The sequence below is a fragment of the Acinonyx jubatus genome, chromosome C1 (assembly GCF_027475565.1).
Source record: "Acinonyx jubatus isolate Ajub_Pintada_27869175 chromosome C1, VMU_Ajub_asm_v1.0, whole genome shotgun sequence".
NCBI lineage: Eukaryota > Metazoa > Chordata > Mammalia > Carnivora > Felidae > Acinonyx > Acinonyx jubatus.
This window is the reverse complement of record NC_069381.1, coordinates 155314139-155431078: the sequence shown is the minus strand read 5'-3', so window position 1 is coordinate 155431078 and position 116940 is coordinate 155314139. Positions and strand designations below refer to the sequence as shown.

Below are 116940 nucleotides of genomic sequence, written 5' to 3'. Positions count from 1 at the left end.
TGCATATGCGCATGCTTGGGAGCGTTGAAACTGGTGTCACTCAGCTACCCAGTCTCTAGTATTGGAACTCTGTTCTCCCTGATCAACAATTAGGCATGGTCCTTTGTCTTTGGCTTCCGTCCACTACCCACTTTTACACTGTCCGTGACCAAGCCCCAGGCAGCACTTCCCTCCTGAGTTTTATCTCAGATGGGACTGTTTTTCCAAACCCCTTACTTCTGAGGGACTGCGGCTTTGACCTGCTCCACCCCTCTGTGGAGGGTCTCACTGAGCAATGGCTGGGTGCCGGCCACACCCAGGAACGTTTGTGGGACTGTGCTGCTGCCGATGCCCAGAGACTGTGGCCAGTTGCCAGCCCACCACAGAAAAAGTTCACAAGATAGTGTAGCAGCAGCATTTCAGGGATTATAGTAAATCACAACACACATCTGGCACCAGGCTTCACCCTTAATGATCTTGTTCTAGCACCAGAGAATGTGGTTGTTCTCCAGGATCCACTGGGGCCCTGCCTTTGGGGGACCCACACAGCCTCTACCAGGTGTCCTCCCAGCAGGGGAACCGCCTCTCCCTGTGTGGCCTGAAGAACCCCAGACTCCACTCTGCTCCTGAGTATTCTCCCTTCCCACCAGAGCACCACCAGGTATTGAGCCGTGGAGTTGCAGACTCTGTGCTCCCCCTGTTTATAGTCTTAATGGAATTTAAACCCTCTCCTTTCTCCTTTCTGCCTTTTTAGTTCAGTCCCTGTGGCTGTTTCCACTTTTCCACTTTCTCTCCAGCTGCTTTTGGGGGGGGGTCCTTTTCCCGTATTCTCCTCCCCATCTCTGTCCTCTCTCCACATGCAAAAGTAGTTCTCTGTCCTCTGAAGCTTCTCTCTCCCCCAGCTCACCTCTCCATGCTGTGTACCTGCTGAATTCTGTGGTTCAGATTGTGCAGATTGTTGTGTTAATCCTCCAATCAGTTTTCTAGGTGTGTAGGATGGTTTAGTGTTGGTCTGGCTGTATTTCATGGATGCGAGACACACAAAAAACTTCCATGGTATTCTGCCTGCATACCCACGTTCTTATAACTTACAGATAATCACGTTTACATTTTCATGTTTTTTCTTCTTTTCGTCTTTTTTGTCTTTTTTACATGTCTACAAGACGAAATGAAGAATATACTGATTTTGGTAGATGCAAAATATACAAAACTCACCTAACTGCCTGCCTGGAGAAGAGTCACAGGATAAGGAAAGGGGAACAGAAAAATGCATAGGTTATTGTTCACAGTGTTCTATTGCACTAATATCAGATCATCCTTGCACAAATGTACAATTTTTTGGATATCATTGACTTATTGGGAAAGGAAAATATGGACTATTAATTTATCTTATTACAGGTATCAATCATGGGCATCTTTGATTAGGCAGAATGAGATTGAGAAAGTTCACTTAAAAAAAATATTAAAGCATGGAGTGCCTGGCTAGCTCAGTTGGTTGAGTGTCCGACTTTGGCTCATGTCATGATCTCACAGTTTGTGGCTTTGAGCCCCATGTCAGGCTCTGTGCTGAGAGCTCGGAGCCTGACACCTGCTTCAGATTCTGTGTCTCCCTCTCTCTCTGCCCCGCCCCCACTTGTTCACTCTCTCTCTGTGTCTCCCCTACTTGCTCACTCTCTCTCTCTCTCTCTCTGTCTCTCTGTCTCTCAAAAATAAATAAACATTAAAAAATATATATTCAAGCACGTATTTTTCAGGGCAGAGTCAGCCAGACTCATGGTGCAGTATGATTAAGGAGGATACCTAATCATTAGCTTGGGGCATGTTGGATCTGGGGTGAATATCCACATGCCATCCAGATAGACTGAAATCTCAGACTCAAACTAAACTTTACTCATTTTTGGGCATAATCCCTCACGGGTCAGATCAACTGTTTTCTGACACTCGTGCTGCCAGAGGAGTCATTGCCCTGCCCTCATATCCAAAACATTTTCTTTCCCACAGGCAGCCTATTTTCCCAGGATTTATGGCACAGGTAATTGCTGGTAGATTCATCACCCTGTAAAGATGGTATTACTACTTCCATTTTACAGATGAAGAAACTGAGGCTAGTGGAGTTTAAGTAACCTGCTCAAAGTCACATAGCTGGGAAGTGAATTCAAATCATTGTGATTCCAAAGTCCATCTCTCTCTCTCTCTCTCTTTTTTTTTTTAAATCTAATTTAGTTACTGTATAGTGTAATAGTGATTTCAGGAATAGAATTTAGTGAGTCATCACTTACATATAACACCCAGTGCCCTCCTTAATGTCCATCACCCACTTAGCCCATCCCCTCACCCAACACCCCGCCAGCCATCCCTCAGTTTGTTCTCTGTATTTAAGGGCCTCTTATGGTTTGTCTCCCTCTCTGTTTTTATCTTATTTTTTGCTTCCCTTCCCCAATGTTCATCTGATTTGTTTCTTAAATTCCACATATGGGTGAAATCAGATGGTATTTGTCTTTCTCTGACTTATTTCACTTAGCATAATACACTCTAGTTCTACCCACGTTGTTGCAAATGGCAAGATTTCATTCTTCATGATCACGGAATAATATTCCATTGGATATACAGATCTATCTTTCTATCCATCTATATCATCTACTTGTAGATGTAGATAGATGGATAGATAGATAGATAGATAGATATCACATCATCTTCTTTATTCATTTATCAGTCAATGGACATTTGGGCTCTTTAAATAGTTTTCCCAGGGCTTTTGCACTTACTGTTCCCCTAGAAATTCATGTACTTGCTCCCTCACCTCAGGTTATTCTTCAAATGTTACCTTCTTCAACCACCTGCTTTAAAATGGCAACACACCTGCTCACCTCACAAACACACATACACATACCCCCATCATATTCTTTTCCATAGCATTTATCACCATCTGCATGTATGTTGCACTTATTGTTTACTATCTACCTCTCCTTTCCCCCACACCTGAATATAGGATTCTTGAGGGCAGGAATTCTCAACTGTTTTGCTCATTCTTGTATCCCAGAGGTTAGAAGAGTATTTGGCACATAGTAAGCACTCAAAAAGTGCTTCAGTTGAGGCTTTAACTGGAGGACAGCAGGGACCACAGCCCTACATGTTTTTAAACCATAAACCATAAAGAAAACTCACCTACTGCTAAAACAAAATAGGAATGATTAACTTGGTATTCATCCTGCCCTAGCTGGTCAGGGAGCCAGAGTTGAAGGAACGGAGGAAGATGTTACTAAACCTCGAAGGGGTTCAGAACAGGTTGTTGTTCCGTCCTCAGTTTTTGCATCTACAGGATGAGGTGGTTGAACAGAACATCTGAAATATCGTTTACAACTCTAACACTCTATTTTTATTATCTCTCTTCACATCTACATGCCAAACAAAGAAAAAACTTAGGACACTAAGACCAATGAGAAGCTCATTTTCACCCTGTGGGTGTCATCAACAATTTTACCAGAACAAAGGTCACAAAATTCTACTGAGAATCTTCTCCCAGCCAAAGCTACAATCTCACAGCTGTGCTGTCTTTTTGGGTTTGTGTAGAACAAATTTCTTTTTCCTAGGTCCTAATTGGTGCCAAACCCAATATTACATTTGCATTGACTCGGACGTCAACTTGTCCCAGGACTTGTCAAACCAGTTCAGATGGAGGGAATATCTTAGAAACCTTTCTTGTGTTTGCTGCCCTTGATATATTGAAATTTTAACATATACATATAATAACATACAAAATTTGGAGCTAAATCATAAACCATTGTATATGCAGGTTTCAGTAGAGACAAATAGAAGATACTGAATTTTTAAAGAGTTTATGGCAGAAAAACTTTAAATTAAGAAAATTTGATCTTATCATTGATTTGATCTTATTTTCTTCAAACTGAGAAGCACTGGCCCATCACCTGCATTTCAGAGCCTGGGCTAGAAGGTCAGCATAGAGTGGTATAGAGCATAGACTCTAGACCTATTGGTTGTAGACTTTGGGTGGGTTATTTAACCTCTCTGTGCTTCATTTCTCTTAACTATAAAATGGAGGTAATGATGATAGCACCTAACTCCTATGGTTTTTGAGGAATCCAAATAAGGAGGTACAAAATAGACTCTTCAACTGAGCCAGGTACCCAACAAAGGCTTGACCAGCATTGGCTATTATTACTCATCACTGGAGGCCACAGTGAGGTGCTCTTAGGAAACGGTTAACTCAGTCAGGGAGAGAGAGAAAAAATAAGAGCATTTGAGAAAAATGTTGGAATTAACAAGAAGGGAGAGGAACAAGTACGGACAGCACAAAGCCGCTGGAGAAGCCACATATGTTTATTTGACTTGGATTTCTGTTAGTTTAAACCTTTAAAAAAATCATTTATCTGGTGGGTAGAGCCTGAGGTTGTTGACTGTTGAGGCCAGGGTGCAAGGGTCATGTGAGCCCTCAGAGTTTTGAGCAAAAAGGCTATTTCACGTGTTCTTTCAAGTCATCTATCTCCACACAATTCTGGGGCTGGGTCAGGAATATCAGGGGCCTGCAACGTAAGGACTTTCCAAGAGTAATCTTTCAAATTGAGGGGAAAAGTTTAAAGTTGTTTTTTTTTGTTTTTTGTTTGGTTTTGGTCTGGTTATGTTTTAAAGTAATTTCTTAAGACCAAGGGCTTATGAGAAGAAATGATGTAGCCAGAATCACAACGCTCTTGCAGGGTGTGGGGGGACGGGGTACCAGTGTCTTGCGCCTCCTTTCAAGGGAATCCACACCTTCCAAAGCCCGTTGAAGCCCTCAGCTGGCTTCCTAAGCCCACTGTGTGTTTGGGGTTATTGTTTTGAGTGTATTCAACCTTTTCTCAGATGTCACTGAACTGTGCTTAGACTGGCCTTCAGGGCATTGACCCGTCAGCAAATAGATAATGTTTTAGAAAAAGCTTGAATTCTGTTCAGTGTTTAGCAATGATGAAAACTGAAGTTGGAAAAGGTTGTAAAACCTTTGACTCTCCACGGTAGAGTCTGTTGTTTTTCTGGCTTCCTCAAGTCCTCGCTCACAGGTAAGTGACTTCTATTCTTTACCACATTTGAGGACCATGTTCTGCAAGTCCATTTCCTCCAAGTTTTACTTTGTGGGGTATTGTGTTTCTGATTCACTAAAGGCTATCCTCTTGTCATGCAATAAACAGTACCATAATGCTTGGATAAGAACTTGCAGAATATATTAGTAATTTAATAATATATTATACAATATGGGTGACTCTTGGTTGCTGTCTCATTTATAGCAATGTTACTCTATGCATCAATTGTTTTGAGAGAGAGAGAGAGTGTGTGTGTGTGTGTGTGGTGCAAATGGATGAATGGATTGAATAATGTGCCCAAAGTAAAAATGCTAGTGAGCTGTTTTGTCTTGGGTTTATGAAAGTGCAATTCTGTTTGCACTGATAACCACAAATCCCATCTGGAAAGCTGGTGCTGTTTTAATACAGAACTATGCCAACTTCATCTTTTCTCCAACACCATGCTTATATCCCTCATTCTCCCAGTTTTCAATAATTTAGATACTAAAAAATATGAGCTCTGCATGTATGGCTAGAGGGGGAAACATTGATTTCTAGAAACTAATTTCCATTTTTAGGTTTCTCTAGCCAGTAGAACTCACATGTTGTGGATGATTTGAACACATCAATCAAATATTATTCATGTTGAAGACTGGGAATAAGGTGTGGTAATTCCAAATGTTTTGAGGGAAGAATAGTTAACTAGATATATTAGAGACAAATTATAATGACTGTACAAAAAACTCTAATAGTGGTTATTACTAACTTTTTAAAGTATTAGCTTATTTATAGGCTCTTGTTTAATAAAGTTTCTTTCTGTGTGCAGCCACAACCCCCACCTCACCCCCACACCCCTACCCCACCACTCCAGACTTGACTACCCTCCTCCTGTGCCCTGTAACACTCTGTAATTATCTCTGGAGGCTGCATTTCCCTACCTGGGAGTTACCGTTCACATGCCCTTTCCCCCACTTGATTGTAAGCCCCTTGAATAATCTGTGTGTCTTCCTACTAAGAGTAATGGTGACAAATATTTACTGATGAATGCTTGAAATAGATTATGAAGTAGTGTAGGAAAAAAAAAATTGCCCAGTCCGCGGTTTTAAAAGACACTGAAATTACTAAAAACAAAACAAAACAAAACAAAACAAAACAAAACAAAATGCCTGAGTTCTATTGCAAGAATCAAGTGTTAGAGTTGTGTGTTGCTTTGTGCAGATGGGAGAACTATGCACATAGAAACCAAGACAGACTGGGAGTAACTTTGAAATTAAACTCTCTCTTCTTCTAGAGCAATTCTTTAGTTCTCCATTTAATTTCTTTCCCATGTTCATCAGCTGTGGCCCTTGGGTCTAAAGGGGCCTCATTTTTATCCCGTCTCTGGAGATGTCTTCCATGTTGTTGACACACACCATCGTGCCACAACCTGCTTATCTGCCAAGCAGTGGTTTTCTATTTGTCTTGCTCCTTAGCATAAACTAATATTTCTCTCCACCTTTTTTTAATGTTAATTTATTTTTGAGAGAGAGAGAGAGAGAGAATGAGTAGGGCAGGGGCAGAGAGAGAGGGAGACACAGAATCCGAAGCAGGTTCCAGGCTCTGAGCTATCAGCCCAGAGCCCAATGTGGGGCTCAAACTCACGAAACATTAGATTATGACCTGAGCCAAAGTCAGACACTTAACCGACTGAGCCACCCAGGATCCCCTATTTCTTTCCTCCTTTTAATGATCCTTGGGAGAAAACCCAAGGTTTGCTGGGTTTGATAACAACAAAAGTGCTCTACCTGCATTGCAACATGTCAGCAGTGACGGACATTTTAAGGGCTTTAAGAAATCTGAATTGGTGGCCAAGGAAGTGACTTCCAGAGTCAAGAGGAGCAAGAGAAATTCTGCTTTTCTCTCCAAGCAGCTCAGGGAAGGGCAGTGTGTGGTGCTGGCGATCTTGAAAGCTTTTACACAAGGGAAGTCCTGGCAAAAGAAAAACCAAGGAGAATATTCACAATGTGACATGGGGTGGGGTGTAGGCCACTCCTGATCCTGGCCTCGTACCCCTCGCTATCCTTCCGGCTCCTCAATGGCTGTTAGGGCATTTAGATCCTCCTCACTGTGTTGACCTGGATGTGGAAAAACCTCAGCCTCTTCCTTCTGAATTCAGTCTAGATCAACATGCTTCAAAAATAGTATTTGGGAGAAAATGAAATGGAAAGCAGAACAAATCTCCCCAGAGACAATTGGAAACTAGAACACTGATAGAGTAGAGAAGTCATCTCCTAAAGTGACAAGAGCCTGGGCACCAGTGGCTTGGCTGTGTGGCACCACAAGCCTATTTCTTTTGGTCACCTGAGGCCTATCTGCCCAGGAGTGAGATGAACTGTGTGGTTCTTGCCCTGGTAAATGAAGGCGCCCACTGCTTGGCCTGGAGGAATTTCTGCTCATCCCAGACATATTTCCTAGTCCCTCTGGGTGTGGGCTCTCAAGTTCCAAGCCTTATCAGAGTGTTGGCCTTTTCAAAAAGAATAAATATGATCATATCTCTATCTTACCTAAAAGTGTATATTTGTTCCATTGCCATTGGGATAAGGTCCCACATCCTCAATGTTAAAGATGAGGCCTGGAGGAATCCACCAGCCACATCCTTCAGAGACATCCATCCACTTTTCCTCACACTGGCTGGACATTCTTCCATCTTGAACCTATGTGCTGTCTCCTGGGTCTGGACCTTTTCGTGTGCTCTTCCCCGCTAGAATGCTTTTCTCTCTCTTGTTTCCTTGGGTAACTTGTCTTCATCTCCTATGTCCCATACTAAAAATGTGCTGAATTCATACCCCCCACCCCACCTCAGCTCTCTGGACAAGGGCAGGGCCTCTGCCTCATGGTGTAGGAGACACCCATGCTTCCTCTTCTCTCCCATGCTTGTAATTTTTTATGTGGCACCTGTCTTCCCTGCCCCACTATAAGTTTTATGAGAACAGGGCAGGTTGGAGGTCTGGTGCTGCATATGATTTTTAGGTGGGTAAATCAGGTCCTTCATTATTTCTCCCCAGGCATCAGGCTGTCCTGAACTGGCCTCATAATACAGGAGTCAGCAAACATTTTTTCTAGAAGGCTAGAAAGTAAATGTTTTAGGCACTGATGGTGGTTGGGAGGTGGGGGAGATGTGCGTATAGTCTCTGTCACAGCTACTCACTTCTGCCATTGTAGCACAAGAACAATCAAAGATAAAATGGAAACTAATGGGCATTATTGTGTTCCAATAAAGCTTTATTTATAAAAACAGGCAGTGGGCCTAATGTCCCTATTGTAGTTGTATCTTCAGGCAGGAAGGATTCCAGCTTCTGGGAGAACTATTCTCATCCCTGACCTGTTTCGTTTCTTTTCTTTTTCTTTCTTTCTTTTTCTTTCTTTCTTTCTTTCTTTCTTTCTTTCTTTCTTTCTTTCTCTCTTTCTTTCTTTCTTTCTCTTTCTTTCTTGCTTTCTTTCTTTCTTTCTTTCTTTCCTTGCCTTCTTTCTTTCTTTCTTTCTTTCCTTCCTTCTTTCTTTCTTTCTCTTTCTCTTTCTTTCCTTCTTTCCTTCTTTCTCTTCTTATTCAGTTCTCCTGCAGCATCAATAGTCATGCTGGTGTCTTGAAGTCACACTTAGCAACCTTGGTGTAATGGCCCATGGTGGGCACTGACACTTTGTATTCTTTGGATTTTTTTATTTGTTCCTGACATGGCTATAGAACTCTATCTCCTCCAGTTTTGACAACCTCAGGCCCTCCATGGCACTGCTTACTTATCCCTCTTTCTGAGGTCTGTCTATGTCCTAGGTTCTCTCAGGGAATTCATTCAGGTGTTGGTCTCTGTGTCCTCTCTCTCCTCCCCAACAGTGTCTTCCAGAATATTGTTGCTAGTGTTCTTTTTTTTCCTTTTTTTGTTTTTAGTTTTTTAAAATGTTTTTATTTATTTTTGAGAGAGAGAGAGAGACAGAGCACAAGTGGCAGGGGAGGGGGGACAGAGAAGAAGAGAGACACAGAATCCAAAGCAGGCTTCAGGCTCTGCGCTGTCAGCACAGAGCCTGATGTAGGGCTTGAATGCACGAGTCATGAGATCATGACCTGAGCTAAAGTCGGACACCCGACTGAGCCACCCAGGTGCCCCATTGCTAGTGTTCTAACATACACATATCTGTGATGTATCTACCAATAAAGGTCAGGAGACTGTCCTCTGTGTTGATAAGATTACACATTTTATCAAAGAAAAGAAAACTTCAAGCTTGGATAGTTATACAGAAGCACAGATTGTCTGCACATAGACACGTGCCATTTAGCAGACAGGGGGCAGTGGTGTTGGCATGGACAGTTAAAAATTCTTGGGGTTTTCACAATTAGGTAATCAAGGTCTGCCAGGCAGTGCTTAGAAATCTTGATTTCCAACTTTTAATTCCTAGATTTTCTAAGTTTATTGGAAGACCATCTTTCTGGAGGACTTGAAAATTCTCAAAATGTTTCCAAAGAGATTTTTTTGGAGATTAAAGTAATTTACTTTATGAAAATACAGAGTAAAAATGAAATAGCATGCATGGTACCTTATTTTTAATTCTGAGTTCTTTTGTGTAAAAGTAAAAATTTGTTATTGTAAGTTAAGATACCTTAATTAAAACTTCCTGCATCATATTATACCCAAGAACCCTTCACATGCTTCAGGAAGCTCAAGACCAAATTTCTAATTTAGGTGCTATAGGTAACAGCTGAGGGAGTAGAATTAGATGATATTACATCTGCTTATATTAGTGGGGAGAATGTGACAAAACACCATAGCCTTCTTAAATCATGGAATGTACCAGGTGAGGAGGAAGACACATTCTCGTGACCCTGTGAAACAAACTTGTTTATCACTGAAAACTAGATTCCCACTGTGTTGCTAGGGTTCCAGAAACTGGCCAAGATATTCTCCATTATCTGCTATGCCTCCCAGGACCTTATCTAATAAAAAGGGAACTAACCAGTAGGAGAAAACCTGGTCTAATGATACCAGTGTTTCATTCTACATTTGTAATGATACGAGGCAATTCATCTAACATCTCATTGTGGAAACAGTGCCTTTCCTGGAAAATATCACAAGCAAGGCTTTTGTTTACTCATTCTAGTAATTTTGGTATCTCATTGCACTTTCCCAAACAGCATTATAAAAATGCCATTGTCTTTGTGGGTGTATGCAAGTAATAAACTGTTTCAACACAGTGGCCTTCAAAAGTCATCACTGCCACTCCTGAACTGGGCAGAAATAAGGCAACTAGCTTCCATTTCTGATTGAGCAAACCAACCAAAGGCCCAAGAAGCAGCAGCTCTAGTATGCAAGGACAGGAAAAGATGGATGTTCCAGCTAAAGTAAAAGAGCTAATTCTTCCTTTACTGGCCTTCAAAAAAATCGATTAATTTTTTACTCAGGTGTATTTGACATACAACATTGCATAAGTTGAAGGTGTACAACTGGTTGCTTTGATACATTTATATACGTCTATATGATTACCACCATAGCTTTAGTGAACACCTCCATCATGTCACATAATTATCATTTCTTTTTTATGGTGAGAACACTTAAGATACAGCCTCTTAACAATTCCAAAATATACAATATAGTATTGTTAACTATAATCACTATGTTGTGCATTAGATCTCCAGAACTTTCTCATCTTCCAGCTGCAAGCTTGTACCCTTAAACATCTTCCCAATTCCTCCACCTCTCAGCCTCTAGTAACCACCATTCTACTCTTTATTTCTACATGTTTAGCTTTTATAGATTCCACATATAGGCAATGTCATACAATATTTGTGTTTCTCTGTCTGGCTTATCTCATTGAACATAATGCCCTCAAGGTCCATCCATGTTGTCACAAATGATAGAATTCCCTTCTTTCATATGGTTAAATAATATTCCATTGTATATACATGTATATATACATAGTTTTTTATATATGCTGTGTATGTGTGTGTATACATATATATGTATATACTACATCTTTTTTTCCCATTTATCCATTGATGGGCATTTAGGTTATTTCTATATCTTGGCTATTGTGAATAATGCTGCAATAAACACAAGAATGTGGATATCTCTTCAATATCCTATTTTAAATTCCTTTGTGTATATACTCAGAAACGGGATTTCTGGATCATTTGATAGTTGTTATTTTTAATTTCTTAAGGAACCTCCATACTGATTTCCATAGTGGCTAAACCAGTTTGCATTCTTCTCAACAGTGCACATGGGTTGCCTTTTCTCCAAATCACCACTGACACTTGTTCTTTCTTGTCTTCTTATGATAGCCATTCTAACAGATGTGAGGTGGTATGTCATTATGGTTTTGATTTGCATTTTCCTGATGATGAGTGATGTTGAGCATCTTTTCATGTACCTGTTGACCATTTGTATGTCTTTTTTAGAAAAACGTCTATTTAGTTTCTCTGCCCTCGGTTTCTCTGCCTCTTTGCTTTATTCAGGACTTCAAAGGATTGAATGACTAATGTCCATCAGCACTGGTAAGGGTAATCTACAGATTCAAATGCTAATCTCTTCTGGAAACACCACCAATGACATATCCAAAAATAATGTTTTGCCAGCTATCTGGCATCCCTTAGCCCCCTCAAATTGATACATAAAATTAACCATACCACCAATCTCAGACAAAGTCACTCTGAAACCAGGATAAAAATGAAACAAAGCAAAACCAGTCTATAATTTTGCTCATGCACAGGCAAAAATAAAGTCATTGTGCAAAACTACCAAACATCCCTGTCTCTTGCTATATAAGTGACTATTTCTTTACCCAATCATGAAATTGCTCTGGCTTTCTGACAACATTCAATCTATAGCAGATGCCTACTTTCTTGAATCCTCTCCCAAATCACCTAATTGAAGCCCACTTCCTATGATAGGTTCATCCTAAAACCCTCTTACTGAGACACCCTGTGGTCCCTACCATGTGTTCTCCCTCACTGCAATGAATAATAAATTCAGATTGTTCAACTACAGTTGTGTTCTCAGTGGTCTTCTGCTACAGGTCAATGCTACAGGGAGGAAATCCATGCTATGTGTGAATTTTTGTGTTTGAAAACATTACTCTTTAATAGTAAATTAGAGATCACAAAAATCATTGCATTCAGAAAGAAGCAAAATGCAAACAAACCTAATATGAAAACAAATGTACGGAATTGGTGGAGGAACAGAGACGGAAAATGAAAAGAGTAGGTTGGTGGACCATCATTCTCTTCCTTAATAGAGGGTGCCTTACTACAAGTGACCCCAGAGGGAGGGTGGGAAGTAGGGCAAGGGAGAGAGTCTCTAGGCTTGAAGGCCAAAAGGAACTTTAGCTGTCTTCTCCTTTTGGACCAGCTGATGTACAGACTCAGTTTCCTATCATTTTCATACTAGTCCCGCAAGGTACATCTTATCACCATCACCATCACTGACTTGAATGATGGAGAATTCAGAGCCTGGAGAGAGGTTAAAAAATGTTTTCAACAACATAGAGTGAGACCACAGGATCAGTGAGACTCTGAAGTTCACAGGCAAGACACTACACCACTGGGGTCTAAATGCTGTCAAATATTTGCACACCAGTGGAAAGGAACCTTTTAAAATGAAGAGCTAAGCCAGGAAAAAAATAATTGATTTTTTAAATCAATTTTTTAAAATTGATAAAATTAAAAAAAAATTTTTAAATTGATTTAAAAAATAACTGATTTTTTAAAGTCTTATTTTAAAATTAGGAGACTCAGTATTATAAATATTCTAAAGATTTATTTTCTCATTATCAAAGAATTTCTTTGCTTTCTGAAAAACAAATTTTTGTTAAAATTTCAAAAATGATATAACCAGTGAACATTGCATTCTCTGCATTGAGAATATATTCTCAAAATACTGAGCAAATTTTGTTGTTGAATAAAAGAATTTTGAATCTGCTTCATGTAGTTTTTTTTATCTTTACTGACCTCATAAACTATTTAATTAAATAATATTTCTCACTCTATTTCTTAATGGTGAATTTATCTTTAAAGTTTATTTTTTAAAATCACGTTGATAGGTACCATTACATTGATAGTACCTTTGATATGATGTCATGAGAAGGGTACTTTACCTCTGTGATTTTCCTCCCTAAAATACACAACCCATATCTAATCCTGAGAAAAATATCATATAAGTCCCACTTTAGGAGACAGCCTGCAAAATAACGGTTCAATACTCCTCAAAACTGTCAAGGTCTTCAAAAACAAGGAAAGTACAAGAAGTTGTGAGAGCCAAGAGGAGCTTAAGGAGAGATAATGAATCAACATAATGTCTTCCCTCTACATCTTCACAATACTTTGCACTGTTAATCTTTGCCAGTATCTCATTTAAAGGGTTTAGTGTTCTTTGCCAATCATTACCCAAAATCTATTCATTGGAGTTGCAGATAATGATTTCTCTAGTTTTATAGTATTTTACAAATCAGTAATGGATATTGATTTTTGTTGAATACTTTTTCTGCATCTATCAAAATGATCAAGTTTTTTCACATTGAACAATCATTGCATTCCTGGAATCAACATTGTTCATTATATTTTTTTCATGAACTGCTGAATTATACTTAACATATTTAACAATTTTAAATCTATTTTCAAAAGCAATTATAATTCTATTTTTCTTATATCATTCTTGTTTGTTTTGATGTCAAGTTTACACTTGTTTTGTAAAATGAGTGGGTAGCTGTTCCTCTGGTCCATGCCAGACTCACCATATCCTCGATCTAGGAGTTGCATTTACAAAGAAGCACTGAAGGCTACCCACCAGTATTTATGTGTAGTTGGTTCAGTACAGTGACCCAAGAATGTCACCTGTTGGTTGTGTAGTGCCAGTGGTTTTTATTTTTACTCATGAAAGAAAGAAAGAAAGAAAGAAAAAAGGAAGAAAAGGGAGGGAGGGAGAGAGGGAGGAAAAACGAGCAGAAAGAACAAATAAATAAAAAGCAACTATCCATTCATCAGATAGAGAGAGCCATAATCAATGGTTTGGCTTTATCTTTCCTAATAATTAGGCTCTTTCATGGAGTTATTAACCAATTAAAAATATGATTTTTAGTGAAGATTTAGATTGTTAGTGAAGGTTATTTCTTGTACCAAATTGTTCTTTCATTTGGCTATTTTGTTTAAGAAGAGAAAAAAATAATTGCAATGATTATTTTGTTTTATAGGGCTATTGGCTGCAGATTGCAATTACCATGTCTGACTCAGTAATTCTTCGCAGTGTGAAGAAATTTGGAGAGGAGAATTATGGTTTTGAGTCAGACAGATTATGTAAGTGGCCCTTTTCTCTTACTGTCTCTTATATAAAAAGAGGTTAGAACAAAAGTAGACAAGCTAGTGAAGTTTCAAGGGGCAGAGAAAAATCAACAATATGTAGAACCATTACAGGATGCATTTCTTACCCACAAATCGGTAGTTCTCTCCAGAATCCGTGTTATGGAATGTCTGAAAGTGCTAAGTAAAAATGCACAAAGTGTGGGTAAATGAAAGTATCTCCTCTACAAATATCTCTTTTTTAGTAGAGTAGGGTTCCAGCATTGGTTATTATTATTGCCTTTATTCAGCTATTATAATTGATTATAGTAGTAATAATTTAGTGAGAAACTATACTAAGACAGTGCTGGTTAGAATGAGACAATGGGAAAGAGGACCTGTAGCACTAGCACCTAACGTCTAGTGAGCGCAGGTGATTCCAAGCATTTATTATTTTTTTAAATGAATTCTATAATTTTACATCTTGCAGAAGAAGAAAATTAGACTTGAATAAATTTTTTTAAACTTGGCAAAGATCACATGACTGATAATTGATGGAACCATCATTCTAATCTAGTTCTATCTGATTCCCAAACCCAAGATGTTGATCTCTATCTATACTATAATGCCTCTTTACTCTTACTTACATTAATTAAAATGTCAGGGAATCAGGATGTGCTGTCCCATGGTGGTAGTTGACCTTAGCACCCTGAACTCCTTTCCCTTTGCTTCCCTACACCCATGACCCTGCACCCCCACTTTCACTTCCTACCCTCCATCTGCTCTGACCTAAGCTGAGGAAAATTATATCCAGCTCAATCCTGTGGTTTCTACTGGCATGGGAGTGTCAACATCATCTTATTGTCTAGTTAATTTGTAGTCTTAATTTTAAATAGATAAATTCTGATGTTTCCAAGGAACCAAACAATAAATATCCATTTTACTTGGTAGTTCAAAAAAATTAGATTTTCTTCAGCTAATTTAAAAATGTTGGTCTCGGGCTGCTAGCATGGCTCAGTGGTCTGAGGGTTGGTCTCAGGGTTAAGGGTCTGACTCTTGATCTCAGCTCAGGTCGTGGTCTCACAGTTCATGAAATCAAGCCCCATGTCAGGCTCCATGTTGACAATATGGAGCCTGCATGGAATTCTCTCTCTCTCCCTCTCTCTCTGCCCCTCCCCGAATTGTGCATGCTCACACATGGTGTCTCTCTCAAAATAAACAAATAAACTTAAAAAATGTTGGTCTCCAGTTGATGCTCAGAAATACCAATATCTCATACCTTGTAGAAATATCTAAAAATGTAGTCAAGCCAGTAGTCCTGAACCTGAAAGGGTATCTTGTGTAATATGAGAGACACAGAGAGAGAGAATTTAAAAAAAAAAAAAAAGAAAGAAAGAAAAAAAAAGCAAATAGTCATTTTGCAATGTTCCATGAATGAAATTAATTTATGGGAATGTTTCCCCAGAGAAAAATTATTAATGACTATGTTTCATTGTGTCATTATTATTAACTGCTTTGTGCATTGTTTTTATCCTGACAGATAACAATGATAAGAATTCAAGGTAAGTGACTGTTTCAACAATGCATCATCTTTTCTAGATTAACTCCCTAATATTCCTTTTAAAGGTACAAAGAGAGATAATATTTTCATGCACATTGTACTTCTTATAAAATGGTATAGGTGATCCATTCGTTTTCTCTTTAAATCATTGCTGTAATTTGAAAAAACAAACAAACAAAAAACATTGCTGTAATTTGATTTCAGAAACCGTTTGGAAGATCCCTTCTGGATTAGGTCCAAATCTCCCCTGTGCACCCAGCAACATCATAGAATTTCTAACCTAAATGGGCAGAGGTGAAGTTGGACAAGTAATATTTCATGAGCACAGGGGAGGTCCCTTAACCCCAAATTCTTTCCACAGGCAAATAGTAGAACCCTAAAATTTAGTTGTTAGATATTTCTCTTTAGTTTAAAAGTTTAAATTCTCATATGCAAATGTCAGCTAATCATACATTGGCATGAGAGTAGGATTAGATAGAGTCTAACTTAGAAGACAGAAGGGAGGTGCTAAGCAAGTTCCTGAAAAAGAAGTGGTAGTAAGGCAGAGGTTGAAGCTCTTTAAGAAATTTTAAGTAACTCACAGCAGGGAGGGGTGGTGGATGTGGTAACAGCAGTTTTGGACTAGGAGTAGTAAGGTCAGCGTGGGCCTAGAGGAACCACAATTGCCTCACTGGAGGGAAAAAAGATGAAAATGGGTGTGGGTACAGATGAACAGCAAAGAGAGAATCAACAGGAAGGTTGAGTGAGTTCTTTGGTTTTTAGAGGAGATGAACATTTTCTGTTAGATGTGGTAATGTAGAATGAGAAGATCCCAGTGAAAGTCTGAGAAAGCTGTGGAGGGAAATGGAACAGTCTATTATAGACAGATGAAGTACAGTGTTATGGATTGAGTTAAGGATGGAGACCATACTCATTCATTCATTCATTCATTCATTTATTTCATAAATGTTAATTAAATGCATACCAGGTGTCAGACACTATTACAGGTACTGAGGATACAGAAAAGAACAAACTGGGCAAAAATCTCTGTCCTTGAGGAGCTTACATTTTAGTGAGGATGACATGATAAGCACCATAAATAAATATAATACATAGCATGATAGTGATAATCTATCACTGTCTTTCTAAGAAAAAAAAAGAAGCAAACATGGAATGGAGATATGAAGTGATGTGGGGACAAATTTGAAATTTTAAAGGCTTTGGCCAGGGAGGGTCCCATTGAGAAGGTGACTTTTGAGGGAAAATCTGAAGGAGATGAGGGGGTTGGCCATACAAGTATCTGAAGAAAGAGCATTCTGTCAGGAGGAAACAACAAGTCCAAATGGTCAGAAGTGAGAATAAATTTGGCATGAACAAAGGTCAGCAAAGAGGCCAGGTTGCTTGGGTGGAGAGAATTGGAGTGCAGTAGGAAGAGACAAGGTCAGAGAGCCAATTGGCCAGGCCGTGGAGGGCCTTAGACATTTCAGCAAAGACTTGGGATTCTACTGTGAGCTGGAGGGGAATGTCAGGGCAGCTGACTGCTAGGCATGGCATATGTTGGCATCAGTTTACATGGTGAAGAGGTGGTCTTGAACCTCTTCAGGCCCCACAGCCTGGCTTCAGGTGGAGAGGGGCAAACAGTGGATGGATGCTGAGATGAGGGCGTTTCCAAAGATGGAGGTGGGGAAAAGGATTGAGGATGATGGTAAGAGTGTGGTCCAAATGGCTGGCAGTGGGAGCTGGGATGCATAGGGAAGGAAGCACAATCTTGATAGGTTTTTAGCAATTGAAAATTAATGAGGGTTTAAGGAACTGCAGATCACAACTGAGATGACAAAATGGTGTAGGAGAAAGGAAGTGACAAAACAGGATGCATCGCCAGTCCCAGAGTGTTAAGGGAGTAGTTTCTGTTGAAAGACAGGTCCAGGGTGTATCCATGAGGGATGACTCAGGTGAAGTAGAGATCCCTGGAGTCGAGAAGGTCAAATATGGGTTAGATATAACATTATAAGAAGTGAAATGAGTAAGAAATACTAAGGAAATATGATTTTATGGGAAGTATAGGAGTTTTTAAAAACTTTTCCATCGTATAGGTACTATTTAATGTAGTTTTAAAATTTTTAAGTGCTAGAAGGAAGCTTTAAAGCAGCTAATCCAACCACCTCCACTTACCCACAAGGAAATGTGATAGAAACACGCTGAGGGTCAAGGATGAAATCCAATAGTTATTGCTAATATAAACTGGGAGTATAGAGACTTTTCATTTTCTCTCAATATCTCTCAGAAAAACCTCACTGACTTTCTGCTCAACATGAAATAGAGCTATACCAAAATCTCTAGAAGAGGTAAATCTGAAAAATAAAAGTTTGTTTTTAGGATGCCCGGTTTGGCAAGAATTTCTCAGTCAGTGGAGACTTTATTTCTTACTAAAGGATGACTCATAAAATCACCACCTATGGAGAATTTCTCTTTGTTTTGGAAAGGATGGTCTATAAATCCATATGTTTCTCTCCTCAGGTTACAAGATGAGAAAAAAGGTGACAGCACTCAAGTTAGCTTCTTTCAATTGGTAATAAAATTGTGCTGATTTTTGACATAAATTTTGCAATGGAAAATTGTTCAGATCATGGAGGAGTGTTAAATCTTCAGTCATTGGCAGGTTTTTAAGTACAGTGTTCACGTTTTTAGTCATAAACGTTGTCCATGGGATAACATGCTGAATGGCAATTAGAAATATATTGCTAATTAAACACATAAATCCTATCTGGTAGATCAGAACAGTGTCCTGGAAAATAACCATTAAGCCCATAATTATTATTTTAGTAAGGAAAATTATCACAGTAACTATATTATGTATACTTATTCTTATGACATATCTATATAAATTCTATAGTGTAGGTATTTACCCCAAATTTTCACAAGGTAGAGACATTTCTAGGCAAAAATAAGCACTCTTCTTTGTCAGTGTCAGTTCTGGGAGCCAATTTATGCTACTGGTGAATGCCCCACACAATATTTCTACATGGCAATCTCATCAATGCCATTGATCACTTCCCACTTATGTTGTGAATCAATACCTAAGAACTGAAGTCAGTTCTTGAGGTAAAGAGAATGAATTCAGAGACTAGGAAAGAAATAACAAACTAAAAATGTAAGAGTCTACTGTCTTAGATAATTGATATACCACTTATTTTTATATAGTTAGTGAAAACTCTATTGTTCAATGAAGATGATTCCCATAAAATTTGGTGCTGAATACTATTTATCAGAATCTAGTAACTAAAATTAAATAGTCCTCCTACTTCTCCTGCTTTTCACCCATAGATGATCTCTGAATCCTTTGTTTTTCAAGTTTCGATTTTCTTCAACGACTGACATTTGGCTGATGTTTGTGGGAAGTTTATGTGCATTTCTCCATGGACTATCCCATCCAGTCCTGCTCCTCATTTTTGGCACAATGACAGATATTTTTATTGACTATGACACTGAATTACAAGAACTCAAGATCCCTGGAAAAGCATGTGTAAACAACACCATAGTATGGATCAACAGCTCCCTTAACCAGAATATGACAAATGGAACGCGTTGTGGGTAGGCTATTTTTTATGTTTAACCTTTTTTGTTTATATGTTGAATTATAATTCAAAATGTGTAAGTGGGATTTTATTAGCTGAACTGGATTGATATCCAACATAGAACAAACAGAAACATAAATTCAACCCGTATTTCTTCAAATTACTCCCTCCTAAGGTTCTTCCTATCTTACCAGGTTTTTAAATTCTAACAAAAAAATAAAACTGGAAATTGCCTATTAAATGTGACACCCAAATTTAACCACTTGGTAGACTATAGGCTTGAGGATGAACACTACCAATATACTTGGGAAGTGAGCCATGAATTTTATTTGAGTCTTTGTCATGTCTCACGTCTCATTTTCAAGACTTTTGTTAGTCACTTAACTACTTTCCATTTCTTAGCTTCTGTGACTGTGGCTAATGTTCCATTTGATCCTCAGCCTTCTTTTTATAATGGGAAATTCATTGTTGTGCTACGGGACTTGGAGTAGGGGCCTCTGGTCTCAGTAGTTGAGTTTCTATGCAAGAGTTGTGTGATGCTGCAGCAAACAGAAGGGAGCCACGCAGAATTAGCCAGAACTCACCGTGCTACTGGTCAGTTTGTGATTAGTCCGAAATCAGTGAGTCCATAGTGTTCAGTGTTGACTCACTATCATAGCATGGACTTTGCAGTGAGCCTCACACTGCTTCAGGGCCAGAACAAGCTCATTTGCATGTATGAAGTCACACACTCAGGTTCAAGAGCCAAGGGCAGGGCACATCTTGCCTTGGAAGACACTTGGAGGGGCTCCCTCGAACAAAATTACATTTTTTACCTTCATCTAAAATTTTTTCTACATGTTTGATTTGTTTTTTTTAATGTTTGTTTATTTATTTTGAGAGAGACAGAGAGAGAGAGAGAGAGAGAGAGAGAGTGGGGGAGGGGAAGACAGAGAGAATCCCAAGCAGGTTCCACGCTGTCTGTGCTGAGCCCACACAGGACTCCATCTCAACGAACTGAACTTGAGTCTAAATCAAGAGTTGGATGCTTAACCAACTGAACCCCACCCAGGCACCCCTACATGTTTGATTTAGATTATGAACTAATCCTCCTACATCACTGATACTCTTCCATAATATTATCTACTGTTAGGGTCTTTCATTCACTCATTCATTCAATCAAAATTTTTTGAACACCAACTACCTATCAGGAACTTTGTAAACCTCAAGGATACAGTGGTTATCTTGAGTCATGGTCCTTATCTTCATGGCATTTAGGTCTAGTCAGTAAAATCATCATTAAATCAAAGACGATTGAAATAAATAGGTAGTAACAACTGGTTAGTGCTTGACAGAAAAATATAGGACAACATACAATGTGCAGAATTACCTTTTAAAAAATTATAAGCCTACTCATGAGAAATAAATTTCCTAAAGCCTAAATATATGTTTTTCTTCTAAATTTGGAACAGTTTGCATAAAAGAGTTGCTGTTGTCAATGACAATCTTTTAAAAGTCTTTCATTTATGTTGGAGGACAAAAATGAATTGAGTAGTATGACTACAAAATGTAATGTTAATTGCCTCCCTCTTCGGAAAAAATGCATTCAGACTTATAATATGATGTACATTGACCCAAATCATTAACACTCATGAAGGTAAAATTTTCTAGGGAAAATTCCTGAAGACATATCTCTTCATGCCTTAATATTTGGAAATAAATGTTAGAGGGGCTAAAATTTGAGACTTATCCGCAATGCCAAGTGCTTATAAATATTTACTAGATGATTTAAAGAATGAATCTACCTTTAACGTCTGCATCACCAACATTCATTAGAAAAGAATTTCCTATGGCTATCCCTTAGTCATACTTTATTCATTCTTACTGGATTATATACTCAAAGGTGAGCTCATTGTGCAGAGCAAATAGGGGCTTTCAGAAGTTCATTGGCTTCTGCTGAATTCATGTGATGCAAAACATTAAATGGATATTTGTCCTTTTTAAAAATTTCATATGGGTATCTGAACTTGTGTAGATCCCAACCCTTCTCAGGCCTTTTCTTTACTCCTTTGATGAGTTGAATACTTTTTAATTGTGAGTGACTATGGTCACTGATGGGACTACTGTTTATTCTTCTGAGTAAATGTTTGTTTAGCTTTGGTGTTAGTTAAGATCAATGTGAAAATGGACTTGGGTGGGGCAGAAGACAAGGGTGAGGACATTTTCTTACTGTAAGTAGTTAACGTGTCTCCAAAATTACCCAACTCTTTTGCAACTTTCCTTCTTGGAAAAAGCACATCGTTAAAGTAAAATTTCTCTACCTATTATAATAGGTGTACAGGTCTTGGACAGGGTTGCTCCATGATCTTATCAACATAAGCATGCATATTTATTGGTAGAAGCTTGTTTTACTCTTTCATTTCACTGGTTGGTTTCTATATATGAATTGTAATCCATTGGGTGGAATTTTTAGGCAAAGCCTTCCAAACAGCTCTCAGTGAATAATGCTGAAAAGTATTATGGAACATCAAGCTTCCTTAACAGCTTATCAGAATTTATTTGCTCAGAATAGTCAAATAATATGGCAAAAGAATGAAACATGATGAATGAAGGGAAATCCAAGTAGTCCAAATACCACGGTGCAGCTTATTTTTATTTTCTTTTATCCAATTAAAGTGTAAAAATTCAAACAAAAGCCACAAAGCCCCAAAGTTTTATTGTGGAAGTGACATACCATAATTTCTGCTATTTTCTTTCTTTTTTTAAAGTTTATTTTTAGTTTTGAGAGAGAGAGAGAGAGAGAGACTAGAGGAGGAACAGAGAGAGAGGGAGAGAGAGAATCCCAAGCAGGCTCTGCGTTGTCAGTGGCAGAGACCAACACAGGACTCGAATTTATGAATCATGAGATCATGACCTGAGGCAAAATCAAGAGACGCTTAACCCACTGAACCACCCAGGTGTCCATTTCTGCCATTTTCTACTGGTCACACGACCAACCCTGGTACAATTTGAAAAGGAACTATGCAGCAGTGTGGAAACCAAGAGACAAGAATGATTAGGGGCTCTGTAGAGGCTGACTACCACAGCCATTGGGAAATATGATTATTTCGCCCACATATGAATGCGTCAAAGTAGAAATCAGCCTGTACCTTCTCTTGGATTTTGGTCTGTTTTCTTAGCAATGTACGTTTAGTGTATGCATTCAAACACTGTGTTGAATTTAAACACTGTAAAACCATACAGTTTTTAAAACAGCTTTATTGAGATACATTCACATACCATAAAATTTACCAATTTAAAATGTATAATTCAATGGTTTTCTGTATTTTACAGTTGTGAACCTATCACTACAATCAGTTTTAGAATATTTTTAAAAATGTCTATTTATTTTGAGAGAGAGAATGAGAGTGGGCAAGGAGCAGAGAGAGAGAGAGAGAGAGAGAAAATCCCAAACAGGCTCCAAGCTGTCAGTGCAGAGCCCAACACAGGGCTTGATCCCACAACCGTGAGATCACAATCTGAGCCAAAATCAAGAGTCAGATGCTTAATTGACTGAGTCACCCAGACGCCCCAATTTTAGGACAATTTTATTACCACAGAAAGAAACTTTTAGCTGTCACTCTCCCATCTCCCATCCCCCCTCAGCTCTAGACAACCACTAATCTACTTTCTGGCTCTGTAGATTTGCCTATTCTGGACATTTCATACAACTGGAATCCCACAATATGTGGTCCTTTGTGATTGGCTTCTTTAACTTGGCATAATATTTTCAAGGTTCATCATATTGTAGCATGGATTGGTACAGCTTAGCATGGGTCTATCCTGCAGAGTGCTCCACGTGCACTTGAGGGGAACATGCAGTCTCCTGTTATTGAATGGAATGTTCAAAGGATTTCTGTTAGGTCTATTGGTTTGTGGTATTATTCAAGTCTTCTATTCCTGGTTACTCTATCCAATGCAAAGTATAGAATTGCAATCTCTGACTATTATAATTGAACTACCTATTTCTACTCTTGAATCTGTCAGACTTTGCTTCATGTATTGGGGAACTCTGTTTTTAGATGAATATATGTTTATAATTGTTGTTGTTATAATCTTCTGATAGATTGGTCCTTTTATAATTACAAAACATTTATTCCCAATAACAATTTTTAAAAGTTTATTTGGTCTTATATTGGTACAGCCACTCTTGGTTTGTTATGGTTGCTCTTTGCCGTGACATATTGTTTTCCATCCTACTTTTAACTCGTTCATATCTTTGAATCTAAAATGTGTCTCCTGTAGACAGTCTACAGTTGGAGCTTGTTTGTTTGTTTGTTTTTTAGATTTATCCAGTCTGACAATCTCTGCTGTTTGATTGGATTATTTAATCCATTACATATAAAACAAACATAGTAGTCTAAAAAGTGGATAAAAGAAGGTTAGAGTTCTCAGGACTCAAATCATGACATGGCTGTGAGTTCCCTGGGTTATTTTTAGGCCTCATATGTACCACACATGGGTGTTGGGAAAGCTGCAATCTGGAAAAACCAGTGAGCACAAACCACAAAGGACTTAATAAAATTCTGCTCTTTCTAGATAGTAGACCACAAAGAGGCAGCCTAACAGAAAAATCTCAGGCAATAACTATATCACTATTCTACTCAAGCCAACACCACAGGAAAATAAAACAAAACAAAAACAAAAAACACTACATAACCTCACACTTACCCATGCTAGCACAGGTTGAGTTGGGCCTAGACTTCCACCTTTACCAGGTATCACTGAGCCCCTGCTGTGTCTGTCTCCCACCCCACCTCTGTGGTGTCAGTGAAGAATATGTAGAGTTGAAGCACCCCCACTGTAAAGAGAAACCTCTCTCTCTGCCTGCTTGCATGGGATCAGAGGGTGAGGACATTCATCACAACCTCCGTGGAAGAGACAATCAAGACATTTTCAGACGAGGGAAATTCAGAGAATTTATTGCCAGCTGACTTACTTAAGAATGGCTAAAGGAAGCTCTTTGAACAGAAAGGAAATAATAAAAATAATCTTGGACATTAAGAAGGAAGAACATAGTAAGCAAAATCATGGGTAAACATAGTAGACTTTCCTCCTCCGCTTGAGTTTTCTGACTTATTTTTAAAGGTGGAAGTAAAAACTGCCAACACTGTTTGATATCATCCTATTGTAACATTGTTTGATGTGAATTTGATTTGGAAATATTAAAGATAATTATAGTATTAACAGAGGAGAATAAAGGTATATAAAGGGAGATAGTGTTTTTACACTCCATACAAACTGGTAAAATGACACTAGCAGATTATAATAAGCGATATATATATATATATATATATATATATATATATATTATATTTATAACATAACTCCTAGAGCAACCACTAAAAAAGCTATACAAAGAGATATACTCAAAAACACTACAGGTAAATCAACTTTGAATTTTAAAAAATGTTTGAGGGCACCTTGGATGGCTCAGTCAGTAGAGTATGTGACTTTTGATCTTGGGGTTGTGAGTTTGAGCCCCATGTTGGATGTAGAGATTACTTAAATAAAATGAAATAAAAATATAAAAACAGTTTGAGTAGTCCATGGAAAAAGATTTTTCATGCAAACCTTAGTCAAAAGAAAGCAGAAATGACTATACTGATATAAGATAAATTAGATTTTGGAATAAAGAAATTTACCAGAGACAAAGAGGACCATCATACAAAGGTGAAAAAGTCAATCTGCAGGAAGACACAGCAATCTTAAGTGTATACACACCAGAGTTGCAAAACTTGTGAAGCAACAACTGACAGAACAGAAAGGAAAAATAGACAAATCAAAAATATAGTAGAACCCTTAACTACCATCTCTCCACAATTGAAAGAGCAACTAGACATAAAATTATCAAGGATATAAAAGAGCTAAATACCAGCAGCCACAGGATCTAAACGACATGTATAGAACATTCCATTCAACAACCACATAATACACATTTTTTAAGTGCCTACAGAGGACATACCAAGACAGACCATACCCTATGAGCTATGAAACAAACCTCAATTTGCTTATAAATATAAAATAATTGAAATAAAATATAAAATAATTGAAATAATAGAGTGAATTCTCTAACCACAATGGAATCAAACTAGAAATCAGTAACAGAAAGATAAATGGAAAACCCCCCAAATTCTTGGGAATCCAACAGTACACTTCTAAATAATTCATAGGTCAAAGAGGAAGTGTCAAGGGAAAAGTTTAAAAATTGAACTAGATGAAAAGGAAAACACAAAATGTAAAAATCTGTGGGACACAGTTCATACAGTACTGGGAGGAAAATTTACAGCACTAAATGCATACATTACGAAAGAGGAAACATCTCAAACTAAACATCTAAGCTCCCAACTTAAGAACCTCGGAAAAGAGCAAAATAAGTCCACCGAAAGCAGATGAGAGGGTATGATAAAAATAAAAAAAACAATACAGGAAATCAATGAAACAAAGATCTAGTTCTTAGAAAAAAAATCAGTTAAATGGGCAAACCTTTATCAAAACTGACAAAGGAAAAAGGGAGAAGACACAAATGACCAATGCTGGGAGTGGAAGATGAGATATTACTGTAGACCTTGCAAACATCAAAGGGGCAACAAGGAACTACTGTAACTAGTCTACACACATAGATTTGACAACTTAGAAAAATGAACCAATTGCTTGCAAAAACAAACTACCACAACTCACCCAATGTGATACAAATAATTAGAATAGCCCTATTAAAGAAATTGAATTTATAATTTTAAAACTCTAAAAAAAGAAACCTCCAGGCCCATGTGATTTCACTGGAGAATTCTACCTAATGTTTCAAAAAAAAAAAAAAAAAATTACCACCAGCTTTATACGATATTTTCCAGATAATAAGAGGGAGTAGTTAATTCATTTTATGAAGCTAGTATTACTGTGATCCAAAAGCCAGCCAAAAATATTAAAAAAAGAAAACCACAGATTAATATTCCTCATGAATATAGATGCAAAATGTTAACAAAATACTAGCAAATAGAATTAACAATATATAAAAAAGAATTACACACCAAGTAGAGTATATTCTAGAGAAGCACATGTGGTTCAGTACTAGAAAAACAGTGAATGAAATCTACCACATTAACAGGCTAATATATAAAACCACATGATGATCTTCATTGAAGATGAAGAAGCACTTAAAATTTCAACACCCATTCATAACAAAAACTCTCAGAAAACTAGTAATGGAAAGGAACTTCCTCAACTTAAGAAAGAACATCTACAAAAAAGTCCCACAGCTTTTTTGTGTGAAAGATTGAGGGGCGCCTGGGTAGCTCAGTTGGTTGAGCATCCAACTTCGGCTCCGGTCATGATCTTCCGGTGGCGGGCCTCAGACCCATGTCTAACCTTGAGCTGACAGCGCAAAGCCTGCTTTGGATTTTCTGTCTCCCTCTTTCTCTGCCCCTCCCCCTCTCATGCTGTCTCTCTTTCTCTCTCTCCCTCTCAAAAACAAACATTAAAAACATTAAAAAAAATTTTTTTTAAAATAAAAACAAAGTAAGGAAAAAAAAAGTGAAAGATTAAATGCTTTCTCCCTGAGACTGGAAACAAGGCACGAATATATGCTTTCACCACTATTATTCAACACAGTGCTCAAAGTTCTAGACTATACAATAAGGAAGGAAAGGAATACTGATTTAATATTTAACACTATTGAACTATACATTTAAAAGTGGTTAAGTTGGCAAATTTTATGTTATGTATTTTTTATTACAACCAAAAACATTTTAAGTGAAAACAAAATACAGACCTAAAAGGAAGAAATACACCCAATTATATTGAAGATGATATTATTGTGGACATAGAAAATCCCAAAGAATCTACGAAAATATCTTAGAACCAGTAAATGAGTTTGGCAAAGTCATAAAATACCAAATAAATATACAAAATTTAGTACTGTTTCTGCATACTAGCAATGAACATGTGGACACCAAAATTCAAAACATAATGCCATTTAAAATTGCTTTAAAAATGTATTTAGTTGTAAATTTAATAAAACATATACGGGACTTACATGCTGAAAAATGTAAACTCCTGATGAAAGAAATCAAAGATCTAAACAGATGAAGAGACATATATTGTTAATGAATTGGAAAATTCAGTATAAGAAAAATCTCATTTCCCCCAAACTGATAATACAGGTTTAATAAAAATTTCCATTAAAAACTCAGCAAGATATTTTTGTATATAGAGACAAGATTACTCTAAAATTTATATGAAAAGTCAAAAAAAAAAAAAGAACTAGAATGTCTAAAACAACTTTGAAAAAGAAGAATAAAGTGTGAGGGAACAGTCTACTCAATTTCAAGATATGTTATATAGCTAAAGCAAGGTTGTGTTGTATTGACAGAAGAACAGAATAGAGAACTCAAATAGACCAGTGCAAATATGTCCCACTGTTAACAAGGGTGGAAAAGAAATTCAATAGAGGAAATACAAAGTTTTTATCAAATGGTGCCTAAATAATTGGACATCCATAGGCAAGAAATGAACCCATACACAGAATAGCTCAAAATGGATTATGGACTTAAATGTAAAAAATAAACCAAACTTTTAGAAAAATGTGTAGCTCACCATTTTCATGTCTAAGGCTAGACAAAGAGCTCTTAGACTTGACACTAAAAGTACAGTCCATAAAAAGAAAAGTTGATGAATTGGGCTTCATCAAAATGAAAAACTTTTGCTCTGCAAAAGACCCTGTTAAGAGAATGAAAAAGAAAAGCTACAGACTGGGAGAGTATGTTTGCAAACTATGTATCTAACAAAGGGCTAAGATCTAGAAAATATAAAGAACTTTCCAAACTCAGTGGTTAGAAAAATTCAAATTAGAATATGGGGGAAAACACATGAAAAGATATTTCACTAAGGATATAAAGATGGCAAATGAGCACATGAAAAGATACTCAGCAACATTAGCGGTTAGGGAAGCAAATTAAAATCAAAATGAGACATCAGCACAAATCTATCAGAATTGCTAAAATAAAAATAGTGATGACACCAAATGTTGGTGAAGATGTGGAGGAACTGGATCACTTATACCTTGCTGGTGGAAATGCAAAATGGCGCAGCCACTCTGGAAAACAGTTTGGCAATAAATAAATAAATAAATAAATAAACATGCAAGTGTTATATAACACAGCAATTTTACTGTTGGGGATTTATCCCAGAGAGATTAAAACTAACGTTCATGCAAAAACCTGTACACAAAGGTTATAGAAACTTTACTTGTAGCAGGCAAAAACTGGAAACAACCCAGACATCCTTCGATGGGTGAGTGGTTAAGCTGTGATACATCTATACCACGGAATAGTACTTGAAAATGAAAAGGAGCAAATAATTGATGAAAGAATTATACTGAGTGAAAAAAAGCCAACCAATGCCAAAAAGTTATATACTGTGTGATTCCACTTACATAATATTCTTTATTCCACTTTATAATATTCTTTGAATGACAAACCTATAGCACTAGAGAATAGATGAGTGATAGCCCGGGGTTAAGGGGGGAGTGGAGGCTGCATGTGTAGATGTAAAAAGGCAACATGAAAATCCTTGAGGTGATGAGGATGTTCCGATCTTGATTACATCAATGCCAACATCTCGGTTGTGATATTGTCCTAGAGTTTTGCAAGATATTGCCAAAGGGCATATATAATGCTTCTGTATTGTTTCTCACAATTGCATGAGAATATACAATTGCCTCGGAATGAAAAGTTTAATGAAAAACAAACAAATGGCTTCCTGGGTGAAAAAAAATTGTCATAGATTCTCGGAAAGGGAATTCTAGCCATTCTGGAAATTGTCATAGATTCTCTAGCCATTCTGGCAGTAAGCCATCGTGTATGGGTGTTCTGCAGAGCAGCTTTACTCAGTGATCAGCCGTTTGTGCACAGGTTGATGTCCCGTGCATTAAACAATACAGAGCCTCCATCATTCTGAGAGTAGGACATGGCCACATTCCTGCCAACCTGTGGTGGTCAGTTGTGAGTTGCCACTGATGTTCACTCTACAGTGTCAGTACTACTGGGTCTACCATGCATGAAAACCATTGAAAGGAAGACTCCATGTTAAGCAATGCACCCTGTCATAAAGACCTCCTAGGTATTGAAAATGAAAACCCTCTGGGTTTAGTAAATCTGAAACCTTGAAGTATAAATTGAGTAATTTGATTTTATGGTGAATTTATTTTTCATAAAGGGCAAGGTAAGAATCCCTTATATCTTAATCATTTGTAAAATATCTCGTACCTTTCCCCTTTAATTGCCATCTTTCTGCCCTCTTCTCCCTTAGACAAATGAACCAAGGGAATCTGAATTTACTCTAGTAAATGTATGTCAATTTTGCTGTTAAAAAGAAAGGCGCCCATTTGGTGGTCCAAATCACCCCCACACTTTAAAGAATCCTTTCCAGGATTTTACAGCCACAAGAAAACTTTCCACCAGATGATAAAAGAAAATTTGATGTGCACTGAAAGGAACCAAAGCAGCCTGCTCTTTTCCTTCCTGGCAGTTTTTTTTCTGATAGATCTGTTCTGTTGTTCCAGAAATATTCACAAGTAGTTTCTAAAACCCTAATAACTTCTTATTCCCAAGAATAAAATAAAAAAGTTAACCATTCATCTCTGGGGTGCTTCAAGAGTGAACAGAATCATAAACTACTCATGTGCTTATCCACACCATCCCCTATATAATTCTCTGGGAGTTTGCCCCAATAAATCTTGGATCTGGGTCTGTGCTCAGTACTTTCAGTCTGAGTAGGTTTGTTTATAACTGACAGAGACACCTTTTATCACCTCTGCTTAGAGTGTCTGGAGAAGGAACGCACCACAGGAACTCTTAAGTAAAACTGTCTAACAAATACTCATAGTTGTCTGTTTTTGGACACCCAAATTTCATGTCACAAACAGAAAATTAGCAATATGGACTAACTTGTCCTTTAGAAGTCTTTCCTCACAATATTTCACTATACACCCTGTACAGAGATACTTAACCTTTGTGAGAGCCTCCGATTGTGGATGTAAGTTTTCTAGCTCTTGTCCATGCTTGGGGTTCCCTTTCAACCATCATGAAAGACTGGGAATGTGGTGAACAGACATATTAGCTGGTTTGGAGATTATCAGAGGGGTTGACCAAAGCAATCATATCCCTTCCTCATAAGTATTTTAAAAGTCAAAGCAAAATGAAGAAACACTGCGGTGTTGGGTCTGCTATGTGTCAGGTATTGTACAAGGGTTCAGGCAGTGTGAACAAGCAGCTTAAACCAAGCTCTTACCCTCAAGTAGCTTGCAATCTAGCAAAACAAACAAATATTTTCAATAAAGATACTGAATAGTAGTGCAATATGGCAATTAAAATCTGTCGCAGAATCATAGTTTGTTCTGAATTAAAGAAATTGTACTTCAACACTTGGTCCAAGTTCAGTAGAGGGAGAGAACAATTCAAGCTTGGGTCATAAGAGGAAGGTCTGATGGGAAGCAGAAAGCATGTAGGATGAGAGCATCTCTGCTGAAGACACTGCTTTCCAATTCTAAAGAAATGGACTCAAGGGGCACCTGGGTGGCTCAGTCAGTTAAGCGTCTGACTCTTGATTTCAACTCAGGTCATGATCTCACAGTGGTGGGATTGAGCCTTATGCCAGCTCTGCACTGAGTATGGAGTCTCCTTGGGGATTCTTTCTCTCTCTCTCTCTCTCTCTCTCCACCTGCTCTTACCCTGCTCATGTTCTCTCTCTTTTCTCTCTCTCTCTCTCTCTCTCTCTCAAAATAAATAAATAAACATTAAAAAAAGACGAAATGGACTTGATATCATTTAGAGCATCCTCAAGGGTCAGAACTGTTATCAATCTATGTTAATTTTCTAATTATAAAATTATTTATTTTCTGAAAGCAATTTCAGAATAATTTTTGCTTCCCCTCACTGCCCCTGTGAATCCCAAACCCTGTGCCACAGCGTGATAGTTGTGCTGGAAAAATGCTTTAGGGCTTTCTAGCTATTCTCTACAAGTTCTTTGGGTTCATCTTAGACATCGTGCCAGAGAGTGAAACTTCATGCGCTGTAGTCAGCAGAAGGCCTGGGCTAATAAGTGTTTTTCTCTTTCTTTGGGATGATGAAACACACACATTTTTCACAATGTCACTTTGAGATAGAAGAGCTGAAAAGCTGGCTTAGATTCCTAGAGGAGGTACAGTAAGCTTCCTGGTTTATAGCCCACACCTCTCACCAGTGTCTTTTCGGACACCTGTCTGGCTTTATAAAACCTTTCTCTGGTGATTTGCTCCATCACTGCACAATGAGCATGAGTGGAGGGACTCTATGGACAGAGCCCTGGGCTGCCATCTACTGCCCCTGGCTTCCAGCAGCTGCCAATGAGTTAGTTCTGCCTATAAAGATGAAGGGGGTAGGCATCTTTGCTGGGATTGGTACCATGAGGTCTATGTAGAGATTTGGTTAGATCGAATTATAATTCTACATAGATAAGAGGGCTTACCCATATTTTATATTTTAAATTCCTCTGTACCCACAAATGTTATCTTTGGTAAACCTGAGGCGACTTCTGAATCTTAATATTCTCCCCTTCTTTTGAAGGTTGCTGGACATTGAAAGTGAAATGATCAAATTTGCCAGTTACTATGCTGGAATCGCTTTGTCAGTACTCATCACAGGATATATTCAAGTGAGTAGCACCTTCATTTTATTTATAGATCAACCTCTGGGTTCAAATACATTACAATGAAATGCAAAGTACGCTCTTAAACTTTAAAATTTTTTAAAAATGTTTTTATTTATTTTTGAGAGAGAGAGAGAGAGAGACAACATGTGAGCAGGGGAGGGGCAGAGAGAGAGGGAGACACAGAATCCGAAGCAGGCTCCAGGCTCTGAGCTGTCAGCACAGAGCTGGACACAGGGCTCGAACTCATGAACGGTGAGATCATGACCTGAGCAGAAGTCTGACGCTCAACCCACTGAGCCACCCAGGTGCCCCTCTTTAACTTTTAAGTTGTTCAGATACCCTAAGGACTACAGTTTTACTTGGAGATGGGGGTGGGTGAGAGAATGGGGAAGGATTCTTGCTCTCAGATGGGGAGAAAAACATAAGCAGTTGCCTAGAGAGATGGTGAATGAATAGACATTGAATTTCAATGCCCTGTCCTTCCCTGTCCCCTAGACTTTATCTTTTCTTCTAAACTCAAAAAAAAAAAAAAGGCAATTGTGGATGTGTTTGTAATGAGAATATGAACACCCTGGAGAAAGGCAGGCATGAGGAGTTGGAGGAAAGTAAACTTGACTTTCTTTTTCTCTTTCTTTGCTAAAATCTCACCAATCTGTATTCCAACTCAAATTCTGTAAACTGAATCTAGAGTGTATTCTAGATTTAAGCCATGGGAGGGCTTGGAGTTACTTAACCCTTATTTTTTTTAAAGTTTATTTATTTTGAGAGAGTGAGAGAGAGTGTGTGTGGGAGGGGCAGAGACAGAGGGAGAGAGAGAATCCCAAGCAGGCTCCACACTGTCAGCACAGAGCCTGGATGTGGGGCTCGAACTCACAGACTGAGAGATCATTACGTGAGCTGAAATCATCAAGAGTCAGACCTTAACTGACTGAGCCACCCAGGTGCCCCATGCTTAACCCTTATTAAAGAAGAAAAATATTTCATCTTTTGCCTTCTTTCTGTAGAAAGAAAATAATTATTCCCCTCAATCTCCATTCATTCAAGAATTCCAGGAAGTTCATGTTCACTGTAAAAAGAAATGAATCAGTTTCCCTCATTCTGGCACTGGGCATTTTGATGACAACCCGACTACATCTGGTTGGGGAAAACTATCAGGAGATTCCCTGTTTATGTCATAACTTTTGTCTTACTTTCTCTGAAAATCATTGTCCAATAGCCTGGAAACTATACAAACATGCTTGTTGGCAGGCCTCTCGGGAAAAATACACTCAGAAACGGCATGCAAAAGTTGGAGCAAGAATTTCTTTTCGGCACTGTGAGCTTTCCTTTACTCGCGCAGTCAGTGGCACTCAGTAAGGTTAGCTCTACACGTGGCAAAGCCAAATTCACACCCGAACCTTCGGCTTCCCTTTCCGCAGCTGTTCTGCTCATCCCCGCTTGAAGCAGCAGGTGCCCTCGGCTCACACCGCAGCTCCCATGACGCGGCATTCTGCGAATCGCTTTCCTCTTTCTCTCAGCACTCATACTGAAAGCGTTTTCTTCTGGAAAGAGAAGGAATCCACGGATATTTTTAACACTGCAATGCCAAACATTCCTTGCTTCATTTTCAGATATGCTTTTGGGTGATTGCTGCAGCTCATCAGATACAGAATATGAGAAAAATTTCCTTTAGGAAAATAATGCGAATGGAAATGGGATGGTTTGACTGCAATTCCGTGGGAGAGCTGAACACAAGACTTTCCGAGTAAGTGGTCGGTAGGAGGTCCTAATGTATGTGTGAGTTTTGGATAATAGAACCCTTGTTTCTAAGTTAAATAATTGGAGACACGTTTTCAGTTATTTTGGATACATTTTGTCTCTTAAGTCGGGCTTTTACAGGTAGCATGTTTTTTCCATAGGTAACATTTCATCAAATATGATCTTTAACAGTTGATAGCCAGGATACTAAAGTTTTGTTTGTAGGCCCTTAAGAGTTAAAAGAGCTAGGGCTATTTGGCCTCCAAAAGAGAGACTGAGGGATGTCACAATCTATGGATCAATAAGGAAAAATGATACAATTAGAACGAATTATCTTGCTCTGTTGAGGTTATTTCTGCACATAAAAACAAAGACAAAGAAAAATCCAAAATAGCTCGAGAAAGATTCAAACTAAAAAACTGAATTCAAATCCAGTTTACACGTAAATACCAGTTGGGGCCATTAATAGCTCCCCTCCAGTCATTCTGAATGAGCCCTAAGTAATTAGAACCAATTGAACCCTATTGAATTGAACGTTGAGGTCTCATGAGAGACACTTAGTGTACAGTATAGTGAAGATAAGAGACTAAATGTTGAAACCCTTAGATTCGAGCACTCGTTCTGCCCCTTACTTACTATGACCTTGAACAGACACTTACCCTTGCTATAATACAACTGTCAAACCTCTGGGTAATAGCAAAGGTCCTTTGTTGCTATTAAATCCTAAACCCTCCTGGCTCCATCTAAACAAGAGATTATGGGAATATTCCCAGGAATATGAATGTAACATAATTATGTTCAACCAGTATTCTGGAGGATTTACTCTATGCAAACCATAAAGATAAACCACAGAATTCCTGATCTCAGGGAACTTACAGCCTAGTAGGAGAGATAAAAGGTGCGAACAAGTAAATAATCAGTGCTGGCACATACTGATAGCTTACAACACACGGACACTATTCTACATACTATACTTATATTAACTAATCCTCATCTGTAGATGGACATAATGACAGAACCTGAGGCCTAGGAAGGTTAAGTAAGGCAAGTTAGCCCAGGAGAAGCTTGTGTTCAAATTCAGAGCTGGCCTGAGTCTGTGCTCTTCACCACTATTCTATATTGCCTATAAGCAGAATGCAATAATTACATACATGTACACACACATACACAGGTTAATTACATTGCTATGCAAACACAGGGAGGAAGATATTACTTCTTCCTCGGGGATTATATATGTTTTTATGAACTAGGCGGTGTGTGGGTTTTTCCTTGAGGCTGAAAGGATTTAGCAGGTATGAAGAAGGAAAGAAGAGCTTGTTAGGACAGACCAAGGATATGAGCCCTAAGAAAGAAAGAGACAAATAAGGTGGTTCCTAAAAGTCTTTGTCAACACTGAATGGACACCAGTTGGGAAAGCTGGGTTGAGAACAAACTTGCTTGGCTGTGAGGGAGAAAGAGACTTGACGAACTCACAAGCTGTATCAAGTGTTTCAAAACGTGCAAGGCTGTTGTTTCCCACGGGCAACGGGGTACAGATACAAGAGTACTTAGAAAGGAAAGACTGGGATTTCTCAGCAAGACATTTGAATTGACCAAGTGCAGTTTTAGTGATCAAATCCCCTCTTGTTTCTAGTGATATTAATAAAGTCAATGATGCCATTGCTGACCAAGTGGCCATTTTCATTCAGCGCATGACCACAAGCATCAGTGGGTTCCTGTTGGGATTTTACCAGGGTTGGAAACTGACCTTGGTTATTATCTCTGTCAGCCCTCTTATTGGGATTGGAGCAGGCATCATTGGTCTGGTAAGAATGTCTTCTCACTTCTCTCCAAGACTTTTGTGCTGAGAAACAGCCAGAAATGTGAAACTTGTTTCCTTTTTCCTGTGTATGTTTAGTCAATATTATCACTGTTTCAGTTTACTTTGTTTGATTATTCCTCACTATCCAATAACATTACACAGATCAGGGATTGATGATGTTTTAATAACATAAATATTATTGTATTAATAACAATAACAACTACATTTTCTGAGCATTTACTATTTTGCCAGGCACTATTAGGAACTTCATATATATTGTCTCTAATCTTTACAACAATCTTATAAAGTCTTAATGCCATTTTAGACATAAGAAATGCAGGCTCAGAGAGGTAAAGGGACTTGTCTGGGACTACACAGCTAGCAAGTGATCAAATACAAGGGAGTCTGACTCCAAAACCCCCACCCATTCTCTGATATGCCTATTGCTTCCTATGGTCTCTAAAGCTCTGACGTTTTCCTCAAAAAGGCCCAACAAACATACCCAGCTCAGTAACAAACACCTAATGCAGATTTCTACCTTCACAACTGTGTTCTCCATGCTGTGTGATCAGTTTCAGACAGAGGTTACCTGACCCATTCTGAGCAATGTCCCCATCAGTTTCCATTCCCCAGGTATGTAGGCTAAGAAAAAACGTAGGAGTAGGAATTTTGAGTCATCCCCATTAAAAAACACTCCCAAGGATTAAGAAATTATGTTCTGCTTTTAGAGCAGACACATTTGATAGCAGCTCATGGGATCAGGCACACTAATAATTTACTGTAAATGAGAATAGAATTCAGGTGAAAAGCCGCACGCACATCATTGAGCAACAGGAAACCAATCTCCATGATAATATTTTCTAGCAAAATATTCTCTACAGTCCACCGACTATATTACTCAAACATTTCCCAGGTAGTACAGAGTGACAATAGCAAAGAGCTCACTCCCCTCAACTGTCCATCATCTGGTTCTACCACCTGGCTCAAGAAAGATATTTTTAGCCTGTCAAAGTGTTAGCTTCCTCACCTTTAAGATAAGGCTAATCCTTCCCAAAGTAATTGGGATGATTCAAGGCATATTCCATGTTATGCACTTAGCATGGCATCTGGCACAGAATTAATTGCTACAGAGTTATAAGCTTTTATTTTTTTCCAATCCACCATATCACACAAGCTTCACCACAGTCCTTCCTACCAAGCCTCCCTTCCTCAGAGGATCTTCCAGGATTCTGCAAACATTTAATTCAGTTCCCCCCACCCCCAATACATTGAATCTCTTTCTTCAAACCTGTAATTAATTAACATCCATACTCAGATGGATCATATGTCTCATTTAACATGTTAGAGATGTAGCCTGGTTCGCTTGATTTTAACACGCTTAGAGCATAGTTTCTCTTGCTATCTCAGTGCCCGTATTTCAACTTCTTGTCAGTGTGTCACTGATTTGTAATGCTGTAACTCTGCACTGGTTTCTTCTTGAATTCAAGTCTGTGCATGTTTGTGTAAAATGATGCAAGCAATTTCACTAGGCCTAATTCAAGAGCAGGACTCCCCCCCCACCCCCACCCCCACCCCCACACACAAAAGAGCAGGAGGGGGCAATATATCAATATTACACATTACTGTGGGTTTTTTATGCCTGTGTCTGACTTTTATATTTAACCAAGAGAAACATGAGTGATCATTAAATATTTTCCCATATACATCTTTTAAACTCTTGTATCAATTTTACTGAAGTATCCTGAGATTATTTCATGAGCCATTACAATAAAACTATGAACATTCACAACTACTTGATTTCCTCAATGAATAATTTAGAAATAAGTTAAAAGAAGCTTGTGGTAAAAACTGCAGCGTCATTGGTAACGTCCGTAAAATTCAGATTTTAATGTTGATGAAAATAGACCTACTTTCCCTATTGTTGCCTTTTCAATTCACAACTTACGAAGTGTGCACTTGTAACATAAATATGTTATAACAAAATTACACACTTACTTATTTTGTACCCAAAACCTCCATTTAAGATTTTGTTTGTGAAGGTTTTTGCTGCTAAGAGTTTGGAAAAACTTGGAAGATAAACTCCTTTAGTCTGGGTAGTATACATTTTTTAGATTTCTGAGTCGATCTTTTACAATATTTGCTTTTATTCATTTTGGTATCTTCATCTGTGACAGGGATTTCTTTGGTGATTAATTCTAATTAGAACTCAATCCAAGTCCAATTTTAGAAAAAGTAATTTGTTAAACATTAAAGGCAATGTCTTTTTAGTTCCTTCTGTAAAGAGCAAAGCTAGTTGAGCCCCTATAGTTGAGTCAAATGGTGTAATATTAATCTGGAGCTTTCTCCTGTGGAATTACCTCTGTGGCATCACGCCTTTGCATACTCGGGACCTCTCCCCCATTCTACTGACTAACATGGCACCTGCACGGACCACCAGTCTCTGTCTCTGGTGTTTGTCCACAAACTGTGCAATGGTCTGTGGCCAATAGTAATGAAATGGGACACAGTTTCACTTAAAACCTTCATCAGCATAATGAGTGAAACACTGTGGTCTCACTGAATGCCCTCTTTGGGACTTATTCTGAGAGGTTTTTGAGGCTGACTTCTAATGGAATCATTTTAATAAGCTGGCAACCAAACACTCATGGATGGGGTTTAACAGAGATCAAACTTGGATGCAATTCTTCCCTTGGTGAACATGGTTACAGCGAGAATCTAGTTTTGTATTGGTAACACCCACCACATGTTTACTGAGTGACAGGTTGACTTACCTAATTACCTGGTCTTCACGTCTTGTTTTCTTCTTTTGGATTTTAGAGTTTGTCCAAGTTTACTGACTATGAATTGAAGGCCTATGCCAAAGCAGGGTCAGTGGCTGATGAAGTCATTTCATCTATGCGAACAGTGGCTGCTTTTGGTGGTGAGAAAAAAGAGGTTGAAAGGTTGGTTCGTTGAAATGTCTGCCACTTTCCAGAATTCTGTTGATTGGCATACCACCCTGAAATCTTCCCCATTTTGCACAAAGTGGCAGATTTTTACCTAGGTCTATTTACCCTGAGGGAGCTTCTGTTTCAGAGGCAGCTGGGAGCAATTAGATGGGGCATTAGCATTACAAGGACCCCCAAGCCTTTAGCTGTGTGTTTTTGAAAATGTTATAGTGGGAGATGTTTAGAAAGCTATTTTAGGTTAGATATTTATTTCAACTGTGGTGGTGGATACATACACACGCTAAACCTCTGTAACACTGTTTAGATCACGGAGTGATCTGAAATGCAGTTCCAGAGGCACCTGGGTTGCTCAGTCAGCTGAGCATCAGACTTCGACTCAGGTCATGATCTCATGGTTGGATCCTGAGTTTGAGCCCCACATCAGGCTCTGTGCTAACAGCTCAGAGCCTGGAGCCTGCTTCAAATTCTGTGTCTCCCTCTCTCTCTACCCCTTCCCTGCTAGTGCTCTGTCTGTCTCTCTCTCTCAAAAATAAATAAACATTAAATTTTTTTTCAGGTGTAAGCATTATTATAAAAAAAGAGACAGAGAGGGAGGAAGAGAAAGAATGAGTGTGAGAGGGGCAGAGAGAGAGGGAGACAGAGGAGCCAAAGCAGGCTCTGCGCTGACAGCAGAGAGCCTGATGCGGGGCTCAAACTTGAGAACGTTGAGATCGTGACCTGAGCTGAAGTCGGATGCTCAACTGACTGAGCCACCCAGGTGCCCATCTGGAAGATTAGTTCTTAATGAAAATAAAAACCTAAATGAGTAAAACAGCACAGTTGTCAAGCACAACATTCCATATGCCAGGTACTGATTTTATAAAACAGCCTCCAGTTTAAACTCTTTTTAATGAGTAGATCCAGAATGATGATGTCATTCGCAGTTGCTACCAAAGAGAAAAGAGAATTTACAATCTCTACTTAGCCTCTTTTCTTATTTTTTGTTTTTGTTTTGTGTCTTTTGGTTTGTAGAGTGAAGTTACCTTGTTTCTCATAACAAATTTCAGTAGCATACTTCCTCCACCATAAAAGATATTAATCATTGTTGATGAAAGTAGCAATGTAAATGTTTTGAAAATAGTAACATAAAATAGACCTTCATTTTTGTCCCATGAAATGGGAAATTTTCTCCGTGAATTTATTTTTGGGGATAAAAGAAGGCAGTTACAGAGTGTCTGAGCTTGAAGACCATGCCAGTTATTAATGGCCAGAGTATAGAATCACTGGAGCTTAGTGCTTGAATTGGATATCTACATAGTTATCCCCGTCCTGTGGCTGGGTCATGGGTCATGTTACGACATAGCATTCTTGGTCACAGGTCAGATAGGCGTATGGAGATGAGTTGGTGCAAACACAGGTCTCAAACCTAGGGGGAAGCAATTACATCATTTGCTGATAGAAAGCATGCCGCATGACTTAATAACACAGTTCAAGCACAAATAGTACTAGATCCCTTATGTCCAAACATTTGTGTTGAAAATTCTTTTCTCTTGGGGTAAAGTTCTCACTGTCCTCACACTGTTCTCATCCCAGAGGTAATCAACCAACCATAAGGCTTTGTTAGGCATCATTCCTTCAACATGTTTCACTGCCGGGTTGAAAGAAACAAAATAACTACGTGGACGCGTACGTGGACGCGATCGTCATTTTCTTCCCATGAAGGCGCTATGTGTCTGGGGTGATTTTATTATGATCATTGAGTATAAGCACTGCACTGTGCCTATTTTGAATATTTTGACTTGAGTTGCTGCTGCTGACATAGACTCAAATGCTTTCTCTTCACAGATATGAGAAAAATCTTGTGTTTGCCCAGCGTTGGGGAATTAGAAAAGGGATAGTGATGGGATTCTTTACTGGATTCATGTGGTGTCTCATCTTCTTCTGCTATGCACTGGCCTTCTGGTATGGCTCCAAACTTGTCCTCGATGATGAAGAATATACGGCAGGAACCCTTGTCCAGGTACTTAGATCTGAGCAGCCCAGACATAGCATCTCCTGCTGGCATCTCGGAAAAGCCCGTAGTTAAGGTGTTTTGTTTATTCCTTTAGTATCTGAGGGGGGGAAAGCATCAATGATTTGGTGGAGTCCATCTGCAGAAACAAGCAAAACCTACACATTTTATAGTAAAGGAATGCTGAGCATTTGACTTGATGAAACCAGAGATTTAATGATTTCCAATTAACTAAGGATTTTATAGCTGTACAACAATGACTTTTCTGACTGAGTCCAAAAGATAATATGCCATGAAAATGGGAAGTCGTTGATCTCTCAGCTGAAAGTTAACAGCTCATGTAGTTAAGTTTCATAATAGTACAAGATATGTGCTAATGGACGTATTTGTGAAACATAATGAGTTACTAAAATACCAAGCCAGTAATACCCTCAACTGAACAGGCAATGCCACCATTTTTATTGTTCGCTTGTGCTATAGTCGTGCTCTCACGAATGCCATGGCTACTTTAATTTTCAGTATTTTTTTCAGTTGTTCTTTCAAGAATTATTGAGTATAAAAAAAAAAGTCTTATTGAGCATCTATGATATGCCAGACCCATACAAAGTGCAGAGGATTCAATAGTGAACAAAAGAAATGTGATCTTTTCCTGATGTAACTTACCATTTCGTGGGGAAGAAAAGCAATACTTAAAAATCACATCAGTGCCTAATGGCAGAAGAAAACGCGTGCTACAAAACACAAGCGACATGCATGGTGAATACCAGGATAACCAGGTGTGGCTAGGGTGAGATAAAGCTCATTAACCCAAGGGCTTTCTTCCTTAGCTTACAGCGCCTCTCATTTACCGCTGGACTTTTGCCATTGTTCTGATTCTCAGACGGAAGGCATTTCCACACTCATTAATCTTTTATTTTCTTGTATGGCTTGCCGAACTTTTCCTTCAGAGGGCTTGAATGAAACTGACCATTTGGGTTTATTTACAATTTGTTACCACCCCTTCCTGCCCTCACACTCTAGGCCCCATGAAGTCAGGGAGATAAAACATGAAATGCACGTTTCATTTGGCCTATTAATTGTTTAAGTATATTAATTTTAAAAGCATGGACATAGGAAGCAGTTTCACCTAAGATTCGTAAATAAAATATTTTGGCCCTAGATTATAGGTGAGACAGATGCCAATTAAATAATAAAAAATGTAGGGGTCCCTGGGTGGCTCAGTGAGTTAAGCCTCTGACTTTGGCTCAGGTCATGATCTTGCGGTTCATGGATTTGAGCCCCATGTTGGGCTCTGTGCTGACAGCTCAGAGCCTAGAGCATGCTTCGCATTCTGTCTCCCTCTCTCTGCCCCTCCCCTGCTCATGCTCTGTCTCTCTCTCAAAAATAAATAAACATTTTTTAAAAATAATGAAAAATGCCAAAATTTTACATAGACATTTGCTAGCTGATAGCCTGTAATTTGAGGTCTACTGCTTTAGTAGAAATACGTTTCTAGGGAAAGTAGAACAGAATTTTATTTACAAATCGAAATGATTATCAGAGGCCAAACCATAATCAATCGAAGCTACTGACTTTATTTCATAAGAGCATGATAATACACTAAGAATAACTTTTCAAAAATCAGTTCTTTGCAAGATGAACAACTGGCATCACTTGAATTTTGTTTAAAAAATTAAATGTGATTATATATGTTAGTGTTTTGTAAAACTTAAAAGAACAGTATAGATGGAAAATATTGCTATCATTACAATTTAGCCACTTTCTTAACAACTTTAATACAGCTTTACACATTTGGAAACTTTTTTTTAATGTCTATTCATCTATTTTTGAAAGAAAGCGTGAGTGAGGGAGGGGCAGAGGGAGAGGGAGACAGAGGATCCAAAGTGGGCTCTGCATTGACAGCAGTGAGCCTGATGTAGGGCTCGAACCCACGAACTGTGAGATCATGACCTGAGCCGAAGTCTGACGCTCAACAAACATCTAAGTGCCCCCAGCTTTCCACATTTGAAAAACCAGTGAAACACTCTGGAAAACAGTGTGGAGGTTCCTCAGAAAATTAAAAATAGACCTACCCTATGACCCAGCAATAGCACTGCTAGGAATTTACCCAAGGGATACAGGAGTACTGATGCATAGGGGCACTTGTACCCCCATGTTTATAGCAGCACTCTCAACAATAGCCAAATTGTGGAAAGAGCCTAAATGTCCATCAACTGATGAATGGATAAAGAAATTATGGTTTATATACACAATGGAGTACTACGTGGCAATGAGAAAGAATGAAATATGGCCTTTTTGTAGCAACGTGGATGGAACTGGAGAGTGTGATGCTAAGTGAAATAAGCCATACAGAGAAAGACAGATACCATATGGTTTCACTCTTATGTGGATCCTGAGAAACTTAACAGAAACCCGTGGGGGGGGGGGGGGGGAAGAAAAAAAAAAAGAGGTTAGAGTGGGAGGGAGCCAAAGCATAAGAGACTCTTAAAAACTGAGAACAAACTGAGGGTTGATGGGGGGTGGGAGGGTGGGGAGGGTGGGTGATGGGTACTGAGGAGGGCACCTTTTGGGATGAGCACTGGGTGTCGTATGGAAACCAATTTGACAATAAATTTCATATATTGGAAAAAAAAGAAAAAGAAAAACCAGTGAAAGTATTGTGGGTATGAAACCCGACTATAAAGTCCCTGGTGTTTATTGATCTAATGACTCTTAAGAACTTTCAACATTTATGAGTCCCAGCTGCTTGTATCTGCTCATTCTGCAGAAAAACATGCATTGAGAAAAGACCTCTTTCTTTTCATACCATGCCTGCACAGAGAGGACAGAGGTGTGCCCAAATAACATTTCAGAGGGAAAAATGAATTGGTAAATTGAAAATTAAATACTACACAATTCCAATTGGAAACACTGAATTTAAAATCCCCTTGGTTACTTCTGTAGCAGGAATCCAACTTTATGGTTCTGCTAAAAAATAGACTGAGGTATATTCAAAATTTTAGGAGATTATTTAAGCAGAAATAATTCTAATCAAGCAGCACCAAACCAGAAGTGATGAGAAACCATTCTCCACCCATAGGAGCAGGGGACTTTTTATAGTGAAAAGACAGAAGCAAAGCAAAAAAAAAAAAAAATTATTTGATTGGCGATACCTTAAGCAGTTGCCTTGCCCGGGGAAGCTTAATTGACTATTTGTGATTAGTTGTCCTCAGGTTTTTAATTTCTTTACCTTAAGGCTTTTGAGCTGAAGTTTTGGTTTGCTTATGCAGGTTGCTAAGGTATTAAATCTGCCTCAGCCTAATGGCCTCCTTGTTTAACTCATTTGACACTCCTCAGCTTCAAGTGTTCACTCTATACTTTCTGTAAATAATTTAACTGAGTACTTAGTATATGCAGATGTGGAATGCTATGTGTTTCCAACATTTTAATCATCAATGATTAACCTTACCTCATATTCCGAATGTCTTCTTGCAAGCCTCTGCTTACACCTTTAGAAATTTCCTTTTGGGAAAATGGAGAAATCCATGAACAGTATAATCACTGATTGTTCTTTCTCTCTCTCTCCCTTCCTCCCTCCCTCCATCTTTCTCTTCTTTCACTCATGTGCGCAGGCACATTTTTCACCATACTTCTGAGTAGCAAACTCTGAAGCCTCAGTATACATGAGCTGAGGTGAGTGTTAGTAATCCACTAAACTAATTAACAATTCGGTTAATCTAATATGTTTTTCATGCACAAAGTCATTATTGGCTGCATGGTAATTGGGCATACATGGTAAGTGGCTCACATAAATGACTGTGATTAGTACCACTTGTACCCAGACAAAAAACAAACTCTGTGATCTATTAAGAGAGGAGATGAAAGCGAATTGCAGAGTGCAGAAGGCTGCTTTTTCACGCTTCCCAGGTTTCAGGACTCAATAGTAAAAAATACCAGCAGCAGTAGAGGGTAACAGTATTCAGAGTGTATAAGGTATCAAGCACTAAATGACATATTTCATATAAATACAATATGTAATATCAAAGCTTCATTCTGTATTGATGTCATTAAAGATGAAATGGAGCCATGAGGTTGAAAAATATGTGCTGAGGGGCATGGAGTGGGATATAAACTCAGGTGACTATGTCTCTAGGGCCTGACTCATTAGCCAGTGTTTTCTTCTTCTGGATCTATCTTCCAAGGAGCCACAGATCCCCTTTTCCCCAGCACAGCACACCCACAGATTATTCCCCAGTGGTCTCCTTTGCCTCTTCTGACACTGCCATCCCCTGGTTAGAGTGCAGTGTTTGGGGTGGGAAATGATCATCTGTTGGAATGGGTGCTGGCTATTGTGATAATATCAGTACATGTCTCTGTTCTGTCTCACTCACTCTTTCCCTATGAACTCTGAGAGAGACATCTGCAAAACCAGGCTGAGCAAGGTTTGACTGCAAACCTCAGGTTAGGCCCCTAGTGATTCAATCTAGGATCTAGACAGGGGTCGGCAAACTATGGCCCGCCAGTCTAATCCAGCCTGATGCCTGTTTTTGTAAATAAAGTTTTATTGGAACACAGCCATAATTATTTGTTCTCTATTGTCTATGGCTGCTTTCGTACTACATAGCAGAGTTGTGTAATTGCTTCGGAGCTCATATGGCCTGAAAAGGCTAAAATATCTACTAGGTGTCCTTTATAGAAACTGTTTGCTGAGCCCTGATCTAGGACATGTGGAAAGCATCTTTTGTTTAGGTGGGAAGGCCTCTGATAAAGGTGGTCTTAACCCAATTTACAGAAGTACTTCTCCCTCTATTCACTTTATCATTTCTTAATTATCAATCTTGCTTCTTTTAACATCATCACTATGATTTATGTGGCTAACACTGAATTTATCACCCTTAAACTAATTATTTCATTTCATGTTCATAACAGTCCCATGAGGTATATACTGTTAATATCCCTGTGTTACCGATAAAGAAATTGCGGCTTGAAATATGAAGTAATCTGCCCATGGGAGGAGCTGCCTTCTGTAATTAAGGGAGAGGAACAAGAAAGACGAGGAGAGAATGTCTGTCTCATTCATGGAGTGGGGAATTCAGGAAGAAGGCAAGGGGGGACTGGTGCACATCATCATATGCGGAATGGAGGTTACTTGAGAGGAATGGAGGCGGCTGGGAGGCTCTGAGGAGTCTCCTGGTCCAGACACAAGACCAAAGGAAGGCAGGGAAACCATCACAGACTAGGATCATTTGACTGCCTGAAGAAGACTACATTCAAACATTCAGGCAGCAGCCAGTTTTCAGTTCAGGAAATAACTCCTGTCCCCAACGGATGGTGGCCAATGAAATATCCTCCATGAAAGTTACATGACTAGTTCCATTTGGTCAAAAGGAGTCTTGTGCTCCTCCTAGAGGCACATGACAAATTACCTCATTGCCTCTTCCTTTATAAACAGCACTGATAAAAACACAGTGCTATTTGGTAGGAATATCTGGTCATGATAAATTCGCCTTCCCCTAACTTAATGAAATGACTGGGTTGGTGAGTTTAAGGACAGCTTCCTCAGCATCACAAGGAACCTGGCCATACCAACCGCATGCCACCAGCAGCAGGTGGGCCTGTTTGCTAGACAGGATGTCAGGCAAGAGCTTGGGTTCAAATACTGCTCTACCACTTAATACGTGTTTTCATGTAGAGTAAGTTAGGCAACCTCCATACACCTTGGTTTTCTCTTCTGTTGTAAAAATTAAATGAAGTAAAGCAGGTAAATCACTTAGAAATATACATTAGGAAAATTCCTCCTCCTCCTCCTCCTACTAGTAGTAATAGTTATCCTAATAATAGTCTACTAGTAGCAATAATATAGCATTAGTAGCAAATCTATAATGTATATACCAATCTCTATGAAAATCAAGCTAATCATACTGTCTTTATTGCTTCAGTGACCCTTATCAGGGGTCTCTTATCCAGAGACCATATCAGGCTGTTCATGTGACAAACTGAATTATCATGTCACTATTCTAACTCACTTTGTGTCTATACGCTGCCTTGCTTAGATCTCTTCCTCATTGCAAAATATATTCTTCTTTGTAGAATAGTGTTCTACACATAGATGTTCAGTTAAAAATAATGTAATCTTTTAAATCATAACAATAGAAAAATTGGAGATACTTTGTAGAACAGAAATTATTCCAGGTGTCTCTAAAGAAATAGTTATCTTTCAAACTCCCAAGGAAGAACATTTCTGAGAAACCTCTGAGTTCACACAGATAGCCCAAATGATAGTGCTATTTACAAATTGACAAAAACATTCAAAAACTATGTTTATCTCTTTTTATTTCAGATTTTCCTCAGTATCATAGTAGGAGCTTTAAATCTTGGCAATGCATCTTCTTGTTTGGAAGCCTTTGCAACTGGGCGTGCAGCGGCCACCAGCATTTTTCAGACAATAGACCGGGTATGTAAGAGCCAAAGTTAAGGCCATGAGCAGGTTGGGGTGGGGAGAGAAATGAATTTCTGAGGAATTTACCCTCAATGCTAAAAAAAATAGGAGGATGGGGTGTCTGAGTGGCTCAGTCAGTTAAGCGTCTGACTTCGGCTCAGGTCATGATCTCACGGCTTGTGAGTTTGGGCCCCACATTGGGCTCTGTGCTGACAGCTCAAAGCCTGGAGCCTGTTTCAGATGCTATGTCTCCCTCTCTATCTCTGCCCCTCCCCTGCTCACGCTCTGTCTCTGCCTCAAAAATAAACAAATATTAAAAAAATAAATTTAAAAAAATATGACTATCACAATGCCCCTAATTCAGCAATAATTAATAAGTGCTATCATGAGCCAGGCTCCACACTGAGTTGGGACTGCAAGAATGAAATAGAGCAAATAAGGCCCTTGCACTCCTATCATACTAGGAAACGGGTAATAAAGAAGGAAGCACATTTATGGATCTAGAAGGTACTATGTTGGGGCACCTGGGTGGCTCAGTTGGTGGAGCGTCTGACTTAGGCTCAGGTCATGAACTCACAGTTAATGAGCTCGGGCCCTGCATCAGGCTCTGTGCTGACAGCTCAGAGCCTGGAGCCTGCTTTGGATTCTGTGTCTCCCTCTCTCTCTGCCCCTCCCCCTCTCATGCTCTGTCTCTTTGTCTCTCTGTCTCTCAAAAAGAAATAAAAACATTGGAAAAAAATAGAGGGTATTACATTTAGTGAAAGAAGTCAGACAGAAAAAGACAAATACTATACAGTGTCACTTACATGTAGAATGCAAAAACACAAAGCAAATGAACAAACAAACAAAAAACAGAAATGACTCATAAATACAGAGAACAAACTGGTGGCTGTGAGAGGAAGGGGCTAGCAGGATGGGCAAAATAGGTGAAAGGGATAAACTTCTAGTTATAAAATAAGCAAGTCACAGGGATGAAAAGTACAGCCAATAATGTTGGAATAACTGTGTGATGACAGAAAGTAACTACACTATCTTGGTGAGCATTTGGTAATGTATATAATAGTCGAATCACTATATTGTCCACCTAAAACCAACCTAACTTCAGTAAAAAATAAAAATTAAAAAAAGAAGTAAGCACATTCAAAGATAAGATAATATTAGTGCAATAAAGGAAATAAAATAGGTCAGCATGGTAGCGGTTGAAGTGGAGAGGAGACTTTAAGTGATGGTAACCTCATCTCTGAGGAGATAATATTTGCACTGAGAACTCAAGGACAGTCAGCCATGTGAAGGGAGGTTTAGGGGGAAACGGTGCTTGGGAAATGAGAGCAGGGAGGCTATTCCTGGAAGAGAGCCCTCTGGATGGAAAAAGGGCTTGGTGAATACAAGGACCTAAAACAAGGTCAGTGTGTGTGAGTTGAGTGAGCAAGGGACAGAGGCTGGAGAGAGAGGAAGGGGCCAGATCATGCAAGACTTTAAGGCCAAGTTCGTAAGTTTGGATTATCTTCTAAAGGTGACAGACCTTAGACTGTCTGGTAGTCTGGCTAGGATTTTCCTGGTTAATCTACTAAAGCACCTTGGAGTCCAGCTAGAAAGTCAAAATCCAAGAATAGAAGGGAGAAGAGGGCAACATGTTCTTCCCCTCTGGAAGCCCTGGAAATCTAGAGGTTCTTCTTTGGTCCCCTAAATCTTAAGTATTTATGAAGCATATAACCTACCTGAGGAAACTGTTGATCACTTTATCTGTTTCGTATTTGGGGGTTTCATATATTGGAGTATAGATTGTTGGAAACTTCATAGACATGTTGAGCTATCCAAATTCTACCTCATTCTTAGGGTTGTTATATGCTCAAATAAGATAATGAATCTAAAAGGACTTTGAAACTATTACAAAAAATTATTTAAAAGTTACTTTATTATCTTTACTAGAGACCCACAAAAAAGAAAATAGATTACGCTATTGCCCCAAAACGAGATATGATGATGAGTTTCTCTCACAAGTGTAGAAGCAGGAAGAAGCTGACGTGGGGTGTTTTGGTAGCAAGACATGGCCCTCACTCCTGTCTGATTAACTAGAAGGGTTAAATTCTAGATTAGGCTCACTACTGACAACAATGAGGTGAAATTCAGCATAGCAATTGAAACTTGGTAGTATTTGAGGATACCACTTGAGGACATTCAGTTAGGTTTTTTTTTAAATGTTATTTTTGAGAGAGAGAGAGAAAGCTGGGGAGGTGCAGAGAGAGAGGGAGACAGAGGCTCTGAAGCAGGTTCTGCGCTGTCTGTGTGAGATAGTGACCTGAGATGAAGTCGGAGGCTTAACCAACTGAGCCACCCAGGTTCCTGAGGACATTCAGGTAGTTTTAATCATCATCTACCACAGATACACAAATGTAGAGAACTATTGGACCCTGGCTTGGATGACTGTTTGTGTGGCCTTAGGAAAGATACTTAACCTCCTCAGGCAAACAATTGAGCATATCATATGTCTAATTAGGTTATAGTGACAATTATATAAGTGAGAAAAGCACATATTAAAATACCTTGTAAATTGTCTTCCATGGTATCTCAAAATATAATAATATATAATATTAATATACTATATACTAATATAATAATATATTAGCTATAGATTAATACTATACATTATATTATGTTATTATATAATAATATAATATGTCATAGTAATATGTCAACAAATAGTAATAATAATTTAATTAATTAAATTTAATTAATGTGAAGTTATATATCAATTGTATATTATTGACATATTTTATATAGATTATAATTAATTATATATTAATTCTTTGTGTATATTTGGTCATGTATTAATATATTATATGTAATATAACATATTAATACTATTAATGTATAGTAATATAATATCTCATATTAATATCTTAGTAAATGTTCATATTATTACTGTTATTAATAAATGCTTAATGTGGAAACAAATTTTGCTGCAAGTTTTACCTGGTTGTTGTTCTGTTTTATGAGTAAATTCAAACCAAGACGGATCATAAATGCATATAATGTGTGTTGTTGCATATTCCTTTTATATTCCACTCCAGAAACCCATCATTGACTGCATGTCAGAGGATGGTTACAAGTTGGATCGAATTAAGGGTGAAATTGAATTCCATAATGTGACTTTCCATTATCCTTCCAGACCAGAGGTGAAGGTAAGTGTTCATCTTTTCCCCAGGAACAATGACATTTTCCTTCTTTGATGATTCATGTCCAGAGCCACAAATTACTTGTTTTTCTGAAGCATGACAGTGTCCAGGAAGAAGGAACAGAAGCATGTTTCTCTAGAAGTGTCGCTTGGCATCATGTCATTTCTCAGACAACAAACCACATTCCTTTGTAGTAACGATAATGTGCAAATCCCTCTGGTGAGGACACGCTCTGGCAGCACATTCAGGTTAGGTCAGGTTAAGTATGATTCTCTGTTGAAGTATGATTACTGTCATGAAAAGCATAAGCTAAATAAACTGCAAGTCTATCAGAACAGCCAAAAAGTACAGATGCAGAGGGTGGAACACGGAGTGGGTAAGTGAAGGAGTGGCAAAGAAAAGCTGCTGCCTTGTGGTTTCTTCCTTCCTATCTCTAAGTTCACAAGGGTCACTAGATCAGTCTTTGGAGGAAAGGTAAGCTTGTGACCTTAGGCTCATGTATCTTGTGCTGGGTGATTGCCCAGGGCACATGATGAAGAAATTTACAGTTTTCCTACACCTACTGAGCAAGTATCTTTAAAGGCAACTTATTCTACAGGTAAATGAGGATCTACTCTCCATGAATGAGTTGGCTTTGAAATGAGACTTATTTCTAATTTTTACAGAATATCTCTAGCCACACTTTCTTAATATTTCTGTTATGGGAAGTAAATCCCATGCTACTTAATTCTGACACTATGTACCTAAAATGTAGGCAAACACGTATACACACACACACACACACACACACACACACACACACGTATGTATATATATACACACACATACACATAGGTACCCCTATGTTCTGATTACATCGCTGAAGTGTATTTAGATTACTGTTACATATCACATATGTATGGAAACATTAAATGTCACAGCATATGTCAAAATGTCAACATATGTCAACATTTGTGTGAAAGATCAACCACAAGGTAGTACTCACTCAGTAAAGATTTTTTAATGGATGTCTAAAAACTTGCTTCGTAGTATCTGTTCAGAACCAGCTAATAAGAGCCGTTTCATAAATACCAGTAGAATTAAAACACAATAATTTCATTTCTCTTTTATCCTCTATTCCCAACACCAATAGTTTGTTTTAACAAAATCTTACTTAGACCCGCAAATAGTCTTTATACCACAAGTATGTATTTAGCCCTGCTGGGTGCCACACTGTACTGGGTTATAATGAGAAAAAGCACACTTGATGCCTGCCACCCTGGTGGGAATGACAGTCCAATACAGTCCGGTAAGTGAAAGTGATTTGCAAGCCTGACTCTCTAGTGGGATGAAAGGCATGTGAGATTTTGTCACACAGAGGACCCCAAACTGCCTTTCTATAATAAGTACAAAAATCACCACTGAACAGGTGAAAATACCCAACAGATGCTTATGAATTAGCTTCTTGTTCTTCCCTTTCTGGACCTACCAGCATTCAGTCTCTACCTTTAACGGTGCTTTAAACTTAACAAACATGCCACAAACATCTCTTAGGGAAAGTTATTCAGATCATACATTCACACACAATAAAAGTGCATAACAGCTTAACATTTGCAAATTAGTTTATTGTTAATCCATGCTCAGTAAATTAGTATTATATTTCTAACTTAATGGCTTTTTTTCCTTAACTAATTGGGATGGTCTCCTTGAGGCGTCCTAGTATCAGGAGTCTTTTAAATTGGACTTTGGAACATACTTTTAAAAGTTGTCCTGGTTTGTTTACTGCAACAGTGTTACCACACATCATTTTATTTCTTCACCGCCACTATGAGTTTATTAATGAGTAATGTGCTAAATGCTAAAACTTCATCCTAGGCACTGTTTATTAATTTTCTGGTTATTGGTCAGTATTGATAGATACTGCTTTCAGGGCATGAGTAAACACATACACAGTATTCTCACGACGCATCCTAACTTATGAGTCTGATTGCTGACAATCTGAATGTTGTTCTTCTCTTTTCTCTACAGATTTTGAATAACCTCAGCATGGTCATTAAATCAGGGGAAATGACAGCTGTGGTAGGATCCAGTGGAGCTGGGAAAAGCACAGCAATACAGCTCATTCAGCGTTTCTATGACCCCAGTGAAGGCATGGTGTGTGTCTTCCAGAAACCTCCTCAATATGCGGGGATGGGAAATGCAAATGGAGATACGCTGGTCAAACATAAAGACCTAGCACGCATGGAGACCATCTTGACACACGCAGAGTTGACTTAATGATTTTTGACCAGACTGACTGGACTAATTCCCTGCACGGTGGCTGTACTCAATGAACAACCCGCTTGTGCACTAAGGGGTGTAACTAAATGCGCAGATACATTCAAAATGGTATTTCTGCCTCTTCGGGGAACTAACATTTCCATTTATTTCTTTGGATTGCAACAAAATCGTATTGTCTTTTAAAGTTTTCCAAACACTAGGTATAGGAAAGGTTGCCTGGCTAGAATGAACAGATTGATTACTGCTTCGAGAAGCTGAGTTTAAAAAATATATATATAATCTCACAAACTACTTGGTTTCTTTTTCCTCATGTTTATTTGTCTATAAAAATAATTATTTATTTTCAAAATGACCTCCAAGGTGTGTATGCTCATTTTATAAATAAGGCAGCAGAGTCAGAGAGATTGAGACTTGCCCCCAGTTTGAACCCAGGTCTATTAGATGCCAGAGGCTCTGTTCTTTCTACACTCTCAAAATCATTCTTGTCAACATTTCCTTGATGCCTTGCAGTACACTCATTTGACTGTATGTTAAGTGGCTTCAATACAAGGCATTCTCTATAATGGATGCACTGCCACACTGACATGACAGACGTAATGAAAATTCTCTTTGGTACAGACGTTCCGTCCTCTGGATATTCGTTGCTACATACCAGCATAACTACACTCTGAATTTATAAAAATCATGGTTTCTTGATGTAAGGTCTTTGCTTCTTTGCTAATAGTAATTTGTAATTGTTTATCCCACCTATAGTTTCAATTACTTTTAAATGGCAAAGTGCTATTTTTTTTTTAAATATAATTTATTGTCAAGTTGACTAACATACAGTGTGTACAATGTGCTCTTAGCTTTGGGAGTAGATTCCCATGATTCATCACTTACACACAACACCCAGTGCTCGTCACAACAAGTGCCCTACTCAATGCTCATCCCCCCCCCCCACACACACCCTACCAACCCATCAACCTCAGTTTGTTCTCTGTATTTAAGAGTCTTTTATGGGTTGCTTCCGTCTCCGTTTGAAACTATTTTTTTCTCCTTCCCTTCCTCCATGGTCTTCTGTTAAGTTTCTCACGTTCCACATGGGAGTGAAAACATATGAAATCTGTCTTTCTCTGACTTGTTTCATTTAATGTAATACCCTCCAGTTACATCTACTTTGTTACAAATGGCAAGATTTCATGAATCCGGCCAGAAAGTTACTGTAATGCATATACACAAGATAGGGAACATTTCTTATTTTCTTTGTAGCTTTTGAAGTCCATTTTTATAGGTCATAAGTCAAAAGATAATAAAAATATACAACATATGGTGAATAGCTGATTGATTCCATTGAAGAATTAACATTTTTTCCATTCCTGGGCCAATTGTGGTTAATTAAATGACCTTTACATCATTTGTGTTTCTACAATGAATTGTCCTACAGCTATACTCGATTTCAACTATAAATTGTCACTCTTATATAAACAACCTCATTGTAGGAGGAATTATTTTTGTTATAATCTTGCAGGTCTCTACTTTTTCTCCCCATACATCAAGTACAACATAGCATTTTGGATCAGAACCCCGAAGGATTCTAAGAGATGTGACATTGTGCTCATGTTTTCTAGGTGACTTTGGATGGCCATGACATCCGCTCTCTTAACATTCAGTGGCTTAGAGCTCAGATTGGGATAGTGGAGCAAGAGCCCGTTCTGTTCTCCACCACCATTGCAGAGAATATTCGCTACGGCAGAGAAGATGCAACGATGGAAGATATAGTTCTAGCTGCCAAGGCAGCCAATGCCTACAACTTCATCATGGACCTGCCACAGGTACCCTTAGTCTCTCATTCCACGGGGGAACGCAGAAGTTGTGAAAGAGAAAAGAAAAAGTTACACAATATTATACATTTCTTTTCATTTGAATCCCAAATCATTAAATTCTTAATGCCATGTTAGATTTCATTCCTGGAAATGTACCATGAATTTTCCCCTTTGTCTGAAAACACATTATTGTTGATATATTAAAAATCTACCAAACGGGAACTTTCTTTTAAAATCTCCCTTTGACATTGACACAATCTTCTTACCCTATCTGTTAAGCATTTGTTTAAGCAGTAGGTAAGTTTTTCATGTGGCAATGACTTACACAATGCTCCTTTGATGCCTACTAATGTCATTGTTCTTTAATTTTCTTGTGTTTAGGCAGCTAATGCCGTGTCCTCAGTACTGTATCTCACATATTCAAAAATTCCTCATTTATCTTCATTGTAAACAATGACAACAAAACCCAACTCCATATTATTATACTTATATACATTTTGTGGCCAATAGTCTGCTAAATCAAAGAAGAGTTATTACTAGTTAACATATATATATATATATATATATATATATATATATATATTTACTTATATATGCTTACTTATATATGCTTACTACATACCAGGCACTGTTCTAAGCACTTTACCTCTCATTTGACCCTTAAAACCATCCTGTTGGTAGCTACTTTACTATTTCCACCTGTAAAGAGAGAACTAAGAGGTCAAATAACTTGCTCAAGGCAGAAGAGTCAAGGTTCACACCCACGTGGTCTGGCTCCAGAGTCTGTGTTCCAGATAATTTCCTAATCAGCCTTTTAGATTACCTGTGTGAATAGGATTGCAGCTGTGAGTATGATATAGTCTAATGGCAAAGAGTATAAAGCTTTGGAATCAGACTGCCTCCATGCAAGTCCCATATTCTCTATTTGTAAGCCCTATAAACTTGGGCAAGTTACTTTAGCCCCTTACACCCCAGCATTTCCCTACCCATCGATTGACCACAGCGATATCTATCTCATGGGCCATCTGTGCCATCTGTAGGGACTAATGAGGTGAAATGTGTAAAGAGCTCAGCTCCATGCTTTATACATGGTAAGTGCTCAACTCATGTTGGCTAATAATGAACAAGACAAGAGTCTGACACCATTGTGAGATTGTCATATAATTCTAGACATGAAAGATACTCAGTAACTGTTTGCTATAGATGGTAACGATTGTAAAGCTAGTTTGATCTTTCCTTTACAACATAAAGACAGCTTTAGTGTTGTGTTTTTCTGTGTTGCCAAACTAGAGAAAAGGAGGAAGAACTTGATATGTGCTCTAACCCTTTAAAATGGGTTTTCAGGACCCTGATCAACTTTTACTTTGGTGGAAACATTTTATTTGAAGTTGAACTAGAGAGAAACATTTATATAACCCAGGAACCCGGGAATGAAAGAATAAATCAATTTCTTCATCTTACATACAAGTATCGATCAGACAGTAACCTGTTTCACAAAAGGGTATTTCTTTCAATGAAAGTTGGGCCTGTGAAAATTCATCCTTGAGAAGGAAGCTAGAAAGGACCTTGTAATGATCACTGCCAGGAACCATCAAATTGTTCCTCTTCCTTCCTGGTGTCACCTTCTTCCCAGCAATTTGACACTCTTGTTGGAGAAGGAGGAGGCCAGATGAGCGGTGGCCAGAAACAAAGAGTGGCCATTGCCAGAGCCCTTGTCCGAAACCCTAAGATCCTGCTCTTGGACATGGCCACCTCGGCGCTGGACAATGAGAGTGAAGCCATGGTACAAGAGGCACTGAGTAAGGTTGGTTGAAAGTCTGAGTTCATTGTATGAGACCATGTGGAAATGTGCTGTAGGAAAGGCAGCTTGCTGAGAGAGGATGGGGGTGGGGGGAAGGGAAGGGAGGAAAGGAGAGAGGGAGGGAGAGAGAGGGGACTACATGGGTCAGTGGGTCCAGTCTAACAGTTTAGAAAATACTGACTACAATGTTCCTCGCAGTTGAATAGAAGTCAGTATGATTTGCTTCCAGAAGCTACAAATGAAAAATTTTAAATCTTGTTGAATCTAACTTAGAATATGTGATTTCAAAAATTTCCATTTTGTTTTTAGCTGTTCATTAATAGCAACAGCTGGACCAACATGTGGGTGTTCATGGCCTTGATAGAGTGTGCTGGCCTTTTCTAATGTCTGCATAGCCTATTAAGGACCAAGACTCTGACTCACTTATGGATTTGGAAACCATCCAATGTCAATGTCAGCTCTGTCTTACTGTTTGCTTAACAGTATACTGTACATTCTTACAGATTCAGCACGGACATACAATCGTTTCAGTTGCTCATCGCCTATCCACAATCAGAGCTGCAGATGTCATTATTGGTTTTGAACATGGTACAGCTGTGGAAAGAGGCACCCATGAAGAATTGATGGAAAGGAAAGGCGTTTACTTCACTCTAGTGACTTTGCAAAGTCAAGGTGATCAAGCTGCTAACGGAGAGGGCATAAAAGGCAAGTGTCTTTTCCAATATACTTGTACATTGTATAAAACATTACATTTGTTAACTCTGTTTTATGGATTTCTCTACATTTAAAATACACTGTGTTATTTGTTCTCCCAAAAGCCCTTGGAGGCATGCTATAGATGATAAGAGAAAGAACAGAAGTTCAGGAGATTCAGTTACTTGATCAAGTCAGAGAGCTAAAATCCAGGTCTTGTGTGGAAGAACGATTTCAATTCTATCCGATACTTTGCAGATAGGAGAGCCTTCCTAGAGTGTCCTGCACACAGTAGGACATTTATTCTTACTGATTGGGTAAATTAATTAATGACTAAACATTGTGGTGCTTATTTTCATTAGCGTGGATAGATACTTTGGGCCCTCGTGCATCCTTTCTGTTTTCAGTCTGAATTTTCAGACTTGGTGCTTACGCCAGCCTACATTAACCAACCACTCCAAACTTTCTCTACCATACCACATCTCGATTTGTGAACTCCACTGAGTAAAACTACTGTGTACATTTAACACGTGTGATTTATTCTGAAAATATATACTTTTTAACTTGGTGTGTCTACCACAGAAACCACCTACAGTGGGCTTCCTTTAAGTTTTTACGATTCATGCTATCAAATATCTATTCGTTGGGGATGACACACTGGGTATCACACAGTTCAAAAGATTCAATCCTGTGGAGTATTTTTTTTTAAGTTTGTTTGCTTATTTATTTATTTAAGTAATCTCTAAACCCAGTGTGGGGGACTCAAACTTGCGACTCAGAGATCAAGAGTTACATGCTCTTCTGATGAAGCCAGCCAGGCACCCCCTGCTGAGTATTTTGAAATTTTTTGTTCGAATGTGACGGATAAGTGCTAAGTGTTATTTGTCGCGATAGAGTTAATAGAATGTTTTAGCATCAGATATAGTGATAGCATATAATAAGTAGTTTTATTTTGATATGGCTCTCCTTATTGTATACACTAAGGAATCATTTATGTTGTGTTGCACAGGAGAAGATGAAACTGAAGACGGCTCATTTGGTGGCAGACAGACCTTTAGCAGAGAGAGCTACCAGGCTAGTTTAAGGTAAGCTAGCCATGAGGCAGATTTTAAGGTTTTAAAATATTCTTAGGAGCCTCTGCCCCTATGATCCCTCAGGTAATATCTCAGGTACAACCAGGAGATCCTTGAGTGTAGCCCCAGGTTTCATGTAATATGAACGTGAAAATGAATCCTTGGTTGCTATATATTGACATTTCTGTTTCTAATTCATGGGGATTTTTTTGTTCCACATTGGCTTCTTATCTTATTGTGGCTAGTGTCACGAGAGAGAGGCTTTATAATTAAAATGTTTTCAGTTTAGAAAGGGGATTTTAAAAATTTGTGTTTGGTCTTGTCCCCTAGATCTAACCATGATATGAAGCACTGTTTTTACATGGAGGTCAAGTTCATGGCTTTAGGCCCATTCTTTTACCTACTGAGCTGCAATTGAATTACAAATATTTCTGCTTCCAGAGTGACACATCTGAATTCAAATCATTCCTTAACTGGATGAAATAAGAAATGTATTTTTTAGCATTTGAAGAGAATTTCCTTAAACCCCAGCTATTTATTTTTCTTTGGATGAATATAGGGTACTGACTTTCAAACATATTTTTGGAATATGCCGTTAACAAGACTGTAAGTTTTAGTCTTTCATCCTGATTTAAGTGTATCAGTAAAATAGTTCATTTAATGTTAAAATTCTATGTACTAAGAATTCTGCCCAAGAGTAGCTGTCTCTATTTGTGAAAATATTATTTAAGATTTTTTTCGCTGAGTTAGGAGGCTGTTAGTAAACAATGGGTGAGAGTAGATTTCTCTACCATTGACTTTATCATTTCTAGGATATGTAATTCAAGGCTATACTCTGAGCAAAGGCACAGTTATAAGACTTGCTCTTTCAAGACAGCATATTGCTTATTGAAAACTGGTTAAAGTGGCTTAGAAGAAAACATTTATGGAACAATTCCAAGCAATTCAAACACAGATTTATTTTTTCAATATTCAAAGAATAACGTATATAGCTGTTGAATCACTATGTTGTATACCTGAAATTAACATAACATTGTATACCAATTATACTCAAAAAAATAGTTCACTAATTTTATGCTTAGGGTTTTTTATTTTTCCTTTTGAGAAAGTTTATTCATAAAAATTTCAAGAAATGTTGGTTTTATCAAGTGTTGTGAATTAGGAAAATAATAAAGTAATAGCCTCAAATTGCTCTATAAAGTCAAAGTTACAACAATTGCCAAAATTATTAGGTAGTTTTTATAGATATTGGGCATTGTGTCTAACCATGCTTTTCTTTTTTTTTTTTTTAAATGTTTATTTATTTTTGAGGAGAGAGGGACACAGAGTGTGAGCAGGGGAGAGGAAGAGAGTGAGGGAGACACAGAATCCAAAGCAGGATCCAGAATCTAAGCTGTCAGCACAGAGCCTGACCCGGGGCTCGAACCCACCAACAGTGAGATCATGACATGAGCCGAAGTCGGACACTTAACCAACTGAGCCACCACGGCACCACTTAACCATGCTTTTCTGATTCGAAGAAATATAAATTATAAGGATCATTAGAATCACAACCTGAGGATACTGTCTACCTTCTTAAACACAGAAAACAACAGGCATCTCTTTTGATAACTAGGCTAACAGTTGTAAAGAGGAAGTGATGTATTTCATAGTCATGTCAATAAGAAAGTAAATATTTTCTTAGCTTTTCTGAGGAGCAAAATTCTCCTTGTTCTGAGTAGTTTACTTATAGTTTATTATTAGGATCAAATAAACATTTTTAATACAAACATTTCTTATTTGGCTATTAATTCTCACAAATTCTACATTTTGGTGACTAGAAAGAGAAATGTAGAAATATAATCTACACACAAAAAGTAACTATTAAGCTCCTGCAGAGAAAGATTTATAAATTTGAGTAAGAAGGTCTGTTAAAAATATCTCATTGTGTATGCTGACAGATTTTTTTTGCTAAAAGATGACTAAATTAAATGTTAATGTGTATCTTATTTCCTTGGCCTTGGTCTTTCGGAGGGCTCAATCTCTCTTTAGCAATATATTTTAGGTTCAAGAACAATTTAGTGGATAACAGTAACTGATCTCCTGAATAATAATGTTGAAAGAGACAGAGAAATCGTGAGGATATTCATTCTCTGAATTAGCTGTTTTTACTTGTGGAGAGAAGTGGTACCCAGCTTCTGAGAAAGGGAGTGACAGATGTTGCTGTTTTTTGTTGTGTATTTTTTTTTTTTAAAAAGGCACGGGATAGAATCCTAACTCTGATGTCTATGGTGGACCAGAGGGGGTTGGCAGGTAGGCCCATGGTTTCAATGGGACAGCCTATGCGAGGCAGGTGGAACATTCTGGGAAATAGGGAGAGAGAGAGACTTAAGAAATATAAGATTAAGGTAGTAAAACTCAGAAGGGACAAGAATATATGTTTTGCCATGCTCAGAACTAGGAGGAAGTCAACCATATTTCCTTTTCCACATACTCCTACATTGGCTTCCAATGCTCTGAACTTCTCTGCAGGCCCATGACCTTACATCTCAGCCCTACTATGCACTCTGCTCTCTCCACTTGACACATGCCTAGTCCTCATGCCTTCTGGAGAAGACTTCTTGACCTTAGTTACATAACCCAAAGAAGTAACTCTATTGCTGGAGAGTCTCAGGCCGGGTGGGAGGGAGCTGGGGTGTCCCAGGGGTCAGCCAGATAACAGGGAAACAGGGTGAGCAGTGGTTTCATGCCTGGTCATAATGAGACTTGACAAGAGTGTGAATGTGCAAGAGCAAGGAAGAGGGAGGACTTGAGATACATGCACCTTGTTGCACCTGGGTGACTAAGTGCCACTAATTGGACCTGGGAACAAAAAGGTGATGTGCTAGTACCTTCTCAAGAAGGCCAGATGAGCATGGATAATAGACAAGCACCACCTTCATATCTGTCTTCGCCTAACTTCACCTGGATACAAATGATGAAGATGGTTTCCTTGTAAATGCTTCCGTCTAGATTATGCTGAAACAGTTGATACTGGTCTCATTGGCTCTAGCATCTCTCTCTTTATACTTCTTACTTCAGATAGGTGCTTTGACAATGTAACACCCCCCTCTCAAGTCTTCACCAACGCCTTCATCACTTCAAACTGTATTTGCAAATGACTGAAAACCTAACTCAGCCTGCTTTAACTTTTAAAGGGAGAGAATCAGTTTACATAACAAGTAGTTCCAAGAAAGCTTTGGCTTCAGGCTTCACATGTGATGTGTCCAAGATACATCTAGTTTCTCTCTTCCTTTCTCAGCTCTACCTTTTTTCCTCTTCTATTTGCTTCATTTTTCAGTAAGCTTCTTTCTTTGAAGGTATTGATATAATCGCCAGCCACTCCTCCTGGTGCTGCATATTTTCACCTTTAATCTAGAGGAGAATAGGAGTCTCCTCAGGAAATCTCAAGGAAAAAACAAAACCACCTAAACCAATCTCTTCCTATATCTGTTCTATACTAAGTATATGTAATGAGGAACCCTGTTCTCTCCTGTCTCCATGCTTTTCTGTTTATACTGTTCTCTCAATCAGAAATGCTCTTCCTCTAGCCTACAAATACCCAAGTCCCACCTTAGTCACCTCTTCCATGAAGACTTTCATGGTAATACCTGCCGTATATGTTTTGTTCCCTTAAATTTCCATACTTTTTCGTCAACCCTGCCTTACAGCACTTAACACATTCTTCCTACGCCAGGGTTGGGTACATATTTTGCTCTTCTGTAAGATTTTAAACTCCTTGAGGGAAAATTCTGTCATTGACCAGTCTTTGTAATCCTCACAGCATCTGGCATTGGTTTGCATGCTATAGATGCCCAATAAGCTTCTGTTAAATGAATAAATGAGTGGATGAACACATCAACTAAATTTTATTTCAGTAAGCTACTTGTTACTTAAATGCATTTCTAGGGACAGTACGTAGCCTAAAGAAAATCTCACTAGGGGCCCTATTTTCCTCCTCTGAGCTCATTTGTATCCAGGTGGCCTTACACTAAAGTAAAACCAAGTGTGACTAGAGAGAGAAAGAGACATCCAAATTACAACCTGTAACCAATAGGGAGGTAAAGATGCTGGGCCTTTGCCCTGGTAGCAATTAGCAGACCATGTGGATTTGGAATGGATTTGAGCCTTGGACCTTGTTTTGGAAGACTGGTAGGACAGCTCTCCTCTCCTTCTCTCCTTCCCTCCTTGAGCACACTCGGAATCAGAGTCTAGCTTGGGGCCCAGAGCATCCAATCTAATTAACTATGCTGCAAGTATGGTTCTGCCAAACCTGCCCAGGAAGCTGTCTTACCTTGTTACTATGTGACCTACCAAGCATTTCTGTTTATTTGACACATATGATGTAAGCCTGAACACCAGCTAAGTCCTGTTCCAACCTGCCCATAATCTACAGACTCTTTCATCTTTCTGTTTATTTACAGAGCTTCAATCCGGCAACGCTCCAAGTCTCAGCTTTCTTACCTGGTACCTGAACCTCCATTAGCTGTTGTAGATCATAAGTCTACTTATGAAGAAGACAGAAAGGTCAGGCACCAGTTGCTCTTGGGGATTGGAGACCGTCTTTGCTGGGGACTATTGCATGGCCTTTAAATCTGACAACATGAGTTTTCAAGGCAAATATCTAGTAATGTTCGCTAAATCAGATTAAATGGGAGAATCCATGAGGACCTGATGAAAACTCTAAATTGTACACAATATGTTAAAAGAAATACAGATTAATTAATGACCTTTAAGAACATCTGAGAACTGAAAATGGACTAAAATTGTTAGTCAATAATTTGAGACGAATCATTGTAATAGACACAGGCAAATTATATGTACTTAGATTATTTGGCTATATGTATATTATTTTAAAGGTTGTAAGAATACTTGAAAACAAGTTTTCTCAAATTTTTCAATCTCCTTCTTAAATTATAATAACCCTGGCAAAAGTGTTTATTCGACAAAGGTATTTGATAAAGTTAGCACTATTTTTTAATTAACAGAAGATGATTAGGTTTTATGGACAGTTGTTTATTTCATATGGCTTTACCATAATTTCTTAAGGATATATCTATATCTATGATCAGCACTATTAGTTTTAATAAAATTCAAAATGACACAAAAATGAAAGAGATAGGTGAGGAATCAACAGATGTAGCAATATTTCTTCCTAGGGACACGGATCCTCAAAGCTATTGTGGGCATCTTACTTTCACATAAGGTGCCCATCTATCCCCACCCTCAAAGCCTTTCTTAATCTCTGAACTTAATTCTTCAACCTGAGAGTCTCACATTCAAGCCCAAACTCCTCTTCATTTGACACTTTTCATGGCAGTTTTCTTATTGAGCCTTAATTGGGGTCATATTGTCTTATTCCTTTACTAAATTACAAGCTTCTTAAAGATAGTGAGTATATATTATTTGTGTTTGCATCAACTTGAGCACTTAGGCCAGTTCCCTGCACCTATTAGGATATCAGGAGATTTAAAAACTAGGATGATAATTGAATTTCTACAATGAAATAAGCCCAAACCACAAGATTTATCAAAGCAAATAAGTCAGAGAGTATTTTAATTACAAGCACATCCATTATGCATGATGTAATTTCAAACTGTCTTTAAAAAATGTTTAATGAGAATCCGTTTTGGAAGTAATTATAAACCTTTGTTCGCAGTGACAAATGTGGAATAAAGTACAGTCTTCCTTATGATCTTATGACTATGACAGAAGGGTTATTAAAGTTCTCTCTTGGTTTTAATATATTAGGAATGAATAAATATTCAGTAGAGTTGGTTTAAGTCAATTTCATAGAAAAATACTTAGGAGCAGCAGGATGAATCACACAGAGAGCAAGCATGGTTGCTTACTGCATCTTGCCATTAAGGACTCAACTTCTCTTCTAAATCTAGAAATAGTTATTTCATCTATGTCCATGGTGCTGCCACCAATAATGACAAGATGCCTATATAAGGAGTCTAGTGAAGCTCCAGGGGACAAAGAACCAAACACGATGTTGAAAATTCAAATGTAACAGTATCAATCATATTTGACTTTTGCATTTTTTATTTTTTTTCTAGTTTCTGTTACTATTTGACAACAAAAGCGAGAGCAGAAGGAAGGAAGGAAGGAAGGAAGGAAGGAGAGAAAGAAAGAAAGAGAAGGAAAATAAAATCTGATTTTGTTGTTGCTGTTGAAACTGGCAGTGGCCCGGCATAGCTGTAGAGATCAGATCCCTGGAGATCTGGAGATCAGATTCCCACAGCGTTCTCCTGATGCTGAGGAAACTCAAAAGGGAACTATTTACATAAGGAGGAAACCTAAATCAAATATAAAGACTAGTTAGAGAAATAAAAATGCTCCATATAATATTCTACTTATCAGCATTGTGAATTAGAATGGAATAGTTAAACTCAATTAAATTTAAATCAGTGTAATATTTAAAATACGCCACTTTATATTCTGTCTCCAGTTAAGAGAGAAAAAAGAAGGGGAAAAAAATGACAGGGAAGCCATTGTGATTTTGTGAAAGCTCCAAGAAAATTAGATCTTATGCTTATATTAAGACTGCTCAATGGTAATTACATTAGGATTTTTTAGATTTAAATTAACTAATTTTTTAAAAAGGAACAACGGGATTAGGGTTGATAAAATTTAACGTATGGAATTTCTAATCTCAAGTAATATTTTAAAGTACTTTAAATACGTGGGATATTGTGATCTCAAGTAGATTTTAAAGCATTTTAAAAGTTAACTAAATTTGCCAAACACTGGCAAAATCCTTTCTTTTTCTCATTTTATGGAGAAATTCTAACCTTAATGTGTTACTTGGGAAGTATGCTATCTCAGGTTCCAATGCAAAATGTTTACTTACATAAAGGAATTATCTCCACCTTGTGGTCTCTCAGAGTTTCGACTCTGAACATTTAGAAGAGATGGTTGCATAAAGAGCTTGTACTTTCAAACACTAGGTGGGCTCACCGGGGACCAAGGGTCTCCTAGTTGCTGGTAACTAGGTAACGTTTCTTCTCACTCTCCAAGCTGTGCTTTGGGTTGCCATCAGTCGAGTCAGATCTTAGCTATAATGCTGACAAAATTAAGTGGAGGATTAGGGGACACCCTCAGGCAAAAGGTGCCAGTCTCTGATACTGAGACATCTCTCTCAGGGAAACAAACAAAGTAGGATCTGTATGAAATCAAGTCAAGGTCAAAAGTTTGAAACTCACCACTTCATCACAGCTAACTTAGAAGATAGGGTTTCAGCATTGATTAAGAGGACAGAGATAAGACCCTTACAAATGGCTATCACTATATGTTCATTTGGAGAATCTCTGCTCCTTTATCATAGTTCCCATTTCTTGTCATCAAATCTTGAAGTCGTTATTGAGGCAGGAGACCCCTATGGATTGGCATGCAGAAATCACTGTAACAAAGCACAGAAAGCAGAACATAAGATATAAGTAGGTAGGAGGTTTTATTTTCACCTGACCTATAAAAGGAGACGGAAGGAAGGAAACTGAGAAAAGTGCAGTGTCTACCATTGAACCATCTGCACAGTAGACGAGCTCAGTATTTTTTTAAATAAATGTTTTGTTGCATGTATGCACCATGGGCATAAAAGCTCCATTCATTCTTTCGTCCAATAAATATTGATTGTACAGCTATTGTGTGCCAGGGATTGTGTTATGGATGCAGAGATGAACAAGAGCCACTGTCCCTCTCCCTGCCCTGGAGTTGCAAGCAGGATTCTTTTTTTTTCTAACAGGATACTTCTTTACATATAATAAACTTGACATTGCTACAATAAAGGCAGGAATCTGTAGTAAGAGAACACATCAACTTTTATAATTTTACCCCTCTCCGTGAGTTACTGGTTTGCTACATATACAGGGAAGATGAATAAATTATCTTTAGCCTTTTTTTAGATGACTAAATTTGTCTTTAGCTTTGCAAAACTCAAAGGAAAAATTCTTCTATACATAATGGCTTTATATTTTGCTTTCTTCTATTATTCTTTTAGCTATATCAAGTAAGTCAATTACTTAGGGACAGATTTTCTAGTTTTTTCATCATTCAGGCTTGATGGTGCATTTGGTGGGGGGCGGGGGGGACAGTCAGGGGACAGTTTCCTTTAAATCAAACTTCTAGTGAAAGGGGACAAAGGAAAATTACTCAAATCAATTAAATTTTGCCTCTTGTTAGTTTATCTTGGAATGATAACTCCTGGAAAAAAATCACTTCATGTTATTTTAAAATGTCTTAAGTATTGTTGTTTAGGGTGAGGGATACCTTCAAGAATCTGAAGACCAGAGAAATTTCTGTCATGTCAGGCTGTGAGTGAGCTGTTTTGTGGGGCAGTGGTTCCAGAAAATGTTGGAGTTTAATGTGCCTGATGGTAGAGCACAGCTGACACTTTCTAAACCTATAATCATGGAATCCTAGGCTCGTAGAGTCCTGGAGATTGCATACTGGGCTTTACTCACATACTGGGCTTTACTACTAGAATTACCTGAGGAGTGGTGGTTTTTTTTTTTTCCATCTAATATTTATTGAACATTTATTACATGCCAAGTTTTATGCCAAACACGTTATATAGTTCTAGAAGGGGAAGAGAAATTTGAAGTCAGAGTTCAGGATGATGGTCTCAGATAATGGTCTCTTTGCCCTATCTGTTTGAATTCATGTCTGAGTCCTAGAGAGAGAAGGATTATAGCAGGAAGCAGACAGAAGTAATTTTCACACAAAATCTATGAGAGATTTTGGGATCCCAAAGTAGTGCCCCTCAGGAGCTACCATGACTAAGTATGATACCAAGGAAATATGTCTCTTGTTGAGCACTATGCACGGTGTCCCATGGGCATGAAATGATTTCAGGGGACGGTCAAGCACGTGCAGCCCTTACAAGGAGGAGAATGCAGTGGAGGTATTGTCAGAGCCTGTTGGCATTTCATGGGTGACATTGCTGATGAGAAAGAGAGGGAAAATGGTTGCATTCCTGATATGGCCCAGATCAGCTATGTGGGGACACTTGAAGATAACTCCTAGAAGCTGCCACAGTTGTTGAGGACCCTTTCATAGAAGTAAGAGAGTAGCTGGGGTCACTGCAGAAGGGATGGAGAGCCCACAATAGCAGTGAGAATGAAACAGAAAAATGTAACACCTAGATATTTATGACAGGAAGGAATACTTCTGGTGGATGTTATAAGGATGTCAGAAGGACCTGCACTTACTCGCAGAATATGTTCCCCTCTTCCTCATTATTCCATTGCACATAAAGTTGAAAATCTTAGTTAGACACCCTTTGAACTAGGATATGTAGACTGGAGATTATGTAAAAAGGGACAAGCAGAAGAAAAAGAGCAAAGACACAAAAGAAAATAAAGTGTTTTTTTCTAAGTGTAGAAAACAACTAAAATTTATTCTCAATATATGTTCTAGAGATAGAACCACTAGTCATAAATATCAGTGACTTTTGAATTGTAGTTTTCCATTGGCTCTAATAGTGAATTTTATTCTTTGTAAATTTTTAAGTGTAGATAATTCTAGAAGCTTGTGAAACGTATGATTGCTTCATGCAGCCTCTAGGATAGCTCTGCTGTACCCTGAGATCCACATTAGTATCTTTTCAAACACCTTATTTTTAAACACAGATTCACACTCAGGCTTGCTAAATTAGAATTTCTGGTGATAGGCCCCAGGAATCTATATTAAAAAAAATTTTTTTAATGGTTATTTATTTTTGAGAGAGAGAGAGAGACAGAGAGTTGAGCAGGGGAGTGGTAGAGAGAGAGAGGGAGACACAGCATCTGAAGCAGGCTCCAGGCTCCAGGCTCCGAGATGCAGCACAGAGCCCGATGCAGGGCTTGAACCCATGACTGTGAGATCATGACCTGAGCCAAAGTCAGACGGTTAACTGACTGAGCCATCCAGGTGCCCCCCAGGAATTTATATTTTTAATCATTGATCCACATGAGTCTGGCAAGCATCCTGATCTGGACACCAACCACTGTCTAGAACTGTAGAGGGTCTAAATTTTGCTGTAGTGCAAAGTATCAAGTTAGTCTGACACTGTTTTCATGGATGCAGGCAGAATACACAAGAGCCCTGAGCCAGAGACAAAGAACTTTATTACTCACAGCAAGAGTGGTAGCCAGAGTGCATCATTTGCACTGGTTTCCCAGCCCAAACCCCAGATTTAAAGAGAGCCAGATGATACTAGCAAATGAAGGGGGTATTTAAGAGAGGAATCCTGAACTTGAGGAACTGGATTCTTTTATAATGGGTAGTAAGCACATCTGCTCTTTTCTTGGGATGGAGACACCATCTTTGTCTTCCAAGGCTATTTGCTATGCAAACACCCTTGAAAAAAAATACTCTAAATAAAGGTAGTCAGTGATTCTGCATAAGATGTGCAGAAATACAAGATACCCATAGAGAGTTATCTCCCTAAAACGACTTAGTCCAACAATCTCATTTTGAGGATGAGGTAACTGAGCCCCAGAGAGCTAAATTGCTTCGTGATGTATTCCATAGGTGGCTTCATTGGGTTCAATCAAGAACCCTGTTCTTTCCATGCTTGTTCTACTCATGCTTTCCCAGGCACCTCTCTTCCTCTCTGGTTGGAGGAATTGGTTTCCTAGAGTTAGTAAGCTGTGAGAGATTAAATTATTGGACAGAAGGATTTGCTACATGAGTGTATAGTAATGACAAGTGCACATGTTGAGGGCAGGCCAAGAGAGAATTTGAAATGGAGTTAACAAGAAATCCATCACCAGCCAAGCAGCCTTCCTCCAGCCTATTTGGCTTGCATTGATAATGACATAACATGACACAAAGCTTTATTTAAACTGAATTGGTAATGTGGTCTTTGACTTTGTAGGCAAAGGAAAGTATTTGAAGTTCCTTGCTGTTGTCTGTTCGTGACATTCAGCTACCTAAAGGGTAGATTATTACATGTTAATGAAAGAGAGCACTAATTCATAGTTTTGTAATTCATCTGTTATAATATTTTAGTATATTTTAATAGAAAAAGTAAAAAAAATTAATGCAAATCTATATAAGCCACCTAAAATCCTTTCTTACATGAAATCAGTAATAAATTTAATAAATGGTCCTAAAGATCAAGCAGTGAGTAATATCAGTAGTGAGGAAAATGATAGTAAAAATGATGGGGTTTTGAATATAATATTTGCCTTCAAGAGGATAAAAATTTGTTAGCTTGACACTTTAATGACAACTAAAGAGAACAGAATAGAGAAGTATTAAAATAATTTTCACTCATTACAAAGAATATGTAGAATTTAGAAATCCTGAATGGAGTACCATATACTTCTGGGTACTAATTAAGAAAAATCTTACAGAGAGCATGTAAATTATAACTATTGACACCATTTAATAAATTTGAATAATTACTTTGTCTTCTTTCAGATACACTGTCCTGCCTCAGAGCTTCAGGTAGTTTCTAGAAGGACATTTATGAAAGACATACCTTAAAATTTTTATGAGTCCTCAAATATGTAAATACCACTATAGCACAAATTTTTTTTTAATTGGGGAGTTATTTTTTTGAAAGTTCCAACATATCTATTACTCCCCTAGAGTTAACACATACTCACTGCGACATGAAAACCACAACCTCACCCTCAGATGTGTGTCCATCTAGCTCATCCCTTCCAAGTCACGGCATGGTGGCAAGCAATTCAAAACCATTTCTTACAAAACAACGCATCACTAACATCTTGTAGATCTTTGAGGTCACTCATAACCAATCAAACCATGACTTTTAAATCTGTGAATGCCAAAGGGTCTGCTGTATAATAAAAGAATAAATGCAAAAACGTCTGTGTGTACCTCTGGATGACTAATGTAATCCTTTCTCCCCTCAAGGACAAGGATATTCCTGTGGAAGAAGAAATTGAACCTGCCCCAGTTCGGAGGATTCTGAGATTCAATGCTCCAGAATGGCCCTACATGCTGGTAGGGGCTGTGGGCGCTTCTGTCAATGGTTCAGTCACACCTCTCTATGCCTTTTTATTCAGCCAGATTCTTGGGGTAAGCAAACAGCTGGGTTCACATTATTCTCCTCACATTGTTTGTTTTTCTATCAGTGGGTATTGTCATTTTTGATAGGCTGGCTCTGTTGTTTTAATGGATGTAGCTTTATTTTCCTCATAAAGGACTAAAAGTGCCTTGATTTTCCATTACACAGAAGACAAGAAGGTGAAGCTGAACACTCTCATTTGGGCTGGCAGGACGCTCATCCAGGCATCATGTCTGCGAAAAACTGCACTATGGCTGCAAATTTAGTGTTAGAAGAGGGCAATTTCCCTATATGCAAACAAAATCAGAATGCAAAGCAGGTTCGTCGAATAGTACAAAAGGATTTTAGGGCCGTTTTGATCTTGCTGAACAGCTGAGGTGCAGAGTTTGGCTTATAAAAGCAGGTGTTAGTGCATGTGTAATTCTCTTCTCTGCTGATTGCACCACTGAAATGGCAATGTTGGGGAGGAAAGAGGAAAAGGAGGAGAGAAGTACAATAAGGCACGGATAAAGAATGAGCTTATTTCAATTTTCACTTCCTTAGGAGTTTTTGTATTCTCCATCTGACTTCGTTGCTACAATAAAAATTAACAATAATTACAAATATTAATTTACACTAAGCACATTATATATAATAGTTCACTAAATTTTCCTAGTTAACCATCTGAGGTAGGGATTCTTATTGTTCCTGTTTTAGCAAAAAAGCAAATCAAGTTATACAGAATTTAGGATAGCAAGTAATGGATCTGGGGTTCAAATCTGCAGAATCTGGAGAGCCAGGTTCTAACAAAACTTTATCATTGCAAAATTAGTTATCAAAACGCTGCCAAGTTTCCTCAGTTGAAATTTACGCCACCCCCCACAAATCCCGTGAGATCAACAAGGAGGCAAACCTAGAATCTAGATAACTTTTTAAATTTGTTTATGGTGAAGTAGGAATTAATTAGGTGGTAGGACCATGAGTAGGAGGCACCTTTTCCAAAGCCTAGCCTCAAGGATTTGCCAGTATACCACACAGCCAGAGCTTACTGAGTCCTGAGTTTTTCTTTTCCCCCACTAGTGTCTCTTTTGCAGCTTCTCTGGGAGGTCCCGACCAGAAAAATGTCCCCACAGGCATGAATCATACAGAAAGACCCAGAGAGTCCATAAACAAAATCAAGTCATTTGTGCAGGGAGGGCCTCAGTCGCCCTTTTAATTTTTATACTTCCCCCTTGTGGGAAGTGAGGAAATCATGTTAATTTCAGAGAAGTAGGAAACTGGAAACCGAGAACTTCAACTCTGGTAAGTTGAATTTCTGGTTATGTAAAACCCTTTATGATGAAAATCCTTTAAATAATTAATTTATCACCCTTCATGTCTGGTAAGTACAATATTTTAAATGCAACATAAATGTTCTTTTTTGACTCAACAGATGTTTGTTGATCATCTTCCGCAGACACTATGCTAGAAACTTGGGATTGCAGTATCAGTCATGGTGCCTCCTCTAATAGAGTTTCTAGTCTATGAGGAAGACAGACATTAAACACAAAAATCTATTCATAATTCAACAAATATGTATTAATCATTTATGGTTTGCCAGACATTATTGCTGGGATTGAGGATAGACTGAGGAACAAGAAAACCAAAGCCCTTCCCTTCTCTCATAAAGCTGACATTCTAGTAGGGAAAGGCTCTGGAAATGCATCTCACAGAGTACTGATGAGGTGCAGAGGGTGTGGTGGGTAGGGTTGAATCTGTAAAGACATTTGCCCTAGATGTTTGCTTCTTAAAATAAATCCAGAATAACAGCTTCTTTGCTGATTCTCACTTTCTTAAAAAACAGAGTGAAGAATGTACTGACTGAGCTTCACCCAAACCCTGTATATGAGCTCCTGTGGAAAGAGCCCTGGATTTGTAACCCAGAGATCTTTTTTTTTTCTGAAACTGGCTCTTCTAGTTACTTATCAAGCACTGTATGCCCTGGGGTCATGCCATGCCATTTCTCTGGGCCTTAGGTTCCTCAACTATAAAAGGAAGGATTGACAAAAATGGTTTCTAAGATAACTGCCAGTTCTAAGAGTCTATGAAACGGCCAGGTCAGAAAAAACCTGACGATTCAGCTGTAACACCTGCTCTCTAGAGCAGCTTCCAGTTGTTGGTAGTGACAATCGTTATGTGATTCTTCTGTTCACAACCAGAAATCCTAGGAAAAACTTGGCTTGAGCAATAAGGCTTTTCACTTAAGGGCTGCAGTTACCAGAGTAACAGGATCTGGTTGGTGGAATACAAGGTTTGCTCTTGTTTAATGTTCTCACTGGGTTGTATTTTCTAAGAGAATGATGCTGAACAAAGTACTATTTTTCCTCTCTGATGAAGAAGATCATTCTGTTTGTCTCTTGCATAATTATCACATATTCATCAGTAGATTCATGATACTTTCATCTCTCAGGATATAATCATGAGTCAGATAATAGTCTGTTCGTAATTGCGCTATTTTCATGCTGACATACCTAAAGGGCACAATACTAACATTTGGTGTATTGAGACCACAGTTTGGGACACAGACCCAGCAAACGATTGGACACTATTAGGATCCTGGTCTCTAATCTAGTGATGCATCAATACACACATAAAACATAATGTATCTGATTCACTTTCCATGGGTCTATTTGACTTGGAAAGTGTGCATGTGTTCCAAGCACAGCAATGTGGACGTAGCATACTGGGAAAAAGCACGAGTTTTGGAGTCAGTCAGCCCTGGATTCGTATTAAGTCTCTGCTCTGTATTCTCTGTGTGCACTTAGGCAAGTGGCTTTTCCTTGATGAGTCTTAGTTTCCTCATCTGTAATTTGGGACGAGAAAATCTACCTCACTGGGTTGTTTTAAGAAGCCTAATTTAAGGAAATCTTCACTGAAGTTAAAGTAGGTTAAGTTACACATTTGGCACCTAGTAAATAGCAAGAGTTTAATGAATATCTGTTTTCTCCTTAAACAAACTCACCATTATAAAAATGGCACAGATGTATTATAAAGGAGCCTACGGATGGGTAGCCTTTTGGGTTGATTTCAACAAGAACAAAACTCAACAACAAAGAACTCATGGAGTAGAATTTTGTGAAAAGAAGTTATGGATAGAGAGATGCCCACTCTTGAACTGGACACTTGTATGGATTTAACATCAGCCAAACACTCTTTTTTTTAACCCAGACAAGATGAGTCATGCCAAGAGCCAAGAGAGCTGGCAAGAAGAAAATCACTGGAATCTAAAAAAATAGGCCTTTCCTTACCTAATAATAACCACTAGCTAAATGAACTTGGACAGAAGTTTTGATGTTTGGGGCTCTGGTTTACCATCTCTAGAATAAGAGTTAAACTGGCTAATCTGCACTTCTATAGTCCTTTTGTCCATGATTATAATAGGTGACATGAGGAAGGAATGGAAATGTGGCATCACTGTTTGGGGTTTGGGGGATGTGTATAATGATTTTAAAAACCAAACTGCAACATGTCTTTAAACCCCTAAATTTATAAACTCTGTAAAGTAAACATATGAGTTATTCAATGCTGGGGAGAATGACCTTGGAATCTTCCAAACCCACTTCCACCTGTATTAAGAACATGAAGACCCTAGAAATTATCCTAGAAACAGTAAATTTTATTAATCTGGAACTCCCCTCTCCACTTTGGCATTTGATTATTTGAATAGGTTACTTTTGCTTTGCAAAAAAGGATTTGTTAATGGAGTAGTATACATTGTTTTCAAGAGATTTATTTGGTATATAACAGGCACTCAATAAATATGTATTGCATAAACGATTTCTTTTGAGCAACTGCTTGTTAGCATTGTTCTAGTGACTTAAATTAATTTAGAACGATAAATAAAGTTCTCTAATGTGTACGTTTTTGAACTCAAGTTTTCCTCACTTAAGCCCAAATTAGGAAGTTTTGTTGTACCTAAAATCTATTCATTATAGGGCACTATCATTAGAATATCCAGCTGTTCTTTCCATTTTCTTATTGCAACAGCGTAGTCCCCAATCAGTTACTTGAGCATACATCTGCAAGTTCAGAATACACTTATAAAGTATAGTTTACCATTTATTATGGACTAAAAAAAATTCACGACTTCCATAGTTTTTTGGGGGGGAGTAGAGAATGTTTTCAACTTTTCCTGATTTGGAAACAACAACCTCTGGGGCATCTGGGTGGCTCAGTCAGTTAAGCATCCGACTTCGGCTCAGGTCATGATTTCACAATTCGTGGGTTCCAGCCCCATGTCAGGCTCTGTGCTGACAACTGAGAGCCTGGAGCCTGCTTTGGATTCTGTGTCTCCCTCTCTTTGTGTTCCTCCCCCACTTGTGCTCTCTCTCTCTCTCTTTCTCAAAAATAAACATAAAAAAAAAAAAAAGAAACAACAATCTCAGCCTCAGATGGACAGAAAGTGTTCTTTCTCCTAAGCCAACTACAGTTAATAGCTAGTTGTTTTTCAAACGAAACTATTATTCATATATTATATATATGTATGTATATATATATATTATATGAATATGATCTATAAAAGTAATAACAGAGTACCTGAGTGGGAAAATCATCTTTATTGCTTCTGTTATGTGAGAAGGACAAAGGTCATGATAATACTTTGTGCTTTGTTCCAGAAAACATTCTTCCTTCCTTCCTTCCTTCCTTCCTTCCTTCCTTCCTTCCTTCCTTCCTTTCTTCCCTCCCTCCCTGCCTCCTTCCTCCCTCCCTTCCTTTGTTCCTAACTTCCTTTCTTTTTTCTTTGCCTTATTACATACAAGATTTGAGATATTTAATGATACTTTTCATCTGTATCAATGAAAAGCCAACACAATTGCCTACATCAGGCCAAGAAACAAGACAGAATTTCTGCAAATTGTAGCTATTGGTTTTCATTTGCCAAGCTTCCTTCCCCACAAGGAATTAAAATACACATATTCATAGCTAACTTTGGTTTAATTACTGATATGTTCCCTTAGCCTGATGCTTAAGAGAAATTCCTTTTAAGCATATTTTATTTATTTTGCTATTGTTTGTAATACTAAAGTAACATGTTTGCTTACTTTCTTGCAAAGACTTTTTCACTTCTTGATAAAGAAGAACAAAGGTCACAGATCAATGTTGTGTGCCTGCTTTTTGTAGTATTGGGCTGTATATCCATTTGCACTCAGTTTCTGCAGGTAAGGAGTTTTATTTTTGTGTAAGTGATTTAGCTATTTTCTCCCTTTTCGTGTTAAAATATCACTAAAGATTCCTTTATGTTTTAGGGATATGCTTTTGCTAAATCTGGAGAACTCCTCACAAAAAGGCTACGTAAATTTGGTTTCAGAGCAATATTAGGACAAGACATTGGCTGGTTTGATGACCTGAGAAATAGCCCTGGGGCACTAACAACAAGGCTTGCTACAGATGCCTCTCAAGTTCAAGGGGTAAGCTATGGGGGGAAATCAGGGGTGTTATTAACTGGAGTAAATATTCTTTCCTTTGAGAATTATGATAATTACCTATGTGTTTCCCATGAAATAGGAACTCATGGGACTGAGATGCCCCAGAGCCACATTTTCCACCATTTCCAATGCTGACAAACAACAGTGTGTCCCAGGCAATGTCCAGAATCAGTGCCATGAGTCCAAATCTGTCCAGGTTTTAGATTTTGTGGGAGTCTAGCAACTGAAAACTTTCCTGATACTCATTTCTCAGATCATTTTCAGGCCCAGAGGCTCAGATTCCACAACACTTAAAAGCTCCCCCCAGAAGGTGGAAGCAAAGCGTGTGTGGAAGAAAGCCTCTTACATAGATGCCCAGCATGCAGGTCTTAGGAAAAGAGAAGCTATTCTGAGCTGCCTCTGCAAAATGCCAGTAAGGAAACTGAAGGAAAGAAGTAAATGATTGCCATCTAGAATCTTGAGGCATTCATAGAGACAAAGCTGTGGTTTCTCAACCTCAGAACCGGCAGCCTTGTTCAGGGGACTTATACATGTGTAAGGTGAGGCCATGCCTTTAGGAAACTAGGGGTTTGTATTAAAGTGACAAGAGTCAAATGTGCCGTCCAGAACCTCTACTCACTTTTTGTGGGAAGAAAGGAAGGAAGGAAGGAAGGAAGGAAGGAAGGAAGGAAGGAAGGAAGGAAGGAAAGAGAAAGAAAAAAGAAAACCACAGTTTATTTGTAAGGTTCTTGGAAGAAAAAAATGCCCTGGATTGATGGTGCTGTACTGTGTGTCTTGACTCAAAAATATGGACAATGATATGGGAGAATTTCTGAGGAACATGGAATCTTCTTCCTGAGAGCTTTTTTTCTATGTATATATGTGCTTCTTACAGACTCTGGGTCACACTCCATGAATCATTTTGTAATCTTTCTGTTTTTTCCCTACAATAATCTGCTGTGAGCATATTTTGGCCATTACATATTTTTCTACAGTAGATTTTTGACGGCTGCATAATTCATCATTTTAATGTATCACCATTAAAGAATTCCTTATTTAAATGTTTTTTCTTTCTGTTTTTTCCTCCTTATAAGCAACTTCTATCATTTTACATCAAGCTTGGCACATCCTTATTCATTTTTTTTTATTTTTGTTCTCAAAATAAAATCACTGGATCAGAGTATATGATCATTTTGAAGGGTTTTAATGTGCATTGTCTTACTGCTTGGAGAAAGTTTGTAACAATTTCACTTTTACCCACTGAGTATTCTAGTGTCCAGTTTACCTGACACTGAAGTTTAGGTTAAATAAATAAGCTATAAACTTATCTCTTCTATTTTTGCATCCTTCAGCCTGTAAGGTGCTTTTTAAAAACATTTTTTAAATGTTTGTTTATTCTTGAGAGAAAGAGAGCATGAGTGGGGGAGGGGCAGAGAGAGAGGGAGATAGAATCCGAAACAGGCTTCAGGCTCTGAGCTGTCAGCACAGTGGGGCTCGAATCCACAAACTGTGAGATCATGACCTGAGCCAAAGTCAGACGCTCAACGCTCAACCGACTGAGCCACCCAGCTGTCCCGAGCAGATTCTCTTAAACAAGACAAAAAAACTTAAAGTAGACTTGTCAGACTACATAAAAACTTAAAGCTTTTGTATAAACAAATGGTAAAAACTAGGAAAATATTTATAACAAAAATTAACACACCTGATAACTCTAATATGTGTAGTGCTCTAAAATTGGTTAGAGAACAAAAATAAACAAAATAATAAAGGTTAAAAAATAGTATATGGACAAACCACAAAAAAGAAATGCAGCAGGACAATGAACAAATGAAGAATTGCACAACCTTATTAATAGAAAAATACTAATAAAAGAATGAAGCACCATTTTCCACCTATAAAAACAATTGTGAATGACAACTTCCTATATTTGTGAGGATGAGAAGAAATGGACGCACTCATAAAATATTGGTTATAGTTTGAATTCTTTCAACATTTTTTAGAGAATAATCAGGTATGCAAGTCCTGTGACTAAAATTTGTATGAGTTAATTCTCTCCTATTTTGTGACAATATGCATTCAAGGGTATTTTTTATATTGATCAAAAAATTAATAAAATCCCCTGGAAACTACCTGAATATCCACCAGTGGGAAAACAGTTGAGTGAGTACATCCCTACTAAGGAATATTAGGCAGCTATCTTTAAAGGTGTTAATGTAATGATCCAGAGGGATGGTTATGTTACAAGAAGTGAAAAAAAATCAAAGTACAAAGTAGTATCTAGACTGATCCCTTTTTGTGAAAATGTTTATTACTATATATGTGTATATATTTTGTGTCTTAAGCTGTATTACTTTAAAAAATTTTTTAAAATATTGATGGAATATAATGTTAAAAGAAAAAATAAGGATATCCCAAAGAACTATTTAGCTATTTTTCAAATTCTCTATAATGCCTAACTGTCCTTGCCAACCCGAAATTCTTTTGTTCTTTTTAACAGTGGTAAAATATACAAATCATAAAATTTACCATTTTACCCATTTTTAAGTGTACAATTCAGTGGTATTAAGTATATTTACATTGTTATGCAACATCACCACTATCCATATCTAGAACTTGTCATCATCCCAAATTGAAGCTCTGTATCCATTAAATATTAACTTCCCATCCCACTCTCCTCCCAGGCCCTGATAAAACCACCATCCCATGCTGGCTCTATGAATTTGACTATTCCAGGAACCTCATATAAGTAGAATCATACGATTATTTGTCCTTTTGCGGCTGGTGTATTTCGCCTAGCTTAATGTCCTCAGGGTACATCCATGTTGTAGCATGTGTCAGAATTTCATTTCTTTTTTAAGGCTTGAATAATATGCCATTGTTTGTATAGATCACATTTTGTTTATCCACTTATCTGTCAATCAACTTGGCACTTGGGCTCCTTCTGCCTTTTGGCTATTGTGGATAATGCTGCTATAAATATAGGTGTATAAGTGAATTCCAAATTTAACTTTGACTCCTGTGTTCAAGGAAGTTATTATCAATACATGGGAGGGAATTCTTTGGACCACAGAGTTCATATTCCATTTGAATCTTCAATATAATATGCAGAGGTAAATTATTCTTGCATCGCATTTCCTTAGCACCTATCGTTACCTACTAGCTTACCTGTGGTTGTTTTAAATAATGCTAAAGCCTCTACAATTTTGACAAAAGGCATTGCAGTTGTTCCCACACAAGTCTTTTCTACACAGAAGGTGCCAACCTTTGGTCACATCTGCATAACTGCAACTGAAAGAAGAGTTGGAACCATCAAATAATTTTCATTATAAATAATAATTACTATGAGTGTCCATTCTCCACTTATATTGAGACTGAACCTTTTTTGTCCATTTTGTGTTGACTGAACAGCCAGCTATTAAGTCAGGATGTGATTTTGTACTGATGAACAAGCTAATTTCATTGAGAAAGAAAGTGGTCTCTTATAATAGTCTTGTACAAATTTTAAAAGTATAATTACAGAACAATCATCAGTCTTCACTGGATAATCAGAAATATTACCATATGACCAACGCCTGGGCATTTCCAAGCAGACCAAATGCATAGGCATGTGAAATATATGCAGCCCACACTTAGCTGAATTAATCTCACACTGACTGCTTGAGCTCTGACACCCATGAAATGAGATTAGACAATAGATGAGCTTCCAAAAAACCATGAATAAAAGGGACTTTTATTAACCCAGCCTTCAAATGCATTAGGGAGTTCATTATTTTAAAAAAATCTTTCTAAACATAGAACTACCAAATGACCCAGTAAATCCACTCCTAGGTATATATATCCAGAAGAATGAAGACAGGGACACAAATGGATATTTGTACATCAGTGTTCATTCATAGCAGCAGTATCCATATGGTCAAAAGGTGAAAACAACCCAAGTGTCCATCAACAGATGAATGGATAAACACAATGTGATATATACATATAATGAAATATTATTCAGCTTTTAAAGGAATGGAAGTCTGATATGTGCTACAACATGGATGGACCTTGAAAATATTAAGCTTAATAAAATAAGTTAGGCACGGAAAGATATTGTATGATTCCATTCAGGTACCTAGAAGAGGCAAATTTATAGAGGCAGAAAGAAGAATAGAGGTTGTCAGGGGCTAGGGAGAAGGAGGAGGTGGGGGGTTATATTTAATGGGTACAGAGTTCTTGTTGTAGATGATAAAACGAGTTTGGACAGGTGCCTGAGTGACTCACTTGTTTAAGTGTCCAACTCTTGATTTCAGCTCAGGTCATGATTTATGGGATTCTCTCTCTCCCTGTCTCTCTCTCTGTCCCTACCTCACTTGTGTGTATGCTGGCTCATCTTCTCTTTCTCTCTCTCTTAAAGAAAAAAAAAAGATTTTAGATATAGATGGTGGTGATGTTTACACAATACTGTGAATGTATTTAATGCCACTGAATTGTACACTTAGAAATGGCTAAAACGATAAGCATCATGTTATGTATATTTTATCAGAATAATTTTTTAAAATAATCTTTTTAGTATAAAATTGCCTTTTCACATAGTGGTATTTGTTGAAAGAGACTGTGTGTCTCAGATTGGTTGGTTGCTTTTGGTTTGCAGGCGACTGGCTCTCAAATCGGGATGATGGTCAATTCCTTCACTAACATCACTGTGGCCATGATCATTGCCTTCATCTTTAGCTGGAAGCTAAGCCTGGTTATAGTGTGCTTCTTCCCCTTCTTGGCTTTATCGGGAGCCATACAGATCAGAATGTTGACAGGATTTGCCACTGAAGACAAGCAGGCTCTGGAGATAGCGGGCCAGGTAATCTTACAGACCCAATTTTCAAACTGCTTACAGCTAAGTGGCTGTCAGACAAACCACTGAGAATGAGTTGTACAAAGAGACTTAAGAAAGCTGTTAGGCTACAAACGTTAATCTTTGGAAACCTCCCACTAGCCTTTTTTATATGTGCCTTTGCCCCAAGGCCGTGACAACAAAGCTGTGATGCTGTGAGTGTAAACAGGTGTAGAGAAACAGCGGGGCAAACACAGAGGGTTACATGTTCAACTTCTTTTCCAATGGTTATTTCCTCCACATTCTAGTTTGGTGTATTCTTATTTGCAAGAGTGGAGAGTTCAGCTTTCCGTCTACTTGGTTTTTTTTAGCTAAATGTTTTTCCCAGGTCATGCTGCCCACACAGAGAGGAGCTACCATCTTTTTAATGGCAGATAATTTTAATTTTCACACTTTACTGTCTGCTAGACTTAGGACAAATGTCTTTCCCAAACAGAACTATGAGATGCAATTTAGTTCTCAAATACTCTTAGGTTTCAGCGATGAACTTTTAAAAGTGTGTTCTAATGAGTATCTTGTACCGGGGGTAAATGAGGAGATGGTGGCATAGACATTTATCAGGTATAAAATCATGTACGCACACATACACACCTTTATTCTCTTAACAAATTTACTGTTATCTAGGTTTCGTATCTTAAGAGAGGAGATGTAAACATCGCCCAAGTAGACAGAAGCCAAAAAGTTTCATATGCCAATGGGAGAGAGTAGCCCACCTTTGTGCTACTTTAGGACAGGATGCTAATTCAGAAACAGTGATTATTTACCATAGTGTATAGATTGAAACAACTACAAATTCATAGTATAGACTAAAAGATAAACTTTATACTTATATAATATTTGGTCAGATTATTTTTTAAGAAAATAGAATCATATTTTAAATTTGTATTATTAAATATATTTTGTCTCAGAAGACATCTACAGATATTGTTTTGGACATTTCAATAAATTACCAAAAAAGCTAAAAAGTTTTCAAGGATAAGCGTGTGTACATTTGTTCTCTTCTCTCTTCTACAAGTGGAGACAAAAAAAAAAAAAAACAAAACATGTTAGTATTAATTAGAACTTGAGTTTAACTGCTTCATGATCCAGGTAGGTTGATGTCCGACAAGTTCTTTGATGTTTAGATGATGCCTCCATCACAGATTTGTACCACATTTTGCCATTTACCCCACATTAAGTCCATGTAGCACCTGACATGTCATGAGAGTAGTTATTTCTGCTCTTTAATTCCTAAGACTCCTTTTCATTCTCCAGGTTACAAATGAAGCTCTCAGCAATATCCGCACTGTTGCTGGAATTGGAAAAGAGAGGCAGTTTATTAAAACATTTGAGATTGAGCTGGAGAAGCCATTCAAGACAGCCTTTCGAAAAGCGAACGTTTATGGATTCTGCTATGGTTTTTCCCAGTGCATAGTGTTTGTTGCTAACTCTGCTTCCTACAGATATGGAGGTTACTTAATCCCCAATGAGGGGCTCCATTTCAGCTATGTGTTCAGGTGAGGACTATCATGCCAAGGTCATAAAAGATCGACACTCTAGGGAGGAATGGCCTGGTTCCATCAGGCAGCTCTTGCTGCTTAACAAACCATACCAAATTTGATATCTTGAACAGTTGGGATTGATTATTTCTGAAGATTCTATGGGCTGTCAAGGTGTTCTTCAGAACTGGATTGATTCACTCAGGCTTCTGAGTGGGCTTCTGTCTCCACCTGACTTCTCTAGCAGGTTGGCTTGTTTTCTTCATATTATGGTCTCAGTAGTCCAAGTACAACAGAAGAAAGTAAGCCCCAATGCCCAAGGTGAAACACTTGAAAAGTGTTTGCATTTTCTAATATCTCTCTGGCCAAGGAAAGTCATACAACCAAACCCAGATTTAAAAAAAAAGAGAATGAAATCTACTTTTCAATGATAGGATCCGATTGTGTTTCTCCTTTATTGTCACACTGTTGTCACACACACACACTTCTGATCCCTGATTGGGTGTCCTACAGTTCAACTTAATTCTGACACCTTCTACCTGGAGACAGCATCGAACCCCAGAGCCTAAGGATGCAGTCCTGCAAGACTGCCCAAAACACCTTCCTCAGACTCTTCTTCAGACACCTTACCTTTCCCTGGAGGTGAGGGGCTGGGATAGGACTGAAATTTCCAATTTCTACCTCTAATTGTGTGGTTGCCTCCCCTGGCAACTGCAACCAGCCCCCATCCTTAGGTTAATAGGGGCCTTCCAAAGTCACTTCATTAACACAACAAAAGACACCTTGATGGTTCTCCAAATTTAGGAACTTCCAAGGGTTTAACAGTTGTGCCAGGAATAGGAGCCAAAAACCAAATACATGTTTCTTACTATAAATCACAATATCACAGAGGAGTAAAAAAGCTATATTGTAAAGGGATGTGTACAGAGTAATAGGATAAATGAACCATTGATACAGTTTATTATACTGGTTAATGCTGAGGAAATCTAGAGGCCTTGGATCAGATGGTTCATAGAACCATCTTATTAGAACTCTGCCTCTTGCAAGGAAGACATATTTCCAGCTGAATCCTCCTAGGTAGAGACAGCAAAGGCCAGGACAGGGGAATTATGTTCCTTTCTTATAGTTCAAGCCGGCTCTCCTGATAAGATTAGCTTTGAGTTCAGTGTCTCACATTTCTAGAGGTGAGAGCCAAAGTGTGTCAGGGTACCAAAGGACTGGATACTCATGTATACGGGTGTAGCGGGGGTGTTAGAGGGATAAGGGCGAGGTGGTCTGAGAAAGCCTTGGAGGACATTAGGAAAAGTGGTCCCAATAGAAATCTGTTCTTTTGGGTTTGTCCTCAAGCCATGAGTTCTGTCTTCTTGCCTTCTATCTTTCTTTTAGAAATACAGAAGAAATTTCTTCTCCTGCTCAGTATACCCACTCCAATCAGGAAAGCTTCTTTTCCAAATCTTTGCATATTGAGAGCTGTTAACCCAAATCAGAAATCACAGACTGTTGACTTCTTAGTTTATGTCAGAAATTTGAAGAATTGTTGGACAATATGTAAAAATTGGGAAACTATAGAAAATCCCCAACTTCTGGCTTCTCTTTAAAAACTGACTCCCTCTCTCTCTGCTTCCCACTCCCCACCCCCGTGTTCTCTGTTTCTCAAAAATAAATAAACATTAATTTTTTTTTTTAAACTGAAAGATCATCTTCCACCATTTCCCATTTTGTTCCAGGTGCTTTTCATTGCTTTAAGCTTTGGGCTGGGATCCTGGAGATGTTTGGCCTAAAAGAATTCCTGCTTATGAACAAGCTGTTCATAAGGCACAAACACACTCCCTCCACCACCGCAGAAGCAGGCCCTCTGGGCATGGTGATGCAGATGGTCAGCTTGGGAGGATGCCCCTCACATCATCATCTGTATAGCACCAGAGCTCTCTCTCACCATATTTATCACTCATTTATCCCTTCACCCATTTCCTCATTAATTTTGCACATGTTGAATATGTTAGAAGTTGGGATAAGTACTGTAGAAGCAAACGGACAATTTTATTTTTCTCATGGTGTCTGAAGCGTGAATGACACCCATGCTTCATACTAGCGATGCTTCACTAATCATTATCTTTTATGCACTTATTATAGATTCGAAAAATGTTAGCTTTGTGAGAACTCAACCCGATCTGATGATCTTTCAAGCCCCCTTCCTCCTTTTTTAAAAATTCTCAGGAAATTTTTTTTTCTCAAACAAACCTTTGAAAAAGAGGCCATTGTAGCTAAAGCAGGGTTTGGAGGTGTGAATCCCCCTCGTTCAATTTTCCCCTCACCATGTTGACATAGAACACCTCGGAAAACTACCAGTGTCTCCAAGCCCCCATTCCCAACAAGTCGAAGGTGACCTGCTCAAAGTTGCTCAATTCTTTCCTAGTAGAACCAGGGCCGGGCCCCCAGACGTCTGCCCCTTAGGCTGTCACACCAACCATGCCACACTCCTTCTCTACCTAGGTGTCTGTCCAATTACAGGGTGATCTCTTCAGTGATACTAAGTGCGACAGCTTTTGGAAAAGCCTCCGCTTACACCCCTAGTTATGCCAAAGCTAAAATATCAGCTGCACGCTTTTTTCAACTGCTGGACCGACAACCCCCAATTAATGTGTACAGTAGTGCAGGTGAAAAGTGGGTAAGTACTGAGGGAATAGGAGGGAGAGGGAGGAGGACTGTGCACGTGTGTGTGGTGTGTATGTGTGTGAACAGCTAGTCATACAATACTACCTAGCACTTTCCTGCAGTATATGGGTTCATTCACATGAATGTAGAATACACAGACAATAGATTTATAAGTGTAAAGGAATGAAGTAAATTAGCATTAAAGTTTATTCATAAATCTGGCATTTGAATAAGGCAATGGTATCCAGTGAATGCTGAATTCTGTGTAATATAAAGCACACTGAGTTCCAGAATGAATGAAACTGGATATCTTTTGAGACCTACCCAACCACCATGTTTTCTACTAATGTTCTGGTATGGAATGCAGAAAAACCAGTTCTTCCTGTCCAATAATATCGATTTAATTCATGTTTATCTAGATTAATGTGGACTCCCTGAAAACCAATTTGATATCAACAAAATATCTTTTCTTCTAATTGATAGTCCCAACAGGTATTTTTTTTATCTTCCCCAACTATTAAAAAAAATTTTGTTTAATGTTTATTTTTGAGAGAGAGAGAGAGAGAGAGAGAGAGGGAGGGAGGTAGAGGGGGAGGGCAGAGAGAGAGTGGGAGAAACAGAATCCAAAGCAGGCTCCAGACTCTGAGCTGTCAGCACAGAGCCCTATGCTGGACTTTAACTCAGGAGCTGTGAGATCATGACCTGAGTCAAAGTCGGACCCCTAATGGACTGAGCCACTCAGGAACCCCCCGCCCAACTATTTTTTAATGTTTTTATTTTATTTATTTATTTATTTATTTATTTATTTATTTTTGAAGGAGAGAGACAGAGCATGAACAGGGGAGGAGCAGAGAGAGAGGGAGACACAGAATTCAAAGCAGGCTCCAGGCTCTAAGCTGTCAGCACGGAGCCCTATGTGGGGCTTGAACCCACAAACTGTGAGATCATGACCTGAGCCAAAGCCGGACGCTCAACCGACTGAGCCACCCAGGCACCCCAATTTTTTAATAATCCAGTGTGTTCAAGAGAGCAAAACAAAACTAAACCCTAATAAAGCTGAACTAAATTCAGAAATCCTTGTAAATTGATCAAATGACCTGTTCCTCCTTCAGCTCAATAAAAGTGAAGCTTCTGCGTTATTAAAGTCTATCCATTTCTAAAATTCATAATTCAGGTAGTACAACTGAAGGTACTACCTTTTCCATACAGACTCAAGTAACTTTCTGAGTCATTTGAAGTTTAATGCTATTATTTGAAATCTGTAGGGGAAGCAGAACTATAAGGGTTTGGACAGTTACTGGCTTCTGTGATGGAATCATATCTACTAGTTGTTCTCTTCCATTCAGAATGAATGGATGACAAGGAAATCCCATTAGGTTAGAATGGGAATGAGAGGTCACTTGTCTTTAATTTCATTGTTCAAGCATCCCTTTGTTCTATACCTGCCAGAATCGGGAACAGAATGCCATTTCATTAAGTGGCTGTCTTTATATTTCACAACATGGCAGCATGCAGTTGAAGGTATCTTAAGCAAGGATTTAAAACTCAGATTTAGGTACATTTTCAGTATTCTAGATTCTAATAGGAGCACATGTAACTCCAATCTTCCCATCCACAGGACAACTTCCAAGGCCAGATTGACTTTGTTGACTGCAAATTTACATATCCTTCTCGACCTAATGTACAAGTTCTGAATGGTCTCTCAATATCGGTTCGTCCAGGCCAAACACTGGCATTTGTTGGAAGCAGCGGATGTGGCAAAAGCACCAGCATTCAGCTTTTGGAACGTTTCTATGATCCTAACGAAGGGAAGGTGGTAAGCAGTGCAAATGCTTTTGAGAATTTTGCTTTCTGCAGAATATCTCCAAGCCCTTAAAAGTGGTTTTCAAGATTACACCTCGCCAGACTCACTCGAACGTGCTTGCCTCGGACACTTTCCCCTATGGATATTGTCTAGTTCCAGTCATTTGCTGGCTGACCTGATTCTACCTTACAATTTCTAATACCATATACTTCCCAGTTCCAGATGGCCTGCTGACCAGTTAGACAAAGAAAACTGGGCACACTGCAAAGCTGGAGATGAGTGTGTTTAACAGAAGCATTTGCTTACCTGTAAATGGAGCAGAATGTGCAAACAAATCAGGAAGCTAATGACCGCGAATGGAAAAAATGACTGGGGTGATGAAGAACGCAATGATAAATGAGCAAGAGAGGGAATTTAGAATGAACAATCTGAGACAATCCTGGTTCAAGAAGCTTAAGTGTAGATAATGTAAAGAACTCAAATTGGTAGTTATGTGCCATAAAGCTTTGGCAAGGATTTTTGAAAAACTGGTGAATTTCTTTGCTTCTTATTTTCTGGAGCATTTCTTTCCCTTTTCTTTCTTTCCAAATAATATATGCAGAGGAATACAAAATAAAATAGGAAAGATTTGTAATAAAAAGCAACCCCTTATGCTACCCTTTCCACCATTCCCCATTTCTCTGCTCAAAGACAACTATTTTTAACTATTTGATGTTTTTAGGTCTTTCAATGCCTCAATGTCTCTAAGTAATATGGTTATGCCACTGTTTCAAGATTTAACAAATTTAGACTCTTTATTGACTTATTCTTAAGAGATGGAAATTTAGCTTACCCTCAACACTTCCCCTTTTTTATGCACCTCCTCCCAATATATATATATATCACTTTTAAAAGTTTCTGTTTGTAAATTTAATTAATATAATTCTGCTTCTTTTCTACACCTACAGATAGCATCTCTTGAATCCTTATTTCCTAAAATAAGAGTAACAATTCTATGTCTATTTTCACCTCTTCCTCCTTCCTATTATTTCTCCATTCCTAATAACTATACTTTTATATTATCAAAATGCAAAACACTAACATTCCGTTTATAACATTTATTATCTTTAATTCTGGGCTGACTCTAAAAGTTAACAATCAACTAACAACTTTTATTATGATTATGTAAATATTGTTCATCCCATTATCAAGTAGTGAGATACATCAGCATTACATTTTCTTTCTTGATTGTTTTTATGAAAGGCTTTTTTTCTGGCATCCTCTGCCTTTATCAAATCCTTATATCCTTCCAATGTCTCTATCCTGCTACCTTTTCTGAGGGGCATGCTTCTTACTCTCATGTCTACAACTGCCTGGGCTAATTACAACCTGTGCCTGTTGAACAGTTGTCACCCTGAGTTTCCTGAATGTTTTCTTGGATTAGATCCGTTATTTCCTAATTCCCCTATCATCCTCTTTCGTGGGTTTCACTTTCCTTTTGTTGGAGTGCATCCATCAGTAGTTTTCTAAGAAATGATTCAGAGGCATAGGTCTGAAAATGTTTTATTCTGATCTACAAGTGATTGTTTAACCCTAATATTTTGAAATAAAGGCTTTTTTGAGTTCCCTGGGTAGTATAAACTTCACTGCAGTGAGGACAGGTCACTTTATGAAGAGAAATGCTGAGAGAAACTCGAAGGAGGCAACTAAAGATTCCCTTGCAAAAAGCAAAGCAAAGAAATAAGCAAAGAGATATTGGAAGAATCCAGGAAATTGTGAAAATAAGGAATAAGAGTTGGTTATATATAACTTATAATCACTTTGTTATTAATTTTGGTTATAAAAATTTTAATTTGTTTAAAAATATGTAGTGATTGATGAACCTAGAAAGCACATTGCACTGGGGTCTGATCTCTGCAAACGAGAGGGTCTAGTTTCCCAAAATGTCAGACTATCCTGTCTATCACCCCAGGTAGACTGTGAACTATAAGACATATAAGGACCCAAATCCTTCACATTTGATCTTTCCAATATTAACATATACGTATATTAAGTATATTTCTCTGAATGTACTCAGTGCTTGTTCTGATCGTAAGTAAGAAGCAATGCCCATGAAGAAATTAGTATGATTCTTTGAATTTCATAAACACAATATATTTTGTTATATTATTGTAAAACATTTCTGCAAACCTTTTTCAAGTAGGAAAAAATACCACGTTTTATGCAATTTTAAAATGTTGTCTTTGAGGCACCTGGGTAGCTCAATTGGTTAAGCCTCTGACTCTTGATTTCAGCTCAGGTCATGATCTCAGGGTTCTTGAGTTCAAGCCCCACGTTGGACTCTGTGCTGACAGCATGGAACCTGCTTGGGATTCTCTCTCTCTCTCTCTCTCTCTCTCTCTCTCTCTTTCTCTCCCTCTGCCCCTCTCCTGCTCGCACATGCTCTCTCTCAAAAATAAATAAACATTACAAATAAATAGATAGAATGAATGAATAAATAAATAAATGCTAAAAATTGTCTTTACTCTTAAGGAAGCTACCAAATGCAGCCTTCAACATTTTCAACACATAATTCCTGTGATCTGCAGTACTGTGTTAGGCCCTGTGGCAAATTCTAAGAAGTATGAAGCATATCTTATGTCTTTTAGGAGTTTACCTTACTAGCTCATGTACAATATTTAGCGAGCTGCTCCAGTAGTTAATTAGGTATTAAATTGTGCTTTGCAATCTATAAGTACTATGGAAAATGAATAGAGGAAGATGAGCCAGGGCTAATTGTTGAGTAATGCCTTATATCTTTTCCCACTAGTGTTTGCTTTTTCCATTGCTAAGAATTTATCTACAATATAGTGTGTTCACACCATTTAACATAATCTGTTTCTGAAACCATAGGGCCAAACACTTTATAGTAGTATGTTAGACACACTTCACCTTTACTATATTAAGGCTTTTAAGTGAAACAGCTTAAATGGTAGATATTTGAGTTCCTGCACTAAATTGCCTAGCTAGATCATGAATTACTAGAAAATAGAGATTATTTTTTCTTTATATAGCAGACAAAAGACTCCCTAGCATGATGCCCTTGTGGCAGAAAACTTAATATATGTTTGTTGATTGACTAGGTGAATAAATGTACTCCTTCCTTACTTGAGTCTATTATCTCATGTTAGTATCAGTAAAATCAAGGAAATAGGTTTAATTGCTATATTGTCCAATAGCTTTTTACATAGAAAAACCTGTTTGATAACCTGTGGAGTCTCAAAATTGAGCAATTGTTCATACTTGTAAAGGATGTGCTACACCAAAGTATAAGGGGAAATTTGTTTTTAACAAAATATTGTGCTGGGTGCCCTTCTTGTTTCAAATACCTACACAGCTAAATTTTGGGAAACAAACAAAACCATAGTCTGATCATAACTTTGACACCACTTCTGACAGATACTACCTCCAGAGGTCAAAGGCAACATCACTTATTTATGATTCCTGGGATTTTTATCTCTCAAGTAAAGTCTTATATAATACTACCTCTAGAATATGAAGGTTCCTCACTGCTAGAATTCTAGAACTTAATGCTCTGCCTGTCACCTCTATTGGCAGATGATAGATGGGCATGACAGCAAAAAAGTAAATGTCCAGTTTCTCCGCTCGAACATTGGAATTGTTTCCCAGGAACCGGTGCTGTTTGCCTGTAGCATAATGGACAACATCAAGTATGGGGACAACACCAGGGAAATTCCCATGGAAAAAGTCATAGAAGCTGCAAAGCAGGCTCAGTTGCATGACTTTGTCATGTCACTCCCAGAGGTGAGTACCTCAGGTCACCTCCTTATGGGTGATGGGGATGGGTGGAGGTAGAACGGCCAAAATGTATTATGACTGTGGCTCAGAGAGAAGGTCAAAGTCAACACGGTTTCTTTCTTAGTGCCCTAGGATTGTCTCTGTCTTTTAAGCAAAATAAATGGCCTCCACCAACATACTCTTGAGCTTTGGGAAGTATTATATCATCCAGTGCAAAGGATGCCATAGAACCTGTTATACCTAAAGCAGTATTATACTGAGCATTAGTGTAGCGTGGTGAGAAACAATCCTGAGATTCAGAACAGACATAGGTTTGAATCCAAACTCTGCCACTTACTAGCTGTGTAACTTTGGGGCAGTTACTTATCTTTTCTGAGACTCGATCATCTACAAAATGCAAAAAATTACATGAAAATGAAAGAATACACAAGATAGTCATTATGCTGCTAGTATTATTGTCATCCCCATAATTTCATTACTTGGCTGCATTTACTGTGCCTGATGAGGTAAGTTGCATCTGCCCTGATGCATCTCACTTTTCCAGAGCTAAGTTTGAACTTAGTACAATATTGACTTTGCATTTTTCCATCCACCAAGAGTCTCTTGGTGGTTGATCACAAAAAAAAAAGTTAACACATGGAAACTAAATTTTAGGAACCAAACTTTTAACCTTTGGACTTCTTTTAAATACCACTTTTAAATTACTTTTTTTTTTTTGCACGTGATTATGTTTATAAATTTTGTGCTGTTTGGGGTGGCTTTTTCCTTTTTTTTGTTTTGTTTTGTTTGTTTTTTCACAAAGGCCCTTAAGTCTTAGCTTGATTCTAACCTGGGTAGCTCAATCCATGAGCATGTGGAAATTACTGTGTACTGTATCCTGAATGAAAAGCAAAGCTTGTGTTCCCTCTGGAAGATTCATTTATTCCACAAATCTTTGTTGAGCACCTTCTCATTTTGTGGGAGACAGTGGCTCAGAGGCAGTTTATTGCCTCTTTCTCATATGGATTTAACCCATGGTACCCTCCACTGAGCATTTTTTCTCCACGAGGACAAAGTAGGCTGTCATGATTCTCACTTGGTGTGGTTAGCATTTGTCAGGAGGCAAGGGAATCAGGGGAAGGAAACACACCTTGTTGTGGAAGGCAGGGGAGAGCAGTGGTCAAGGGCAAAGTCTCAGAAACATGACACACGTGGATTTCGAGTTCTGCTTTTTACTTGTCTTTGCACAATTTTCTTACCTGTCTGTGCCTAAGTTTTGTAATCTGTAAAGTAGGGAGAAAATTATTTCTGTGAGTATTAAATGATCATCTGGCTAGAATAGTTAACACGATGCCTAAAGCATCATAAATATTCTGTGAATGCTAACTATTCTTTATGTAGCCATGCCTAGCATCTAGCTAGGAATTTTCCTTCATAATTGCAGTAAATGTATGGACTAGTGATTAACATCTTCATTTTCCAGGCAAGTTTGCTGCTCACAGAAATTTAGGTAATTTGATCATGCTCATAGAGCTACTAGACAGCACAGTGAGGATTTGTAACTAAGCTTATGTTCCAGAATGATGTCTCCCCAATAAGAGAATGGACCAGGAGATCTCTCAAAGGGCCCTTGCATTCACAGGATTATTCCATCTTGGAAAGCTCTTCCAGATGAGAGTTTGGAAATCCGGAATCTTAAATCAGAGAGATCTCATAGACAGGGAGAAAGAAAGAAAAAAAAAACACCACAAACCTAAAATAAATGCAGAGATGGAGATATAAAATCCCCTAATTTCCCAACAAATGCTATATATTTTTTATATTCCTAAATGGGTTTTATATCCTTTATAGAAGGACTCATTTATTATTCCTAATTTAAAAAAAAAAACAAAAATTGTTTAAATCCTCAGAGAGGTGATTAATGTGGGCTCCATACAGCATAGGAGCAATGACTGTTTCTGGGTCTCAAACTCACCATACTTTTTCCAGAAATATGAAACTAATGTTGGGCCCCAGGGGTCTCAACTGTCTCGAGGGGAGAAACAACGGATTGCTATTGCTCGGGCCATTGTACGAGATCCTAAAATCTTGCTACTAGATGAGGCTACTTCTGCCTTAGACACAGAAAGTGAAAAGGTATGTATTGATTTTCTAAAGTCTTAGATCATTATAAATGGGTCTTTTGCTGTAATATTTGCCCTTATGAAATGGCACTATTTTCAATTTTATGATTCATTAACAGTATAAATGGCCAATACTTGGTGGAACAAAAGACAATAATCTAGAGGAAGTGATTCAAAATAAGAATGTTTCAAATGAAAAAGCATATTTTAACTTTAAGAATTGTTGTTAAGATTCTCTAGGCTAGGTGATGCTTTTTCAAGGGCTAGTAGTTAGCTTTCTTAAGTAAAATAATCTAGGTCATCTGTGAGGCATTTCCTATTTTATAATTTCAAAGTTACATGGTAGAGCAGGGAGATAGCACAAAACACAAAGTAAGAGGTGACATCTGATGTGCATGGAAGGAAATGCAATTGAACAAAACAAAACTATGAAATTTACCATTTATAATTAATTCCTTAAAAATCAGGATTCATTTTAAAGAGACCTAAGATGTCCTTAATGAATAACAGTATCAGTAATGACCACTTAACTGCTACCTTACATGATTCCTTTGATTTCATTTTTTGCAAATTAGACCATCAGGTATTGTAAAGTTATATTGTGACCTCATAGTTTGGTTCATTCTTGCTTCACTGAAAGTTCTCAGTCTGTAGAATGCAATTTATTTATTTATTTTTTTTTAATTTTTTTTTCAACGTTTTTTATTTATTTTTGGGACAGAGAGAGACAGAGCATGAACGGGGGAGGGGCAGAGAGAGAGGGAGACACAGAATTGGAAACAGGCTCCAGGCCCTGAGCCATCAGCCCAGAGCCTGATGCGGGGCTCGAACTCACGGACCGCGAGATCGTGACCTGGCTGAAGTCGGACGCTTAACCGACTGCGCCACCCAGGCACCCCTGTAGAATGCAATTTAAATCATTGAGACATTGCATACAGCAAGTACTTATGTGATCTTTTCTCTCCTGTCAAGTCTTTGGGTTTAACCCCTGAGTATAGCAATGCTGCTCAAGTAGTATTAAGCAGAATTCTTGAGATGTTGGGCCAGGGTACAAACATGTGTCTTTGCATCAACTTTCCACCTTCTCTTTGCAGACAGTGCAGGTCGCCCTGGACAAAGCCAGAGAAGGTCGGACCTGCATTGTCATTGCTCATCGTTTGTCTACCATCCAAAACTCAGATATCATTGCTGTCATGTCACAGGGGGTAGTGATTGAAAAGGGGACCCATGAAGAACTGATGGACCAGAAGGGAGCCTACTACAAACTAGTCATCACAGGAGCCCCCATCAGTTGACTTGACTCAAGAACTTCATGTACAGATGATGCACCAATTACAAGAGTGCCATGGGGTTGTGTTTTTTTCTTTAAGGAGAAATGATAATACTTTACTTTTTCAGACATTGTCATATGTTGGGATCCAAGCTAATTTCTAATGACTTTCCAAACAATTTAGTGTTAAATATCTGTATATAGAAAATGAAAGAAACTAGGGTTAGCGTGAGTTAAAATCCAATGGCAAGCAACTGCTTAGCCATCACCCAGTGGCTTCTCCATGCAGAAGCCATTCGCAGTTACTACATGGGAATTAGTGGGAAGGCATAGAGTAAATGAGACTTTGAATTCCTTGAGAGCAGAGGATTGTCCTATGCATTTTTGAAACTTCAGTGTACACAGAGCCTATGCACTTATAATAGGCACTCAACAAATGTTTATCAAGCTGGACCAAGGTCATATGTGAAAACAACAGGAAGACTGACACCCAACTATTTCCTGACTAAAATTTTCTTTCATGTTAAAAGAGATTCATTCATCTTTAAGGATGGGGATAGGAAAAGGAGGACTTTGATACTCTGGATGTTCTCAGAATGGGAAAGGCAGAAAGGGGCAAGTATTCACAAGGACTTACTAGGAAGGGGTATTGATTTGTAGAATCAGGGTGTAGTGCCTAAGGGGTGAAGTCATTAGAATCTACTAATGTGGCTTTTTTGTATAATGCTATGTGAAACTATGACAAAATAAAATGCAGTATTTTTATTTCATGAATAGACTTTGGGGAAACAAAGGACAGCAACCTGGGATAAAGACTGTATCCCAGGCCTTTAGTCCCTGTTGCCACCCTTCGTATTGGTTGCCTGTGTGGAAACAGAAGTATAAACCCTCCTCCTGCAGCAGGACGGCTGCCCTTCCCTAATTCCTGCAAAAGACTGGGTGGGGAATCTCACTGAGAGAAGCTTGAACTTAGAGACACAAGTCACATCGGAAGGGGCAGCTAAACATACAGGAGAAAAGGGGATTAAATTTAAAGCTATAAATACAGAAGCAGAAAAAATTCCAACTCCCTCTTCCTCTGGCAAAAAAAGATTTTAGGAGTAGCCTCTGGGGAAACTGGCCAATCCAAGAAAAGATACCTTATCAGGCCAATGCCTGAAATCCTCCAAAGAAACTCCCCAACCAGATTACTCTACTGTGAAGCCCACCTTCTAACAACACACACCAATTGGCCTTTCAGTGTCTCACTCTTCTACAGGAATAGACTGTCAAGAATCACCAGGCACTGAGGAAATATTATAACACAAAAAGCAAAATGACAACAATAGAATGCCCTGAACAAGAATATTAGAGGTAACAGAGCCAATGTAAAGATTAGGAAAACATTCCAATGCTAAATGTATATAACAAGATGAGAAGATATTCTTATCTATGTAAATAAAAATAAGAGTCCATAAAAATGAACATACAAAAAGAGCTCTTGACAACACAAATGAAAAATTCTGTAACAGTTCCTACCAAATTGTCCTGCCATCAAGATGTCTTCCTACTCTCTCTCCTTCCCAAATGCACTCGATGCGTAAATTTTTTCTTCCCGTGGAGAACAAATCAAATTCTGCCTACAAATTAAGCCTGAGCTGTTTGTATATTGAGGCATATTATTTTTGTCTCTGGTCCAGTGTTTCCTGGTAAATAACCATAAAGGTGGTTTAGCAAGTTAACTAGTTAGGTCAGAAGAATTAATGGCTTCCAAATCAGGGAGGGAGAGTGTGGGGGACAGCATTCTAGTTAAGTTATGAAAAACGGCAATGACAAGTATGTTGCAGAATAAAGATGCCTGCAAGAAGGAATTAAATTTTACAGTATGCATGGGCTCATCCTCTAATATTGAAGAAAGAAGACCAGAATCCATTTGTGTAAGTATGCATTTCAGAGGAAAAGAACATAAGCTCTGCGCTGGGAGGCTGCCAGTTTCCTGGGGTAGAATGTGTGGGGTGTGAAAAATGAATGAGTCATTTTTGGGATGCCTGGGTGACTCACTCAGTTGAGTGCCGGACTTCAGCTCAGGTCATGATCTCACGGTTTGTGGGTTCGAGCCCCACGTTGGGCTCTGTGCTGATAGCTCGGAGCCTGGAGCCTGCTTCAGATTCTGTTTCTCCCCCTCTCTCTGCCCCTCCCCTGCTCCCACTCTGTCTGTCTCTCTCTCTCAAAAATAAACATTAAAAAAAGATACTTTTTTTTAAATAAGGTACTTGAAAGTTATTGATAAGCATGAAAAGGTTGACTACAGAGGGTTTGAAATGATGTGGGAAATAGTTGTTTTTTGAGGCTCAGTGACAAGGGAGAAAGGATTATAATCTTAAAAATATAGAAATAAATAAAGTTGCAAGTTTATTTTACAACACCAGGGAGCACCAATGTCTCCATATCTATCCCACATCCTGTATCACTAACAAAGATATGTTCTCTGCAATTTTACATTGTTAATGTTTCTCAGATAATGGGGTTACTTGCTTTCTCTGTTCTGACACTTATTCCAAGTCTTTTTGAATTTCTAATGTTTTCAGGATGGGCTCATGGTATGATTAAACTCATCCCATAACCCCAGATAAAAAAAGTTTATAGTAGAAAAAAGAAGAATTGGAAGAGAAAGTTGGGGAAATTTCTCTGAAGGTAGGACAAAACGAGACAAGAAGAAAAAAGAAAAGGAAAAATTTTATTTTTTATTTTAACTATTTTTTTTTGATGTTTATTTTTGAGAGAGAGAGAGACAGGGAGTGTGAGTGGGGGAGGGACAGAGAGGGAGAGAGAGAGACAGACAGACAGACAGAATCCAAAGCAGGCTCCAGGCTCTGAGCTGTTAGCACAGAGCCCGATGCAGGGCTTGAACCCACGAACTGTGAGACCATGACCTGAGCCAAAGTTGAATGTTCAACTGACTGAGCCACCTAGGCACCCCAGAAAAAGAAAAATTTTAGAGGATCAATCCAAAAGGTACAGTAATTAGCTAATTGCAGTCCAGAAAGAAAGAGGGGAATAAATTATTTAAATTGTCCAAAAGTATTTCCTATAATTGAAGGATGTAAATTTTCACCCTGAAAGGGTTCAAAAGTGTTGAATATAATAAATAAATAAAGATCTTCCCTGAGCACACTATTATGTGATTTTAGGAAATTGGGGAAGAAGATACTCAAATTTATCAGGGGTGGTGGGGTGGGGACATGATACACATAATAAAGAATCATAATGACATAGGACCTGTTAACAATAACACTAAAAGCCAGAAGATGAAAAGATTTGCCTTCAAAATTCTTAGGGAAAGTTATTTCCAGCCTAGAATTTTATATCCAGCAAACTATTCTCAAGAATGACAGGAGTCTAAAGAAATTCTCAGTCATGTAAGGTTTCAAAACTTTACCTCCCTATACATCTTTTCTCAGGAAGCCACAGGAAGGTTTCTCTGAAATAAAAGTAAATGAGGAGAGGGTATAGGACCCAGGAAACAGGTGATCTAACTCAAGAATGAGGCAAGGGGAGGGGTTCCTGGGTGGCTCAGTTGGTTAAGTGCCTGGCTCTTGATTTCGGCTTGGGCCATGATCTCATGGTTCATGAGTTCAAGCCTCGCATTGGGCTCTGCACTGACAGTGTGGAGCCTGCTTGGGATTCTCTCTGTCTGCCTTCCCCTGCTCATGCTCATTTTCTCTCTCACTCCCTCACTCTCTCTCTCTCAAAAATTACTTAAAAAAAAAACACAACAACAGAATGAGGTGATGGGAATCTCCAGGATGATTAGGAAGGGAAATCCCAACTATGCTGTAGTTATTTATAGCAAATAGCCAGCCCCAACTGAAATAAGGAAATGAGGTTCCAAGAGGGATGTCTCTAGGAAAATCGTGATTCTACTATACTTTCCAACATACTGTCTGGCAGAGTTTGCCGGTGAATTAGCGATGTGTATACAGAAAGACACAGAGAGAGACAGAGAAGAGTATTAGCTATTAGCTTGGGGGGAAAAGAAAACTTCTGCATGAAAGGAAATATATTTATATTATTTGTAATATAATACAATTGCATGACTCACCCAAGAATGCTATTTACAAAGCCATACCAATGTAAATGCTGAATGCTGATCTAAACCAAAATTAGAGATAGGTTATGAAAGGGGATAAAAAGATGTGGGAGAGGTGATATAGCGATAGGACATGAGTGTAAGAGAACTGGAGCCTCATATTCCATGGTAGAAATTAGTTACAAATGTAACAAATAGCAATAAAACATATTACTTTAAAAGACAAAGGTAAGGTGCCTGGGTGGCTCAGTCAGTTAAGTGTCCAACTTTGGCTCACGTCATGATCTCACTGTTCATGAGTTGGAGCCCTGCACCGGCTCTGTGCTGACAGCTCAGGCCTTGGAGCCTGCTTCAGATTCTGTGTCTCCCTCTCTCTCTGCCCCTCCCCTTCTCTCACTCTGTCTCTCTCTCCCTCAAAATAAGTAAACATTAAAAAATTAAAAAAAAATTTTTTTTAATAAAGTAAACAAATTAAAACAAAAGGAGAAAAAATGTAGCACAGAGGCACAATAATAAAAACAGTAGGTACTGAAACTGGATTTGAAAGATACATCACAGGAACAGAAGAGAGTCCAGAAATTGATTCACCAGGAGTCCCACTTCTCATAGTTTATTCTAAATTTCTAATCACAAAAGTGAGCATTGTTGTCTCTTCCTTTATTGTTCAGAATAACTTGGAAACAATCTAAAAGTCCATAAATAAGAGGATGGGGAAAAGGTAAAATAGTTTAGACACATATATACAGTGATATTTGCCATGAAGCCAATAAAATGATTCAATTGACCTATGTTTATTGTTTTTGTGCAACTATGTCCATTATATGCTGTACATAAAAAGTGAGTTTCTGATCATGATGGGTGGTATGATACCATCTACCCATCTCTTTCTCTCTCTCTATCTATACACACACACACAGACACACACACAGACACACACACACCTCACACATCTGTTATGTATATATGTGTCTGTGTTTATGTGTTTGTATGTATCTATATGCTTAAAGAGATATCTGGAAGGATTTCTACCAAATTTTTGGTAGTCTTTATTTCCAGTCATTTATCCTCTGTATGGCCACAGCTCCCTGCACATACTAAATGTCTGTGGTCCTTGAGGACAGGGACTGTGTCTAGTTCATAGTATCCCTACTACTTTCTCAGTACTTGGTATACAGTGATAACTCAAGACTCTTGGTTGAATAATCATTTTAAATGTATACAAGTAGTGAATAATTTGTCAGCCCCAAGACAACCAGCCCATTAGGTTACAGCAGTGCCTTCCAATGGAAATATAAGTCACTAATGCAAACTACATGTGTAATTTTAAATTTTCTAGTCACATTAAAGGAAAAAGAAACAAGTGAAATTAATGCTAAAATATTTCATTTAATCCAAAATCTACAAAATATTACTATTGCATATAATCGATATAAAATTATTAATAAAATATTTTACTTTAAACTTAAATTTTACTTTGTCATATTAAATATTTAGAATCTGATGTGTTTATACTTATAGTACAGCTCAGTTCAGACTAGCCACATGTCAAATTCCCACTAGCTATATGTGACTAGCAGCTACTATATCCAAAAGATAGGGTTAGAATATCCAGTTTTGTGGATTTCCTGGCCTGGGCCTCAGTTGTCCCTGCATGATTTGAGTCTTATAAAAACATGAGCCCAGCTTTTCCCTTGGAACATGTTTTTATACCGTACTTGCAAATTTTGCAGAACTTGTTTAGATTGAAGATCATGACACTCATTTGAAGTAACAAGCATCGTGGTAGAATCTGGCAGAATCAAACATTATGATGACAGAGTCATATAGACCCTTATCAGAGTGGTTAAAATTCTTCACATCATTAATTTTACTTGATTTACTGGTTTGAGTCGACAAAGAGAGAAAACTAAGATTGTTTAACGTAATACAATTTAATTTTTTAAATTGCCATTTCATCTAATCCCCTTGAGTTCTCTTCCCAAGACAAGTTTTATCCCAGGTAATTTATAAGATTTGTTTATGATTTTTTTCTATAAGCAATTCTTATAAATAATTAGAGCAGCACACTTTCCAACTTATTTAGAAAAGACACCCTGAGTCATTTGGTACATCTCAAAATTGCATGAGAGCAGATAACCACAAAACAGAAATGATGTTATTTGAGAAAAAAGTAGAATTGACCTCTAGATTATTTTGTCTGGAAACTCTTTCATATAGTGACTCGAGGTCTACTCTATGTATGCTCATAAGAAATAATTTCAATGAAAAGACACTTTGAATTTAGCAATGCATTCATGCATGCAATTTTTGGCAATTATGCATTCATTTAAAAACGTATACCCTGAGGTATTTTGATATTGTGTCCTGAAAGAGGAAAATACATAGGATCATAATTAGGTATAGTTTGCCACATATTTATTCATGAATTAAATGTAAATCTCCTACCCTAAGAAAATAACAGAACATTTCCATTAGGTTGGTTTAGGATCCTACTTCATATTTCCAACTAAGTGCTGGATTTAATACTATCTCTTATGCATGCAGAATCTCTCTGTAATCAGGTCACATAAGTATGTTAGTAGAGATCAAAAAATTGCAAATTTGGTTGCTGTTTCCAAACCCATTTTGAGATAACTTTACATATGTGTGTGTATCATTATAAAACAAACATTTAGTCCATTTGTATTTGCTCTGAATTTCCAGATCAAGTGAATAATGTCACCTGCCTATAAGAGGTGGGAGATGAAAATAACTTAAAAAAACTTTAAAACCCAATTCCAATTTCTTTCACACTGTATTCAATTAAATGCCCAATTAATTTAAATGAATAGACTGTAAATAAAGCAGTGCACATGATTATCATCTAATTAGCACTGGCCAGCATTATAATGTGCTCATTAGTGAGTCGTATGGCATCCTAAGGCTCATAATGAGTAATCAGGATACACGTGACTGACATGTAGCTGCATGCAGCTACTCAGCCCCATAAATCAGCACCAGGACAGAAAGTGCAGTAGAAAAAGGAAGAAGAATATGTAGCTGGTGAATCTGCAGTTCCATCCTTTGTATAATTCAGGTACAGGTCCTACTCTCAGATACAAAAAGATAAATTGGAGAACAACACAACAGCTGGAGATAGAAAGGGAAATGTTCGCCCAAGGTGACCCAGACAAATGTCAAAAATTATTATGAATGATTACAGGAAAGAAAGAAACTACTCCAAATTTATTTGTTGAGGGTACATATTTCTAATATATCAAGAATGGAATCAAACTAAAAGATGCACAATGTCTTACTAGAATTTCTTGGAAGATGAAAATTCGATTAATCATTTAAATATACCCTGGGATAACATTCACGAAGCATTTTATAATTTAGAAAGTAGTGTGCCCTCACAATTTTTGTATGTTATTGTGAAAGCAGTTAGCAGGTAAGTTGCCTTTATTGTTATATATGGGAGAAGTCACCGTGCAGGTGTCAGGCTGGCTTACTTGACACCCAATTCTACATCCTTTTCCCTTGCTTGCCTCTACTACAGAGGTTGGAAAGTCAAGTCTCTCCCTTCCTAGACTCCCTTGAGGCCAGGGGAGACCATGACACTGTTCTGATCAATGAAATACAGACACAGCCTTCTAGAATAAGGCTAGGCTGAAGAAAGGCTGTTTTCCTTCCTCATTTCTTCTTTCCTGGAGGCACGGCAGCCATGCTGTGGTGGTCATCTGGTCAGAAGCCATACACCACGGATGGCAGAGCAAGAAAATAGACTGAGCCTGATTCCTGGACATCCTTGAGCAGCTACTCCAGCCTGGGCCGCCTACCTCCAGCCATCCTGTTCCATGTGAAGAAGACACCTCTCATTTGTTTAAGCCACTGAAGTATTTTTTTGTGGTTGTAGATGTTGCTGTTAATTACCGATGAACACAATCTTTTAAAAATTTTTTTTAAATGTTTATTTACATTTGAGAGAGAGAGAGAGACAGAACTTGAGCCAGGGAGGGGCGGAGACGGAGACAGAATCTGAAGCAGGCTCCAGCTTCCAAGCTGTCATCAGAGAGCCCAACGTGATGCCCCAACGCATGAATGGCAAGATCATGACGTGAGCCAAAATCAGATACCCAACCAACTGAGCCACCAGGCTTCCCGATTAACACAATCTTAATAGATAGATACTATTGTTATAGATATTTTTGTTAACAACAACAAAAAAATACTGAAATGTAAGTATAAATAATGCCATGTTAAAGTATTGATGTGTACTTAAATGACCTTAAAATATGACCTTGATATCTAGAGGTATTCCAAAACATCAGTTGAAGAAAGAATTAATCACAGTCTTCTTTCAAATGTCACTGCTATGAAAAGGAGATCACACTGAAAGGAAATCCTTGCAGCTCATTCTAGTGGTTTTCTGGGAACATTCCAGGTACCCTGCTTTATTAATGCTTTTACAAGTGAAGCGGGCTTTTACTTAGAGATCTGGTGTTTTGTGGGTCATGATTTCTCATCCTCTCATATGACGAAATTGTTGTTAGCCTGGGAATGATCTGGATCTATTGGCAGAATAAAGCCAGGGAAAAGAAAGTCATTCAAGAAGAGGATGAATTTGAAATAGGATGGGTTAGAAATGATGGGGAATAATGTTGCCATCTAATTTGTAGCTAGATAAAGTCTCCACCCAATTCTTCCAAGCCCACAGGCCAATGGCATCCACTGGTGTCCACCCACCCAGAGCTGCATCAGGCGAGCCTGGAACCTTGGGATCTCTGGCAGGGAAAGTTCTATGTTGAACTCACCCATGCATCTCTAGCACCTAAAGGCACTTAGTTAAGTGTTTGTCAGGTGGGTAGGCAGGGGGATTCAAGAGAAAATAAACGCATGAACAAAAGGGGTCCTGTTTGAACTTGAGGCAATCTTAGAAGCTGTTTGGAAAGGGATGTCTAATTTTCATTTAGCATGGTAGTCCTCAAAAATCTTGGTACCACATAATTTGGTGTTAAAATGGTGTTACATTCAAGAAGCACATTTCAACAGCCACAAAGAGTTAAAAAGTAAATTTCGTCTTTACATCTTTGAGGGAGCCATAATTAGTCCTCAACAAACCTACTAAAATGCTATTTCAAGCTTCTAGTCACTTTCCCCACACAGCACAGTTGGTTAAGCACCTCCAATCCCTCTCCCACGAAGCAAACTTCCCTCCTCCTTCGCTTCTTCTCACTCAGCCTGTTATTACACATATCCCCTTAGTATCTCTTCCGGCAAGAAAAATTTCCTCATTAGGATGTTGAGGAAGGAGAAATGGAGCTGGTAATTTCATTATAGGATCTCTTCTGTAAGCTAGGTGAGTAGGAAGTCTGAATATTCTCATGTTAATAATTGTGCCCAGTAGCATCAGTTAAATTATTTCATGTCTCCAGGATCTCTTTTCATAGCTATAAAACTCGGATTCTAATTGGAGTAGATTGTTTTAAAGACAGAAATGTATTACACAAATCCAAATTTGTTTATTAAAGCAGCAAATTAAAAATGCAGTAATTTTTAGAATTTACAGCCTTGTTCATTGCATATAAGTAAAATTTAATACGCTCTGGCTCTTCTTCCAACTTGACTGAATGAGACCCTGAGAGTTGCAGAAGGTCAGGGTTGGAATACACGAACCTTCCCTTCTAAGCCCATTTTAAGCCCCTCACTTGAGAAAGTACTCAACTGAGGCCTCCAACGTTCACTGGCCTCCTGGCATCACAGTGGTTAGATGTGGAGACTCACTAGACTGGACTAGAATGTAGGTCCAGTGGCTCCAGTCCAGTGAGCTTGCTGCCAAACTCCTCAGTCTCGTACATCTCTTTGTCTTTGAATTTGCTAGCACCTACCCCTCTGTGTTCTGACACCCTTTGGGATCCACCTAGGGATGTGTGGCACTGCCTCTTGATTGGCCAGCATGAGCAGGGCATCAACATTTCAGTGCTAAAAAAAATAAGGTGCACAATAAAATCTCCCAAACTCAGACAGGAACATTTCCTCTCCCTTTGTTAAGTCAATGCAAACTTCATATGGAAAGCTAGCAACACCTCTCCAATTTCTTTCATTCAAAGAATCATAAAAAGGCAGAGTTGAGAATGATTCCATAGAAGAAAGAAATCGCAAGGCCCAGATGCTTTTAACGTGGAATTATTGAGCTTGAGGGCAAGGGTGGTGTCCGCGAAAGGCATTGATATGTAAATACAATGACCACCTTTAGAAAGCCCTTCCATTAATGGCAGAATGTGTGAGCAAGGAAGACAATCTGGCCGCTACTGTTCATAAGACACACGGTGAATCCAGGGAAAAGTCAGAATGTGATTGCCCCAACTGATGTGCAAGGGCAGGTGACAGCTAGAGGAGGAAAGAAGCACTTCATCTTAATTAGTTCTGGCTTTCTTTTCCAGGCACACATATGGCCTGCCGCTCCCGCAGGGTATGCAGATTGTCCCATGGAAGTGCTTTCTGCTCTGAGCCAGAACTGGCAATGGGCCGGGGTGCTGCCAGAGCGAATGCTCCTTTTTGCGGGCCCTGCTTTGTGCCCTAAACCCCACCGGCGGGACCACGGCTGCCGCCCTTCAGTCATTACCACCCGGGTCCTGGCAGTTCCTTCAGACACAGTGTTCTTCGGGAGATATCACAGTTTTTGAACTGAAGACGGATTCTTTTCAGTATCGCACGGCAGAACGTTAGAAGAAAAGAAATGGTTCTAAGAAATTTAAAAATTCAAAACAGAAAATAATTACTCGGCTTTACTCTAACCTTCATAACCTCAGTCTTTGAATTCTCTCCCTCCTTGAGAGCAATCACTTTGGTGCTGCCAAAAGAAATGCACTGGGATTCCTCCCGCGTCATTACTGTGATCTCCATCAAAGACGAGCAAAGACCGTAATTAGTACGCCACACTAAACCAGCCTCAATTCTGACGCGGACTGCACTTGTCCTTTGCAGAGCAAAAGAGAAGCACTTCTAATTCCTAGAATTTTCCCATAAGTTGCTGTCATTTGGCAGAAGTTTCCAGGATTGTTGCTTCTTATAGACCTCTCCTGCGGCTAATAATTCTTTTTAAGAAAAAAAAATAGGTCTTTTTTTTTTTTAAGTTAACAAGTGGCACCACCATATGACCTTCAGTGTGAAATCACCATCATAAAGCATTAAAGGTAAGGGGTGGGGGAGGAAAATTTTTAAAGGCCACCTTAGTGTTTTTTTTTTTAATTTTTTAATGTTTATTTTTTGAGAGAGAGAGACAGTGTGAGTGGGGAGGGGCAGAGAGAGAGAGGGAGACACAGAATCTGAAGCAGGCTCCAGGGTGCGAGCTGTCAGCCCAGAGCCCGATGCAGGGCTCGAACTCACAAGCTGTGAGATTGTGACCTGAGCCGAAGTCGGACACTTAACTGAGCCACCCAGGAGCCCCAAAATGTCGCCTTAGTTTCTTGGCAACACTGAGGTCCACGTATTCATTCAGAAAGCGATTTGCAATTTCCAAAGTGGCCACAACAGTCATTCAATGAGGGCAAAATCCACAGGTGCAATTGGACACTAGGGATCCGTTTTTGAACAGTTTCTGAATATACACAGAAGTACTGGTGTCCAACATACAGGTGTGGTAGACCCAGACAAGCAGGAAAACTTGGTCAGAGAGTCATCCAAACTTCAGGATGAGGTCGTGAATATTGGATAAAACTCTGTCCAGCCTAGTGGCCCTTAGAGGGTTCCAGGACACTGTGTAGCAAGAGGGAACTAGACCTCCTGATTTGAAGCAACTGAGAGCTAAGAGTCTAGGGAGACCAGGGTGACTAGAGCTTGCAGGACAGAGTGAGAGAGAAGGATGCTGCACAGAGAGGGAATCTTAGGTCTGTAGACGGTCTCGCTGGGACATGCAGCAGAGCCTACTGTTAACTTTTTATAGTCACTCGAGTTCTCCCAGCCCCAGAAATGTTTAGTGCCAGTTACCACACAAGTTAATTTTTTTTAATGTGGAAGTTTCAGAATTAGAATTTCCCTGTCACTATACATGCCTTATACCTTGTTAACAGTAACTATGATTATTTTCATCTGGAAATTAACATGCATGTTATTAACATCCATAATCTCAAATGAAATCAGAGATCTCTGGGCTAGGGTAAACATACCTTGTGTATGTTATGTAAGCAAATCACTGATGCTTCACTTTCTTCATGTAAAATAAAGCAGATACCATTCATGTTGTCTCACACAGGACTGTAGTGCAGGTGACAATATAAAAAATACCTTTTTTTTTTTTTTTTAAGGAAAAGCACTATAGGACTTGATCTGTGCTGTCCAATTCAGTAGCCACTAGACACACACATGACTATTTAAGTTTAAGTTAATTAAAAGTAAATACAGGGGCGCCTGGGTGGCTCAATCGGTTAAGTGGCTGACTTTGGCTCAGGTCATGATCTCGAGGTCTGTGGGCTTGAGCCCCGTGTCAGGCTCTGTGCTGAGAGCTCAGAGCCTGGAGCCTGCTTCAGATTCTGTGTCTCCTCTCTCTGCTTCTCCCAGCTCCCGCTCTGTCTCTTTGTCTCTCAAAACATGTTAAAAAAAAAACAAAAATAAAAGTAAATACAATTTTGAAATGCAGTTCCTGGGTCACATTAGCTGCATTTCAAAAGCCCAAGAGCCACACGTGGCTAGTGGCTTTCCGTTATTGTAAAAAGTTCAGTTGAAGAGTGCTAGAATGTATGGTTTTACAATACTTAAGAGTCACATTTTAAAACCAAGTCTTTGACTTTTTCTTATACCAAGGTTTTTTGTATCTGTATGTACCAATTTGATCTTGAATTTATTTACAGATTGTGAATAAATATAAAGCATTTATTTACAGATATAACTTTCAAGGGCATCTTATAATGCATTTTTAAAACTCTCTCTTCTGTTATACTCAAATAGATCTAGAGAAGGTCCAATTTAACCTAATGCAGATGTCCAATCAATAGGTTGTCAGAGAAAAGGGATTCAACACTCATCTTGAAAGCTAGTTTCGGCAATAATAAATTACTTGGCTTCTCTTTTCAAATGTGTGTTTGATTGGGCAGTCTCTCAAGTCGCTTGTCTTGATTTTCTCATCCTGAGAGCTCATAATATTGACATTTTTCTCCTGAATATGTAGATGTGTAGACATTTTGAATATATGGATATAGTAACAGTGAGTCAAATGAGCTCAATTCCACTTACGTTTAGCAAATAAATTGGAAGCAGAAGAGTCTTTTCCATCATTATTAAAGGGAGGCATTTTCTCCAAGGCTGTGAGAAGCTGTTCCTCTTGCTGCCTAAGCAGTTTCCATTGCAGAAGCAATTTGCCACCATATGGATCCCTCCAGGAGACTTCAACTAGAGTAAAAAGGGAAATCTCATCACATGGGGACTTTCAGCCTGATGGCAGATAGGGTGGACTTGTTGGCGATTAATTATAGTAAATGAACCCACACCTCATCCTATTCCCCTTCTGAGGGTCAAGTGTCACCCAACAGAGGGCGCTCACTATGGGTGCCTGGGGAGTGCTTCTCTCTGGGAACCGAGGAGGGATGTATGGTGGAGTGAGCATTGGAGCAGCAGCCCCTGGCTGTTAATGCCCCAGTTTTCCCCAGGCTTGGTGAGAAGCAGTCTGAGACTGTGTTGGGATGGAAGATTCCTCCAACCTAACATTATTAATCTCAAATGAAACTTTGACAAAGGGGTCCTGAGAGCAGTGAGCTCTTTGGCAAGTGCAGGAGAGTACTGGATGAGACACACGTATTGAAAAGGGTCAAAGGGCTGAAATGAACTTCTAAGGGCAACACTGGGGCAGAGGGGCTTGAACCAACAACCAGAAGTCATTACCTTAAGAACCATTCTTTTCTCTTTCACCCCGAATGTCCCTTCAACACGAGACAAATTTCATTCTTAAGATGATCTTTCTTCATCCCTCAGCTTCTTGCTTAGGAATCACCTGACCACTGAAACCAAGTTCAATTACCTTTAAAAACAAAGCTGTGAGGCACCTGGGTGGCTCAGTCACTTAAGCATCTGACTTCAGCTCAGGTCATGAGCTCATGGTTCGTGAGTTCAAGCCCAGTGTCGGGCTCTGTGCTGACAGCTCAGAGCCCAGAGCCTGCTTCAGATTTGTGTCTCCCTCTCTCTCTGTCTCTTCCCTGCTGACTCTCTGTCTGTCTCTCTCTCAAAAATAAATAAACATTAAAAAAACCCAAAACTTTTATGTGTGTTTTGTAAAAGCAACAGCATATACTCTATAAATACATCTACAAGAGGAAACAATAATTTCCTTTTGAGGAAAATCTTTGATTTTTCGAGTTTTTGTTACCCTCAACTAATGTTTTGCCAACTAGTACTTACTTGAACTGTTAAGTTTTCATAAATACTTATGGATGGTTTATTATATCATCTGAAATAATTCACATATTTATATTTTTGAGTAGAGTTACATAAAACACTGTAGTGGACCACAGGCAACTAAGATGTGTAGCAAAGTCTGACTCAAAATGTACCTGATTGGAATGACATACTTATCAATTTAAAGTCCCGAATTACTAGACACAATGAAAGGAAAAAGGGGGGGAAAAACTCTTGTTGAGAAATTCTCAGTATAATATTAATATTCTTTCAATAATAATTCTCTAAAGTAAAGCTATAGATTTTTCATCACAGCTCAGTATACATAGAGATTAACCCGAATAGATAGATGCAATTAATAGTTTTCTTGGGTTGGAACATGACCTTGAGGAAAGGACTTGATTTTCTTGGTTTTGAAAGACTGGTAAATAATGTTCTGAGCAGAGCATCTTCAGCAGCATTTATTGACACTGGAAAGCACTACTGCAAAAAGAGACCAGGAGTTAAGCAGAGGTTCAAGTCTATACAGTAACCTGACCCCTTTCCCCTGGATATGTAGCCACATCTAGAGCCATCGCTGGCCCCATCAACACCCTGCATGGTGTGAGTCAAACAGGTTGTGGCATTTTAATGACATTTCTGGAAAAACAGCTGATTTACATGGCAATCATCACAGAAGCATTCACTCTTACAGATTTTTACTTCTTAAAAATGAAGAAACAAAACAGTGTAATGGAAATATATGTCAGAAGACTTGGGTTCTAATTCCTGTTCTGACAGTGGTGTGACAACAGCAAGTTTTTTCTCCTGAATGAATTTCCCTCTCCTTATCTGAAAACCGAAGGGATTGGATTTGAGGGGGGCTCCCACTAAAATGCCCACAGGAACCATAAGCACCCTGACCTTCTTATAGTAATGACAACTGATACTGAGGCTCCTGTTGGGGTGCTAAAGACTGTGAGAAAATAGAGAATACTGCTTCTTACTAGGGACAGTCAATAACAGTAGATTGTTTCCAGGAGGGAATGCAGGTCCTGAGGTGCCATATTGTCAGATTTTTCAAGAAAACACAGTTCAGACTTTTATGCCAAATATTCTGGTTTTCAAATGTTGGCAACTAATTTAAATTGGGGTGGAGGGAGACCACTGTGAAGGCCAAACTAAACATAGGTATAGTGGGATGGGGCCAGTGGCTGCCATTTTGTGACCTCTGCTTGGAAGCCTCCAGTCTCCCCCTTCCCGTGGTTCTGCTGGAGGATGGAACAGGAGTGTCAGGCTGGGGCCACAGAGCACTAACTCCCTGTACAACTCTAATTAATCTTCTTTTCACTTGGTTTCATTAACATATGAATACAGTAGGGAATCAGAGCAACCACAGTCAGTGGGATGGATGCACTTTTACAGAAAGACAGCACATAAAATAAATGCTCTGCATGAGTGGGGATCTTGATGAAATGGTAGAGCTGCAGTGTGATCAACGAGACCACAGCACAAAGCAGCCGAAAGCTCAGCTTGTAGCCATTTTCCCCTCGGCAGCTCCTAAGGAACATCTCTGAGTTGATTGCAAAGCCCAAGCCAAAGAGCACCCCAAGGTTTCTCATGAGTCCGGCAAAAGGTGTGGTGTCAATGTGGATCCAGTCCGGGTTGGCACACCACTTCTTGGCTATGGGCACAGACCACAGCAGGTCAATGTCAAGCAGTCTGAGAAGCAGGTAAAAGCCCAGTGCAAACAGAAAGAGGAAGAGGTTGGTCTTCAGGTATGTGCTCAGACTGGCTGTTTGGATGCCTGGAGTGTGCTCAAAAGCCTCTGCCACAAGCATGCCTGAGGATCAGAAAAAGACACTGAAGATGACCATGAGCCCTCAAGCCCCTCAGGAATCATCCTTCTCTGCATTAAAGAATTTACCACTGTCTTCATGATAAAAGTCTTTAGACGTCTAGGTTCTATCCATTTTCCAAAGCCCCTTTCTTAAATAAAAACACACACTTGCCCACATGGTCTTTTCAACCATCCCTGTTAGCCCAGGTGGATCACTCAGGAATCTGTGGCACTGGGAGACAAATACTACATAGGCAGAGCACTGATTTGGGTACTTGCAATTAATATTTCAATTGCCATAGCCAATTAACTACAGAGCCTTTAAAAGGTACGTGGGGGAAACTCAGTCATGGGGAGTGCCACTTCAGGAATACAAAGCAGCTGCTAAATGAAGTCCATGGTCATGTAATAATCACTTCAGGTGTATCAAAGACAGTGGCATAGTGTGCAGGCTGGAGGGCCATTATGAAGTCCCCCGAACCAAGACATGAGCAGGCTGTCTGAGGTGAAGGCTTGGGAGTCAGACGTGGCCCTGGCCACACTTCAGAGAAGCCCCATCTCCCTGCGGGTTATGTGCTAATGCCATCGAATGAGACTGTGCCATTGTGTACATGGAGGATTTGAGAGGTGTGTTGAACTGCTAACGCTCCCAGGGTAGCATTTAGTATCAGTGGCTTGACAGAATTACCTGAGACTGGGATACTACCTACCAGGGAGAATCTAACAACATAAAACAAATGACACTAAAGCTTTCCAAGGATACAACTAAAGGTAAGTGATCATATTTACCACCAATTACTCCAAGAATAGCTTGATGAGGAAAATGTGTTGCTATGAATACTCTGGAGATGCAGACACTGATTTGAATCAACCAAAAAAGACTCCAAAGAAATGACCAGGTCAGTCTACGATGGAAGAATAGATATAAGCGTAAAAAGTAGAGAAATTGTATCACTCATAAAATTAAGGGGGTGACACCAGATGATCTTTCTCAGAGGACTCTTCTAACTGTGATATAACATTATGATTCTAGAGACTTTTCTCTCCCCAAAATGTTTCCATGTGCTTCGTAAGATTTGAAAAGTTTTAACAGAGGTTCCTACAATTTAGCAATGCATTAAACTTGACCAGTGCGATATCCTGAGATTTTAATAAATGCTATAAAAGGAAGATAATTTGATACCTGATAATTATTTTAAAGGAGTATGGTAAATTCAAGTTTGGGGGGAATTATTAATATCCAGGAAGACCTAGAAAGGATCCTATGCATTTTTACTCTCTGTGGTATGTGCTTCATCTTTATCCTCTCAACATTTTTTTCTCTGGAGAAAATTCACTGGAGAGTCCACTGCCACTCTGATGAAAATCATACAAGCATTTCATCAGGGGCAAATTTTCATTTGGTTCAATTTCACAGACTCTCAAGAGTCCTGATTCCTTGTTTTTTCACATATAGAAAATAAGAGACAAGGGAATTGACCTAAACATTATATACTTTAGCTTAGAAGTAGCAATGTGCAATAAAGCTTACAAAAATATTGAAGTCCAAGCTCATCATTTTAATAAAGAATTAGCAATATTCAGTTATAGGAATCCTTGGGGTTTTACTCCCAAATGTTTGCTCCTGATAATAGGACCAGACTGGTTATGGAAAAAACTAAATAGAAAGAAATGAGACTTTCCAAGAGGAGGTAAGCAGGAGTTATGCATAGGGAAGAAGAATAAACAGGAATTTGGTAATATTAAGATAAAGAGTAAGCACTCAATAAATATCGATGGACAAAGGAAATGTTACAGTTATAAAAATCTAAAGGGAATCATAGAATTTTTTTTGAAAGAAAGGTTTTTTAAGGTTTGGAAATTTGAGGAAGAAATGAACTACAGAGAAAAGGTGAGGCTTGTTAAGATTCCTATTTTGAAAACTTGTCCATGGATAGAAAATGTTAATTTCTTTTCATTACAATGCTTTACTGTTGTTGTTTGCGGTTGGATAATAAACACCTTAAGGCGTACAAGTTGCAGTCTCACTAAAATAAACTTTGAAAATACCCAAATCTCTTTGGTGGTTTGTTTCTTTTATTGTCCAATACTACTTTAAAAGTGGAATGTGCAATAGATCTTGGAATTTTTTAATTTTATTTTTTTAATTTTTAAATTATTTAATTTAAGAGAAACAGAGACAGCATGAGTGGAGGAGAGGCAGAGAGAGAGAGAGAGTGAGAGAGAGAGAGAGAGAGAGAGAGAGAGAGAGAGAGAATCCCAAGCAGGCTCCACACTGTCAGCACAGAGCCCGATGTGGGCTCGAACTCATGAAGCCATGAGTTCATGACCTGAGCTGAAATCAAGAGTCAGATGTTCAACCGACTGAGCCACCCAGGCACCCTGGAAATTTTTTATTTTAGAAGAACTTTAACATGATGGTATATGTTATAGTATTCCTAAGCAATTAACTGAAAAATCTTATCTCAGTAGCCTAATAATTTATGATTCAAGTGATGCCCAGGATTGTTTTAATGATAGTTAAAAGTATTTCAAGAGAGAAGAGAAGGAAACATCCCAATTCCTATTAGAATTATGAATAATCGTAAAGTTGTAGGCCTTTCTAAACATTATGATTCTATTAACATTAAATCTACTAACATTCAAATTTAAGTTTGCCTTTAGAATGTTTTTAATTAAAAAGGTTGAATAGTATTTTAAGCTAGAATATGTTATTGATGTCAAAAATGTTGGCTATTCAAAGAAGAAAACGTAATTTTTCTGAACTGATACATTCAAAGGGAATGATGATTCTCAAAACTTCTTGTTAATCTTAAAGCAAGGGAATGTGCATGCAAAAATACTTCCTTATATAATTTTAGATGGCTTATTTACAAGCTACTAAAGTGATAATGTATTATGGAAACCCAAAGGCACTTCCAGCAAGCCATTAGTCAATTAAACATTTCCAACCAATGTGGCAATAGCTCTGAGCCAAAGAGTAGATTACCTTAAAGCAAAATATTAACTTTCTATTCATTTTGCTATTTTGGCTATGATAAAATAGGATAAGCACATTTCAACAACTAAAAATATGCCAAAGGAAATGTTTTAAAAAGTCTTTCTGTATTCAAGAATTTCTGTATTCACATTCCAGTGGTACAGACACTGGAGCAAAGCTGACCTGTGCAGAGTGGTAGACGACTTATCCATCCGACTGACAGTGTGGCTCAGGGCAGCTGTTACCATGACATACCAGACACATGATGAGCCCATTGCATGGCCAGATGGACTTCCTGCAACAACAAAGTGCTGATCCATTTGAAAGGTGGTTAATAGCGTATCAGTATTAGAAGTAGACCACAGAATAGCATATTAGCCATGAAAGTTACAAACAACTCAGGAAAAAAAAAAACCCACAGGCTATATGTAATGTTTAGGATAGGTAGAAATAAAAGAAGTTGAGTCAAATTGAGCCTCAAAACACTATTTCAAGAATTTTTTTTCAGATTTTTCAAGTTCATCAAATTCTAGAAATCAAAATGTTCAAGGCTAATTAAGAACTTGAGCTGTTACACCCAAATCTGCCACATCCCTGCTTATTTTTCATGGCTAGTTGTTTTTAATTGTTGAGAAAATTAAAGTACTTGTGTTGGATCTGGAATCCATTTATTTTCCTTGGGCTGAAAAGTCAAAACATCTGAAGGGTATCATTACTATGTTCTGGTTTACCAACTGACTTACAATTAACTGCTATAAACTAGCAGATACCTCAGTGCCTATCTTGTGTCTGGCCACTGCAAAAGGTGTCTTTGTCATGAAATGGACCAGGGAAGCCGTAAAGGGCATCAGTCTTGACACATGAAGCCTGGCAGCCTTTTTGCTCCCAGAATGTCTTTCCCATGCTGCTTGATTTTTTTAAAAGATCACTTTACTTTGATGTTCACCATGAGTTTTTACCAAGTGGAGATTTATTCAGATTAAACACACCTCTTTGAAAACCACTACATTAAAAAAGACAATCTATTTCTTATAGATCTACTTCTTTCAAAGCTACATCTTATACCGGATTTTTCAGAGCCTTTTACACTCTTACATGAGCTGTAAATCTTTAGGGAGTGAATATAGAATGCACTATTCCTTTTCTTTTCCAGAAAATGTTTTATGAGATAGAACACACACTGGGAAATTCTGGGATAAACCAAAGTAGCATTTCAATTGTCTCAAAGGTTATCCATCCATCCGTCCGTCTGTCCATCCATCCATCCGTCCATCCAATGTTGGTTTCACAAAGAAAAAATATACATCATTTCTGTCCTGACGGAATGCATAGCCTATTGGAGGAGCCAAATTAATTACAGTACAGTGTGATAAATAATATAACAGATGGATGTGTACTTTTATGGGAGCAAGAAAGAAGATATTCAGAGAACTCATTAGGAACTTACACATTGACTATATTCAGCATGAGTTTCAGGATGTCAAATGGAAAGAATTTTATGCTATGTAACAAACTGTGGTAAGGTATGTCACACATTCTTATAAATTAACACAACATGTAATTTTACCTTAATATATATTTTAAAAACCTTTTCAAAACTTAAACTCAATTTTCATAGTAAATATTTTACACTCATACAGAATCTTACTTATAAAAGGAAGTGGCCCAAGAAGTCTATTTATATTCTATATATACAAGAGAAAAAAAGAAATTTGAAAGAAAAAAGTCTATGATTAGAAATAATCTCTACTGGCAGTAGTAAAACCAGGAAGTCCTTACCTCATTCATGAGATTCTCAAAAGATCCATAATAACTTTGAAAGTTGCTCAGCAACAGACAAGTCAACATTTCTAGAATTTTAATATAGTTCTTTGGTAATTTCTTCTAGCTAACTTTTTTGTTTTTTTTAGAATAAAACCATTACATTCTTCCCAGAAATAAATGCCAAATATAAGATCATTTAGAAAGTAGTCTCCCAACTTACCCTTTTACAAATAACAAAATGATTGTTCACAAAGCTTTCCTTTTCATTAGCAATTGTTATGCTTATGAACTTTTAGTATCCTTACTCATGACATTTTCTTTAATACCCTATATAATATCATATAGTTATTAGATAATAATCATACATAATGACTCTCTGTTGGAATATCTTTAGTAACTTGAGGCTGCTATAATTGCTTACCTGGACCTGTTTCACATGTAGTGGGGAACTGTTCGAGGCATGAACTTGAATGATTTGGATAAATCTGAGTTTCTTGGACCCACCAGTAAGGCCGATGACCGAACAATATCCTGTATTTAAAGAAATAAAAATATGCATACATATTTAAACACACAACTATTGCTTAACCGGAGATTAGTTATTCTCTCCTATAAAAATGACTCAAGCAGAGGGTTGATGGGGAAAGTTCATGATTAAGAGACTGGGTTCTGGTCTGTCTCTTATTACAGAGGATGACAGTCATTTGGAGCTTTGGTATCCTAGTTTCCAGTAAAAACGGGGACTTTTTTCCTTGTAAGGAAACTTCTGTGGGTGCTTTGGATTCTTAGACTGGGTGGTCCCTGGAATTATCAATCTGTTCATTATGGTGCTGCTCATTTAACTAACCTCTTGTTTAATCACAACATATGTGTTACAGGGTTTGGAATTTACTTATAAGTCAGATCAAGTATACGTTTCTATGCTTTTCGTAAGTTCTATTTATGAATAGGTGTTTCAAGTCAATTGGCATGTTTGAAAGATTTTCTAAGTAGAAACTACACACATCTGAAATGTGATCTTTAAGCCAAAGCTACAAATTTAAGAATAAGATTTACAAAAAATGAAAGAAAACAGAAGGCTTACCATTTAAAAATAAGATTGAACCAATCCCCAATGACTGCTACCCATATCATCTTGGTTCCAACTGTCTGATTAAGTTGAAACCAAAGTGGAAAATAAATAGAAAAGATATTCCGGGGATCACCAACATTGGACATAAAATTTAGAAAATTGTAGTAAGCTCGGTAGTCCTTCTGCAAATGCTGAATAACGAGCACTCCATTCCTATGAAGGAAATCCATCTTGAAAGAGAGGCAAGTCTAAACATAGAGCAATCGGAGCTGAAGTGCTCTGAGTCCCACCGTTTTTATACACTACCCATGTGGCGTATCTGGCCATTACTGTAACATGTGATGCTGGCCATCTGTGAGAGGGTACATCAGTCCTCCTCTGCTGAAAAGCTCATGTGTTGATGATCTTAATTGGTGCCAAAGAGGTGAAGTACATGCTGATCTGTGGCAAGTCGAGGGGAAATTTGGGTGGAGACACAATGAATTTCTTATGCAATCTCCCTTTTGTGTACACAGTTGGATCATGTTTGCTTGAAATTTTTTGCACAGTTCATTTCCTTCAAGGGCAGAGACATTGGCAATTTCTATGCTTGGCTAGAAGACTACGCAAATAATTACTGCATGTCAAATAGCCCTTAGAGCCATGCATTTTAATATAAAATAGACTGTGGCTCTTTGACTATTTTATTGGGTCTTAGAGAAAAACGTATGGGTAAATATCTGGGCATGAAAAATTTATATGTTATGACAGGTTATTTTCTGATTGAAGACTTTTAACTAAAAATATTTTGATATTTCTCTTTTAGCAGAGAGAATGATATGGTATATAAGGAATAGAGAAGGAAATACATGAAATACATGAAATCTGCAAGGAAACGTATTGGCTTTTGACTATAAGGCAAGAAAGCAGACACAGAGGTCACCTGGGTAATAGAACTGTGTTAAGAATGAGTCGTATTTTTATGGACAAGGGAATACAATTCAGTCAGGGAATCACTCCTGCGACAGAAAGATAAAAATCAACTTTACAGGGCTTTTGACCAATCAGGAAAATGGTTTATTGAAAACAAAAGTGTTCAGCAGAAATATGAGAGAAGCACTCAAACACCCAAACAAACATGTAGATTGGGAATACACAGAAGGGCAGACAGCTCAGAAAGACCCAGAGGTTGAAGTGTTCCAGGGTCCCCAGAAAGCAATGAAGGGCCCCCACTCGGCCGCGGAGGGTGAAAGTAAGTCACGTGTTTGTTCTTTTACCATTCAGATCCTTGTCTTCTCTCATCTTAGCCTCCTCACTAGGAACCATCTTCAAAGGATATCTCTTGGGGTCCTTGGATTTCTCTTGGGAGTCCTGCCCCATCATTCAACAGCGCCATTGTCATGGGGATCCAGCCTCCCTAGGTGCTCCCCCCACCCCCACCTCCCGCCCCCAGCCTCTGTTGCTGCCCTTGGAGGAAATGCTTTGACTGCCCATTAAAATCTTTCTGGATATTTTTGGAAAATGCCCTACCTTTGTCCTACCCCAGACAAATTAACTTTCTGGTGATGGGACCCAAGCACTGGTATTTCAAAAATACTTTCCAAATGATTCCAATGTACAGAGGGGGTTG

The 116940-nt window shown here is 38.4% G+C and overlaps 2 protein-coding genes across 6 annotated transcripts; one reads left to right on the top strand and one right to left on the bottom strand.

Moving 5' to 3' along the window:
- Nucleotides 1-4722: 4722 nt before the first annotated feature.
- Nucleotides 4723-94032, top strand: ABCB11 (ATP binding cassette subfamily B member 11). 4 transcript variants are annotated; one of them, XM_053215234.1, is made up of 28 exons: nt 4723-5030; nt 14241-14343; nt 15866-15887; nt 18383-18434; nt 19218-19456; nt 32058-32145; nt 33753-33886; nt 35513-35684; nt 38498-38622; nt 40453-40627; nt 46938-47051; nt 50108-50218; nt 52220-52345; nt 54082-54285; nt 55910-56080; nt 56581-56788; nt 57786-57855; nt 62286-62388; nt 69730-69894; nt 74956-75060; nt 75148-75309; nt 79940-80143; nt 81431-81672; nt 84166-84322; nt 85928-86125; nt 89690-89896; nt 91859-92005; nt 93087-94032. In XM_053215234.1, exons 2-28 carry the CDS (start codon nt 14268-14270, stop codon nt 93285-93287), a joined length of 3978 nt encoding a protein of 1325 aa, XP_053071209.1. In that variant the 5' UTR covers nt 4723-5030; nt 14241-14267; the 3' UTR covers nt 93288-94032. The 4 variants fall into 4 exon arrangements, with proteins under 4 accessions (XP_053071209.1, XP_053071210.1, XP_053071212.1 ...); XM_053215235.1 differs by lacking the exon at nt 14241-14343 and having other exon boundaries at nt 4919-5030; XM_053215237.1 differs by lacking the exon at nt 14241-14343 and having other exon boundaries at nt 4919-5030; nt 19190-19456.
- Nucleotides 94033-105975: 11943 nt separating this feature from the next.
- Nucleotides 105976-115583, bottom strand: G6PC2 (glucose-6-phosphatase catalytic subunit 2). 2 transcript variants are annotated; one of them, XM_015066917.3, is made up of 5 exons: nt 115344-115583; nt 114681-114790; nt 112679-112790; nt 110305-110420; nt 105976-109518 (listed from the first exon to the last, which is right to left on the bottom strand). In XM_015066917.3, exons 1-5 carry the CDS (start codon nt 115559-115561, stop codon nt 109007-109009), a joined length of 1068 nt encoding a protein of 355 aa, XP_014922403.1. In that variant the 5' UTR covers nt 115562-115583; the 3' UTR covers nt 105976-109006. The 2 variants fall into 2 exon arrangements, with proteins under 2 accessions (XP_014922403.1, XP_053071208.1); XM_053215233.1 differs by lacking the exon at nt 110305-110420 and having other exon boundaries at nt 109350-109518.
- Nucleotides 115584-116940: the final 1357 nt, after the last annotated feature.

Coding starts and splice junctions, on each gene's coding strand:
- G6PC2 (XM_015066917.3), bottom strand. CDS start 115,561: ATGGATTTCCTTCATAGGAATGGAGTGCTCGTTATTCAGCATTTGCAG. Junction 110,421..112,678: donor TCGTCTACCACTCTGCACAG/GTCAGCTTTGCT, acceptor CTTCCATCGTAG/ACTGACCTGGTCATTTCTTT. Junction 109,519..110,304: donor TATTCTTGGAGTAATTGGTG/GTAAATATGATC, acceptor TCTGATCCTCAG/GCATGCTTGTGGCAGAGGCT.
- ABCB11 (XM_053215234.1), top strand. CDS start 14,268: ATGTCTGACTCAGTAATTCTTCGCAGTGTGAAGAAATTTGGAGAGGAG. Junction 15,888..18,382: donor AACAATGATAAGAATTCAAG/GTAAGTGACTGT, acceptor TTCTCTCCTCAG/GTTACAAGATGAGAAAAAAG. Junction 56,081..56,580: donor TACAAGAGGCACTGAGTAAG/GTTGGTTGAAAG, acceptor ACATTCTTACAG/ATTCAGCACGGACATACAAT.